Source organism: Taudactylus pleione, unplaced genomic scaffold (assembly GCF_031769625.1).
Source record: "Taudactylus pleione unplaced genomic scaffold, aTauple2 ptg000755l, whole genome shotgun sequence".
Taxonomy (NCBI): domain Eukaryota; kingdom Metazoa; phylum Chordata; class Amphibia; order Anura; family Myobatrachidae; genus Taudactylus; species Taudactylus pleione.
The window spans coordinates 2,814,419-2,958,597 of record NW_028285157.1 but is presented as its reverse complement, the minus strand read 5'-3'; the positions used below and the strand labels follow the sequence as shown (position 1 = coordinate 2,958,597).

Below are 144,179 nucleotides of genomic sequence, written 5' to 3'. Positions count from 1 at the left end.
CGGTGTTCTTGCAAAGAGCAGTCCAATCTACAAACATAGACTTAAACTCCTTTCAGACTTTAGATCAGGGAAATTGCTGGGTCTATCAACCTGGCAATTTCAAGGATCTGGTAAAGAGCAGGGTCATGGACTTGGGACTTTGTCCCGGGTTGTTTGCATTCACACATTGCAAAAGCCCGGGTCGATGTGTGTACACGTGCAAAAACCCAGATTTTTGCTGGGTATGAAAGGGGTAATAATAAAGGTAATTGTACTAATACAGAAAAGAAAGAAATAGGGAGAGCGCTGGACAAGAATAATAAATTTTAATTTCACTTAAAAAAAACAGAGTATGGTCAATAAATACAGCACAATAAATTAACATAACAATAGTAAAAAAATAATGAAAAATACTTAATCCTCCAAAATGGGCTCTTTCCCCAGGAAAATGCTACAAGCCCAAATAATTACTATCCATAAACAGGGGAAGGATCCTTCGCTGTGTCAGAGCTATAGACCAATCGCATTACTGAACCCTGATGTGAAAATCTATTCTAAATTAGTTGCTAATAGACTATCCCCTTATATCCCACAACTAATCCATCCGGATCAGGCAGGCTTTGTTCATGGTAGACAAACATCCGACAATACCCGTAGAGTTTACGATCTTGCCAAACTGCTCCTCAGGGAAAAACGGGAAGCTGTACCCTCTCCCTAGACACTGAAAAGGCGTTCGACCACCTTAACTGGGATTTCCTTAATGCTGTTTTAGCGAGATTTGGGTTCCAGGGTGAAATAGCAACCTCCATCTATACACTCTATAGCTGCCCCTTGGCGACTGTTTTAAGTAACCGTTTCTCATCTCCAATTTTTTAAATAACAAATGGTACTAGACAAGGCTGCCCCCTTTCCCCATTTATGTATATTCTTGCTGTCGAGCCATTTTCGCCTACAATTCGAGATTCTAACTGTTTCCCAGGAATACAGGTGGGCTTTTCAACTCATAAACTGAGTCTGTTTGCAGTCGACGTAATTTTGTTCGTCACAGACCCAAGCTCCTCACTACCAACCTTACACAAAATCATAGATCAATATAGCGCAACGTCCTTCTATAAACTTAATACCACTAAAAGGGAGGCCTTAGCTTTTCATATCCCACCCGAAACACTGACCAGACTTAAAACTGTTTTCAGGTATATTTGGAAGGAGAATTCTATTTCATACCTAGGGATCCACATGTCTAACACTATGTCTAGTATAGTAGAAATTAACTTTAAACCCCTTTTGACCCATATTGATGATTTTTTGAAACATTGGCTAAGTTTTGAAATTTCATGGTTGGTAGACTCGCTGCGTTCAAGATGTTGATTTTACCAAAGCTTATGTATTTGTTCCGAGCAATCCCTTATCTGGTCCCAAAAATCTATATTAGACAGATCCATTCTTTAATTTTGAAATATATATGGATGGGTAAGACCCCTAGGATCGCTTATTCTCATTTGTCTGGACCAGTTTGGGTGTGCTCAAGGTTCCCGATCTGTTAGCTTATCACTATGCGTGTCTGGTAGCTCAGATAGGCGATTGGTCCCTCCCTTCCAGCACCAAACCATGGGTAGATTTGGAGAAGGAACTATGTCCACAATATCCTCTTTGGGAGTTTCTATGGACCCCCAAACAATTACGCCCTTTGACAAAAGTTACTCCCCGAGCCATAATAGATTCATTATTAGCATGGAATTTTATAGCGATTTCCACTAGGGGACTCTCTCTACCGACTGGTAATCTCTCTTTAGGTACCCTCTCCCATTTAATACCTGATCTGAACATGTCACGATGGCATTCCTGTGGCATCTCTACTATCTCCGATCTGATTGATAATAGATCCATCAGAACTTTCTTCTCTCTGCAGTTACAATACAATCTACCACACAGGGAACTATTTACATATACCCGTATACATCATTGGTTATCAAGTATGTTTAAAATTCAAGGCTCTTTACACCTTCCGCCCCCCCTCATTTTATCTAGATTATCATCAGGTAATTCCAGAGGTTCAATATGGTTCTGGTACTCCATATATCAGGAGAGAGAGGAAGTGAGTAAATCTGCTTCGCAACTACAATGGGAAGCTGACCTACAAACCACATTTACACCCCATCAATGGGAATCCATATATTTAACAGCTCACCGCTTTTCCAGACGTCACAACCATCTGGAAATGCAATTTAAACTTTTTAAGAGGCTCTATTTTACCAGCTAAATTACATAGGATTTGGCATTCCCAGTCGAAGTTTTGTTGGAGGAACTGTATGGAAATAGGTGATATATTCCATATATTTTGGAGTTGCCCTCGAATCCGACACCTATGGAACGAGGTGTTCACATTAGCTTATAAAGTTTTACTGATACATTTTCAGGAATCCCCTTCTCTGGCACTATTTCATATCTATCCTCCAGGTTTATCTAATGCTGACTGCTATGTTTTAGGCCATATATTTATTGCCAATAGGGCAGCTATTGCACAGAATTGGAAATATTCTTCCCCTCCCCTTCTCTCTAAAATAATTTGTAAGATTAATTTAGCATTTTTAATGGAAACCCTAGGGATACCATATTCGCCCTCGACCTTTTCCCCCTTGGTTAAATGGTCCAGATGGCGCGAGTTTACTACAGATGGGGAAGGAGCATTACTCCTTCTGGAAACCCCTTAATTTTCTATTTTATTGAAGGTTCTGTTGTTTTATTTTTTCTCCTATTATTTTATTATAATTTGAATATGGGATATGTGACATGTCTTTATTATTATTTGTTTGTTTATGTATTGATTGTATTATTGGAAAAATTGTGATTATTTTTGATTCCCTCCTTCCCCTCCCTTTTTATCCTTTCTGTATCCCTACCCGTCTGTGGTTCACAGCCAAAAATTTCTAATAAAAATTATTGATAAAAAAAAGAAAAATACTTAAGCCTAGGATCAACCAGATCTAGGTATATTGGAGATTAAAATAAATATAGAGCTCTTCATTGGTCAATGTATAGGTCTGTTAGGACAGTAAACATAACACAGCAGCTGTTAGTGCAAGCAAAGCTAAAACTCAAAAGGCATCTCATGTGTTAGTATGTCCCTGTGTGCAAGAAAGCCTATAGATATAGCTGCATAAGCACAAAAGCAAAAAATCCCGCACATGCAGTCAATCCCAGAAAGGAAGTAGTAATGAGTGATACATAAAATCAGTCAATTGGCTTGATATGGGAACTGGAATCTGATAAATTATGTGTATAACAGCCGATGGTATCTCTATAGTGAGATGCAAAATAACACCAGTGTGTTGTTGCACTGAATGCCGGCATCCCGGTCGAATCAGTGCTTTAACAGGTACCTGTGTTTTCAATGGTCGGCAGTGAGCGTGGTCTCTGTAGCTTGAGAAGGGAGAGCCACGTGCTGGAGTGAATGTTCCCAGTAATGATCCTGAAAGCCTGGAATGCTGAAGGGATTGACCACACTCCACATGTAGGTCCCGGCGTCTGGGTAAACAGAGCAACATCTCCGTCAATGGTGAGGTGGAGCAGGCTTGCTGTGTGAGGGGGGTATGTGACCAATTGGAAGCTCTCTTGGTCCGGATCCAAGACTTGTCAGCTGACGCATTTCTCAGCCAATTGGGAAGGCCGTTTCATCAGAGGTGGCTAACTAGTCCAGGGATTCAGTATTTAACCATGTATTTGATGACTTAATTAATTACATATGAGCAATCAAAGGACCTTTAAATCGCTCATAGTCTCATAAGAATATACAATGATTAAAAAATAAATAATATTAAATAATATAATAAAACTAGTCTTAATAAAAAATAATAATGATCTGTAGAAATCATCAATAATAACTAATGATAAACCATCGAAAGAGAGCAGCGTAATAGAAATTGGACACTTGTACAAGCAGGAAAAAAGAAGAAACCATTTATAATACTAATAATAACACTAATGATCATACAATTAAATTAACCCCCTAAGATTCTAAAAAGGCATGATCTAAATATTGTACTAGAATTCTTAAACATGTTATATACAGTATATTATACAGATATTGATAATATTAGTAATAATAATCACCATATTAGTAATGCCATAATAACCACAATAATCGTAACACCAATATCAATGAATATATCATAATATTATCTTAAATAGAAAATTTTAGAGCCAATGGATTAGACATATTAATTACTATATAGAGTATTATTAAAAAATTATTATAGCAACTTATTATAATAGAGGAATAGTTTGTTGAAAGGTTCTTATTCATTGTATATGACTCATATGTATCGGTCAGTCCTAATTACCGTCTGAGATGAGAACATATATGCACACATTGAAAAGACTGGGTACATGTAGATATATGTGTATATAGCCATACAAAAACCAAAAGACAAGAACAACCACAAAACAAGTAGAGATATGACCTAGAATATAATCTACTGAGCAAAGGTAGAATGGGTGAGGACATCATATATATGAAAGTCAGTGAAACTAGTCACTGGAATAAAGGAAGAAGGGGGGAAGGAAAAATTAGAAATACATAAATATTATTAACAGAAGGATGGATCAATACCTCTAAGGTAGAACTGAAAAACCAAGATTTGATAAAAAACACCCCATGTAAAGGAAGGACCAATGGGGACCCAATTCTAATGGGAAAATTATATCTATCAATCAAAAGTCTATGAACCAACTCAAAGATGATTTAATTCTACTGTGTCAGTAAGCCCAAAGGGGATCAACATGTCTAACTGGAATATCCAGAAGGCCTATCTTCGAAATAAAGTCTGGAAATGATCTCCCCCTCTGGGTGTCAAGGGAATCTGTTCTAAGGCTATAATGCAAAGTCCATCTATATTCCCTTGTTGGCAGTGTGACACATGTCTAGACAGACTATGATTTTTTATCCCATTCAGAATGTTGCACCTATGTTCAGTAAACCTAATATGAATGGGGCGGATAGTCCTCCCCACATATTGTAGGCCACACTTACATTGAATGACATAGATGATATATGTTGATTTACAATTCAAAAAGCTGGTTATGCTAAACTGTTTTTTATTTTGAAAAGAGACTACATCAGTCACTTTATTTTTAGAGAATTTTCATTTGATGCATCTTGTTGCACCACATTTGTAATAGCCATGAAGTTTGGGGGGTAACCAGGAGATCATACTGGTTACTGGATCTCTTGTTTTTCTCTTGCAGAGACTAGGGGCCAATTGTTGTTTCAAATTTGATGTCTCTCTAAAGACTATATGTTGTTGGCTATCCAGGACCAAGTTCAGAACTCTATCTGCTTTCAGCAGTGAGAAATTTTTGGAGATTATTCTTTTTATAGCATAAGCCACCATGTTATACTGTGTAGTAAATGTTATTTGTTCATCTCTCTTTGTATTATCATTCATAGATTTAAAATGTTTTGATCATGTTTTAAGCAACAAGGTTCTATCTGTATGAGTGACTTCCTCCAGCACTTTGTCTAACAGGGCACAAGGATATCCCTATCTAACAAAGGTGTTGTATAATTCTGAGGCTTGGAATTGGAAAGATTCCAAAGAGGAACAGTTCCTCCTAATGCGGAGAACTGACCCTTGGGAAATTAGTCCTCCAAGGTTTATAGTGTCTGCTAGCATAATTCAGATAATTCCCACAATCTACAGGTTTAATAAACGTGGTGGTGATGATACGATCATTCAGTACTGTTAGGGTTATATCCACAAAATTCAATGTGCTTGTGAATTTTAATCCAAAAGTATTAGGGTTAAGGTGTTGAACAAAGGAATTAATCGATGCTACATCACCATCCCAAATAAAAAATAAATAATCGATATATCTGCCATAGACAAGCAGGTGCGCCCCGAAGTGACCATCCACACACGGTGGTCCTTGAACCAACCCATGTATAGGTTGGCAAAAATCAGGGCAAACCTGGTTACCATGGCAGTCCCCCGTGTTTGAAGAAAATACTGTGAATCAAAAGTAAAATAATTGTGCTCCAAAATAAACCTGATACTTGCTAAAATTAAATCACATGATGTCCCGTCTATCATAGGATCATTCCCTAAATAATAATTAGTGGCAAGGAGACCTTGTTCATTTGGTATATTAGTGTACAAATATTCGACATCGCACGTAAGTAAATAATATGAATCTTTCCATTGTACTGTACTAATTAAATTCAAAAAGTGAGTTGTATCTCTTATATATGAAGGAAGGGACATCACGTATTTCTGTAAATGTGTATCAACAAAAAAAGAAAGATTACTGGCAAGTGATCCAACACCAGAAATAATAGGGTGACCTGGTGGATTAGTGAGTGTTTTGTGGATTTTCGGTAAATGATAATAAATGGGTGTGATGGGGTGAACAGTGTACAGGAAATCAAAAGTTTCTTTGGATATCACACTACAGGACAGCGCGTCCTCCAAGAGTTGTCAGAGCTCTGCATACACCAACCAGATCACCTAAGAGTTTGGAATAAAATGCATCATTCTGTAACTGTCTACAGGCTTCTGTAATATAATCTTGAGTGTTCTGAACCACTAAACCACCTCCATTGTCCGCTTGCTTGACAATCAGATCCTTGTCTTTAACCAATTTCTTAAGGGCTGTTCTTTCAGATCTAGACATATTGTCAACCATATTAGAAATTTCTAATTTACTGCATAATTTCCTAAAATCTTCCATTGTAGTGCTATAGAAGCTCTCAATGAAAGGGCCACGTTATTGAAGTGGATAGAAATTGGAAGGTTTTTCTAAAAATAGGGAGACAAGTCATCTGGTTGATGTTAAATACTTATGTGGAGTCTTTAGAGATATCTAAATCTCCTTCGGGACAAGGATCTGAATGTCCAGCATTCTCTTGGGCTAGAAACTCGAGGATATCTAATGATACCTTATCATCATCATCCAACACAATCGTTAAACCATCCAACTGTTTACTTTTCAACAATTTTAATGCAAAGAACCATTTTCGACTAAGAGTCCTTACATACTTAATCAACAAATAGTGTAAAAAGATTGGGTTTTTTTGCTGGCGCAAATTTGAGACCTTTATTGAGTAACAAAATTTCATTAGTGGTCAAAATTTTATCTCGAAGGTTAAAGATACCTCCAGTATTATCTAACGCCATCTTACGTTTTTTATGGGATTTCTTACATCTATCTCCTCCTCGTTTTCCTCTAGGTCTATTTCTCTATTTCTTTTTGAGGGCCACCCTGATCTCCTCTCTCCTTTGTGTATTTGGGGGAGGAGTGGAGGCATAGGATGAAGTCTCCTGTGGTCCTTCTCTAAAAAACAGGAAGAGTTGGGGGACCGAGATTTAGTAGGTGATTTCTTTTTCGTCATTAGAAACCTATTCTAATGAATTGGAGTGTCAACCTCATCTATCAGATTGGAAAAACTGTTGGGATGTTCAAAGTCCAACCATGATCCTTTCCTTCTTCTCATAGTATTGTTAGACCTCGGAGTTCTTCTAAACTTAGGTTTAGTGTATGGCTTTCTATCCCAATCTGTTCCAGGGTGTTTGGACATGATGATGTATAGGAGGATCTAAAGTCAGATCTATTAGGATAAGATTTCCTCAATTGTTTATTATAAGTCCTCACCTGTCCTTTACTATAGTCAGTTTGATCTCTTAATCATTTTCTATTCTTTGTATCAATTAATGTTTTTTCAAAGTTTTCAATTTTTCTATTAACTTGCAGATCCCTATTGTCAAATTCAGAATGTTTTTCATGATCTTTCAAAGCAATTTGTAGTTTTTCTAATGATTCACTGATCTAAAATTGCCTCCCATTATTCAGTGAAAGTATTATCATCCTTAAAGGAACATGCTTTAAATATCCTTAAACCTCTCAGAATTAATTCTTTATCAATGTATTTTTGAAGCGTACTTTTTTCCCACCAATGACGAGTCTCTGCTAGAGAAAGGGACTCGATTTTATTAAACAGTTGGTGCATATCATCTTTTGAGTCCTCTAACATGATAACAGCATCATTCTCTGGGTCATCTAAATAATTTTTACGCCTCTCAAGGCGTTATGCCAGACATTTCAAACCTGGCATCCTGCCTAAAGCTGCTAGGTGTCAGCAAAAAACCTTTCACAAGGAAAGCAAGAAAAAGAGGAAAGAGTATCCAACCCAGCGCTAAAGAGTACAAGTTTCCAATTCAAAGAATATATACCAATCTATCTCAGTCAATATAATTACCCTTGTCCTGCTGCTCAACCTAAAAAACTGGAATGCTGTGTACCAGAAATCAGAAACAGAAAAGAAAGAAATAGGGAGACCGCTGGACAAGAATAATATATTTAATTTCACTTAAAAAAAAAAAACCACAGAGTATGGTCAATAAATACAGCACAATAAATTAACATAACAATAATAAAAAATTATGACAAATACTGAAGCCTAGGATCAACCGGATCTAGGTATATTGGAGATTAAAATAAATATAGAGCTCCTCATTGGTCAATGTATAGGTCTATTAGTACATTAACATAACACAGCAGCTGTTAGTGCAAGCAAAGCTATAAATCAAAAGCCATCTTATGTGTTAGTATGTCCATGTGTGCAAGAAAGCCTATAGATATAGCTGTGAAAAGTACAAAAGCAAAAGGTCCCGCACATGCAGTCAAAAGCAAGGAAGTACTAATGAATGATACATAAACTCAGTCAATTGGCTTGATATGGGAACTGGAATCTGATAAATTATTATTAATTATTACTGTTTCTGGTGAGACAAACTGCTAGCTGTCTGGCAATTTGTAAACTTAAGCCACCTGCAGCTGATCTCCCAGTTAATCAGACAAATTACAGGTCCTGTTTGGAATATTGTCTAAACACATGCCACCCCGGTGCCGCACGGAGAAACCAGGCGCCCACTGAGATTGTAACTAGCGGACGCCCAGCTCCCTACCCGCAGCGGCAGCCTGAGCCAGAGACTAGAGCTCACTCGTGAGCTCCGCCTTCCGGCTCAGGCAGGGAACTATGGGAGAGACGTCATGCGTCTCTGCCATAGTGCAGAGGAGCAGCGCCAGCTGAGCAGATCAGAAGGCAGCAGGAGCGGGGCTTAAGGTAAGTATGATTTTTTCTTTCTCTTTAGCGCAAGTGGCTTTTCCACTGCTGGGGGGGACATTACTCGGGGGGACATTACTACTGGGGGCATTACTACAGGGGGCATTACTCAGGGGGGACATTACTACTGGGGGCATTACTCAGGGGGGGCATTACTACTGGGGGCATTACTACTGGTGCCACTACCACAGGGGGCATTACTACTGGTGCCACTACCACAGGGGGCACAACTCTACAGGGGTATTGCTACTGAGGGCATAACTATTGGGCACACACAGGGAGCATGACTACTGGGGGCACAACTACAGGGGTATTACTAGGGGTATTTATACAGGGGGCATTACTATTGGGAACACTACTACTGGGGGTATAACTACAGGGGGCAGTGCATAGGGGGTACTGCATAAGGGGCAACACTCCTGGGGACACTACTACTGGGTACACTGCATAAAGAACACGTAATAGGGGCCACCACATGTTTGTTGCCCAGGGGCCCCCACAGACCTTAATCCGGCCCTGGTCATAGGTGGATGGTAATGTGACACCTATAGGTCAAGGAATACAGATATTTCACCTCCATCTTCACCATATACATAGGGGCATATTCAATAGGCAGCGAGAAAAGCTAAAAACCCACACCTGCAAGGTTTTCCCTGCAGGTGAAGGTTTTGCTATTCTATTAGGTCTTTGTTTTGTTTTAAAACATGCACCGGGAGGTATTTTTTTGCGCACCTCCTGAGCAAGCGTGATTTTTCCTAAAATTCATTATTTCAGGAGAAATCACTGGGACTTGCTCTGACACCCCCGCGGCACCCCCCCTGAGGACTACTTTAGCAATTGGAAGTATCCAATTAGCTTAATTAGCCCTTAATTACTTACCTTTTTTTCAGCAAAAATCCGCACCGCGGGGTTTTCAGAACTGAAAACCCAGCGACCAGTTTTTTTTAAAATGGAATACCATGGGTATCATGAGCGCGCATACCCGCTGTATTTCTAAATTGGGCACGAGGGGCGCAAGATTTTTGACTCGCTAAACCTCACGCCCAATTGGATATGCCCCATAGAGAGAGAGAAAGAGAGAGACTATAAATACTTTTCACTATTTACTCCATATCGTATCTAATATAAATGTGTGTTTTAATTATATCACAAATGAGTTTTCAGCAACTAGCTTAATTAGTGGGATGTTGAACCTCTGTGCATAACCAGATACCACAAAAGTAAGTAAGTGCTTTAAACCCACTACAGGTTGAGTCTCCCATATCCAAAATGCTTGGGACCAGGGGTGTTTTGGATATCGGAATAATCCGTATTTTGGAATATTTGCAGACCATAATGAAATGTCTTGGGAATGGGACCCAAATCTAAACACAGAATGCATTTATGTTCTATATACACCTTATACACATAACTTGCAGGTCTTTTTATACAATATTTTTAATAATTTTGTGCATCAAAAAAAGTTTGTGTTCATACATGAAATTCATTTATGTTTCATATACACATTATACACAGTGCCTTTTTTGGGAGGGGGATAGGAGGAGTGTTTCCGCTCCTTGTTCATTTCTTTGGTCTCTGGATTGTACTGGTTGGCCCAGCATTCATCCATAGCCATGAGACATGCAAATACATTTTCTTCATCCTGCTCCAACAACATCTGCTGCAAAAGTTCATATCGAGCTTGCTTGTGAAATTGGGTCAGCAAGTGGGGAACCCGTCATGATGACACTTTTGACATGTGCAGTTGCTCATGCATAATCTTCCATACACTTCCATAACTAAAACCAACTTCTTTCATGATCACTTCAATAGTTGTTTGTCTTCGAGGAAAAGAGCCTCAACTTTCTTCACTATGTCAAGAATATTTGTGATTGAGAGTCTCCCGGATTAAGGCTCATCTGAGAGGGACATGTGTACTGTATAGTTTGAAAGTTCCTTTTCCACCTCACAACAGTGTCACATGATGGATTTTCATCACCATAAATTGTCACCATTTCATCAAGGGATTTGGCAGCCGCTATTACCCTTCAATGAAGGAACTTAATAACACTGCGGGCTTCAATTTTGTCCATCATTCAGTTACTGATATCTGCCAGCACTAGAAACAAAATATTTTTGATTATTTCATATTCATGTTAGCGTGAAGGGCACACTACCAATCATCTTTTCAAATTACATAAGAAGAGAGAGAAAGAGTTTGTCTTTTTAATGGCGCACAGGAGTCTATCTTATTAATATAAAAAATTAAATCTTTATTAGATATGCATTAAAAAAATTTCCTATAGAACAGGGATGAGGAACCTCTAGTCCGGGGGGCCCCGGAATCATTTGGTCTGGCCCTCTGAGCTTTTTCTTCTAGCTTCATCTGGATAGCAGGGTGCATATAATGGCACCCTGTGGCCAGAATCTATGCAGCAGTGCCACCTGGAGCATCCTTAGGATGCTTCAGATGGTCACACCACTGCCCTTACAGCTCCCAGACATTGCTGTAATCACTGGTGATTATGGCCCCGCATAATGTTATATATATAAAAATGGCCTTCAGCAGAAAAAAGGTTCCCCACCCCTTCTATAGAGCATATTCAGCTAAATAAAGGTTTAAAAATAAGTTGAAGAGTGATTGTCTAATGAATTACTGTGAAAAGGTGTAATAAAATCAAACGATATCCTCACTGTGTTTTCATTGTTTGTTTTATCTTTTATTATAAAGAAAAATTCATCCATACCACGTTGGAACTGTTCTGTTCCTTACTGTAGCTCTGAATTTGGTAACCAAGCTCACAGACTGCAAGCTTCCTCAGTAGTTGAGCACAATCCTAGTCAGGACCTGTCCAATGCAAGTTATCTAAAAGGTATCACACTATCCTATATTTTTTTCCCTCATACATATCGTTGAATGAACCACTATTGCATCTTGGTCAACAACTTCTGGAATTATTCTTTATTTATTGTCTTTCATATGCATGTTAGCACCCGCCCAGGGCACACTACCAATCATCTTTTCAATTTTAGTCACTATTTAGGAATTTCTTGGATATTCTGTGTGGTACTGTATACCCCAGGCAGCTCTCTGTGCTCTTACTAGTCCTACTACTTTAATATCTTGCACATACATATAAGTGCTTATTTACATATAACACATTGAAACTTAATAAAAAGGTTACTTCCAGCATGTGCTATAATATATCAATCTTCAATAACAATGTTACGCCTAATAGAAAACAGTATCATAGATGGTACGTATAATGCACTATCAATTTTCCTTTATAAACACCTTAATTAAATGTGTATACAGGTTGAGTCTCCCATATCCAAAATGCTTGGGACCAGGGGCATTTTGGATAACGGAATATTCCGTATTTTGGAATAATTGCATATCATAATGAAATATCTTGGGAATGGGACCCCAATATACACACAAAATGCATATATGTGTTATGTACACTTTATACACACAGCCTGCAGGTAATTTTATACAATATTTTCAATAATTTTGTGGCTCAAGCAAAGTTTGTGTACATACATGAAATAAATTTATGTTTCATATACACCCTATACACAGAGCCTGAAGATAATTTTATACCATATTTTTAATAATTGGTGCCTTAGACAAAGTTTGTGTACATTGAACCATCAAAAATCAAAGGTTTTATTATTTCAGTCATGCCAAAATTATTCCGTAATTCGGAATATTCCGTATTTCGGAATATTTGGATATGGGAGACTCAACCTGTACCACAAAAAAAATTCTCATGTTTATTTTTAGATTTTTAAAAAAAAAAAATTTACATCCAAAATAGCAGAATATATATGAGACAAGACAAATGAGCAGTTTCAGAATAAACAATACAAAGGGACTGGCATAAATGTAAGACAGCAACAAAAATGGGAACATTAAATATGCAATATCAAATTCAGTACATAAAGACAATATTTAAAATTTTAGAATGTCCAGTGGTCTAGTGTGCAGCAGGATAGTAGAGAATATATAAAAGAAAACAAAAAATAAAAGAGTGACCAAGGTCAAAAACAAGCAGGTATTAGCTTTATTATATACTGTGTAGGTAATTCACAGGTATAATAAAAACCCTTAGCAAGATAATAGCAACAAGACAGATGCCTGAAGGCACCTTCCAGGCTCCCGCTACAAGAAAAAAAAATAACAGGAGGGATAAGTACCAGCAAAGTAAGGAGAAATTCCAGCCCACAGAGAGGGTCAATATAACTGTTTATGAAAATTTAAAATAATCTAGATAGGCCTCTATACTAGACCCAGCCACATAAACTAGCCTCAAATAAATGTTTGTAGAGTAGTCCAGTACAAGATCAATAAGAACAAAGCAAAAATAGATAAAATTCACATGAGCCAGTGTCCCTACAGCATGGGCAGCAACTATAAGAATACCCACCCCCCATTTCCCCCCACCCTATGTGACCAAACACCCAATTTATGGCATATCTGGACCCTCAAACTGAGCCCCCCCCCCCCCCGCAGCTACACTTAACTACTGTACCTAATCCTCCACCCACCTCACCCAGGAAAATGAGAGGCAATAATGCCCATGTATCCAAGGGCTAGGGAACATCCAGCCCAGGATCAATAGGCCAATAGAATAAACTCCAAAGCAGAAGAATAGACCTATGGAATGGCTATAGAATCTACAACGAAGCAAACCCTAGAAGCAGCAGAATATCAAATACGGAAACAAATGCATGTATGGGATGTAACAGTAATAGAATCAGAAAACGTGTACATAGCAAAGTATCAGTAAAACAGAGTAAGGAGCAATAAAAGTAATGACTCAATTATAATTACATTTGTCAAGGAGGGCCATCTCGGGGGAAGAGAACTCAAACACGTGTTCACATATCAGAAAAGTAATAAACTACAATAAAAATCAAATAAAGAAAAAAGTGCAAATATAAAGAAAATAATCAAGGAGGAGCGTCCCGCCACAGGAACTGTAAAGATAGCCATGCCATGACCGCGAAGATGGAGATCTGTAGATCACGTAAGTGGGCTTTAATTCAGACATGTAGAGAAGGATCGTGAATTTACCAAGCTCCCGGTTTTGACAGGATCGTTGTGTTTGATGGTGTATTTGATCGATCGGGAATTCCCACAGCCACCAGCAAATCAGAGGCCACTTTACATATAGCTGCTGCTCATTGGCTGGGACCCACGTGTAACCAGCCAATAAGCGGCTGCTACATGTAAAGCAGCCTCTGATTGGCTGGTGGCCCGTGGGAGTTCCCGAGTTCCCCACCTCCCCTGAGATCCCTGGCTTGGCCTGGCCAGCTTGGGGTGCGAATGCTTTGGCCATGGAAACTTGGTAATAGGGTCTCCTGGCTGTGGCATTACACCCCGGTCGGTTTGAGTCCGGTCCTGGTTTTAAATATAAGGGGAACCCTACGCATTTTTTTTCTCCCTATATTTAAAACTAGGACTGGCCCTGCAACCAGGTGCTGGTTCCTAAACTACGGTGGAACCCTACACGTTTTGTTCGGTATAATTTTCGGAACCAGGTCTGGCTCACCAGTCTGGGGCTTGTTATGCTTTTGGGAGAGGACTGGTCAGCCAGTCAATTGTTTTATAAAAATTAGCCCTTAAAACACACTTTTTATTATTAAAAAAACACAAATCACACTGATTTGTGTATTTTTGATGGAATCTCGCAGCTCAGGAGGTGGTGAATTTGAAATGTCTATTGACTACCCGATTTGGCTGTAAAAATGGTCGAATATAGCAAAACTAATAATGGTAAATTCCCGATTTAGGCTGAAGTGAAAGAAAAGTGCTTAAAATTTGAGCCAATGGTGAAAAACGGCCGAATTTGCAGTATTAACTCACCCGATTTCACCCAAAAAGATGAAAAAAATCACCTGAGTTTAATGATAGTAAATTCCTGATAAGCAAAAAAGTTATATTTTCACCCGAGATAGCAATCTCAGACCAAAACGAATCTTAGTAAATTTACCCCAAGCTTGGTTGGGTACAGATCTAGATGAAATATTGACAAATCTGAGTGAATAGCTGTCAACTGAGTAGATACCCTTTGACCCGAGTCAATAGCTGCTCCATGGTTACTTGAGGAGACATAGGCAGAGGATAATGCAAATTGCCACAGGAGAATCCCTCAAGAGGAGACATACCAACAGGATAATGACCAGCCTTTCAAGATTGCATAAATTTTAGGTTTAATTAAGAGAACAGCAAAAATCCTAATGTCTCCCAATGGGACCAGGAGAAACCAACAAGAGCAGGGATGCACAGGCAAATACAGATTATACCAGCATCCCACACAGCGTCCAGGACCATCCAGGCCAGTTAAGTAGCTTCAGGGTCATAGCTCAGTGATAGAATGGCTGCGGGAGACCAGAGCTCACAGCAGCACTGTCAGGGCACAAGATGGTGAATCAGTGTGTCACCGCTGCCAGGGACAGGGTCTGGAGGGCACAGCAGGCATCATATGGTCCAGGAGGAGATCCACCGGAGAGCGGTCATACTCCACCAGGACCACCGCTGTAATCAGCACTAGACAGGGACTCTGGACGCCAGAAGCCGTGGTGTTGCATACAGGCAGGGATCTGGAGCTGACTCTAGTGCACAGCTTCAGGGGGCAACAACATTTATTTTCCAGAAATCAAGTTGAAGTACCCGGGAATGGGCAGGGCAAGTCCTCCAAACGGCTACAGGATAAAGAAACAGGAGCACTAGGCTGAGGAGCTCAAGAACCTGCGTCCTATCCCATGCCTATCCAGGCCACGCCCTCTAAAATTCTCATCTTTATTAACTACAACTGCCAACATAAACTGTATGTGCTTTCATTATCTGATACATGCCTTTGACTGCATGTCCCAAGTACAAATGTATAGTATGCACTATTGGACCTATATGCTCCCCAAATACACTTACAGTGCTCCACAAATGTACCTATATTACTCCACAAATGTAGCTATACCACTCAGCCCACAATGTAAACCACAGGTCATCACATGTCATCACATGCACTCCTCCCCACTCCCATACTTACCCCATTCCCAGCAGCTGGTCCACCTCTTTTGGAAGTTGCTGAGTTACAGAAGGCCCCATTTATTAATGAGGCATAGCCCCTTTAATGCTCGCTAAAGGTGTTATGACTTCCTTTCTGGATTTAACAAACAGCGATAATCTAAGATTACCGCTGTTTGTCACAGCATTGTTCTCGCCATCTTTAGATGATACTAAATGAAAAATGCATCTGGCGTTTCCCTTCATTAATAAATGGGTCACTGAGGGCCTGATTCAGAGCCCAACGCTCTGACAGAGCGGTCGCTCTGAATCAGGACCGGACATTTTTTTTTTCAGAATGGCCTCCTGGCCGCTCGCATAGCTGTGGGTGACCACCCACAGCTATAGCGAGTGGCCATGATGATGGTCGCGATGGTTAAGACCATCGCAACCATCGGACTTGCGACGAGACCCTTGTGGTAGGGTCTCGTTGCCGCAAGCCCCAGAGAGCATTCGGCTCTAACAGAGCCGAAAGCTCTCCCACTGACATCACTTGTGAAGTCAGTGGGGCCGGCCCCAGATGGTAGGCGTTCCCATGGGAACGCCTCCGTCTGGGCAGCCACGCCCCCAGCCCACCCACCAAAGGGGGCGTCCTGTCACTCAACATTGACAGCACGCCCCCTTTGGTACGAGACCCAGAGCGACGGAGTGCCCATCGCTATCCGGGTCTCGCGCATGCGAACGACAGAGCCGGCTCCGTCATGCGCATGCGCACTGGCCTTCCATCAACCCGGTTGCGTGGTCACTTAAAAATGGGGCGTGTCAATATGACACACACCCCTTTATCATCACTCTGAACATTCCTTTCCATATGCACCTTAACCCCAGTGGTGCTCCTTATACAGTACCCCCAGTGGTGGTCCCCCTTATGCAGGCCCATAGTAGTGCCCCTTATTCAGTGTCCCCAGTAGTGGTCCCCTTTCTGCAGCCCCTCATTAGTTCCACTTATTCAGTGCCCCCAGTAGTGGTCCCCCTTATGCAGTGCCCCATGTAGTGGTCCCCCCTATGAAGTGCCCCCAGTAGTGGTCCCCCTTATATAGTGCCCCCAGTAGCAGTCCCCCTAATAGTGGTACCCCCTTATGCAGTGCCTTTTATATAGTGCCCTCAGTAGTAGTCCCCCCTATGCAGTGCCCACAGTAGTGGTACACCCTATGCAGTGCCCTTTATATAGTGCCTTCAGCAGTAGTCCCCCCCATGCAGTGACCCCAGTAGTGCTCCCCCGTATGCAGGCCCCCAGCAGTGAACCCCCTATCCAGAGCCCCTTAAACAGCGCCCCCTGTAGTGGTCCTCCTTATTTAGTGCTCCCAGTAGTGGTCCCCCTAGTCCCTTATATAGTGCCCCCAGCATTAGTCCCCGCCCTATGCAGTGCCCCCAGTAGTGGTCCCCCTTATGCAGGCCCCCAGTAGTGATCCCCCCTATCCAGTGCCCTTATACAGTGCCCCCTGTAGTGGTCCTCCCTATTTAGTACCCCCAGTAGTGGGTCCCCAGTAGAAAGCCCCTTATATAGTGCCCCCATTAGTAGTTTCCCCCCCAGTAGTGGTCCCCAGTAGAGGTTCCCCCTCCTGATGCAGTGCCCCCAGTAGTAGCCCCCCAGTTGTAGTCCCCAGTAGTGCCCCACCTCCAATAGAGGTTCTCCCCAGAAATGGTGCCCCCAGTAGTAGTAGTAGTAGTTGCTCTCCCCCCCAATAATGGTGGCCTCAGTAGTAGTAGTAGTAGCATCTCCCCCCCCCAGTAATGGTGCCCCCAGTAGTAGTAGTAGCTCCCCCCAATAATGGTGCCCCCAATAATAGTAGTAGTAGTATCTCCCCCCCAGTAATGGTGCCCCCAGTAGTAGTAGTATCTCCCCCCCAATAATGGTGCCCCCAGTAGTAATAGTATCTCCCTCCGTTCCCCGTATTGCACACACACAAGTTACACACAAAAAAATACACTTAGCTGAATCCATGCTCCACCTCCGGCCACTACTCCCGCCGCACATCAGTCCTCCCGGGCTGGCACGCTTTGCATTATGGGAGAGACGTCATGAGACATCACGTCTCTCCCATTACCGACTGCAGGAGCCGGAAGGGAGCCGGCTCTTGCAGTGGGCCTGACTCTCATTGGCTGCTGTTTAACACACACATCTCCGCCAACACTGGCGGAGATGTGTGTGCAGCAGCAGCAGCCAATGAGAGTCTGTCTGACCTCATTGGCTGCTGATTCACACACACATCGCTGCCGCTCGGCGGTGATGTGTGTGCAGTAGCAGCAGCAGCCAATGAGAGTCATCTGACTCTCATTGGCTGCTGGTTAACACACACATCGCCGCCAGCGCTGGCTGCGATGTGTGTGTTATGCATAGCATGAGCCCGCCTTCCACCCTCCTCCTGGCGCTATTGGGCAAGTGCTCAGGGGGAGGGAAGGGGCTCGGCTGTGCAGCACAGGACCGGCGCTGGAAGCCTAGCGCCGGTCCTGTGTAAATGTGCAGCGCTGACCGCAGTCACTGCGGTCGGCACTACACTGGCTAACTAGGGTGGGCGGTACAGTGGCCGGCGGCGCCCCCCAGGGCACGTGCCCCGCTCGCCCTGCCCTAGTTACTCCACTGCACGGAGCTCATGCATTAGAGCCAATACATTTGTGTTTATTTATGATAATCAATTAAGCTCGCATTATATGCACTGATTGCTTCTGGTAACATTGTGTATATTTCTTGAATGAGATTACGTGTGATCACTCAGTCTATGCACATGCACTTTATTTCTTGCTGCTAAGTGAAGCTGCTGTGATGTGGTTTGAATTGCAAACAGATTAGATGCCACATTCAGCACATGCAGTTTTAGAAAACCCTGTGTTATCATATAAAACTGTCACTATTAGGTGTAGTATATTGAAACAATTGATATGATACTTATGTGTGCCCCTCATATGGATATTTGGAATTTAGGACCAAGGGGTTTTTCAAAATTTTTTACATTATGCACTATTCTGTGGGGTCTATTTACTAAGCAGTTAGGAGACAGAGTAAAAAGTGATAAGGTGCCAGCCAATCAGCTCCTAACTGCCATCTCAAAGGCTGTGTATGAAATATGACAGTTGGGAGCTGATTGGCTGGCACCTTATTACTTTTCACTCTGTCTCCTAACACTGCTTAGTAAATAGACCCCTGTATCTCTAATTGACTGGCAGCTATCTCAGGTGAGTAATTCTCTCATTGGATGTCCAATGCGTAATAGTAAGACATCCAAAGGCAGAAACGAAAACCTGAGTAACGTGCCACTCACTCTGTTGTTTCACAGGGTAAACTGCTCTCAGTCAATCTCTCAATCCTCATAGATGGCCATGTGTCCAAGTGAGGTGTAGTAGAGTTGGGAGTAGCAGTTCTGTCTCCCTGACTATCCTGATACTTCTCTTTTACAAGTAATTGTTTCATGTGCAAAATTGATATACAAACTTGGTACATTTCATATGATGCTATTGAAGCTTGAGACATGAAATTGATGTCACCTAATATTTCGCCTTATGATTGAGGTCTAGGAGGTACTTATGCCTCATGTATGTCATTAATGTATTTTGTATATGTTTTGGTATGTTTCTTTGTCACAAGGAATTTATTTTAAGTTAATATTAAAGGTTACGTCTTAAATTATTTTCATTTTCAATTGCTCAAGTGTTCACAACACACAGTTCTTTTTTCTCTCTGCCTTTTCTCACCAGTGATTCTAACTCTAGTGAGCTCCACCACTACCTCGGTATATTTTTTTCTAGGTAAGAAATAATGTGATAGAAATAGTGGCCACAGACTAACTGATACCAAATTTATATACCTTGTCAATGCGTCGATATCCCCATTCCCCATCCCCTGTTGTAAATACACTGGTCTTCCTTCCAGGGGTGTTTGTAAAATCACATGAAAGACAAAAGAAAGAAAAAACACAACAAATCGTGTAATCCTTTTACATAAAAAAATAAAAATCAGGAATTAAATAAAAGTTCTTTAATTTATTTCCTCCTTGTAACATCCACCCATATATACGGAGAAAATATTTATGGGGTCAATCCCTCTATATCAAACTCACAGTTTCACACTGGTACATTTGCACATCAATGGTATCTTTTGTTAAGTTCAAACCACCATCAGATGATATGAATAAGAATTCGGGGTTGCCTCCCACACATTTCACACATGGTTTCCTGTTTGTAATAATGCACATAAAACAATGGGCCTGATTCAGAGCCGGACGCAAGTGGCTGCTCGTTCGCTCCGAGCGATGTTTGCCCAACTGCGCATGCATACGGATCGTAATACGCATGCGCGAACCACTCAGTACGGCCGAAAATCGTGTGCTCGCAAAATAGCGAATGCCTGCTATTTTGAGTGACAGAATGAGGAGTATGTGCTTGAAAACGGGGAGTGGAGATCAGAACGCAGGCGTGCTTAAAGGTCAAAACGGGCGTTTTAAGGGTGTGCATAATTAAAACAGCAGCGTCATTGACCACGTCACCTGGTTGTTTTATAGTCAGAACTGCTCGCAATATAGTGGTAAGAAAAACCAACCACAAGAATAGCGAGCAGTTCATACGCTGGTCGATGTACTCGATTAATCTAATAAATAGCGGACATGACGTATGGTGCGAGCGGCCAGGGGGTGTATTTTTCAAAATTACAACCGCAAGTTTTGCTCGCTCGTTCAGACTTAGAGGCGTGAACAGACCGCAATGAGCGAACGGTTCATTTGAATAGCCACCTTGTTTTGGAACGAACGAACGCAAATAGCGAGCGGCTCTGAATCAGGCCCATAGTTTGTTGTGCAGGCGGCCGCGTCATTGCGTGGTTCGTCATACCCGGCAGCCACGTTGTGACGTCATGACGTTGTGACAGTGCGCGGCAGCAGCAGGACCGGGACAAGCAGCTCTAAGAGCTGTCATTTGCGGATCCGGGTGTGGTACAAGAGATAGACAGTAATTAGACAGAAAATGTCTAGATCGACCCCAGATGTTAGACAGTTAATAGATCGACAGGTACAAAAGGTCGACAGGTACAAAAGGTCAACACACGAAAGGTCGACATGTTAGAAGGTCGACAGGTACAAATGGTCGACAAGGTCAAAAGGTCGACACGAAAATGGTCGACACATGATTTATTTATTGCGTAAATACCATTGGGCCCCTTGCGGGCTTGATGTGCTCGCCACGCTGCGGGCACGGTGGCTCGCTTCGCTCACCACATGGATTTATTCCCCCTCCATGCCCACTTGGATGGTAGGGAATGACGTTGGATGGTAGGGAATGATGTTGGACACTGGCTCATCTTAAGTGCCTAAACCTAACCCTAAAAAAAAAAGTGTTGATCATTTTTGTGTCGACCATATTCATGTCGACCTTTTGACCCTGTCGACCGTTTGTACCTGTCAACCTTCTTACATGTCGACCTTTAGTGTGTCGACCTTTTGTACCTGTCGACCTTTTTGTACCTGTCGATCTATTGACTGTCTAACATCTGGGGTCGATCTAGACATTGTCTAACTAATTAGTATTAGTGACATGGACTCAGAGTCTGTGTCACTGTTGGAGGGAAGGGAGGACTGTGTGTCGGGGCTCGACTGGGCTGTCTGTCGGGTGGGCTTATCAGATCTCCTTCCTCCCACCAGCTGCCCCACCCCCGACTCACTGGTGCTGCTTAATCACAGCTGGCTGGGTGGAGGGAATCGCTGGCCCTGACAATAGCGTAGCCCCAGAGACTCCTCCCTCTCCCCTTACTAGGAGCATTGGGCAGGGTCCAGGCCAGGGGTACAAAGGGAACCCCCATCCCAGCACCCGTGGTTCACAGGGACCCAAGAGTCAGGGGCACAAAACTTGGCCACTGCGTCTAATTATTTGTAAACTAACCCCTGCTGCCCTTATGGCACAGCAAAAGTAGGGGAAAAAATAATCATCAAGCCACCCCACTGTCCCCCAGGTTATCTGTCATTTGGTCATGTCCAGTCCATGCTGCGCGAGATATGAATGATGTCATGACATCATTATGCATGAGGATGCTCAGGCTCTCATTCAGAGCCGCTCACAAAAATCGAGCGCTCGCTTTGAATGAGGGCGGCCGCTTTTGTTTTAGACCATCGCGACCATCGGGGCTTGCGACGAGACCCTTATGGTAGGGTCTCATCTACCGCAAGCCCCAGGTAGCTTCCTGGTCTAACAGAGCAGGAAGCTCCCTGCTGACATCACTGGTGATATCAGTAGGGCCGCCTACAAACGGCAGGCGTTCCTTCAGGAACACCTCCGTTTGTCCGGGCCACCCCCCTCACCCCACCTACAAAATGGCGCGAGCTGTCGATCAACATCGACAGCCGCCCCGTTTGTAGTGAGCCCCGGAGCGAGTCAATTTGTCACTCGCTCCGGGGCTTACGCACGCGCACTGTGAGCGCTGCATGTGTGCGTAGGCCCTCACCATCGACCCGCTTGCGAGCGGGTCTGAATGAGGGCCTAAGTCAATTAAAGTTAGTGTATTTTTACTTCTTATTTGTATTGGATATTTATATATGGGTTATATGGGATAAGTAGCAGCAGCAACACAGCGTATTTAGAATAATATTCATACCGACACACACTGTATGCCAATGTCACTAGTACATCCTTAATATATGGTATCTTAAATTTTAGGTTTGGTGGTCATGAGTGAGCTAGATACAGTTCAACATTATTCATTTTTATATTGCTTTTTTTTGGTATTTGTGTAGGAGTTCTATAGTTCTGTTATTTTTGTTATGCATTTTATTTGCTGTTATAACTGATCTGTAAATACACCTTTCCTCAAATTCACTTGTATATTTAAAAATAAAAAAATATTTAAAGCCACTTTCTGCTTATACCATTTTTTTTTAAACAATTTTAAAGCTGGTGGTATATACTGTATATGGTGCAGTCTACATTTATACTAGCTGTATTTTGATGTGTGGGTGCGGGGATCAAGGGTGGTGGTGAGGGGGGCTCAGAGGTATCAGTGTACTGGGCCCCAAGATTTCTGTTGCCCTGGGCAGGTCTATTGGACATTTGACATGGCACAGGTAAAAGTGTATATAGACTGTTTAAAGACTCTGAGGACATATTATTCCCTTGCTATTCTGCAATATCATACAAGCATATTTTATTATTTGTCAGACTGGCTTTATATTAATGTTTAGGGACCCCTTGGTTCTTCCAGCTGTGCTATTTTATTGGTGTTGGGTTGTCACTATGGTAACAGGTTGCTGCCTGTGGTATGAGGGGCAACTGCAGCGGAGTCGTGGCTTGATTACATCACTCCCCTGGTGTCAGCTTTGGTTTGTTTGGCATATGGGTGACTGGTCCCTGAGGAAGTCTCTTATAATACATGTCCTTAAGCGTATTATGTGAACTACTGTGTGGCGTAATGTGTATAAAGGGCACTACTGTGTGATGTAATGTGAATAAGGGGCATTACGGTGTGGTGTAATGTGAATAAGCAGCAATACTGTGTGGTGCAATGTGAATAACAGACACTACTGGGTGACTTAACGTGAATAACGTACACTGTCCTGTGATGTAATGTAAATAAGGTTGCACTATTGTGTGGTGTCATTTGAATTGGGGGTATTATTGTGTGACCACGTTCCTTCCTAGCAAAACCACGCCCCTGTCCCTATTGAAAATAAAAGGGGTTTGAAGGTGCCAATGCTCTTAATGCCACAGGGCACCAAAATGTGTTGTTACAGCTCTGCGGTTGAGTATTGCTATGGGTTAGGGGTGATGGGTGTTGCTGGATGCTTCTGTGATCTGTGCTGCTCGGTGATGGGTGCTGTGCTGGGAGAGGGGTTCTGATTCAGAGGCGGAATTAGCAGAGTTCCTGTTCTGTTTTTGTGTGCACATACATGTCACCTCTGCATTCAGCACCCCTGCCCTAAATAAATTCCTACAGTAAACACTATCTAGTCCTTTACAACTGCTAAGTTAGCGCTTGGTAAATTAGGAAAATACCATTCCTTTTCTTTGTTGGTGTGACCTACAGTAATGTTCCCGCTAGCTTGTTTTAGCAGGGGGCCATGCTATGCCCATTTAGTGGCCCCCCGCTAAAGCAGCATGTCCTCAGTCTTCCCCACCCATGGGCCGCAGTGTCTCATGGGTGAGAAAAGTTGTGATCGATTACTGCCAGGTGAATAGACGCCAAACGCACGTGCACAGAATCTATTCACCGTGAGTTGAGAGCTTGGGGGGAGCCCATCACCTCTGTAAGTAGCACTCCTAGGCTGTTTTAGCGGGGCCCTGTCCCGCTTAGAAGCGCCCAGCTAAAACAGCCTGCGTGTGCTGCAGCGATCACCACCGGTGAATGGGCACCTGGCATCTATTTACTGAGATAGGAGCGCTTGGGGGCAGCCTGGCATGTCCGTAAGTGTCAGGCACGCCCCCAAGAATGATGAAAAGGGGATGTGTCCTAAAGACACATACCTTTTGTTGTGGTCTTTTTTTTGGAGCGTGCGCCTTCAGCACGCACAGGAGAGCCACTTTCTAGGTCCAAACCCCTGCCCGGCATGGGACTTAGAATGAATAATAGTAAGTGCTTGGCACAACCCCGAGCGTGACAGATTTGATGCATGTTCCAAGGACACCCCTCTTCCATCTGGCCACGCCACCTTTGCTGCACGCAGAGACTCCCAGCCATCACCCTCCAGCGCCCTGCCATTCCCACAGCCTAGCAGAAACCCTATGACCTCCCCCAATGAAGCGCCAACTTTACCTAAAATAACCAACCAAATGTCTGACTATGGCACATATTTGAATTCCCTGCAGGGTGAGCTCTTTGCGTGTGTATTTTAACACAGAGAATGTTGTACTAATATTAATTTATATTTGTAAGAGCATAAAGTGGGAGGGGTCAGGAATAGTAATGGGAGGAGTCTATGCCAGGTGCTGACGTGAGGTGGGTGTCAGGGTTCAGCCTAGGATCGGCTATCTCTTACCTCTGTGCCAGCTTCCCCTGACTTCCTTGTGGTCAGACGTCTGGTGCAGTGATGGGCGAGATGCTGAGTATTCTGCCTTAGGTGCTTTCTGCGGACTTCCATGGTCGGCTGTGTATATTGGGGATCAGAGTTCCCATCATGGGCGCCACCATGATAGTTCTTCTCATGTGACAGTCTTCCGAACCAATGGTAGCATGATCTCAGTCAGCTGACACTGTGCTCCAATAATATGCTACCCCTGGGTATAAATCCGCCCCCAGAACTCCAGGAAGTTGCCTGATCAACAATTGTCACTCCTAGTGTTTAGTTGAGTTCTGTTGCTGGTTCCCTTGGATTCCAAGCCTAAGTTCCAGTGTTTTCTAGTGAGCAACAGTGCTATTACTATTTCATTTCTGCCTGTTAATTAAAATATGAGCGCTACGCCGCTAAGTGAATAAATGGTAAATAAATAAATAGTGGCACCTGTAAAAAATATATATATATTAGTATAAAGTGTTTATAGCTCCATTTGGAGATATTTTGTATGAGGTGAGGTCCGAGCAGTGGTCCCAAAAACCACAATGATGCCAGCCCTATCTGTCCCTACCTTGTCCCTCCAGCGGGCCTTCCTTATGGTATGAGTCCACTTTTTCAAGTGCTCTAGGGCATGAAACGCGTTGGAGGCAGCAGGTGTTAGGCATTCAGTATTGAGATCCCCCGGCAAGTAAGCCGTCCGCATCCGCAAATGTATCCCGCTGACGTCATCACTCGCCGCCGCAACACTTTATACTCTTTACAGGTGCTACTATTTATTTATTTACCATTCATTCACTTAGCGCTCATATTTTAATTAATTCTATGTTTGTGTACTAATGAGCTGCTGAAAAATACAACTCAGATATATACAATATATTTTTATCATCTCTGCCTGTGTTGGAGTTCCAGTGTCTCCTTTCAGTACCAGTGTGATTAACATCCCTACCTGTGCATGCTGTTTGTGTGATTTCCAGCTACAAGGTTTTCCTGAGTGTCTCACAGCTGCACCTCTGTGATTACAAGCTACAAGTGTTCCCTGTGAGCAGCAGTGCTAATTACATCTCAGCCTGAGCTTTGTTTCCAGTGATTGTGCTTTTACATCTCTGCCTGTGTGCCTAAGCCTCAAGTGTTTTCCAGTGAGCAGTAGTGCGACCTGACATCTCTGTCTGAGTGCCTAAGTCTTCATTATTTTCTTGAGAACAGCAGTGCGACCTATATCCCTGCCTGCACATTAATACCAGTGTCTCCCTCGAGTGCATCCCGCAGTGCAAAAGTGCGTCTGCACATTTATACCAGGGTCTACCTCGTGTGCCATCTCATTGCACAAAAGGGTGTCTTCACGCCATTACCTGTGTCTCCCTCGAGAACCACCTCATTGTGTAAAAGGGCATCTCCACGGCATTACCTGTGTCTCCCTCGAGTACCACCCCATGGTGCAAAGGTGCGTCTATGCATCATTACCTGTGTCTCCCTCGAGTGCCACCTCAATGTGCAAAAGGGTGCCTTCACACCGTTACCTGTGTCTCCCTCGATAACCACCTCATTGTGTAAAAGGGCATCTCCACAGCATTACCTGTGTCTCCCTCCAGTACCACCCCATGGTGCAAAGGTGCGTCTACGCATCATTACCTGTGTCTCCCTCGAGTGCCACCTCAATGTGCAAAAGGGTGCCTTCACACCGTTACCTGTGTCTCCCTCGAGAACCACCTCATTGTGTAAAAGGGTATCTCCACGGCATTACCTGTGTCTCCCTCGAGTGCCACCTCATTGTGCAAAGGGCATCTTCACGTCATTACCTCTGCCTTCCACGAGTACCACCCCATGGTGCAAAGGTGCGTCTACGCATCATTACCTGTGTCTCCCTCGAGTATCAACTCCAGTGCACCTCAAGTGCTAATTACAAGTACTCCACAAGTATCATCTCCTGGTGGAGTCCCAGTCTGGCTCTGTTTTAGACTATGTCCCAGTGGGACAATTGGCAGTTTCTGTAGAATCTACCTGATGGGGAACGGAGGATTTTTGGAGGTGATTACACCTGGGATCCCAAAAACATCTGGTGTACACTGCAAAGTACCCCATTCCTCGGTAGGAAATTCCATAGTTTTAATTTTTTCTGTTTTCCTATAATAAAAAGATTTAAGACTTTGACCTTTTTTTCTGTCACCCTAACCCTCCCCCTAGTGCTTAACCATAAACCCTAACCCTTCCTGTTCCCCCCACTACTTACCTACGGGATGCCAGCAGTCGGGATACTGGAGCAGGGATTATGACAGGTGCCGAGATTGTGACTACATCCCCTACAGAGACACTCTCTCTCTAAGATACATATACAAGATGGCGCTGGCACAGGGTCACACATGCAGTGGCCATCTTGGTAAAGGTGGCTGTCTGGCTTTCATTATAGGAGCAGGAGATAGGTTTGGAGCACACTCCTCTTAAACACCCCCGCCACACACACACAGTCTCTGGCTACTTTAAAGCATATTTAACTCAGATTTTTAAAACTCTAGCTTTAAGGTAGATGGACCTTCCAGGTATGTGAAGATTCTTTTAACTGCTGCTTACCTGAGGTGATAGCAAATTGGCTCACCTGGCTCACAGCTTGTGTGATGACTGGACGAGTTGCTACAGTGGCATATATTAAACTTCCAATAGCGCTTTAATGAGGTACATCTCTCATGTCTTCTAAGTCGGCTTCACTTGTGGGTGACATGGCTTTAGTTAGTTTGGTGATTTTAACAATGGGTGTAGTCATTGCTTTTACATCTGACAGTTTAGAATTCTCAAGTATTGCTTCAATGTATGTTTTCTGATCAATAGTGATTGTTCCTGTCTCTAAGCTTTCTAAAATTCTTAGGCCTAACAGGTGATGTGCAGATCATAGGTCTTTCAGCTTCAATTTCTGCTCTAACAGCTGCTTGACATTTGTTATGTGCTGCTCTTGGCCTACAGTAGTAACAGATCATCAACGTACACTACAGTGATGAAGAATTTCTGTTCTATGTTCTATTCCATTTCAATTAGTACTGCATCTAACTTAATATACCAACAACAACCACTTTGCTTTAAGTCATACAAAGCTTCTCCCTCTTGGAATATATTCTCAAAGTAGTGTTCAGGGGGCTCCATGTAAATTACCTCTAGCAATTCTCCATTTAAGAAAGCTGATTCAAAGTCTAATAGGTTCAGCAAAAAGTCATACATAACAAATATGGCACTGACTAAACGTAATGTACTGTACCTCTCTAATGGAGAGAAGATCTCACTGTAATCAGTCCCAGATTTATATGTATATCCCTTTGTGACCAGATGGACTTTATAATGGGCAATGGTTCTGTCAGCATTCAGCTTTTAACAGAAGATCCATTTATTTATGACTGTCTTTCTATGGCTTGCCCTGTTGACTACAGTGCATGTACCATTATAAATTAAGGATGCCATCTCCTTGTCTATTGTTGATTTCCATTCTTCCCAGTCATTGCTTGTCTTTGCTTCTTGAATTTTTTGAGGTTCACAGAATGTGATGTTTGCAAACAATTCATATTATGTCTTCTCTAGGTATGTGTGAGGATATGGAGTTCTCTCAATCACCCAGACACCGAGCAGATGAAAGCAAAGTGATGGTTTATATCTCACGGCACACAGGAATAGGTAATATGCAATGGCAAAGGGATAAATACTGTGAACAGGTAATACACAGGTAGCAGTCTGGACAGAGGCAGTCCCAGTAGAGTATAATGTCCCAGAACAATTCCACGAAATAGCTAGAGACCCTCAGTCCACACAGTAGAAACTATCACCGATCACACAGCAGTGAATAGCTTATAAGTCCATCCCAGCATTTCCAGGATCCCACATGGTAGAAACTATCACAGAACACACAGCAGTGATAGAGTATTCATCCACACAGAATTTCCAAATTTATATGTCCCCACAGGACTGGTGATGCGTTCCACTAAGCAACTTGCCAGAAATTCCCTTCTTAGCCAGTGACTAACATCCGGAGCTGCCTTTGGTGACTTCTTTTGAAAGCTTCCAAATTCCCACGGTCCTTGTTACCACCCAGGGTAGTTGCACCATTCCCTGATTGGTGTAGGTCTCTTATGTCCTACCTCCTCTAGATATTACTTCCCTGACAAACACCTGCTGGGTTGGCTACGTTCAGTCTGCCAGACTCAAGTGAGGCACAAAAGCAGGCAAATGGAAGGAGGAATAAGTCCGGAGTGTCCCCTGAAGAGGTGGAAATTAACTCAGGAGGTCTTTTGTTCTGTGAGGTGATACATTGCTCTACTGGTTATGACTAAAACAGACATTACATTTCCTTACATTATTACAGTATAGAATATATCTGCTACTGCAAAAGTATAGGTCCTGTGAATGAACACACATACACTAGCAGATGGGTAGGAGACTACAAAGGGCTAAAAAGTTAATTAATCGCTGCAGAGACTGAGATGCTGCAAACACATTTTTAACACATATCTCATGTCCTTACAGTATGTGAGCATATGCTTTGCATCCAAATACCTTGAGATGCTTGGTGTTTGGCTTAGTTCCAGACCATGCTTCTAATGGTGTTTTACCCTTTACTGCAACTGTGGGTGCACAATTCTTTGCTGTAGACACTGCTTCTACCCTAAAGCATTTCTATGGACTTCATGCAGCATAGATCTTGCCTTTTCCATAATTGTATGGTTAACATGCTCACTTACACTATTTTGTTGTGGGGTGTACACAATTGTTAGTTGATGCTTAATTTCATACTTCTTTAGAAGAGTTGTTATGCTCCTATTTTCGTATTCTTCACCATAGTCAAATCTCAAGACTTTGATCTTCTGACCAGTTTGAGCTTCTACTGATCCCTTGTAGTGTATTATCTATTACTTTGCTCTTTTCTTTGATTAAGTAAATGTGTGTCATTCTTGAGTAGTCATAGATGAATGCCATAAAATATCCTTACCTACTTATTGGATCGCGCACATCAATATGTACTAATGTTAGGGGTGCTGGAGCTCTGATTACTTTTGCATGTTGGTCTCTCTGTGTTACTCATGGTCATCCCTGTCACCATTCCATCAAAGAGCTTCTGGATGTTATCATACCCCAGGTGGCCTAGCCCCTGTGTCAGAGTTCTATAGATCTATTTAAAACAGATGCCTTCATTGTACAACACTCTTCTGTGTCTAGGACTTAGAGTTGCTGGCATCGCAATGCTAACTCTATTATAGTCCTTCTTTAATTTTGCACAGCACATTTGCCCTCTGTGAACTTGACCTTGAACGATTTTGCTCTAGGACACTTATGGCAATGAAGTTTGTCCCCTCATCTGGTACGAATAACACATCTTGAATATCAGTGAATATTGCCTCACCTCTTATCTTTAGGCAAACTGTGATTGTCCCAACCTTCGTGGCTGTAAGGATCTTGTCCCCAATCCCTCTGATACTTATAGGTCAGTGATGTGAACCACTCGTAGTTACAACTGAAGTACCTTGTCTCTCTCAAGTATATGTACCAACAGTCTCTTCTGTAACTGTCTGTGACACTTAGGGATGGCTAGTTTTTCCTGTCACGCTTCTTTTGCGGCATGGCATTCATATATACAAGCTTACACTCTGAGGCCTTCTGTTCAACTATGTGACATATGTAACACCTGTTAGAAGTAAAAAATAAAAATGGTGTGTTGCGCTTGTATTTCCGCAGCTCAATAAATAGTGGTCAGATTAAAAATATGGGTATATGAGCTCTGGTATGGATTAGAATTGGTGGACCACACAAATAAAAATATATGAATGTAATGAATAATCAGTAATCAATAATAAAACAAAACAAAAACAAAATTTTTTTTTTTTAAATAAAAAATAATAATTAATAAAAAAACAAAGATGAAAATAGAAAGAAAAAACAGCAAAGGAGAGAAAAGGCATAAACAGTATTATGGAATTAATGTTTATAGTCTTTATAGACTAGTTGGGGGTGTGCCAGTTCTGCATGTACCCCACGAGGGGTCCGCTGTGCTATTGCCACCTAACTCACCCTAACTAGCTCGGCGTTGACTGCTGACTTCAGCTGCAGATTCCCATCTGAGCCGCGATCACATGTCCCGCCGGGCTGGCGCCGCTTGATGACAGAGGGCGTCGGGGGATGGTCAGTGGGCTTGTAGCGGCAGCGGCAGTTGTTCTTTTCCTGGGCACTCCTTCCAATCTCCAACGCGTTTCGGACCTTCCATGGGTCCTTTGACAAATCTATTGTGTAAGTGTGTTGTGATGGTGTACCTCTGGGTGTGGCGAAAGTTATATTCTTTATTTTTCACAGGGTGTTGAAGATCAACACTATTCATTTTCACACAGCAAATATTGGTGAGGGATATATTCTTGCTTGATTAAGGAAACATGAAAGTTTTCTTTTAATTGATTTTGTGTTTTATATATTGTGGCAATAACAAGCTAGGTGACGATTGTGAGCCATGCATTCTGTGTGGGGCTGGAGGGATCCACCCACAAAGGGTAGAAAAACTAAGTATGACCACACCTTGCCTTGCCTTGTTTACAGGGCTTAGGTGAGGCTAACGAGGCAGACCAGACATGCTGCATGTGGAATCAAAAATTGAATATAAGAAATATAGGCGCTGTCAATTGTCACCTTAGATGAAGAAATTTAAAAAATCAAAAAATATTATGAAAACATATAATACATTTTAAGATGTTCCAAAATCTTAGTTATATACACCTTTCTGCAGCCATATAAACCCAGTAGTCACCTAGGTATAGACAAACTAGTAACAGAAAAAATGAGGATGGCGGTAAGGAGTTAATTGCACTGTTTATGGCAGCACGGATGGTGTAATGGTTAGCATTACTGCCTCACAGCACTGAGGTCATGGGTTTGATTCCCACTACGGCCCTAAAGTGTGTGGAGTTTGCATATTCTCCCTGTGCTTGCGTGTGTTTCCTCCCATGCTCCAAAAATGGGAAACAGCCGGGAAGCCAATGGACGGAATCCCAACCGCCGGCTTCCCGACTATATAATCTCAGGAATGGTTAAATGACAGGCATTGAAATCCTGACTGTCATTTCATTGACCTGACCTGTCATTCTGACTGTCATTTCATTGACCTGACCTGTCATTTTCCCTATGCCGGGAGACCGACACCCGGCTTACCGATCGAAGGTAAGACAGGCGAAGTGCGCGGACAGGCGCGGGGGGGCAGGGTTAGGTTTAGGGTTCCCGGGGGGACTTAGGGTTAGGCACCCCCCCCGCTAAGTTAAGTTTAGGCTAGGGGAAGGGGGGGTTAGGGTTAGGCACCCCCGGGGGGAGGTTAGGGTTAGGCACATCCTCAAAGGACTTAAGTTTAGGCTGCCGGGAAGGGATGGGTTAGGTTTAGGCACTTAGAGGGGGGATTAGGGTTAGGCACTTAGGGGGGAGGTTAGGGTTAGGCACCCCTAAGGGAGGGTTAGGGTTAGGGGGTAGAATAGGTTAGTGAATACTTACCTTGGGACGATCAGGATTTTCATCCTTGTCGGGCTACCGCTGTCGGGATTTGAACCATGCGGCCGGCGGTAATTCATACTGTATCCTCCAAAAATATACTGGTAGGTTATTTGGCTTCCATGAAAATTAACCTTATTGTGTATGTGTGTGAGCATGTGATAGGGAATATAGAATGTAAGCACTACTGGGGCAGGTACTGATGTGAATGGCTGAATATTCTCTGTAAAGCACTGTGGAATATCTGTGCGCTATAAAAATAACTGGTAATAAATTAATATATAACTGGAAATGAAAAATAGACATACAAACTGACCATATGAAATGTTTATACACATTTTAATGTAAAGTAATAAATTTGCTATAGAACATATAAAAACAAACAAGTATCCTTTAGGGTTAAATAGTTCCACACAATAGAATGATATTATAGCAAACGAAAAGTAATCTTTAGTGCTGTAGTGATGGTCCCATAATGGCGATAAAGTCCCTTTATAAAAGTACTAGCGGTGAGTCTTGTGTTCATTGATCTGCCATTCACTATCTGCTGTTTTGGGCTTTGTGATTTTTGGACTTTGAAAAACTACAAAATGGATTTTCCTGTGTCCTACAGTATATACTGAACATCATCATCAAGGGATTTCATCCACAGCAGTAAGAAACCACATTATGGATTATTTGGTGTCCCACAACAAATAAATGTGCATTTCTGCAAGTACAAAGCCTCAGTGAATGCTATTCTGCTGATTACAAACTTTGAGCTATAGTACCTCTGCCATTCAATAGATATGCTGTGTTGGATCTTGTGCTGCTGCCATATCTGCAGGCCATTCAATTTATATACTGTGTTAGACTCTGTGTTGCTGCTATGGCCCGTATTTAATTTGAGGCAAAAAGTCTGGACTTTTCACCTGCTGGACTTTTCGCCTACTTTGCAGGTGGAAAAGTATCGCACGCGTCCCCGCTTATCCCCGCATTCAACTTGTAAAGATGTGAAAATGGGACCCGGTGAAACTGGAACAGGCGAAAAGTCCTGTCAATTTTTCGGGAAATCATCCTGGCACCCCCCTAAAGATGTCCTGACATGGGGGATCACTATGGGGACCCCCGTTTTTGCCTGCTGAAGGGAAGTTGAGTTTTTAAATAGCCACGGCAGGTGCATAAAAGCTGCTTTGAAGAACAGATGAAGAATAGCATTTAGCTATTTTTTGGGGGGAAAATAACTATGCCCATCAAATTTGGGGTACATGAAAATGGGTGCAAGCATATTTTTAAGTCCTCAAAATGTTTTTTAAAAATGTACCTGCCGCTACCACCCGCAATGAAGAAAACACCTGCCGCATACTGGGGAAACCCTCTGGAATCAATTTTGCTACTTTAGAAGTTTGTCCCCAATTTTTTTTAAATTACCCCCAAAATTCAAGTAAATTTTTTGGGGTGTCCTGAGGACTTTTTAAAAAAAAAATTGACAGAAAACTTTTAGGGGACACTCCCAGGGGTGCAGGCTATTTTTTTTAAGCCTGCACCCCAAAACTCCAGTTTTGCACTTTTTCTCGCCATGTGTTACATGGAGAAAACTTATCCCTGATGTTTAACAAAGAATTTTAGCACCGGCGAAAAGTCTTTGAAATTGAATTCGTGGATAATTGAAACAGGTGAAAATTATGGGTTTTCGCTCCAAATTGAATACAGGCTTATATCTGCAAGTCTTGCTGTTGTGGATAATTGTTGCTGTCTGATAATTCACCTGTTTGCTATCCAGACAAACTGTCCTGCAATTAACACTGTTGATGCTAGTTTTGGTTCTGCAATTTCCCTGATCCTTTAGTGTATCTGTATCTACTACAGTCAATATCCTGGGATCATTCTTGTATTGTTTAAGCCCATAGTCCCTGAGCTTAAGACCTGGTGGCCGCCTAAGTACTGGGGAGTGTATTCAACTCTATGGTAACTATGGGTTGTTGTTATAGGCAGAAGATCTCAGTAGGAAGCTAGGGGTCTTATACATATACAGTGATGTTTCATAACAGTCAAGCAGGGAGGACCACAATTCTCTAAGACTGTGTGAAGCTGTAGCAGCCAAGCTGCAGGCCGGGTCCATACTTGCAGAAGGCGGGGAGGACCACTAAAGAGACTGTGTGACTTTGTGGAAGTCAGGCCAGGGGTCCATGTCTATACAGTACCTGTGAGAGACAGGACTACAGGAGACTGTTACATTTGCAGACTAGCTGCCCATAATAGTTAGAGTTCAAGAAATGAGGTACAGTAGTGCCCTGAATGTGTTTGTTACTTTTGTTCCTGACTGCTGACAGTTTAGCTCCATTTATTTCATTTATGGCTGAAAAGCTGCATGTGGACCCTTATTAGGCACCTAGGCACTGCACCACTGACCCAACTACCGAGATAAATGACCCAAAGTTATCACATCATATATATATATATATATTAATAAATATTAGAGATGAGTGGGTTCGGATTTCAGAGATCCGAACCCTCCCGAACTTAGGTGATCCAAGCCAGATCCGAGTCGGCTCGGGTTTTCCCGCCTAACTCGGATCTCAAAACAAGGCAAAACATCATCATCCCGCTGTCGGATTCTCACAGGTTTTGGATTGTATAAAAGGTCCCGCGATCGCCGCCATTTCCATTCTGGCTGTAGAGAGTGAAGAGGAAGGAGGGGGCTGTGCTGTGCTGTTGCAACTTGCTGTGTGTTTAAGGGGCTGGCTACTGTTGTCACTTGTCAGGGGTTGGCTGCTTAAAGTCCATACTTCATAGGGGCTGGCTGGCTGTTGTCACTTGTTGTCATAGGGGCTGGTTGGATGTTGTCCACTCCATCCATATCCATATACTAGGGCTGGCTGGTATGCTGGGCTGTTCCTGTTGTCCATTTGGGCTGTGTTTCTGTTTATATACTAGGAGGAGCTGTGCTGCAGACAGAAGAGGGGGGCTTCAGTGGCGGCTCCTGTGTCACTGCAGTCCATAAGGGGTGCTGCTGTGTTGTCCAGGGGGTGCTCTGTCCATCAGGGGTGCTCTCGCCCACAAGTGTTAAAAAAATTTTTTTTCATTTTCTCTGTGTGTGTGTGAGTGTTAGCCACACTTATCAGCAATGTAGCTGTGCAGGGGTGCTGCCTGTGTCATTTATCAAGGGGATGCTGCCTTGTTCAGGGGTGCTCTCCCCCCAAGTGCAAAAAAAAAATAACATTTGTCTGTGTGTGTGCATTAGCCACACTTATCAGCAAAGTAGCTGTGCAGGAGTGCTGCCTGTGTCATTCATGGGTGCTCTCCCGCCAAGTGCCCCCCCCCCAAATTAATCAATCAATCAATGTGCTTTTTTTCTGTGTGTGTGTGCATTAGCCACACTTATCACCAGCAATGTAGCTGCACAGGTGTGCTGCAGGTGTCATTTATCAAGGGGCTGCTGCCTCATTCAGGGATGCTATCCCCCCAAGTGACCCAAAAAATTAATTAAATCAATCAATCAATGTGTTTTTTTTTCTGTGTGTGTGTGCACATTAGCCAAACTTCACCAGCAATGTAGCTGTGCTGGGGTGCTGCCTGTGTCATTTATCAAGAGGCTGCTATCCCCCCAAGTGCCCCCCAAAAATTAATCAATCAATCAATATGTATCTTTTCTGTATGTGTGTGCGCGTTAGCCACACTTAACCACCATCGCAGCTGTAATTTATACACAACACAGGAAGGGATGACGATATAGGCTTGGGTGATGGTATAACCTGGGGTGATGTATACATCATCTTCTTCACACAATATTAATTTGCCCCCGCTGGAATCCACCAACACAGGTTCCTCTGTAATTTTTGCACGTAATGGACGGTAAAGGACTTTCTCGTAGAATTTGTAGTTCATTTTGATGGACATCATCTTTTCCACATTTTGGGGAAGTAGGCTCAGGCCAATCACTGACAAGGATCCTGGCTGTGCTGGAGACTCTTTCTGAGTACACACTGGAAGGTGGGCAGCTCAAGTAAAGCAAAGGCAGTTTGTGTAAGGGCCTACAAATTGCCTCTTTTTCCTGCCAGTAGCAATTGGGAAGATGAAACAAGGTCTTCATCCCTTCTGGGAAGAAAATCCACTCCTAGCAGCAGGCATGGTGCTCAAGAATTCTCAAGAAAGACACAACATAAGACTTAACCTTAAATCTGAAATGTTGCATTTGCTGCTCTGTTCCGCTTGTCCACATATCAGCTCTGGTTCAGTGGACAGTGGGTAGGCCACTAAATGTGAGCATGTGGTAGGGAATATAGATTGTAAGCTCCACTGGGGCAGGAAGTGATGTGAATGGATAAATAAAGCACTGCGGAATATGTGTGCACTTTATAAATAACTGGTAATAAATAATAAATAAATAACTATGTTTTTTTTTAATGTCCCTGTACAGGTTGGGAAATGCTTTTCATGTGGAAGCTTTGCAAAGGATTATTTAACAGTCAATTGTTTTGGAAAACACTACTAGAAGTCTTCCTGGTCCTCTTCTGGGATGAGAAAATCCGCTCCCAGCATCAGTAGTAGGCATAGCGCTCCAGGATTCTTCTGGGGCAAGGACTGATGTGAATGAGTAAAATATTTCTTTGTAAATACCTTCCCATATAAATAAACTTTAGAATCATTAAATTAAATAAAATTGACTACCAATCAACCCTTCCTGTCCCTGCCTTCAACTACATATATACTCCAACACCCTCAGGCCTCTTTTGAATAATAAAAACTTTTGTTTCCTGATGTGCCATGTTGGAAGTTGAACTTCCACGTGTTTGTGCCGCCCACTGCTGCCGCTTGGCTTAGTCAGCCAGCTAGCTTGGTGCACATTTTAAGAATAAACTGGATAAAAACAATATAGTGAGCTATGAGGTGGTCAAAATTGTCTGGAAATCAGTGGAAATAAATGTTATTGAGGTTAAAAATACTGTAGGAACAAAAACAGGCCCATTTTATGTGATTTTAGCTGTTTTTATGATTTTTAAAGAAAAAATCCAGATCCAAAACCAAAACCAAAAAAATAAAACACGAAAGGGAGGTTTTGGCAAAACAAATCCAGATGTAAAACCAGGGGAGATACAGATCCAAAAATAAAACACGGGGGTCGGGGGTACTGTCAACATTGAAAGATTGGTTCCCAGGAGCCTCCAATTTGCTATATTAATATAAAAGAACATGTTCAAAAAGAAAGAAAAAAAAAGAGACAAACTTTTTAAAAAAAATTTTAACTCAAACCTGAAGCTCCATTTTTTCACTTTTGTACAGTTGAGTTTCCCATATCCAAATATTCTGAAATACGGAATATTCTAAAATTAGGATTTTTTGGGGCATGACTGAGATAATAAAACCTTTGATTTTTGATGGTTCAATGTACACAAACTTTGTCTAAGGCACAAATTATTAAAAATATTGTATAAAATTACCTTCAGGCTGCGTGTATAAGGTGTATATGAAGCATAAATTAATTTCATTTCTGTACACAAACTTTGTTTGAACCACAAAATTATTGAATATATTGTATAAAATTACCTGCAGATGTAAATAACACATACGTAAATGCATTCTGTGTGTATATAGGGTCCTATTCACAAGATATTCCAAAATACGGAATATTCTGTTATCCAAAATACCCCTGGTCCCAAGCATTTTGGATATGGGAGACTCAACCTGTATATAAGTTGCAGTCAGTATTTAGGTAATTAAGCAGATATACAGTGAAAAACAAGCCAGTCCAGTCCATAGGGACTGATTCATCTTTGGGAATAGAGTAAGGTAAAGCAAGTACATGTGTACCTGGACAAACCATGTTGCAATGTAAGGGGTGCAAATACATACATTTTTTGCATGTGCAGTAAATACTGGCTGCTTTTGCATGTAGCCCACAAATGCTGGACAGATTTTTAAACTGCAATTTAGATTTCAGTTTTAAAGCTTCGGAGGGCTCGGGCACTTAAGACGAGGGGGCACTTATGGCTTAAAAATCATTCATGAGAATGATAGAGAATTATTAACAACTTTATTTATATGTAAAAAAACATTGAAACCTTGCAGACTTCTGGTACTGTACTTCAAGTTTTACAGGTTCCAGACAGTGACAAATTGCTCCTGCTCTGTAAATTCCAGTATGCAGTCGTGCAGCACAAGCTAAATCACTGAATCTGAGGCTGATAAGCAATAGGGTAAAAAAAAGGCAGCAGAGGTGCATACAAACAAAAATTTTGCAAACCTTGAGAGATAGAGGAAGAGAGGTAATAGACAAAGACGAAGGATAAGACAAATATATCTCTATAACTCTTAATATAGAGACAATGCACTGCTTATAATACATATACATGCAACCAATTGCACATAGAAGAGGACATTTATTATGTTAGCGAAGAGTGTGCTCCAAAGCTATCTGCTGCTCCTGTATTAAAGCCAGGCAGCCACTTTTAGCAAATGGCCGCCACAACCCCTTACTGAGCATGCATGACCGCGTGCCCACGCACCATCTTGTATATGTGTTCGAGGGATCTATTCATCAAATGATAAATGGCCAGGTAACCATGCGGAAATCCTAGTTTCCGCATATTTAAGTTACCAGGCCATTCATCATTAGGGGTCCTATCGGACCTCCGGTATTCAGCAAACTTTGAAAATTGAAAGTTTTCGGAGTTTGTTGCTGAGAGCAAGCACCATCTTCAGACGGCGCTTGTTCTCGGATCCCCACTCCTTCCTATGGGAAGGAGTTCCGGGGTTGCGAAGAGGGATCTGAGTTGATCCCTCCGCCGCCTCCTCACCAGCTCACGATCACCCCCCTCCCGAGCGGTTGCCAGCAAACCCCGCGACCTGTCTGATGAGTGGTGCTCTAATGAGGTTTTCTGGGACTCTGGTCAGCTGGTCTCCATGCTCCTGCACTGCATACTTGCCGACTTTATATATCTCAGCGATTAGGTTGACTACTTTGAGGGGTGGGGTCGGACTGTATACGTAATTAGGACCCACCCCTCCACAGGGAAATGCCACAATTAACAAGTCTGCGAGTCATTTTAGCCCCGCCCCTACTCGCGGACCCGAAAATTCCCGGTAAAACCTCCCCATCCTGCCCACTTCACATTTTTTAAGTAAAATGAATGTTGATAACTAGGGCCCTTAAAGAGAAACAAACGGGGAATATTCCCATCTGGAGGGTCACTTTGATCGTGTTGATTCTAAAGATAACTTTATATGCAAGAAGAATATATTCCTCAAAAGTGTGAGTGAGGTCCCAGTAGAATTTATTCCCTCTTTTTACATTTCCACACACCGTAAATAAGTGATTTCTTCTTTCTCGATTTCTTTAACTGATTTTGTTTTATATATTTGTTAAGGTACTGTCACCATTGAAAAATTTATTCTCAGGAGCCTCCTACGCTACACCAATGTAAAAGAACAAATTCAAAAAGAAAAGAATACAAAATAAAGAGACAAATAATTTTACTGTTATAGTTAAATCAAACTTAGAGCCATATTTCTTGCAGTTTTGTTTACTGTCTGTATATGCTTGCTGTTGAGAGATTTTGGGGTCTACTTACTAAGTAGGAGACAGAGTGAAAAGTGATAAGAAAGTGATATGGTGCCAGCCAATCAGCTCGCAACTGTCATTTTTCAAACCCAGCCTGTGAGATGACAGTTGGGAGCTGATTGGCTGGCACCTTATCACTTTCTTATCACTTTTCACTCTGACGCCTAACACTGCTTGGTAAATAGACCCCTTAAAGATCATTTATTGTGAAAACAGGCTACACTAACGAATTGCTTTACCACAAATATTTTTTGCACTGACTTTAGCTTATCTATGCTCCACATCATACTGCATTGTCCTTGGCTTGTTTCTGATTCCTTGCACTCTGGCAACTTGACTCCTTTTCTGATTCCAGATTTATTATGCGGCGTGGTGATAGCTAATCTGAAATTCAGCTGTCCTGCGAGCGGTGAATCTTTTCACTGCTCCTTTCGGACCTACAGGTCACGCATGCGCACAAAAGCCCTGACGTCCGGCGAAAGGAGCCAGACAGTGGCAGGGAAATCCAAAAGGATCCCTCTTCACAATCCGGTAGCAGGTTGCGAGCCTGTGGGAGCTTTCACCATCTTGCCAGCGGGAGCTTTCGCCATTTGAAGATGGCGAAAGCTCCCGCACTCAAGCTCCAAAAATAGTGTATGGGGACAGCGAGCGATTCTGCCAGTGGAAGGAAAGCAAGAGATAACTGTGATATTGCTTTACCTTCTTGATGAGTGGCCCGATAACTTCATTTTTACAATTGCAGGTGAAAATGTTAATTTTCACCTGCTTTTGTAAAAATGAAGTGCTAATGAATAGGTCAAAAAGGGAGAAATATAACAGGCTGGCAGCAGCAAAATCTGGGCATTGGATAATATAGCATGGGAACACACAGCGTTATTTTTACATTTTCTAAGCAAAGGGGCAGACCGGATAGCTACAACTGTAGCTATTTCACCTGTCATAACCACCTCTATATTTTGACATGTTTTTCAGCAACTTGTACCCAGACTATCTCCACTATCTACTGTCTATATGTTTTAAACTATTTATTGTTGGTAGTTCAGTTTGATGAACACTTTACTAACCTGTTTCAATTAGTCAATATTTTTTATTGCAATATTTATTTATTGAGAACTGATCACATATGAAATACAATAGTTCATATAAATAAGGACACAGTAACAGAGAAAACACAATACAGTATAAGTGATCATCTGTTAATTTTATGGTTAATGACAGACACAGATAGAGTCAGTCATTGACAGGCAAAAAGATAAGGAAGACAGTTGAAAGAGGTACCATAGGGAAAGGGTATAGTGGCGTAGCCAGCTTTTGACAGGAGGGGAAGCAAACATGGGAAAATCGGCTCCCCAACGCTTCGGCATGGAGGATTCGCCTTTTACACAAATCAGTGGTTGCAGGTCAGTGGCTACCCAACCCATTCATGAGTGCTTGACTTAAACTGTAACCTGTAACCACCCATACACAGCCACCAGCCAATCGGTTAATAACACAAATAAGGTGTTTCCGCTAATCACTATATAAAAAACATAGGCTGTGAAAATTATAAATGTATTATTATTTTATTGAACATATGAAAAAATTAACTGCAGTTCAACTCTAAAAACATATATAAACATTGCACATTGATTGAAAAAATAAATTAAATGTTACATTAATAATACAAACACATACTGTTTCCAATAAATCATAGGAAAAAAGATAGATGTTTTAAACTCTATGTAGAGCCTTGATGGTAATCAGCATATGTTGCTATTGGCAACCAGAATGATATCAATCTATTGAAACCTGATGTAGGGTATAGTGACTCCCTAAATTACGGAGCTGTGGAGCTAACAAAATCTTGGTATGGTGAATATAATAGTGGGGGGTCTCCAGACCAAAACCCACAGTCCAGTATCTCACCTGTCCCAGTGGACTCAAAGCTCCAAAGATTCCCTAGGAACCAACTGCTCCTGCGACTCCCAGACAGATAGAAACAAGTAGATGTGATGTTGGTCCCTGTGACCAGCGCTGCTCCGGCGGCTAACTGCGGGACTGTGCGTAGCTCCAATGACTCACAAGCAGGGAAGTCGTGCAGGATGGTGAGTATTAATATGCAGGTAGTGCAAATCACCAAACAATGGTTCCACAGATGGAATACTGCAGTGTAGTATGGCCAAGAGTTGGAAAAGCAGTCCAGAGAACACCTTGACAGGTTTCTCCCCTCTTGCAGGGGTTTTTCAAAAGGTCTTCATTACCTTTTGAAAAAACCCCTGCAAGACGGGAGAAACCCACCAGTGTTGCTTAGATAAACTGACGGACATTGCTGAGCCTGTTTGTGCGGACCATCATTTCTGCTATCTGTTGCCTCCACTGGATGGGGGGATTCCGCACAGAGACAGACTGTCCAGCCTTCACCCCTTGCGGCCTGATCGGGAGTCACTGAGGTGCAAACGGCTCACCATTCTGCACGACTTCCCTGCTTGTGAGTCATTGGAGCTACGCACAGTCCCGCAGTTAGCCGCCAGAGCGGCGCTGGTCACAGGGACCAACATCACACCTACTTGTTTCTATTTGTCTGGGAGTCGCAGGAGCAGTTGGTTCCTAGGGAGTCTTTGGAGCTTTGAGTCCACTGGGACAGGTGAGATACTGGACTGCGGGTTTTGGTCTGGAAACCCCCCACTATTATATTCACCATACCAAGATTTTGTTAGCTCCACAGCTCCATAATTTAGGGAGTCACTATACCCTATATCAGGTTTCAACAGAGTGACTATACCTACTTTACAGATTTATATCATTCTGGTTGCCAATAGCAACATATGCTGATTACCATCAAGGCTCTACATAGAGTTTAAAACATCTATCTTTTTTCCTATGATTTATTGGAAACAGTATGTGTTTGTATTATTAATGTAACATTTAATTTATTTTTTCAATCAATGTGCAATGTTTATATATGTTTTTAGAGTTGAACTGCAGTTAATTTTTTCATATGTTCAATAAAATAATAATATATTTATAATTTTCACAGCCTATGTTTTTAATATAGTGATTAGCGCAGACAACTTATTTGTATTTATTTGTTCCTTTTTGAGGGTGATTTGCAGGTATCCCACTGGTGTCAGCAGCAAGTCTCTATATTAGACAACACCTGAGTGATTAGCGCACCAGTTTTTCTCTCTCTACCAGCCAATCGGTGGCTTCTTCTCTCCATCTGGACCAATTAAAATCAAGAGCTGCAGCTAAGCCAGGCACAAGTGCCAAGAGTGAATTCCGACTTAGACTTAGCTTCTAGACTAAGTAGAGCCCACGGTAAAAAGACATTTTGGCTTCCCCCCCTTAAAAAAACAAACAACAAACCCCACATTACTGTTTTTTGTGTGTACATAATAAACACATTACCTTTATGGTGGCTTCTCTGCAAGGGGAAACCTCTGAAGGAATTGATCTTTCCTGAGCAGTCAGTGTAGTCAGTCGGTACTCACTGTTCATGTAGGAGATCACATGGTCCAGAAGAAGTCTGCTTGCGTAGGAATATAACCAATGTCATCATCATACAAACAATGGTTCAACCAGATAATACATAGTAACAGATGTTTTGGGGCAGGGAAAAATGTAAACTTCCCTGATCAAACAATGTCGTTCTATTAAACTGTATTTGCTCATTTGGTATAATTTGTATCAGTAATGTGGTATCTTTAGAATTGGTGTCTTAATGAAGATTACTGTTTCTCAGCCTTTTCTGCTAAACCTGCTAATTGTGAATAATGTTCAATCCCTTCCTCCCAGATCTCTCCAGCCTCATGTCCCCTGTCTCACTCTAGCCTCATGCACCCTGTAACCTTTTGCCCCCTTTGTCACCTCCAGCCTCCTGCCCCCTGTGTCCCCTCCAGCTTTCTATCCCATATCCCCTCCAGCTTTCTGCCCTCTGAGTCCCCTCCAGCCTCATGCCCTCTGTATTACCCAAGCCTTGTACCCCCTTGTCACCTCCTGCCCCCTGTGTCTCTACAGGAACATGAACTCTGTGTCACTTCCAGCCACATGCCTCCTGAGTCACCTCCTGCCTCCTGTGTCTCCTGACTGTGTCACATCTAGTCTTGTGCCCCCTGTGTCACCTCCAAGCTCTGCCACCCTGTGTCCACTCCAGCTTCCTGTCCCCTGTAACCCCCAGCCACCAGTCCAATCTATCTCCTCCTGCCCCCTGTATCCCCTCTAGTCTCATGCCCCCTGTTATTTTAGACTCATGCTCCCTATGTCAGTCCAGCCTCCTGCCCCCTGTGTCACCTCCTGCCCCTTGTGTCTCTCCAGGATCATGCCTCCTGTGTCCATTCCAGCCTTGTGCCACCTGTGTCATCCCCTGTCCCGAGTTTTCCTCAATCTCGTGCCGCATGCCACCTCCAGGTTTGTGCCCTCTGTCACCTTCAGCCTCCTGTGTTACCTCCAGCCTTATGCCCCCTGTGTCACTTTCAGCATTGTGTCCCCTCTGTCACCTCAAGCCTTGTACTCCCTGTGCCACCTCCTGCCCATTGTATCTCTCCAGGTTCATGCCCCCTGGGTCACTTCCAGACACATGCCCCCTGTGTTACTAGATCCTCCTGTGTCACCTCCTGCCCCTTGTGTCTCCAGCCTCCTGCCTACTGTGTCACTTTCAGACACATGCCACATGTTACTCCAGCCTTGTCTCTTTCAGCTGCAATCCCTGCATTTCCAGCAACCAAAACCCTCATAGGTTTTTATGGGAGATGCAATGCTGTCAGATTTACCAAGCTCCGCAATGCGAAGCTGATGCAGTCACTTCACTCAAAGCACATCGCAGGGAGACACAGTGGACAGGAGACCCTGTTTCTGTAGCTGATATTTAATACATCCTGGTGCTATCAATGCATACTGCAATGCGATCATGGCACTCTTCTGTATGGGATGTGAGACACTCAGCTCCAGATCATGGCAAGTTTGTTCAAGTACTGTAGTTTTTTTTTTAAAAGAGAATTTTAAGGCCTGCTAATCTTGTGCTTTTATACCGCAGCGACTATTTATTCGCTGTGTGATTGACAGTCAGGAAGCCATTGGGGGTGGTAACGAAGAGTATTGGCTAAAAATGCATGCTTGTTGCGACCTTTCGGGTGCTTTTCACATCCTGAGTCTGTGATCCTGTATGCAGTAAACATGGCTACATCGTCTCATTTCCCACAGCCACTGTGTGACCATAGGGTTACTCAGGATTGCTAACATTGAATGATCTACGACCAATGCAGTGTCTGTGTATGTGAAGGCTTGGATTTGGAAAGATATCGGTGGGCGTCTCAATCCCAATGGCTGCGATATTTGCATAGTTTCGTACAGCAGCTGTAGATAGGATAGCAACTGTGGTGACAATAGCACACAACTCTGAATCAAACCCGGTGTTCGAGAGTACCAGAAGGACTACAGAGGTGAGCAGGCGGAAATCATCTAATCCTGAGAAGATGACTAGTAGTTGTGACATAATAATAGCACTTCCTCTCTCCTCTCCACCACACTACAGAGAGATTGTGTGGTACTGCAGAAGAAGTAAGTATACTAATAAAGTGCGCATTGTGGCAGCATCAGAGATTTGTTCTTTCCCTTGTATAAGTACAAGATATTTGGGTGTCCGCATTACTATTATTATCATCCTTTGTTTATATGGCGCCACAAGTGTTCCGCAGCGCCATACATAGTACATAAAACTAGTAAGTGAACAAGAAACAAGTAACTTACAGTACAGTACAGTGCAGGACAAGCCACGACTTATATACATTGCTGCAACAGCGATTAAAGCACTCACAATAAGCAGCAGGGAGTTGGCAGTCACGTGTTAGGTGCAGAAGACAATGTAAAGAGAAGCACATGAGGGAAGAGGTCCCTGTTCGTGAGAGCTTACATTCTAAAGGGGGGGAGCAGACAGACAGGCGAGACACAGAAGGGGAAGATAGGGAGGAAAGAGCATGAGGTGGGTTAGGATGAGAGCTGGAAGGCCTTGATGAAGTGGTGGGTCTTGAGAGCCTGTTTGAAGATTTGTAGAGAGGTTTTATAGACCAGATAACTGCGGTCTGCCTTATAAAGCCAACCAAAGTTTGGGCTTCTGCCCTAATCACCACAAGTTATCTGCTCTTTAGATTATGTCTCCATTAGTCATTATGAGGTATCTACCCTGGCTCATTGTAAATTAATACAATGGTTTCACTTTGATTGGCTAGACTTTTTCTACTAAACATGGGGCAGACTAGATGGGCCAAGTGGTTCTTATCTGCCATCAAATTCTTTGTTTCTATGTTACTATCATATATTTTACTTGGCCTTTGAGAATATAGCTTAGTAATAAGTAAATGTGTTGGGGTGTTTTTATTGCAATAAAATACTTTTTCTATGGTGTTTTTTTTTATTTGTATTTTTACAGGTGGATTGCACGTGCCAGTGGTTCTCCAAATTCCATCATGTCATGTCATCAAATTGGGCATGACAGGGCATGCTGAGACCTGTATGTTACCAGTAAAAAACATACTTATTCTAATATTTACATTATTTACTCAAGACTCGATGTCCAGGGCTATCAGCTTGTGTTTCCCAGGAGAGGGTCCGTATTTTTTTTATGAGGGCCCGAGAACCTAGGGTAATACAACCAAATACTAACTGTCTAGGGCTGGTTGGCACTATGGAGGGAGGACCCCATGTTGTGTGTCTTCCTGCTATAATGTCACCAGCCCTGCCTGGGGAACCCCAGTGACGGCGGTGATTTTTTTTTTAGGGGGGAGACACACATGCTCTTTGTCCCCTAGAGTTTCCCACTACCAGCCTAGGCTGGTAACACAATTGCTGGTCTCACTTTGGCGATGGGGGAGGGGGAATATACTTTGTTAGCTGTTTATTTCTTACCAAACATCGACAAAAACATGCCTGAATAGTCCTAGCTGGTGGCGATGTGCGGATCTTAGTCCTGACCCAGATCGCCGGTAATTTGGCTTCTGAGCCTCTAAATTGTATCTGCCAAGTCGGAGGCCTAAATCCCCGGAAACTTGCTGTGATTTGTGGTAACTTGCAAACTTTTTGCTCTTCAAACTATTCGGATTCATGTGGATGATGGTGCGGCATTCATAAGGAGGTGGTGATTTGAACATAGGAGGTGTTTCTTGGCAACTGGGAACACAGCAAGGTATGGCGTGGAAATCCTGACTTTTTCAAGAATCGTGGTTTTGTTTTTGACAAAATGGAATCTAATTAGGTGCACTCCTGCTAATCTATATTTTACAAGAAACAACCTCACTCCACTCAACTCTTTACCAAAGCCTCCGTAAATTACCAAATAATCAGGGTATTTATTAGTCTGCCCTGTTGCTTTCTAAACATATGCTCCTTGGTGGATTAAGGTGTGTGGCTGGGCCAAAGCTGATGCGGGCACGCCTCCAAATAACGTCACGTAGGGGGCGTGGCCTACTCGCGCGGCAGCAGGGCGTATCCTAACGGGCCGGCACAGGGTGCTCAGATGCTTAGAGCCGGCCCTGTGACTGACACAGTGATTTCCATTGCTTATTTTTATTATAATTTATTATAGACTGTTTGCTTGATAGTTATTAATTTATATTATATGTGTGTTCACCAAACCAAACCCTCAATGTAATATTTGACTTTTCCTTACTTGTAAGGTGAATTGTTAAACATTTAGAAGATGAATATGAATCTTTATGTACTCTCTGCATATAGTATAAGCCAGGGGTATTCAAAATGCGGACCTCTAGCTCTTGTGGAACTACACACCCCTGCATGCCTGGTGCAAATTTAGCATGCCCTAATAACAAAACTATGTCAGGGAATGCTGGGATTGGATGTGAAGTTCCACAACAGCTGGATGTTGAATACCCCTACTATAACAGTGGCATCCCTCCTTGCGCTGGTGCGTGGAGAGCTGGGGTGCACGCAGTTCAGCTGCGCATGGACAAAAAGGGGGCATGGCCTCACAGACAGGAGCGGGTTGGGTATGATATCCCGGTGACTGAATACCCGCCGGGTGAAATACCGACAGCAGAATCCCGATGAGGAGAGATCCCGACAGGAGAAGGTAAGTAGTCTAACCCTACCCCTGTCCCACCCCTAGCCCTCCCTTGGTGGAGCCTAACACTAACACTCCCGGGGGGGATGCCTAACCCTAAGTCCCCCACCAGCGGGGTGCCTAAACCTAACACCCTTTCCCCACACCCTATTCCTAACCCTTCCAGGGGGGTGCCTAATCCTAACCTCCCTCCCCGGTGGTGCTTAACCCTTACCCCCCCTCTCCGCAGCCTAACCCTAACACTCCTGAGAGGGTGTATAACCCTAAATACTCCCGGGGGTTCCTAAACCTAACCCCCTCAGTGCGGCTACTACTTACCTCTCCTCAGTGCACTTACCTCTCCTCAGTGCACCACCCACAGCTTATGCGAGCGTCCATGATGATGGTCGCGATGGTCAAGACCATTGCGACCATCGGGCTTGCGACAGAGACCCTGCGGTAAGGTCTCGGTGCCGCAAGCCCTGGAGTGATTTTGGCTCTATCAGAGCCAAAATCACTCCCACTGACATCACTAGTGATGTCAGTGGGGCCGGCTTCAGACGGTAGGCATTCCCATGGGAACGCCTCCGTCTGGCAGGCACGCCCCCGGCACGCCCACCAAAGGGGGCGTGCTGTCAATCAACATCGACAGCACGCCCCCTTTGGTGTGAGACCCGGAGCGACGGAGAGCCCATCGCTATCCCGGTCTCGCGCATGCGCATGACGGAGCTCCCTCCGTCGTGCGCATGCGCAGTGGGGCAACATAGACCCGTTTGCGAGCGTCCTTTGCTCGCGAACGGGTCCGAATGACCCCCTTAGTTAATAAACTGTCTTTAAACAAGTCTTTTGCATAATTTGATCAATTGAATTCCAGTTAAGCCAGTAAATAGTTATTGCTACTTTTAGGAGCAAATTAAAACAGTGGTTTGCAAATGGATTCAGGCAATGACCAATTCTCTAATTTTACTGTATAAGAAATCCTACACTAAAAGCTGTTTTCTGTCAATTTTTATTTCAAAGCAATGAAACTAAAAAACATTTATTTTTTTTAATATGACATTGTTTTATTAAGACGAATTATAAATATACTGTTGCATAAGTATGTAATCCCTCTGTTATTGTAGCTGCACATTTTCACTGGTGAAAAAAAAATGTGGGTGTATCATAAATAAGTTCCACTCTTTCTGGATAAAGAAAACACAGTCCAGGGATTATTTTTCAGGTTTTGAATCTGAAGGACAACTGTGAAAATAAAGAGTAGTGCAATCCAAAAATTTAAAGTAATAGAAATGAATAAATTAGAAATGGGATAAAATAATATTCAAGTGTTCAATGTCACATAAGACATCATTAAAAAAAAAATAGTTTTAAGTTGTGCTATAAAATTAAAATATTACCCTGAATTTCAGAGAAGGATTTATTGGGGCCGATTAAGCATTTGCACGACCCATTTTGCGAGTTTGTAAATGGGTCCTGCAAAGTCGCACTCAGCCCCTGCAATGCCTGGGCCTGATTGACAGAGGTATTTAAGGGGCTGTACAGGGGCGGGATCAGCTGGTGTTCCCGGAAAACGTGGCGGACCATCCCGTTTCCGGAAACACCAGCCGCCCCCACCCCCGTGGACGGATGCAGTTTCCTGGCCTCACAAGCCGGCCAGCTTACTCGACCACCAGTGGTCGAGATGGTAATCCCAGCATTCGACCTCGGTCGCAGTGCTGGGATTGCAAATGCAGCAGGGCGTGTCATGCAAGCTGCCTGCGTGCAGCGTTACAATTCCATCCGATGCTGAATCACCCCATTATTCAGATAAATGAGAGGCTTAGTCAAGAGTAAGGCCGTGTTCCCGGCCGATCCGCCGGCTCGACATTTCGCACCGTGCGTACATTCTGCATGGCGCGATGTACCATGGCATGCTGCATTTAGCAGCATGCCATTGTACACGCTATGTTCTGATTGACCGTGAAACACGGCCAACCAGAAGATACCATGTATGACCCGTAGGAGCGCACAATTGAGGGTACACACTGAACGACATGCATGATATGTCATTCCGATTTGCCCGGAATAATTTTGCAATGCAAATCGATCCACAACTATTTCTTCTGGCTATAAAGTGTGTTCACCTCATGGATTACTGCAATAATTATTACGACTAATCAACACACAATACTGTAATGTTAAAAAAAAAAAGAAAGAAACACAGGTCATCCAAAACAGAAGAATCCGAGGGCACTTGACTTGTTAGGGAGGCCATTAACAGAATACGGCAACTCTGACATAGTTATTGTGCGTACACATGGTACGATAATGCATGATATGAATGATAATGATATCGACCCTATCGTTATCGTTCAGATCGTTAATTTTTTGGTGCCCAACGACGAGCGATGCGCGGGCACAATACTATTGTCTGCTTTTTATTTGTAATTGATTAATAAAAGCTTTACATTTATTGTTTTGTATATGAAATTTCAAATATGTCCTTCTTTCCAGTGGAATGACTTCCGAAATAATTCACTTTTGATTCCATAATGTAAAGAAATAAAATATAAGAAGTAGGAGAGGGGTGAACACCTTTTATTGCCACACTATCTGGTTGTCTTCAGCATATAGCAAAGATAAAATTAACACAATTGTTTTTTTAAACTACAATAGCCCATAATAAAGGAACAATTTTATATGCCACAGTCTTTCCATATTACCCAAATTGCATAGGGAACAGCTACTGCTAATTAAAGAGCACTAGGCAGAATTACAAAGAAAGATGGTCTGAATTTAGATGTGTAATGTTGGGCATATGGTTGCAATAGCTATTATCTGGTGAACAAATTGCTGCAATTACTGTGAACTTTCTATGTAGTTTTTTCCTTGAAAATGCAGTTCATTGTTTATATAAATATGTTGGGTATGTACTGTGCATTTGTATTAAGAAAGGTAATCACGGCTTCCCATTCTATGCCTTGCAATAGTACGTGTTTAGCCTGTATGGTCAGACCTCTGTTGTTATTGTTCATGCATAACCACGCACATGCTGACGTATCCAAGTGTTCCAGAACACGTCTACTAAAGGCATGTTATGTTAGATGCACTTGCATAGTGCATCATGATAGCTGCCAATAAAAGCTCTCTAGATGCTACATAGCATTGCACATGATAGCACTTATTATAATTCTTAAATTTTAGTTGCCTATAGCAGCCTTTGTGCCCCTTAAAGCATAATACTCAGTTGCCCCTGTGGGTGTGATTGATACCTTTTAGCCACTCTATTCAGTGTCCACCAGTGTTAGGTTTTTGCCAGGTTCTGTGTTCAAATCACAATGATTTACAAATATATAGAATAGGGAGCCAGATAGAAGATGTCCTATTGGTTCACAAGCATATTCAAATCAAGGTCAGGGTCAAACATAGATGAGCAAACACAGGACACAGGCACAGACCAGGTAGAGCAGTCCAATTCAGACATCATGGCAGCTGGTAAATCAGCAGACTCTCTGTTTAAAGCTCATGTTGCAAATGGAGAGTTTATATTGGCATTATGTATCTATCATGTTACACTATGCCAAAATGATGCAGCTTTAAAATACTTGGAAGTGCCTAGAGCCCATGAATGGGCAGCCACAGTCATGCTGAAGTGTGAACTGATTGCTACATGGCCACTGTTATGACAAGAGAAACCATGGAACAGGTTATCATTCACACCCAAATGTCTGTAACCAGGTGATAATAAACACTGGGGCAGATGTATTAACTGCGAAAAGCGGCATCAGCGCACGTTACGTGCACTGATACCGCTTCTCCCCCATGTATTAATAGGGGGCTGGGCGGTTGGGCAGGGCTATGTATGAATGGCTAGTTCGTCTGACCGTACCGCCCGCTGCAGCCATCGATATCGCCAGCTGCAGCTGGCGATGCGATATCCCCATAGCAGAGACAACGCTGTCCCTGCTGCGGCTGCCGGCTCCGGAGCTGAACACGGGATCTCGCGATGCTTGCGAGATCCCGCGCATGCTCAGTAGAGCCGGTCGGGAGTGAGACAGTGCATAAGCACTAGGCTGATGCGTTGTGGTCTCTAGCGGGGATCACCGGAGGGGGTAGTTTGTACTCCCCTCTCCGGCAGATGAGATTGGTATTGTATTTTGACCATTCCCTTAATTCATTGGTTCCAAAACTTTCTTGGCACCCCTAGGCCAAAAGTTTCTTATTGAGAAATTCTGAAAAAATATTAAATTAAGTAAATTGTGCTTACCTGCCTCATTAGGTTTCCTTATTTGGTTGTGTTTCTGTTTGTCCACATATTTTATGATTGGCAGCCACTCGCTCTGGTTTTGCCTATCACATTGACAATAAATAATTTGATTTGTTCCTAAACCATCAACCTGTGACACCTAAGCAAGTGCCACATGGCACCCCAGGGTGCCTCGGCGCCCAGTTTTGGAACCACTGCTTTAATTAATTAAAGCACGTTCCCTTTTCTACTAAAATATGGCTTTTTGTGATTTTAGTCATGTTTTTAAATAACTCCTGTCAGTAAGAGAATGTGAGGCCTCCATTAATTTGATGTGCCACAGCTTCACCTTTCAATGTTTTTATTTATACTGGTTTATCTACACATCAGGGGTTAAAGTGGGGTGGAACGGGGCGGAACTTCTATTTGGAGACGGAACCAGTTCTGCCTCCTCCAGCCGCAGAGAGGCTGCATTTGCCGTTCGCTCGCTGAGATTTTGTCACTCTTGAGCTCTGGCTTCCGGCTTCACTATTGGGGGCATAACTTCTGGGGGCACTACTACTGGGGGTATTTTCTCAGGAGCATTTACTTGGGGGCATTACTATTGGGGACACTAGTACAGGAGGTATTACTATTGGAGGCACTATTACTTCTACAGGGGGCACCACTCCTGTGGGCACTGCATAAGGGGCACTACCACTGTGGGCACTGCATAAGGGGCACTACCACTACTGGGGGAACTGCATAAGGGGCACTGAATAAGCGGCATCACTACTGGGGGCACTGCATAATTATTATTATTATCCTCTATTTATATGGCGCCACAAAGGTTCCGCAGTGCCTTACACAGTACATACATGAGCACACAGGAAAACAGTTAATAGTAATACAAAACAATGCAGGCCAAGGACATGGTTTATAAACATAGCTGCATAACACAAGCAGCAGGGCGTCACCAACCAAGTGTTAGATGCCAATTGAGGAGTTAGGAGGAGTAAATGATATATAAGTAGGGGGCGGAGAAGCACGTGAGGGACGAGGACCCTGCTTGTGAGAGCTTACATTCTAAGGGGAGGGGCAGACAGACAGGGGTGACACAGATAAGTAGATAGTGAGGAAGGAGCATGGAGCAGTGGGTTAGGATACAGCGGAATGTGTGTGTTTAATATGACCTGAAGTTATGTCAAAATTAAGTCCTTCATTCATCTATCTCTATAACAAAAAAATATTGTTTATGCGTTATTTACATGATAGATGTACAAAATAAAAAAGTTGCACTTTCATTTTTATCTGTAACATTTTAGCATCTAAATACATCCAGCTAAAAATGCAGCTATTATGGGACTGCCCCGCCATCCTAATAGTGAATACTTTAGTCCCAGCTGCTAGGTGCTATGCCATGCTCCTGTGAGTGGGTGCTTCTCACATGCTAGACCCACCCACAAATGGGTGCAGCCATATCCAACATTCTGTAGTCCCACAGGATGTTGCTGTACCCGGGCCCAGAATTTCTTTTGGCAGTCCTGGAGGTGACAGGCAGAACCAGGAGGGAATGGGGCTTAAGGGTGTGGTAACAAGGCCATGGAGGGAGGTGGCTGAGAGTGGAGTAACAGGAAAGGTGGGGGAAAGAAGCAGAGGGTTGGAAGGGAGACTGATGAGAGAAAAAAGGGGAGACAGCAAGTGGAGGAGACAAGAGGGGGAGGTGAGGGATGGATAAAGTAGAGCACAGGTTCTCAAACTTGGTCCTCAGGACCCCAAACAGTGCATGTTTTGCAGGTCTCCTCACATAATTACTAGTGAAACAGTTAGCTGCACCTGTGGATCTTTTAAAAAGTATCAGTGATTAATGAATACACCTGTGAAACTGCTGGGTGACCTGCAAAAAGTGAACTGTGTGGGGTCCCGAGGACAGAGTTTGAGAACCTCTGAAGTAGAGGATTATGTGGACACTGAATAAGGGGGTGTTTGAAGTAAGGGTGTTCATGCTGTGGACGAGGTAATAAGTGAGATGAAAACTGGACTGAAAGCTGTATGATGTAGAGACAGTGTGGATAAAAGTTGTTAAATGTTCAAAAATATAAGTAAAAGAACAGTGCTGCTAATGTATGAGCGCAGCTCCAAAAGTGAAGTATGTGAGTAGTGGGTGCAGGGATTTGTTATTAAAATAAAGATTGAATAAAGTGGAAAGATGTGATGAAATGGAAAAAGGCAATACAAAAAGGATTTTCAGTAGTATGAAGGCAAAAATGACAATGTAAAGAGCCGATCCAGTCAGAAGTGTTTTGAACAACAAGATCAATTAACAAGAGCAGCACGCAGATAGGGAAGTACTTGCTATGTCCAAGCAGTGAGTGCAGTAAGGAGTTAACTGGATATACATACAGCAGCTGATGGTGAATTTGCTTGATGTCTTTCAGAAAGTATTCTGGCTTTCAGGATGCTCTCCTCCTGTTATCGTCCAGCTTAACTCCCGCGTAACTCCATCTTAATTATCAAATTGCACTTACACTTATAATCTAATACTTTGAATCTAAGACTGACTATAGCAGCCTACGTCTATACAGCCTAACTGATCACTAATAAATAAAAAGCTACAAACATGTGTGTGTGCTCACTGATTGGGACCCCACCCCCAGTACTCAACACACACTAAATTGAGATGCAATAAAGTCTAAGAAAAACAAATTGTGAGAGGGGTGTAGACCATCACAGATTCACAATAAATTCCTAAATTCATATATAGAAATTGCTCCTAATGTAATAGTGGCAATTGATCTACACCAATTTTTCAAAACTGTGCTTTTCCAATCAATATAAAAACATCTGCTGGGAATAGTAGTGGCCATTTACATTTATAATGTAACACTACCACTGTGGGCATTGCATAAGGGGCACCACTACTGTGGGCATTATGTGTATTAGGGGCACTACTACTGTGGGCATTGTGTATAAGGGGCACAAATATGGGCATTGTGTAAAAGGGCACTGCTGTGTGTCATACATGAATAAGGGACACTACTATGTGGTGTAATGTGAATCAGGGGTAAATCAAGATTTTGCTACTGTGTGGCGTATATTGAATTGGGAATACTATTGTGTGACCATGCCCCTTTCTTTTGAGACTACGCCTCTTTTTCCGGCGTGCATCTACAGCTGTCTCTTTTTATAAAAAAGAGCTGGGAGGGGGTGGATGTTGAGTTCCACCACTTCCCTAGGATCACTTTAAGCACTGCTACACATGTAAGTGCACTTCTACTATTAATAAGTGGCCAAGGTCTGATTTTACACCCTCTGATAATTTTACACCCTCTGAGGTGGTGTAAAATTATGCCCATTTTGCAGAATTAAGGTTAAATGGATTCCTGCTATATATGGATCAATCCAAATATGCACCGCGCACCTCTTGAAATTCATTAGGATATCTCTCCCAAGAGAGATATCCCAATGAATCCTGCATTTATGGGCAAGATTATGAGCACTACTGCAGTAAGTCTTCACTATGCATGGAAGGGATACGTTTAGGAAGCCGGCGGCCGCAATCCTGACCACAGGCTTCCCGGATCCTCTATCCCGCCTAGGGATAAATGCCTGGCGTCTAAAATCTAGACGCCTGTAATTTTCCCGGCGCCGAGTGGACAGCCACGCGGGAGGGAGGGTTAGGTTTAGGGCACCTGGGGGGGAATTAGGGTTAGGCACTCCCCCGGGAGGGTTAGGCTAGGGGGAGGGAGGGTTAGGTACCCCCGGGGGGACTTAGGATTAGGCACCCCCCGGGGGACTTAGGTTTAGGCAGCAGGGACGGGGGGGTTAGGGTTAGGCACTTAGAGGGGGAGGTTAGGGTTAGGCACTTTGGGGGGAGGTTAGGGTTAGGCACCCCTAAGGAGGGTTAGGGGGTTAGGTTAGGTTAGTAAGTACTTACCTTAGGGACGATCGGGATTTCCAGCGCTGTCGGGCTTTCGCTGCCGGGCTCTGTTTTGTCGGGCTGCCGCAGCCGGGGATTGAACTGCCGGTCATGCTGCAGCCGGCTATTCATACCGAATACGCATGGAACCCCATTGAATGCTACTCTATAATCAGCTGTGCACATCAGCAGGAGATCCTTTTGTAATTTTAATGCTAATCTATGCACATGTCTTTAATAATAGGATCTTAAATTAGCATGACATCACAAAGCAGGAAAACATTTTACACCGTGCCAGTTTGTAAACAATCCCTTTCATAGCAATGGGTTCAAAGTGTAGTGTCCCAAGTCTGTGTAGGATGCATTTACTGCAAATGCCTGTTGCGGGCCATACATCAGATGGCAGAATCCCAGATTCCCCGATGCCATTCCGATCAGCTGAGCGACGAACTGATCCACCAATCCGCAGACTGTAATAATTGTCAATTTCTCTGGGGAGCAGCAAAATACAACATATTAAAGATCCCCGTCTTGCTCATTATGATTATGATTTTTGGGTCGGAATCAACAAATCGAGATTGTCCAACTTGTTGGAGTTTGTCAATCAACTGGCCCAGGCATTGGCAGAACGGGGAATTGGCCCGATAGATGCCTGATGTATGGCCAGCCTAATGTCACATGGTTGATGTTGTGCTATCTTTTCACATGTTCCATGTCTGAAATGTGATTTAGAGGTACAGAAAAAATAAGAAAAAAACATACCAGTGTACAAACTTTAATAATTGGACATTGCCATACAATTTATTACTCATTTTTAGTTTAGTCCCCTAATTTGTATTGGTGTTTATTACCAATGAAGATTAGAATTTTGTTAATGAAGTAAAACTACATTTATCAACAATTCCTTTATTTTCGAACATAGAATGAAGTTTACTTTGATTCGCCATTTGACAAAGGTAAAATATACTAATAATAACATTTTACCACACAGGTGAACAGACAAATTGCAACACTTCACCTATGTATTTGTTTTCTATGGGAAGACTATGAAATTATTTTAGATAATATACAACCAGGTCAAAACCACTATGGAATATATTTTTTATGATGGACCTAGGAGTATCTGTGAGTCCATCTCTATATCCATATCTCTTATACCTTTCTTTATTCCTCCATCAGCAGTACAGGTAAAATCTCCTGCGCTCAGTAGAAAGCATGAGGCTCCTGACTTATTTTTGTCTTTGGCACTTGCTCGTCGCATAATTCTCTTCTCTTCCAGTGGTTGAAACGGAGGAGGATCGTCGTGGTCTTCATCGGACATTACTGTATTGGCATCCCCATTCTGTTTAGAATCTGCCAAAAACAAAATACCTTTAAAGAAAGAAAATCGAAAATGAAACCACAAATTTCATTCATCATACAGACAATTTAGCATCTTTCCATGGCACAAAATGGATCAATTACATTCTTATAGTTGAACTCGAAGAGTAAAGGTGCATATCCACTTAGCGTCTGTGAAACGAGTGCACGATTACGACATCGTAATCGTGCAGTCGTTTCACAGTCTGTGATGTGCCTACACTGAACGTTCAGTCGTTCAGTGTGACACATCAATCATCCCCGAACATGGGCAACCTGACGATGTCTTCAGGTTGACTAGCATATTCGGGCGATGATAGATGTCAAAAAGACCAGCGAGCGCGCACATCGCTGGTCGTTTTTGACCTTAAACTGCCCGATTTGTGCTCGATTTTCAAACGATTGAACGATAACGACGTCATTATCGTTCAATCGCCTGGTAAAATCGGGTAGTGGATACGCGCCATAAGACCAAAGTAAAAGAAAATGTTACTATATAACAAATAGAGTTTCCTCTGAAATTTCTTATACATTTTCTTCCTTCAAACAATTAATTTACTGTACATATTTAAAAGAACAGTACATTTTAATTTATGAAAGACTCTTTAGATTGAAAGCACTGAGTGGGTTTTATGCTGGGCTGGGGGGCAGGGTGCCATGTGCCCCCCGGGGTGCAGCGCCATGCGGGCCAGAGGCCGTCTGTGTCTGTGTGACGGAGTTCGGTCAGCGCTACACAGTTACAAATACACAGCCGCCGGCTCCGGCAGCTGTGTGTTTGTTTTGAGTGGCAGCCAATGAGAGTCTGGCAGACTCTCACTGACTGCTGCTGCACCCACTGCAGGAGCCGCTCCATCTTCCGGCTCCTGCAGTGGGTAATGGGATATTATGTCTCTCCCAAAATGCAGAGTGGCCTGGCCCGGGAGAACAGACGGAGGAGCGGAATGCAGCGACGGGAGCGGGGATTCAGGTAAGTGTTTATTTTTATTATTTACTACATGTGTGTACTGTGGGAGGGGGGGGACCACTACTGGGGGCACTACAAGGGGGGGACTACTACTGGGGACACTACAAGGGGGAGAGCACTACTGGGGACACTACAAGGGGGATTACTACTGGCGGCACAACAAGGGGGGGTTACTACTGGGGGCATTACAAGGGGGGATTTCTATTGGGGGCATTACAAGAGGGGGGACTACTACTGGGGGCACTACAAGGGGGAGAGCACTACTGGGGGCACTACAAGGGGGGCTGCTACTGGGGGAACTACAAGGGGGGAGACTACTACTGGGGGCACTACAGGGGGGAGAGCACTACTGGGGCTACTACAAGGGGGGGACTACTACTGGGGGCACTACAAGGGGAGGCTACTACTGGGGCACTACAAGGGGGAGAGCACTACTGGGGGCACTACAAAGGTGGGGACTACTACTGGGGACACTACAAGGGAGAGAGCACTACTGGGGACACTACAAGGGGGATTACTACTGGGGGCACAACAAGGGGGGTTACTACTGGGGGCATTACAAGAGGGGATTATTATTGGGGGCATTACAAGAGGGGGGGACTACTACTGGGGGCACTACAAGGGGGAGAGCACTACTGGGGGCACTACAAGGGGGGGACTACTACTGGAGGCACTACAAGGGGAGGACTACTACTGGGGGCACTGCATAGGGGGTACCACTACTGGGGGCACTATATAAGGGGCTTACTACTGGAGGCACAAGGGGCACTGCACAGGGTGGACCACTACTGGGGACACTATATAAGAAGCTTACTACTGGGGGCACAAGGGGCACTGCACAGGGGGGACCACTACTGGGGGCACTGTATAAGGGGCACTGCATAGGAGGATCACTACTGGTGGCCTGTATAAGGGGGTCCTCTCCTGGGGCACAGGCGGCACTGCATATTGGCACCACTACAGGGGGCTGCCCCATATCTTTATTTTTACTTTACATTAATTCCATATGGACCCACCTCCTCCCTGGAACACTTGAAGGGGGGGGCGCCTAAGAACGCACATGCTCCGGGCATCCTGGCTACACGCTACTCCTCTGCCAGGGCCACCTGCATGCATTTTCCCCCCAGGCTAATAGTTGCCAACCAGCCCCTGAGTACAAGGCTGATGTAATCTGCAGGGACCTATAAAGAGGATGACTAGTTGTTTCAGAAAGAAGGTTTGGGAGTAGCACAATGTAATGAGATAATGAAAGATGCTAAAATTGCTAGTGCATGGGCCAAATGTAATAGGGTGAGAGTTTAGGAAATGTGAGAGTTTTCTCACACTTTTTAAACTCGGCCAATGTAATAGAGTCCGAGAACATGCAAACTCACATGTTTTTAGACTAAAAAATCTCTCACGATTTAAACTCTCATCCAGATGTTTTCCCTGTTGGAAGATAAAACTTGACCAGTGTAAAACTTTCACATTTTCTAAACTCTCACCCTATTACATTTGGCCTCAATACATGTCTCAATAAGTGGATTCTTTTATGTTTCTGGATCCACAAATAATAAAAGTAACATTATTTATATTTTATAGTGTACATTACAGTAATACAATTTTTGGGTTTGGTTATATAGGTAGCACATGGTGTTGTCATATTTGTAGAAGCTTTTCACATTTTAACGGATTTAGCAAAGAAAACCAATCAGCTTTTTTCTGCATTAACTGAACCTAGCAAAGTTGGCCAACAACTAGAAGAATAGTGCAATGGAATATGCTTCTGCTATATATATTAATAAATAATAAATATTACTTGTTAATTACAAGTTACAACCTGTTTTAACGGTAGCAGCAATACTTATCACCTCTTGCTTAGACAAGAAAGCACTTTGAGCCAATCGAGTTCTGTCCCGCACCTCTAGCGGTAGGGTTATGCTACATGTAAATAGAAGATGCATTTGTCTTTAGCTGAGGCCATAACTAAAGGGGTATATCCACTACACAAGAAAAATTAGCGATTTAACGATTACAACATTGTTATTGTTTAATCGCTCATTAATCATGCAGTAATTATGCTGGCAACAACCAGCGATTTGTTCTCCCGCTGGCCATTGTCGGCATTTGTCATCACCTGAACATGCAGGCCAACCTGACTAGATCATCAGGTTGTGCAGGTTCGGGGATGAGGGAGGGTACCTGCACTAAACGACATATTGTTCAGTGTAGGCACATTATCGATTGCATGATTACAAGGTTGTAATCATACAGTCGTTCCACTCTCGTGTAGTGGATACGCACCTTAAGGGTCTGTGAGTAGTGGCGGCACTCAAGGCCTAGGGAGTGACACTGTAACTGCATCGTGACATATGTATTTGGCATGCAGCGTGTCAGGAAAGGCATCTTACAGCCTAGAAAGTGCCACCTTGAGCTTCTCTTGGACGTTCTGGGCACTCAGCTTTTGCCTGGTCCTGGTGACAAGCTGCCATAGAGCCACCTGGAGTGTCCTTAGGTCGCTCAAAGTGCTGAACTTGTACATGGTCCCGGCGGCAAGCTGTTGCAGGGTCTCCCAGATCATTCTTAAGATGCTCCAAGGATTCAGTTTTCCTTGGTCCAGGTGGCCTTGTCCCCTCATTGTGACATAATGATGTCATATGTTTGGAGGGCAGGGCCAGGACAGGCCTATTTCCCCAAGCTACATCCCTGCATATGGACTAAAGTAATCTGCATAGGGAATCCTATTTGTCTTTTTAAATGCATTTATTAATGAGTGGGAACAATTACAGTATCTTGGCCCAAGTAATATTAGATGATTATTGTGGAAGTAGAATCCATTTTGTAGGTGTGTGAGTCAGCAAAGTAACTTATAGACTAAGTTGCAGACTAATGGCCTCATTTATCAACGAGTTTATTACTCAAAACTAGTGATAAATATCACTTTTTATGATAAATGGTGTTCAGCCAATCAGCTCCCAACTGTCAACTGTTAGAAAAATGACCGTTGGGAGCTGATTGGCTGGAGCACCATTTATCATAAAAAGTGATATTTATCACTAGTTTTGAATTATAAACTCGTTGATAAATGAGCCTCTAAGGGGTTTATTTACTAAACTGTGTTTGGAGATAAAGTAAACGGTGATAAGGTACCAGCCAATCAGCTCCTAACTGCCATATCACAGGCTGTGTTTGAAAAATGGCAGTTAGGAGCTGATTGGCTGGCACCTTATCACCGTTTATCTCCTAACAAAGGTTAGTAAATAGGCCCCTAAAGCTGGGTACACACCTATTCAATCACTCTGCTGATTGGGTAAATGCTCCTGATCAGCCGAGTACTGTGGGCCTGATACAGAGCCGAACGCTCTGACCAGCGCGCTCGCTCTGAATCAGGGCCCTCCTCCATGAAAATGGAGCGTCCTCTTGGACGCTCGCATAGCTGTGGGTGACCACCCACAGCTTATGCGAACGTCCATGATGATGGTCGCGATGGTCAAGACCATCACGACCATCGGGCTTGCGACGGAGACCCTGCGGTAGGGTCTCCCTGCCGCAAGCCCTGGAGTGATTTTGGCTCTATCAGAGCCAAAATCACTCCCACTGACATCACTAGTGATGTCAGTGGGGCCGGCTTCATACGGTAGGCGTTCCCATGGGAATGCCTCCGTCTGGCAGCCACGCCCCCGGCACGCCCACCAAAGGGGGCGTGCTGTTAATCAACATCGACAGCACGCCCCCTTTGGTGCGAGACCCAGAGCGACGGAGAGCCCGTCACTATCCGGGTCTCGCGCATACGCACGACGGAGCTCCCTCCGTCGTGCGCATGCGCTGTGGGGCAACATCGACCCACTTGCGAGCATCCTGCACTCACGAGCAGGTCTGAATGACCCCCTGTGTTCCCTGCTTGACTCCCTGTCAGATGCCACAAAGCTCCGTACACACTGTGCAGACATAGATCAATGTGTATGAGCTTCTATGGGATCGGGATGTCAGGATAACAAATACTAAACAGCCCATAAGATGTGATGTCCCATTCCCGACCTTTGCAGGAATGTCATTTGCCATTTATCGGCTAACACTCCTGCAGCGGTACTGTATACACACCTATATTATCGTCGGCCCAATCACCCTATAATGGGTGATCGGGCCCTCAATTGTATAGGTATGTAACCAGCCTAACAGATGTATGCTATTTTGAAAAGTTACAGACACATAATATTTTAGTTTGTATAAGATGTTTTCAAATATTTCTTAAATTATCAATGTAGAACTCCTTATTTATTAATACATATGTGCTACTATATCATTATTTTGGTAAGTGAATATAGATTTTTGCACCTCATGTTGGATAAATGATATTATAGTTTTGAAAATATATTTAAAAAAAAAAAATTCAGACTCCTCCACACGCCCCTAAAATGCCCTCAGATCCCTCAGCAATACGCTTACTGTATATGCCAGCAGACTCCTCCACATGTCCCTTATATGCCATTATGCCCTACACAAGATCCTTATATACCATCAGCTACTAATTAAGACCAGGGACCAAATGCACCCCACGATTTGTGGGAGCTGGCATGATTTGTACTAGGTAGTACCAAGCTGGTTTTGCCTTTAAAGTAACTAATTGCCACTTTAAATCTAATGACTGGCTGCAATCATGGGCTCTTATATTTTGCTCAGTGTGTCTGATTTAAATTATTTGCATGTGTGCTTATGAGTGCAAAGTATACACACTAATGGCTATATTCAATTCAAAAGATCTAATGATCAAAGTAGCTTGCTTCATATACTAAATGTGTTCTGAAATTTTACCCCTCTGTTCTTGCTCATATGATGTCATATAATGTAACAATCCTAGATGTAATGGTTCTACAGTATGTGTTCTAAGTAGGTCAGAAGACAGCACTGACATGCACTCAGTGGACACTGGACCTGATTCAGAGCCGGACGCTCTTTGAGAGTGCTCGCTATGAATCAGGGCGTCCCTTTTTTTTAAAATACGGCCTCCTGGCTGCACGCATAGCTGTGGGTGACCACCCACAGCTTATATGAGCGGCTAGGTGATGGTCGCGATGGTCAAGACCATCGCGACCATCAGGTTTGCGACGAGACCCTTGTGGTAGGGTCTCGTGGCCGCAAGCCCCAGTGGACTTCCTGCTCTAATAGAGCACGAGGTCCACCTACTGACATCACGAGTAATGTCAGTAGGGCTGCCCACAAATGGCAGGCATTCCTGCAGGAATGCCTTCGTTTGCCCAGCCACCCCACCTGCCCACCTCCAAAACGGGGCAAGCTGTCAATCACCATCGACAGCTGCCCCGCTTTGGTGCGGGACCCGTAGCGATGGAACGCCCATCGCTGGCCGGGTCTCGCGCATGCGCGTCCCGTAGCCGGCTCTGGCGTGCGCATGCGCAGTGGGGGACCATCGACCCGCTTGCGAGCGCTATGTGCTCGCGAGCGGGTCTGAATCAGGCCCACTATTCCAGAGCATGGGGAGAATGCTCAACTTTCCAAGGTGATCACAGAATGATCACAGGTGTAATCCAAGCACAGAATAGGTACAGTGGGTAAGGATCCAGTACACCCAATACCAGGGCCGGACTGAGGGTCACATGGGCCTGGAGCTTAAAATGATCAAGGGCCTATTATGAGAAGCAGAGGAGGTGTAACCATTACTGTGTGGGTGTGACCAGTGCCATGTGGGTGTGTACACACCCTACACTATCAGCCCCAATGTCTCCCCAAATATGTAAAAGAAAAAAAAAAGCTTCATTTTGTGAGGGAACTAGAATTTTTTTTTTACTACTTATGATTTATGGCTGACCTTGTGGACAGCAGATGGACAGTCAACATCATGCTGTCATGATGATGGGCCTATTTTTATGTGAAGGCCTGGAACTGTAGCTCCATCCGCCCCATTGTTAATCTGGCCCTGCCCAATACTTTGTACCTGCAGCATATCTGAATACAGTATGTGTCTTTTTTTCTCCCAGAGCCTCTCCCTCTTTATTATATAATGTAATATATATTGTACAAGTTCATACCCCAATGCAAACAGTGCTATTATCATTAATCAGCGGTCCCCACATGCTGGGATTGATTCAATTATATGCAAGTTTTTTGTGTATGCGAGTAAATGCGGCTATATGCAGTACCGCTAAACCTGCAGATTTTTGTTCACAGTCCCATAGAACTGCACACAAAAGTCCACGAGTCTGAGGCAAGATTGGGCAGCAAGGGAGTGAGTTGAAAGCCCGTTACCTCACGTCTAATTGAATTGACCCCAGTGACTCTGTAGACTCCAGAATAGCTCACTCCACTTCAGGCTGTAGGAACAGCATGGGGCTGGACGGTGCCCCACTTGATTAATATCTAAACCCCGCTCGCATTCCTGCTAATAACTTCTGGCTGTTCACTGCAGCGGCGGCAGATGATGCGCGTGTCCTCCTATGGCTGTCTCTCTACGCACATGTGTAAACAGTGTATCTGTCAGATCAGCACTATAAGACTTTCTTATTGATACTTTTGTAGTTTAGTCCTAATTTTTTATGAATGAACTGAGCACTTCCACATTGCAATGTTTGTAGAATGTCACATTTGGCCTCCTATATGAGTTAATTTAACCATTATTTATTTATAAAATGTTATTTACATAGCATCTACATAATAAATAGTACTTTACAGAGTACACTTAAGCTGGGTACACACTAAACGATGTGTGTACCCAGCGATATCATCAGTGACGGGACCTGGCAGGGGTGCCGGCATCAGTAAGTGCATACACACTTGACAATGCCGGCAACAACGAACGACAGCATGGGGGGAGTGGGGCATTTGGCAGCATAGCATCGCTAATGATATCGCCAGATTGTACCGCAAGTACAGACAACTGGGGATACTGTTAACGACCAGTGGGAGCTTGCATCGTTCATCGCATAGTGTGAACACACCGGACGATTTGAACGATATATCGTTCAAAGATGTCATTATCATTCATATATCATTTTAAAAAATCATCCAGTGTGTATGGGGGCTTTACTCATTCACATCAGCCAAGGAATAAAGGGAATTTCTGATCTATTGACTTGGGATAAAAATGTCTGGAATGGAAAAGAACCAATTAATTGGACCATCCTGAGCCAAGCCCAGGCTCATCACAATAGCTATGGGAAAAAATGGATGTTGTTCCTGTCTTCTTTCAGTTGGGGGCCTTAAGCTGGGCATCCACTATACAATTTTCTGTCAGATATCTGTCCAATCTGGCTGGTTGGAAGGAAAACCTGGTAATGTATGAGAGCAAATGACAGTTGATCATATGGTCTTAAACACTGAAAAAAGACAAAAAAAAATTGTTAAAATTGGTTAAATTTGTGTGTTTTAGCCAATATGTCTGAATAACCATTTTTGTCTGTTTTCCAGTGTTTGTGGATGATTGTCATTTGCTTATGTTAATATGTTACCCGGTGAACACTGCTTGCACCAGCGACATTTGCCCATCTAGACCTGCCCCCCCTCAACAAGGTAACCTTCCCTTCACTCAGAAAGAGCTGAGAGACAAGCCGCAGACCGCAGCTCCGGTGACGTCACCAGCCGGCAGACTCTGCCTCTTCGTCTCCACAGTCCTTCTCATCTGCCTGCTCTCTGGCTGCCGGCTATTGCACGGCTGCGCCCCTCCTCCCATCCTGTGCTGAACCCTGAGCCACTGAGGGAGCACACAGGCCTGATGGCCTCTCTCTTCACTGGGGGGCTCTATGGGACAAAGGCTGTTCTTTAAGAACATTAGGAGGAGGTAAGCAGGCTGGAGGAATGTGAATAATATATGCATATAGGCTGCTACGGTGAGTACTCTATGGCTTGATGCTTGTTATTGTTTAAACCCGGCTATCCCATGCCCACTTTTTGAATATGCACTTTACTATGGATGCACTGAATATCTATTGATGCACTTTATATATGGATAAAAAGCTTTTTCTATCAATAAATTGGATGTGCTGGCTCTCTTTCCTCTACTGCTACATTTGTATGTGCCCTGCACTCCTGGTCTTATTGAAGAAGGTGTGTGCTGTCGGTCTCACATGGACTAAGCAACTTGTTTATGCTGACTAGCATCACTATTTAACAGTATATATATGAAAAATTCTTTATTGGACTTTTTTTCTTTGTTCTGAATACTATTTTAAGGATTGTACAGTTTTTGAATGGATCATTCTATGTCTTATCAAGTGAGCTCTTACAAGTGAAAAGATTTGAAAACAAGGACATTACCAGGATTTTGTTTGCCTACACTGAGTCATTAGCATTTCATGTGGACTCTCCAACTGAGGTTTTTTCTGACTTGCTCAAATTGAGGAAGAGGAAGGTTGCATTAAACCTACATGGTCTAACGTTATTGCAGTACTATAAAGAGAAAATCATACAGAGAGGTTTCAGGATAAAAAATCATAATACCATTGGCAGATCTAATGCTGCTTTTTGTAAGCAATGGTGTCAAACTCTGAATGATTGTTCTTTTCAGTTAATGATTCTAGTCATAGAACAAGTAAATTCAGATACTGAGTCACTTGATAGAGATATTTTGGCCTGTGAGAGCACAGGAATTGGATATATTGAAGACAGATACTACTACTGATTTTTTTAACGAGAACTGAAAACCAATATCAATCAATTTTATTCTGATATGTTGGTCTTCAAGAAAAATAAATATAAACGTGTATAGGAGGATTATAAGGAATTAAAAGTGTATGCATGGCTTCAAGGGGGTGAGTCCAAGTTTAATTATATGAATTTTCAGAGACCAAGGAAGCTTAGACCTGATGAATCTTTCTTTGCTATAGAAACACATACGTCTGCTAGTGATTCTGACCAACCTCAGTCAAGTTTTTTAAAGGTGAATGTTACCAGGTACAGATACAAAGGCCCATTAAAGAAAGGCCTTGCAGAAGAAGAGTAGCCAGATGGAATAAGCACCAAAAAAAGTGACACAAAGAGGCAGGAGGAAGTAGTGATATTTAATCTCTCCACTTATGTTCCGACTGCACCGGAATTATCTGTTTTGTCTAGGGGTTTGTCGTTTGTATGAACCTTTAGACAGAGCTCTTTTGATTTCAGTGTTGAGTTGTATAGATTTCATCGGTTGTTGAAACTTAAAGATTTTTTTGTGAAACATCCTACAGTGTCAAAAGGTTTTTCGAATTTTAAACCTAAAAGTGTATTTGACCCACCATGTAGTAATCACTCCATTGAAACCTTTATTAAACTGGTTTAGCGGTATACCCTAGGTCTTATGGATAATCAAAAGATTTCTTTCTCTAATTTATCCAAATATAAAAATATGGCCATTAACTCATTGAGAGATAAGTCAATTGTGATAGGCCCCTCTGATAAAGGGGGTGGCATAGTTCTGTTGGATAAAAATGATTATGTATCCGAGATTATGAGTCAACTCTCAGACACAGAGTGTTATAAATCTTGACCTATGACCCCACTTATAACTACAAGAAATAAATTGATGCAGTGATTCAGCTTGGTCTTTCAAACAACTGGATCGATGAGCAGATTTCGTACTTTCTCACACAGACACACCCTAGAGCTCCTGTAATCTATGTATTACCAAAGGTGCACAAAACACTAGTTAAGCCTCCAGGAGGCCTATAATTTCTTCTTATGGTTCATTGTGCCAACCACTTTCTCAATACATAGATTACTAGTTACAACTGGTTGTGCAACAGCTCATATTTAAGGGATACTAGTGTTTTCATTCAGAAGCTTAAATTGCTAGGACCACTCCCTGACAGTGTCTTACTTGTGACACTTGACATTACAAGTCTGTATACAAATATTGGCCATTGTGATGGCTTAGATGTGGTCAGGGACCTGATCTCCTCCAGTCCAGATTACGTTGGGCCCAACGTTGAATTTTTGCTTCTTTTGATAGATTGTTTTGCGTAAAAATTATTTTCTTTTTGAGAATTTGTTTTATTTACAACTTAGGGGTACTGTGATGGGGTCAAATATGGCCCCATCGTATGCAAATATATTCATGCACATGTATGAGAAACAGTATATTATGGCTCAATCCCTTTTTTCTCATTATACATATTTTTACATTCGTTACATAGACGATCTTTTCTTGATCTGGACTGGTGGAGAGAGTCTACTGACAGAGTTTATTGATTATCTCAATGCACTCGAAACCATGATTAGATATACTGTATCGTTTAGTGAGACCACCGTCAATTATTTGGATGTTTGTGTATATAGATCTGGAGATATGTTATCTACCAGGCTCTATAGAAAAACAACTGATAAAAATACATTACTGTCGGCCGACAGTTTTCACCCTGCCCCTCTTAAACGTGGTCTACCGTTTAACTGTCACAACTCGAGGGTAGTACGCAACACTTCTGATGGGACTGAATTGCCTGATGCATTATGGGACATGGGCAATAAATTCATTGACAGAGGCTATCCCTCACAAGAAATCCATGATGCTGTTACACAGTGTTTTATGATGACACAGGAGCAAGCTTTGATCAGTAAAAACACTGATGCTCCAATGAATCGTATGGTTTTTGTATCTACGTACTCCATTGCATCCAAGCATATTCGAAACAGCATTCTGAAACACTGGCATATTATCCAGTCTGATGACACCATTGGCCAGATGTGCACAGATAAGTCGTTATTCTGCTATAAGAGAAGCAGTAATGTTAAAGACATTATAGCCAAATTAGACATTGGAAATATCAAGTCTAGCACATGGCTACATTGCAAAAATGGAGCTTACAAATGTCATGGCTGTGTTATTTGCCAATTTTTGGTTGTGGGTACTCACTTTGTTAATCCGGTGAACAACAACAAATATGAGATCAAACACCATTTGAACTGTGACAGTCGCTATGTCATTTAACTCATCAAATGCCCCAGCCAATTGTTGTATATGGGCAAAACTATCAGGATTTTAAAAGAAAGGATTGTGCTACATCGATAGTCCATTAAAAAAGCGACATATACGGTGGATTCTAATATGCCATTGGTAGCAAGGCATTTTGCCTCATGTAAACATACCCTCAGAGAATTTTGTTTTTTTCCCATTGATCATATACCTCCTCTTAGGAGAGATGGAGACCGTAATAAGATACTACTTCAAAGTGAATGCTTCTGGATTAATCATCTCAACACAGTGACACCAAACAGGCTTAATGAAGCACTATCTTTGAGTTGCTTTCTTTAATAATTGATGGTGGTCTCATGGATTTTACATATAGATATGGACTTATATATGTATGCATATGTCTGTCTTTTATTCCAATGATCTGATTCTTATGTGTATAATTTGTACATATTTGTATGTATTTGTTATTTGCACAGCATGTGCCCATATGCCAGTCACACTGCAGATCACAGAGGACCAATCACCTGTTCATGTTACAATATTATTTGTGGTTTCTTTTGGATTCAGGGACTGTTTCAATTCACTCCTTACCCGACTGCCTATGCATTACCACATTTGTATAAATTTTTGGGAAACTAAGAGGAGTGTTAATATTGCTCTTTATTTGTTTTGTATAATATGTTTAAAGTATAGTTGATACTGTGGTTGCTAGGTTACCTCGGTGGACAACAGAATGTTATTTCTGTATACCACACATAGTGGACTATGGGTATGGTAGTTCTAGATGAGTGGTGTCCGAATAGACGGAATGTCATTTCCGCCTGTCCCTATGTTACATCTGCAGCTGATGGTAGAAGGTCTGTGCGGAGCGTCACTTCCGCCCTTACTGATTAGGTCATTTCTGCCCTTTTATGGCGATGTGGATACATGACAGGTGTTTTTTCCAGGTGAGTCTGGTTGTCTGATTAGGGCATGTGGGTATTTAGTTTGGTTTGGTGTGGGTGCAGTTCTCAGTATACTCATGATTAAGGTGTTTGGATAACACTGAAATGGCTGCTGTCAGGATAGTCCCATTACTTTTGGCACCTTAAAAAGTGGGAGGCACATATAGAAACCGTTGTAATTCCTACACCGTTCACCTGATTTGGATGTAATTACCCTCAAATTAAATCTGAAAGTCTGCAGGTAAAGCACATATTGTTTGTTTCATTTCAAAGCCATTGTGGTGGTGAATAGAGGCCAAAATATGAAAATTCTGTCAATGTCCCAATATTTATGCACCTGACTGTATACATGGAGGCATGGGCACATGAATAGATCAGACATACAATTGAATAAGCTCCAACCCCTCTGGTGATATTAGAGACATTAGAGACTCGAGTCCGAAATTCAGGAGAAATTATCAACCTACACACCTTTGAACACGGGATATAGCTTATTTCCAATTTCTAATATCATATACCTCATTTATTATTATCCCAATTCCCTTTGGAATCCTGCCACCTTGATCCCCCCTTGATCGTATTTTATTTTATTTTTATTCTTTTTCATCTCACATTTATACTTGGAAGAATATGTGAGAACCTAACTGTATGCATTGGCCTTTTCTGTATCTTCCTAAGTATTAGAGCCCTAGCTCCATGTTGTTTCACTACAGTGGAATAAACAGCAACCCTTGTCCCTCTTTCCATAGAAACTACCTTTATTACAGACCAGGCTTGGGCTAATATGCTGCGATCCCATAACAAAGATGGCGTCTCAGCTAACTCAGTACAGCTTAACACAGCAGATGACGGCAGAGTGACAAAGCTGCTACCACGTGATCGTGGCTCATGTGAACAACAAACAAGCTGATACCCAGCCGGGCAGAAGTAATGCAAAGTGTGCACCCGACTCGAGCATCATCGAGGAAGCTCACGCAGCCAGAACTAGAATAACTGGGCTGATGTGATGTAACGCATATAGAAGTGGGCATCGAACAAACTACCACATATATTATTCAATTCCAGGATACATTTGGACTGAATAAAGGACTACAGCCAGGATATAATAGGAGAAATCTCATATTAGTTTTGTATATAAATTGCATGCTGTGGTGTCCTGCGAACCAGAAGTGATGTCACCACTGGGCTAACACGTTCCTACACTTGGAGGGTATAAATATAGAGATACCCTAAAGTACCTTACAACCCTTGAAGAAGTCTAAAGGATGGAACGTGTTGGGAAGTGATCCCTTTTGCACCTTGAACTTGATACTGATATTGAATCCAGATAAGAACAGTTTCTCTTTTTATTGCCAAAACTTTGTCAATTTTTTCATTCTTATTTATTTATTCTCTTATAAATCATGTCATTTTATTAACTGGTACTATGATGAAATTTGATCCCATGAAATTCCCATTATTATAACCCGCTACATATTTCCCCACTGTAATCATTGTAATATCCTGTATTTATCCCTCCTTATTAAGTTGTGATTTTAAGTGTACACCTTCCTTGTTTCATCCCGTTCCTTATATACAGTGGATCAAAAAGTATTTGGACAGCCACCGATTGTGCAAGTTGTTGCACTTTAAAAGATGAGAGAGGTCTGTAATTTCCATCATAGGTACACTTTAACTGTTAGAGACAGAATCAGAACAAAAAATTGTGGAAATCACATTGTATGATTTTTAAACAATTTATTTGTATACTCTTGCGGAAAATAAATATGTGAACACCTGCCAACCAGCAAGAATTCTGGCTTTCACAGACCTGTTACTCTTCTTTAGGAAGCTCAACTATCCACCACTCATTACCTGTATTGATGGCACCTCTTTGAACTGGTTAACTGTATAAAAGACACCTGTCCACACCCTCAAACAGTCAGACTGCAACCTCTCCACCATGGCCAAGACCAGAGAGCTGTCTAAGGACACCAGGGACAAAATTGTAGACCTGCACAAGGCTGGGATGAGCTACTCGACAATAGGCAAGCAGCTTGGTGAGAAGAGATCAACTGTTGGCGCAATTATTAAAAAATGGAAGAAATACAACATCACTGACAATCTCCCTCGACCAGGGGCTCCATGCAAGATCTCACCTCGTGGGGTATCATTGATCTTGAGAATGGTGAGGGATCAGCCCAGAACTACACAGGGGGACCTGGTCAATTACCTCAAGAGAGCTGGGACTACAGTCACTCACAAAGGTTACCATTAGTAACACACTAAGTTGTCATAGATTCAAATCCTGCAGCGCCCAAAAGGTCCCCCTGCTTAAGCCAGCACATGTCCAGGCCCGTATAAAGTTTGCCTGTGACCATCTGGATGATCCAGAGGAGGATTGGGAGAATGTCATGTGGTCAGATTAGACCAAAATAGAACGCCATGTTTGGAGGGAGAAGAATGATGAGTGGCATCCCAAAAACACCATACCCACTGTGAAGCTTGGGGGTGGAAACATCATGCTTTGGGGATGCTTTTCAGCAAAGGGGACAGGACGACTGATCCGTATTATGGAGAGGATGAATGGGGCCATGTATCATGACATTTTGGGCAAAAACCTCCTTCCCTCAGCAAGAGCATTGAAGATGCAACGTGGCTGGGTCTTCCAGCATGACAATGACCCCAAACACACCGCCCGGGCAACTAAGGAGTGGCTCCGTAAGAAGCATTTCAAGTTCCTGGATTGGCCTAGCCAGTCTCCAGACCTCAATCCAATAGGAAATCTGTGGAAGGAGTTGAAAGTCCGTGTTGCCGGCGACAACCACAAAACATGACACATCTAGAGAAGATCTGCATTGAAGAGTGGGCCAAAATACCTGCTGCAGTGTGTGCAAACCTGGTCAAGAACTACAGGAAACATTTGACCTCTGTAATTGCCAACCGAGGTTACTTTACAAAGTATTGAGTTAAACTTTTTGATTGTCCAAATATTTATTTGCCGCAAGAAAATAAATTGTTTAAAAATCATACAATGTGATTTCCGGAATTTTTTGTTCTGATTCTAGGCCTGATTCAGACCCGCTAGCGAGCGCTGAGCGCTTGCAAGCGGATCGATGTTGGCCCAGTGTGCATGCGCACGAGGGAGCCGGCTCTGTCATGCGTATGCGCGAGACCCGGATAGCGACGGCCAAGCCGTTGCTATCGGTCTCGCTACAAAGGGGGCGTGCTGTCGATGGTGAGTGACAGCACGCCCCCTTTGGTGGGCGGGCCAGGGGCGTGGCTGCCCAGACGGAGGCCTTCCCACGGGAACGCCTACCGTCTGGGGCCGACCCCAACGACATCACAGGTGATGACAGTGGGAGTGCTCTCGGCTCTGATAGAGCCGAAAGCACTCCAGAGCTTGCGGCAACTAGACCCTACCACAAGGGTCTCATCGCAAAACCGATGGTCGCAATGGTCTTGACCATCGGGACCATCTTTTTGGCCACTCACTATAGCTGTGGGTGGTCACCCACAGCTATGCGAGCGGCCGGGAGGGACGGCCCTGATTCAGAGCGAGCGCTCTGTCAGAGCATCCGGCTCTGAATCAGGGCCACTGTCTCTTACAGTTGAAGTGTACCTATGATGGAAATTACAGACCTCTCTCATCTTTTAAAGTGCAACAACTTGCACAATCGGTGGCTGTCCAAATACATTTTTGCCCCACTGTATATGTACTCTTAGGGAACCATTTTTTTAATATATTTTTTGTATTTATTTAGTGCACCTCACGGTCTTCTTATTTTTATTTTTAATATTGTATAGATTAAATATTGACTTTATATATACTTATTACGGGTTTCTGTATTTTACTGTTATTTATTCACTTGCACTTTAGAATTATGCACAGATAATTATCTGCTGACATAAGGATGTGTGTTTATGATTAACTAGTGTCAAATTCACTTAATAGAAACCTGACAGTCGCTATAAACAGTACACCCATCTACATACTATTTACAGCACCTATCCCTTGATTCCTACACTGTTTAAGCTGACACCCTGAGATATATAAAGGGAGGGCAGTTTCTATCCTATAACAGCAACACATACACATATAGATACATTGTGTTTCCTTGAGGAGGATCGTCACCAGGGGCGGACTGGGACGGAAAACCAGCCCGGGAAATTTATGGAAGCAGCCCTAATGGAGGTGGGGCTGTTGATGTGGGGGTCCATCGAGGGGGCGGGAAAAATGAGTTTGGAGCTGACTGGCTGGGACTTATCTTTCTGGATTTTATATCTCTCCAAGGATTAGTGAGTAGACCCCTAAGACTTTAGACACCACCATCTGTCGTACCATTGGAAACTTCAACAGCCCTATGCTAGGTGCAGATCATCCATCTAAGTATGGCCTCCAATGTGAGCAATTCAACATCTCTATAGCCAACCCCCTGTAACCAACCAACACATTTCTAATACACTACTTGGTGCATGCATCTGTACCTGCACTGCCACTCAGACACATGTGCAGATCAAAAACAATGCACAAGAAAAACATTAAACACTTTGCCCCCCACAGAACCACAGAAAAAAACCCACATTGAACTTCGACAGGAAAAAAAAAACCATTATCCCCCACAGGAATATAATAAAAACATATTGGCCCTCACAAAAAAAAGAAACACATTGACCCCCACAGTAAAAAAAAAACACACAATGACAACCGACAGCAAAAAAAAACAAAAACTTAGGGCCTGATTCAGAGCCGGTCGCTATTTGCGCTCGCTCGTCCAGAAAATAGGGGTGGCTATTCAAATGAACCGTTCGCTGTTTGCGGTCTGTTCACGCCTCTAGGTCTGAATGAGCGAACAAAACTTGCGGTCGTTTTTTGGGAAACTACGCCCCCTGTCCGCTCGCATCCTACGTCATGTCCGCTATTTATTAGATTAATCGAGTACATCGAACAGGGTATGAGCTGCTCGCTATTCTTGTGGTTGGTTTTTGCTACCACAATTTTGCGAGCAGTTCTGAGTTAAAAAAAACCAAGTGACGTGGTCACTGACGCTGCTGTATTAATTATGCACTCCCTTAAAACGCCCGTTTTGACCTTTAAGCACGCCTGCGATCGGATCTCCACTCCCCGTTTTCAAGCACCTTCCCCTGTTACCACCCACATACGCCTCATTCTGTCACTCAAATTAGCAGGCATTCGCTATTTTGCGAGCACATGAATTTCGGCCGCACTGACTAGTTCGCGCATGCGTATAACGATCCGTACGCATGCGCAGTTGGGCAAACATCGCTCGGAGCGAACGAGCTGCCACTTACGAGTGGCTCTGAATCAGGCCCTTAGCCTCCTCCATGGAAAAGAATAAAACACATTGGCCCGAACATGAAGAAAAAAACAAAAAAATCACTTTAGCCTCAACAAGAAAAAAATAAAACACACACCAGCTCCCACAGAAAAAAACAAATACATTGGCCCCTACAGAAAACAGGGCAGGATAGGAGTAGTGGTGTGGAGCAGGGGGCCAGTTGGGAGAGGTGGTGTGGAGCAGGGGGCCATGGTGGTGTGGAGCAGGGGGCAGGATGGCAGTGAAGGTGTGGAGCAGGGGGCAGGATGGCAGTGGTGGCGTGGAACAGGGGGCAGGATGGCAGTGGTGGTGTAGAGCAGGGGGCAGGATGGCAGTGGTGGTGTGGAGCAGGGGGCAGGATGGCAGTGGTGGTGAAAATAAGCGGGCTGGATAGGAGTGAAAGAAGTTGAACAAGACTCACCTCCACTCCAGGGTCATCTCAGCTCACCGACGTCGTTCTCTCTCCACGTTGACATCCAGAGTGTGTTGGGAAAGCTGCTGCCATCTGTGTCCCAGGCCGCTCCTCTCAGTCCCAGGAACAGCTGCACACACCCCGTCCTCTGCAGCCCCAACAGAATTAGATGGCCCAAAGAAAAAGGGGCTTGATGGCAGGCAACGGAGGCTAAGGGAGGGGAACACTGCACATAGTGGAGCTTCCGGTTTGCATCTGTGCATGTGTAGGAGGTGGGCTGTGGAGGGGCTGGAGACAGAGCTGTCAATGTTCATGGCCCGGGCTCCGCAAAGGCTTATGGGAGGAGCTGCTGCGGCTGGGCATGTGCAGCAGCTCCCCTGTCGGGCAACAGTGTCACTAAGCTTCTGCACTTGTGCAGAAGCTGTGCACAGTGCAGCAGCTACCCGATCGCGGCAGTGGTACTGCCGGTGTAGAGAAGACAGCGGGAAAGGGGGACACACTGTTGAAGGGCGGGCCGTGCTGCTGCGCAGTTCAGCTGCCAGATTGGAGCTAAGCTCCGATCGCGGCAGCGCTAGGGGGGCACGGGAACTGGCCCGGCGTCCCAGTGGCCCAATCCGCCCCTGATTGTCACCTGTTATTGGCGCCATCTTATCTCCACATACATATTTTTTTTTGGGACACTTGACAATTGGCTGACTATACAATCGACACCCCTTACATCTGCATAAACATGCTAAAGAAAAATGAATGCCTCATCAAAAGCGATGACTCCTGTCAAAGAATAGCATGGCATGTTGAGGCTCCTATGGAAAATTTGGATAACCTCTTTTGGGACATAGAGAAACTAGTGACCAAAGAAATCAAGGAGTGGTGGGATATAAAAAATTAGAACATTATATATCTGTCAACAGAATACCACGTGGTTTGAGACTTTTAAAAAATCCCACTTTCAGCCATGATAAACCAGAGTTCATTAACAAATGGGATACTAGTCTTCATAAATGCTCTATTGATCTTATGAAGCTGATAATACAAGAGAAAAAGGAACTATTGAGCAACTTGGAAGAGGAAATTACAAAGAAAGAGACACAGATGGAGGACATTACAGAAGAGAGGAAGAAGATACGAGGTCTCCTATAATCAGAACTACCCAGACAAGAAACCGATTCACGACCTTACATCACCTTGACTCCACAAATGACACAGATAATTTTTTATCTCCAGGACCGGAATCCATACACAATGCGAGAAAAACACTAATAAAAAAAACTGCAAGAACAGCCTCACCCCTAAAAAGAAGAATCAGAGAAGACTAGGAAAACAGGGTGGTAGGAGGAAGAATCTCCTATAGACACCCAGCAAAGAGGGATCTTCAACACCTATTGGACCACAAATGAACAAATCTGGAGATCAAGTTATTGGCGCCATCTTATCTCCACGTACACACATATATATATATATATATATATATATATATATATGTCAGGTCCATAAATATTGGGACATTTTCATATTTTGTCCTCTATTCACCACCACAATGGCTTTGAAATGAAACAGGATTTAATTTGAGGGTAATTACATCCAAATCAGGTGAACGGTGTAGGAATTACAACGGTTTCTATATGTGCCTCCCACTTTTTAAGGGGCCAAAAGTAATGGGACAAACTAAACAATCCTAAATCTAACTTCCACTTTTTAATACTTTGTTGCAAATCCTTTGCAGGCAATTACAGCCTGAAGTCTGGAACGCATAGACATCACCAGACGCTGGGTTTCATCCCTGGTGATGCTCTGCCAGGCCTCTACTGCAAATGTCTTCAGTTTCTGCTTTTTCTTGGGGCATTTTCCCTTCAGTTTTGTCTTCATCAAGTGAAATGCATGCTCAATCGGATTCAGGTCAGGGAACTGACATGGTCATTGCATAACATTCCACTTTTTAGCCTTAAAAAACTCTTTGGTTGCTTTTGCAATATGCTTCGGGTCATTGTCCATCTGCACTGTGAAGCGCTGTCCAATGAGTTCTGAAGCATTTGACTGAATATGAGCATATAATATTGCCCGAAACACTTCAGAATTCATTCTGCTGCTTTTGTCAGCAGTCACATCATTAATAAATACAAGCGAACCAGTTCCATTGGCAGCCATACATGCCCACGCCATGACACTACCACCACCATGCTTCACTGATGAGGTGGTATGTTTTGGATCATGAGCAGTTCCTTTCCTTCTCTTCTCTTCCCATCACTCTGGTACAAGTTGATCTTTGTCTCATCTGTCCATAGGATGTTGTTCCAGAACTGTAATGGCTTTTTTAGATGTTGTTTGGCAAACTCTAATCTGGTCTTCCTGTTTTTGTGGCTCACCAATGGTTTGCATCTTGTGGTGAACCCTCTATATTCACTCTTGTGAAGTCTTCTCTTGATTGTTGACTTTGACACATATACATCTACCTCCTGGAGAGTGTTCTTAATTTGGCCAAGTGTTGTGAAGGAGTTTTTCTTCACCAGGGAAATAATTCTTTTGTCATCCACCACAGTTGTTTTCCGTGGTCTTCCGGGTATTTTGGTGTTGCTGAGCTCTCCGGTGCGTTCTTTCTTTTTAAGAATGTTCCAAACAGTTGATTTTGCCACACCTAATGTTTTTGCTATCTCTCTGATGGGTTTGTTTTGATTTTTCAGCCTAATGATGGCTTGCTTCACTGATAGTGACAGCTCTTTGGATCTCATATTGAGAGTTGACAGCAACTGAATCCAAATGCAAATGTCACACCTAGAATCAACTCCAGTCCTTTTACCTGCTTAATTGATAATGAAATAACGAGGGAATAGCCCACACCTGTCCATGAAATAGCTTTTGAGTTGATAGTCCCATTACTTTTGGCCCCTTAAAAAGTGGGAGGCACATATTGAAACTGTTGTAATTCCTACACCGTTCACCCGATTTGGATGTAATTACCCTCAAATTAAATCTTAAAGTCTGCAGTTAAAGCACATCTTGTTTGTTTCATTTCAAAACCATTGTGGTGGTGAATAGAGGCCAAAATCTGAAAATTCTGTCAATGTCCCAATATTTATGGACCTGACTGTATATGATATAAATGTGTGTATGTGTGTATATATATATATATATATATATATATATATATGTGTGTGTGTGTATATATATATATATATATATATATATATCTCTGTGTGTGTGTCTATATATATATATTTATAATGTGTGTGTTTGTATATTATATATATCTCATCATACCTCAGGAATGTACCTGGCTCCGGTGCCCTCCCCAGAGTGTCCAAAAGCAAGAGGCAGCACTCAGAGACTGAAAACAGTGAATCCGGTCTTCCAAGACCGGGTTCACTGTTTCGCAGTCCCTGAGTAAATATATATATATATATATATATGACATTAAAGTGACCCTATGGTTGCTCCAAATTTCCGACTGTATATAGCCACCGGTGTCAGTGAAACTGCATCTTCTGATGCAGTCCCTGACACCATCAAACGCACACCGATAGAATACCGATAGAATTGGGCCCTATCTATCTATCCTGCCCGTGTCCCCTGACTACACTAGAGACTGCCTGGGTGTACATGCAAATGTTGCGCATTATGTTTTTAAACATTTTTTAACTTGTTTTTGGAGGGGGTGTTTCTCTATTTGACAGTGGCGGCTTTGGAACATTTAATACGCCACCTCCACACTTTCACCTGAGGGGCTAAAATGTTTGTGTGTGTGTGGGGGGAGGGCAGAAGTTTTCCCTAGAGTGCCGAGACACCTTGCACCGGCCCTGTATATCAGTCCTGACTGACTGACTCATCAACGCCCAGCCAAAACCCCTTGACCCTGAAACATGAAATTCGGGGAGTATATCCCTTCCATGACTTAAGCACCCACTAAACAGGGATTTTTTTCGAAATTCTACTAATTAAGATGGTGAAAAATGGTAAAATGTTTCCTCTTGACTGATGTGGTTGGGTGACAAAGTAACATTTCCCAAGGGCTGTGGGACTGTAAGTTCATTATCTGGGTTGAGCGGCGGCTTCAGAGGTGGGACTGCAGCACAGTCCAATATTCAAATAGGGGAGCCACCCCAACTGCCAGTGATGTTTGGCAGCAATTTGGGTGATAGTTGGTGTGGCTCCCCCTATTTTAATATTGGACCATGCTGCAGCCCCACCTCTGAAGCCGCCACAGCTAAGGGCTTAACATTTAGGCTCGTATTCAATTAGAGGCGAAAAGTCGGAAAAGTTTTGCATGTCCGACAATCAGTGTACACATCTACATTGATTCCCTATGTTAGTGCATCTTTTTTTGGGGGGTACAGACTGATTTCACCACTTCTGACAGTACTTTCCGCTTGTTCCGGAGAAGATAGTATGAATGATGATGTTACCGCAGATGGTAAGCCTTTATACAGTCAGGTCCTATAATGAGACCCTTGCACCAGAAGCTCCCAGAGAGTAGTACAACAGCTGTTTATATCATGAGTGTGAAATATTGCAAATTTATTTTGCTTTAAAATTAACAGACAGAAACATATATATAAAAAGCTTACTTCGATTAATAACAGAACACCAATGACTTGCTCTCTACAGTGCAATGTTGTAGGAGTTGAGCATTAATGAATAATTGCGTTATCTTCTCCGTTGTATATTTCCTACATAGCTGGGATACTTAAATCATGCTGAAATGTTCATTTCCGCAAGATTTATGTCAAATTGGTCTTACTGAATAGAACCCTTTAACATAACATATTTTTTCATATCTAGATGTATCAATATTTAATTTTATTTTGTTGATTGAGAAGCAGAAAATGTGTCATGTGTAATACTATGTAAGTCAGGTAAATAACACCTCTATTGACAGAGGGCCTAATTCATATTTGTACGTAAACCCGACATTTTACTTACAAATACAATATTGTGGGGCCTGCGCAGGCGTAAGACCCATTCTGCGCATGTGCAGAACGGGTCTTGGGATAACGCTCGCAACCCCATGTCAGCCGCAGCATATGACATGCTGCGGCGTTTGGGGGCGGCACCATTTTTTAGAATGGGGGTGGGTCTGTGTCATTGCACGCAGACTTCCTGGACCTGCATGTCCGGATCTTACGGCCAGCCTGACACGGGCTGGGCAGTGCCTGAAACCATCGCAAATCTCGACCGATGGTAGTGATGGTAATCCAAAGCTGCGTCCTCACATGCATTACACGAATCTCGCAAATGAGAAAAGGGGGCGTCTATCTCCTGTAGACGCCTCCTGTTGCATTTGAATTTTAATGACACAGAATTCCTGCTTTAGAAATTCTCTCTCTTCTTCTAGCAGAACTCTTCTCTCTCAAAGTGTCCTTAGGTGCTCTTGTATGCACTGCATGCCCGAAATCTACATATATATATCTAATAATATTCAAAGCTGGAGACTGTTGATGTTGAAAAATCACTAAAATGCTTTATCCCAAGGTAATTTCTGATTAAGCTGTAAAAACTGATTTTCGATCTTTATCAAAGCTATGATGAAACAATATAATGTCATGTATGGAACCTATGCTATTACAATTCAGGATCATTGCCTTTTAATTCCTACCGTACCTGTCAAAATATCATTGAGTATTGTCTCTGTATAACATATAGCTGTATAAGCCTGGGGACGTATTTCTGTACTTGATACACTGACAGATACAGATTTGTTTTCTGAACTTCCACAAATAAAAACATAATTTTGCTACATAATCTGCTTGTTGGAAAATATTATTCTACAACACTGTGAAGGCCTTTCCAAAACCTGTATAGTTTGTTGGTGTAAATACTACATTTATGTTTCTGAGGTTTTTATCATTGTCCTGCTGAAATATTCAACCTCTTTCCATCTTACATTAGTTTGCTGACTCTGGTACATTAGCTTCTAGGAATTGTTCATATTTAGTAGAATCTATTCTTCTTTGAAAGACAATATTTCCTGCACATCTGGTTGCAACAAAAGCACAGAACAGATTCAACCCCTTGTTGGCAAGGTGATATTTCTATAAATGCTTCACGTTTTTCTATAAATGTATCTTTTGTGACTATGGTCACTAAGAAAAGCTTTGTTTTACCAGTCCTCAGCACAGTGTTGCTCAGCCTTAGCTAAGTATTGTTTTGTGTACTTCATATAATGATTTTAGTGATGAGATTGCAGGGCTTCCTTCTGACAAGCCTTCAATGCAGATCATTTTGTGAAAGATACATGGTGGCTCTATGCCCCACTACTTTGGTGGTGGCTAAAGCCATTTGCAAGACTTTTGTAGTAGTATGTGGGTTCTATTTTGCATATCTTTGTAGTTTGCAAGCAATGCTATCATAGGTTCTTCTGAGTCAGAAAGGCCATTAAGACATAAGACAGATCCCAGTGCTAGGGTAAGGGCGTAGCTAATACTTCATTGATATAAATGTGCATGCCACCTCTTCAAAGTGGTATGCGCCAATGGACACCACTTGGGGCAGGGAGGTATTGCTCTGCTTCAACCGTTGTCCCAGGCTCTCCACCCAGGCCCAGGTAATCTGTATCCACCACACACTCCTCTCAGCAGTTTCATCTGCTCTGTCAGATTCATAGAGGAATCTATGTTTTCTTAGCATAGGTACAACATCCTGTAAGGTCATGAGTGGTAGTTCCTGGATGGAAGGAAATAATAGGCTCAGTGAGCAGAAGTTAGGATTCCAGAAGCAAGGAGCAGTATATCAGAATCAGACTATTAAACTCTTGACTTGTCTTCAAGTGGAGTAATTTTAGGTTTAACAAGTCAATAAAGTTTTAAAGTCTTCAAAATGTATTAATGGATAAGCTGAAAGAGTGCCTAAGTGTTTGCATATGTCTCCTTCTTAACTTCAATTTTCATTTTTGTTAAATTCAGCAAATGTATATTATTCATGCACTAAAATGTGCATAAATATGTCATACATTTGCCTGAATACAGCCTATCACAAAGTTAATTTGTGAACCTTTAATATGGTAATTGTATGATAGTTAGGTGAGGATTATTTCTATGTACTACTCAGTTGTTTGAATGAATTGTGAGTGCTGAAGGTGCAGCTGCTATGGATCCTGAGGTGAGGAAGGCCCGTAATGCTGAGCAGCCCCACTGCCCTAAGGCCTCTGCATCCCCTTCCAGTTGTGTCAGTGTAATACAATATTCAGTAGTTACTTAATGCTTACTAATTTCCCTTTACAGCAAATAGCGTGGTCACCTCCTTTGTCCTTAAACTTTTTCATAGAGGCAAGTAGCTTGGCCAACTTAACCAGCACAATTTTATGGGTGTTATTTTTCAGGAACGGGTTTTCAGAACGTTTCAAGGACAGATATTACTGCAGAATACACAAACAACGCATTAAGTCGTTTTACACTAAGCAATTGGTATTGAAGAGGGAGAGAGGGAGAACGCCAGTGACCCTGCAGCAGCTGTAGTCAGCGTGACTTGCTGCAGTGGGTGCTGAGAACCTCCTGCCCGCTGCCCTGCTAGCATCCCCGGAAACCAGTGGCACCTGACCCGGTAAGTGGACGCCGAGGTCCAGCGCGCTGTGACTGTCATTAGGATGCTCGCTGTATTGTATTATATGTCTCTAGAATGCTCTACATATTGTGTATGTATCATTAGTACTGGGCAAATTATTATTAATTAAGTATAATACATAGTTTCTCTTACTTGTAGTAAAGTTTGAATGATGCTTTCAGTATTTCATGTATAATGTGACAGAAAAAACCATCTGAAATGTTTTGATGCTAGTATTAACAAGTAACCACAGTTATATTTAAAAGTATGGGCAGGATACATGACGCTTCGCATTCAGGATGCGATGCATTCAGCCAGTCTTTGTATGCATGCCGGCATTGGTAACACCGATAACGATCACCGCAAAGAACCACTCTGTCGGTAAGAGTGACCCTTTGGGATGGAGGGACTTCCGGGTCTATGACCCAGAAGCCCATCTGATGTCCTTCTGCGCATGCACAGAAAGACACACGCACCGCAGGGGGTGCTGGGAGGGATCCAATTGGATCCCTCTCTCAGCACTCTCCAAATAGAAGCCCAGAGGCTTTTATGGGTAACGACATCAGGAAGATGACGCTACCATTGCAACCAAGCCCCGGAGTGCATCGCATTCCGGGGCTTGATGCATATGAGAAATGCGGTCAAACACGCATTTTGGGGGTTTGACCGCATTTCTCCCTTTGATGCATCCCGTCCTAGGTGTTTTTTATAAAACGTACAGATGGCATCGGGAGGGTGGAACCTATTCTTTGGTGTAAAGGCATGTCCATCACCATGACTAGGACAATCTAAAATTTTGTGCACATGGGCGCACCTCCGGCAGCCCCCCCCCCTGCCTCCCAGTGATAACGGGACCATGGGGGGTTCGGCTGCGAGGTCACGCCCTCCCACGAGGTCACGCCCCTTCCCACGAGGTCACGCCCCCATTTGGCACCCTCCCCGCACCGGGCGATACCGTGGGGAGGGAAGCCACTGGGATGATATTCTTGTTATCACTCGTTATGAATCTTAAATGGTGCTTCAACCAATCAGCTCCTAACTGTCATGTGTTTGAAAAATCACAGGAGCTGATTTGTTGGAGCACTATCTAAGATTCGTAATAACAAGAATATTACTCGTTGATTTATCTGCACCACAGTGTTTTATGAAACTGGCAAAGTACTAAGAAATTATACTAATCAAAGATCTACTTTGGTCTCCCATACAAGGGGATTGGTATGAAATACCGCCGGATCTATGTCCGGCAGTTCAAATCCCTACGCCGGAAGACCATCAGCAGTGAAGATACTGGATACTGACAGGGGATTAAGGTAAGTACCACTAACCCTATCCCTCCCCTAACCTTAACCCTCCCTTAGGGGTGCCTAGCCCTAACCTCCGCCCCTAGTGCCTAACCCTAAACCCCTCTATGTGCCTAATCCTAGCCCCCCGTTCCTGCAGTCTAAACCTAAGTCACCTGGGGGGGTGCCTAACCCTAACCTCCCCATCCCCTAGACTGACCATAACCCTGGGTCAGTCTGTCTGCACCTGGCGCCCGGCTTACCTTCGTCCGTTATGCCGAGCGTCTGGCTTCCGGTGTAGGTATAATGACAGGCGTCGGGAGTTTGTATAGTCCCCTGCTTGACAGTCGGGAAGCCGGCAGTCAGCATTTCGACCATCGGTTTCCTGACTGCATCCCTGTTTGTCATACAGTAAAGATCAAGACAGTTGAATAACTATAAGGAATAGCTATATTTTTCTTCACTTTACAATTATAAGACAGTAATGTTCAGTATATTTTTAATAATGTGTCAGTTCAAAATGTCATCTTGGATATGGCACTGCACAGACCTTTCAACAGTAAATATTACTTTCTTAGTTATGATTTATGCTTCTTACCACCTTACACTACTTAATCGTATTTATGTGGAAAAATGCTGATAAGTGGCACCAACGGAATTGTGAGAAAAGGAACTGTTATCCAAATTATAGGGGGAATTCAATTAGCAACGATAAGCCGCTTTTTCACGAAAAACGGCTTATCATACGAATTTGTAATCATCGCACTACCCTGTTAGCAGCAACTTTTCGCACTTGCAAATTCTCCATAACATTTGCGTGAAAAGTTTTCACCACCTCAGTTTAATTTGGATAAAAATGTTCGGACTTGGTTCAGAACCACTAGGATTAATTAGATTAATTTGGGCAATAATGACATGTTATTTTTGGGGTGAAAAAAGGGCATAAAAAAGTCGATGTGGTACAGATATATGGGGTGCTATATGAGTGGGACAGTTTTTAAGATTGCAGAAGGGTGTTAGAGGCATATTTTGATAGTTTTTAAAAAGTGGCTTACAATGAAACAAATATATACTTATATGCATTTTTATGCACCCCCAATTTAAGTAGAACAATTATTTTTCCAAAACACACTTGCTTTCTATCATTACTTGTCAGTTTTATAAAAATGCAACAGCCATTTGACACAATTAAAGGACCCCAAATACTTTTATTAGGGCCACTAATACAGTTTTATATTGTTATCCTATATCACTTTACCTTTTTTGGGATACAGGCAGATTTCCCCATTTTCACCTATACTTATTGCCGGTAAAAGCAGGAAGTTTTGCGCAAATGCCGCTTCGCAACATTTGGGATTGACATGCGCGAAAAATGGGTGCACACATATACACGATAAGCTGAATTAGTACATGAAAGGTGAGAAAACTTAGCGCACTAAAAATGACTGCATTATAGCTGCTAATTGAATTTCTCCCTAAGTGTTTCAATGAGACAGTACCCACCACTACCACAACATATAATTAGGAACATGGTAGGATTTTAGATAAAACAGTTAATGAGGCCACCTCAGTCCTAGGTAAACTAAATGAAGAGTTAGTGGCTACCTTACCTGTAGCCAGGGGTGTAGCGAGGGTGGTTCCAGTGAAGCTTGTGCTCTGGGCGCCAAAATGGACAGAGGGCGCCATCTAGGGTTCCGGAATTCATGGGGCGCTGCACAGTGTGACGGCTGCCTGTTAGTTTTATCTCGGTTTGTTTGCTCTATATCCTAAATAAGTTATGAATCTGAGATCCATTTCTACATTTCATGCTCCCTCAAGCTACCCAGATCCCCACCGGCCCTCTCTCCTCTGTGATCATCTTCTGTCACCTCCCCTTTCCAGTCAGATTGATTACATTCACTACTCACCTCTATAATTCCCTCCTCTCTCTACCCTGTGATATTGGCTTCTGTCACCACCCCTCTCTGATGGACTCTTTGCCCCTCCCCTCTCCTTTTCTTATTGGCTTCTGTCACTGGCCCTCTCTGCTTGGCTTTGCTCTTCCCCTCTCCTTTCATATTAGCCTCTGTTATCTCCCCTCTCTGATCTGCACATCCGCTCCCCTCTCCTCTTTGCTCCCCTCCCTCTTTCTCTCCTCATTCATTCATTCATTCATTGTGCTTTAATGGACTTAATAGTTACACATCTGAGGTAAAATCCTAAACTTCAATTATAAGGTATGAGGTTAAAAAAAAATTCACTGTCTTGCTATTTAAATTAATGGAGGTGTTCCCAGGTTTGACCACACAGTGTTATTTAAAGGTCTTTTAAAAATATTAGGAGACCTGAAATAATAATAATGGTGGTAGACATAACATGGTTAGTAGTACTCACACTAATATAAGTGCAATGTAAATTTGCAAAGTAGGAGCATAGCTGAGAAGGGAGATTCCCATAGGTGTTCCCACTCCAGTGAAAGCCGCTTGAGGCAGTAATTGCAGTAATAAGCTATGCACCCTGTGGAATCTCACTCTAGCACATGTACGGTGTCAATTTAAGTTAAATGATCAGAACATATAACACAATCTCCTCTATTGATTAATAACAATGATTCAAAGGAGACAAAAGTCAGATCCTAGGTGCTATACATAAATAAAGCAATACCAAATACTCCTTAATATCAGATCACCGAAGCATTCTATTCCCCCAATTGGACGTCTACACCCAGCGTGATACTGCCACTGTTTGCTGTTTTTCTCTTCACTTCAGTATTCCCCTACATGCTGGCCATACCCCACTGGCGATGTTCAGTACAGGGAAGGGGGGCACTATGACATGCACTTTCTCGGGGCGACATGGTTCCATGCTACTCCTCTGCCGGTAGCCCCTCAGTATTAAAGGTCCTTAGATTTCCTGTTAGTCAGGAAAGGAGGTATGTGTGCTCTAATAGGTCATATTTTTTTACCTGATAATTATGCTTAAATGTAAAAAAACATTAACAGCAAAGTTGAGATGTGTAAAATTTTACAGCAGGAGTTAATTTTCCTTCTTTAAAGCTCTGGTTAATTTGACAGATAACTTTAATTATAATTGTATTTTATTTGCTCGGTATAATCACTAAATGCTATTTTGCTAAAACCAACTGCAGGATTATGACATATGTATTGAAAATAAATGTGTAGTGCAGATTTATGTGGCCCTTCAAAGAAGAAAAGGAAAGAGTACTGGAAGGGCCTTTGATGAAGAACATAAATAATACTTAAGTATTGTACTATTGATAATTGTTGTGCTACAAATGGATTGAATTGTCGAATTTATTTTGGTTGGGCTATGATTTAGCATGGCAAATTGCAAATGAAGACAGAGACTATGAAACAATGTTTTTCAGTAAAGTATCAAAGCCAAATGAGGTTATTAGGCAGGAGTGGCCAAGGTACATAGGAGCACAATCCAAAGACAATCTTGGTCATAACAATGCAAAACTAATAGGAATGCAGGTTCAGCACACTATGGGGCCCGTTTATTAATGTATATTTGAGTTAAACTCCCAGTTTTCGGGGGTTAATCACAAATATGAAGTATCCCCCGGATGTATTAAGGAGGGAATGCAGCAGGTATCTCCAGTACCTGCTGTGATCCCTCCATTCCCGCAACTAGTCACATCCCCCAAGAACAATGCAGGAATGGGCTCCTTTCGGTGTCTGTGTCCCTGCATGTCCCGGATGATACATCCGGGCGCTATGATCGCATATTGCAATGCGATCATGGGCGGTAATGTCATTCCCAAATCGCAATAGTGATCATTAATAAATGGGGGCCCTCGTCTGACTGAACAATCACAAGCACAGATATATAGCACAGAATTCCTAACACAGTCTAAGGTATACAATAGGAGGTCTTGGAGAGCAAGCCTCCTTATCATCAGATTCACCATAACAAGCTGCAGCACCAGTGAGAAGGTTAGTAGAATTGTTAGCATTATTGCCTCACAGCACTGAGGTCGTGTTTTCGATTCTCACTACGGCCCTAACTGTGTGGAATTTGTATGTTCTCCCTCCGGGTACTCCGATTTCCTCCCATACTATAAAAATATACTGGTAGGTTAATTGGATCCCAAAAAAATTAACCCTAGTGTGTAAGTATATCTGTGCATGTGGTAGGGAATATAGATTGTAAGCTCCATTGGGGGAGGGTAATAAATATTAAATAAATCATCAAGCTTCAGTGTTGCCTAGCAACTAGCACTGAAGGCCGAAAATGTGGCAACACCAAGTGCATGATGCCACCGGCTGTTGCTAAGCAACAGCATTGTGCACAACACCACCTTCCATGAATCCTAACAGACAAAGGGGAAGATTTATCAAACCTTTGACATAGATAAAGCGCCAACCAATCAGCTTCTGTCATTTTACAGGCTGTGTTTGAAAAATGTGATGTAATTATAATACTAACAGTCGGGATGCCGGCACTTAAAAAGTCGACGCTAGAATCCTGACACCTGTCAGAATCCTGAACACCGGCATCCTGACTATAAGTAGTGGGGTTAGGGTTAGGCACTATGGGGAGAGTTAGGCACTAAGGAGGGAGGGTTAGGTTTAGGGAGCGGGGGGGTGATTAGTTTTAGGCACTGGGGGGGAGGGTTAGGTTTAGGCAGCGGGGAAGGTTAGGGGTAGGGAGAGGAGGAGGGTTAGTATATTGACCGACAGGTGTCAGTATCCTAACCCTATTGGGATTGCCGGCATTGGGATTCTGACCTCTGGGTTCCCGAGCGCCGGCATCCCATACCCAAACCTGAAAAATGGCAGTTTGATACATCTCCTGCAAAGATATATATATATATATATATATATATATATATAAAAATAAAAAATCTAAAAGATGTACATATAGGGGCAATCTTCAATTGGGTGCGAGAATAGCAAAAAACCCGCACCTGCGAGAATTTTCCTGCAGGTGCGGGTTTTTTGCTATTCAAATAGGTGCCTATGCGGGAGGTCTTTTTCTTTACGCGCCAGGAGGTCTTTTTTCATGCACCTCCAGAGCAAGTGTGATTTTTTTCCAAAAATCGGTAATTTTAGGACTCATGAAGCAATTGGAAGTTACCAATTAGCTTAATTAGTCCTTAATTACTTACCTTCCAAAGTGGTGTCTTCTTCATCCAGCGTTGGAAGCCGGGTCTTCTGCAGCAGGGTGAGTATGTCAGTGTGTGTGAGTGTTTATTACTGTTTGTAAGTGTGTATGAGTGAGTGTGTGTGTGTGTATGAGTGTGTGTGACCCACGGTTTGTGTGGCCCCCCCAGTGTCCATGTGGCCCCCCCCGAAATGGGCCCGTGCCCCTCCTACCAGTCCCTGGAGCCTCCCAGCAGCCACTGGGACTCCCTGCAGCCCCCTGTCCATTGAGAAGATAGAGGGGAGGTCACCGGGAGCCGCGGAGACCCCCGGGCAGGTAAGTGCAGAATTCTTTTTTTTTTTTTTAGTTAGTGCGGGGTTTTCATAGCTGAAAACCCTGTGACCACTTTTTTTAATAGGATACCGCGGGTATCGGGAGCACGCATAACCGCGGTGTTCCAAAATAGATTACTAAACCTCGCGCCCAATTGAATATGCCCCATAGTGTGGGATAACTGGAAAAATATACTGTTGGTATCATAGGTGTTTAGTCTAAATTAAAGTGGCAAATTGGTGCTACCTGGCACAATCCCCCCAATATCAAATTACCATGCCCACCACAGGCCATTGACATCCCTTCAATGACTCATTAACATACCCTTCACCCCTGCCATCCTGACCATTATCTTATCTAGACTAAACCCATATCTAGACTAAGGCCCTCATTCAGACCCACTCGCAAGCGGGCGCACGTACGTTAGGCGTACGTACAAAATTATTTAAATTCAATTAGTCGCTCGTATTTTCTTTCGCATCTAAAATTCCTCCCTAAACTCAGGCGACTCCTCCTCTAACTAACGAGCGTGCGAAATAGCGAGCGTACATCCCCAAAATGGCTTGAAGTGAAACCGGAAGTGGCCTTGTCAGATGTCGATTACCTGCTCCTTTATTCTGCCTACCTCCCTCAATCGTATCATGCCAATCAATGTATCAATTAGCTTAATTGTTTTTTTTTTTTCAACACAATGCAAGAAACTTTACTCTTGTCCGTGTTTGTGTTTACCCGCAGAATACGTACGGATGGAACATTCGCTTTTATTGTTCAAAAAACATGTGAACCACAATTAAACAATTGTTCTATTGCTGTGGATCCTCGCATATTTTCCGGGGTTCATTTCTTTATTTAAATTTGCAAACGCATGTCACTGCATCAAGCCTATCATAACTCTCCAGAGATTTCTGGCCCTGTTGAACACATGACTCATACACTAACCAATAAAATTGCTCCTGTTAATTTCCAAAATACATTAGCCAATCAGAAATTTATTGCACACTTTATCAAAAATGTTTTGTATGAAAAACTCCATTGCCATCATGAGAGCCTCCGCATTCACCAGGCGCGAGCTGCTGGTGCTTACGGAGGTGATGGATCGCCGTATCACCAGCCAGCCTCCACCCATCACCAACCGGCAGAAGCGCTCCGCGTATGCGGAGGCACGGTCCCGCCTGCGGTCCTTAGGTTCACGCCGCAACATCGGGCAGCTGGAGCGCAGGTGGTCAGACCTGCAACGGCGAACGCCCCACTTGCTGGCATGCTTTCGCATGCAGATCCTGGAAAGTAAGTGTTATGTATTGTGGTTTTCATGTTTGTGCTTGTGGGGCAAACTGCGTGTGCATGTTTTCCTGTCTGTCCTATTTATTATTTGTCCTCATATCTGCGTGTGCATGTTTTCCCTCTATTTCTGTTTTTTTCATTCTACTCCTATTTGCATGTTTTTTGTTGTTGTTTTTTTTTTTTTATTTGGGCCCCGGATTTGCCCAGAAACTAACCTCAATTTGTTTGACATATTTTAGGAGGACAGCCAAGACTACGCCGTCACCGTCCGGCCAGACGGCGTTCCCGGCCACTATCCCCAACCCCCAGCCAACACTCCACCCCAAATATTTCCCCTATACCCCACTCCTCCCCAGCCTTCCAAGACCCTCTCCCGGAACTGTCGGGCCTCCTTCCCCTCCGTCCCACTTCCCCCTCTCCTCCACCCACCCCTCTTCCAATTACCCCCTCCCCGGAGTCCGTCATTACCCCTCCCCGTTCTTTGGGGAATGAAGGCTCCTCCGAGGAAGAACATGGAGGGACTTCCGGAGCTCCCGTTTTGGCTCCCGGTATGTTTTTCTTTCACATTTTTTTTAACCACAAACTGTTTGTATGTAATCATGTGTCGTGCCTTTATTCGTGCTTGTTTGGTTTACTTTTGGTGATTTAGCAGTTTGCCTTTACCTCTTCCTGCTGATTTCAACATACACATATCACACCTGTGGGAATTTGTACATAGGCCTTGTATTTTTGGCAGCACCCCCTTTTTGTTTTGTTTTGTTTTTTTTAGGTTTAGGAGTGATTTCGTTGTGTTTTTGTTTTTTTAATGTGGATTCCCTATTGTTTTATTAATCCACACACTTTTCTCACCCACAGAGGAACAGAGGCGTCGACAAGAGGTGGACGAATGTGTTGGCCAGATGCGCCAACATGTCATTGGCATTCTTGTGGGCCTTGACCGGCTGTCTGGCATCCTTCGCCAGTAGTTTTTTTTGTTTATTTTCGTTTTCTAAATAAATTTTTTTGTTCTAATATACGTTCTGGCTCATTCTTTTTTTCCAAAACAAAAATAGTTTTCCCTGACATAAGTAGACTGTTCCTGCAAGGATTTCCCTTTTTTAAAAGTTAGATTGTGTTTTGTATTTGTATGTTAAACAGCCACAAGAAACACATAACAGTAACAATGTCATTTCCCTTTTTGGGTGTAGTGTCAATTAGATATTTCAACATTTTACAGGTTCCTAGTTGGTGTGCAAGCTGCTTAGGCCAATCTTCAAAATCCAAAGGTTTGGACAGGCTTCCTTTTGGTGTGGGTTGGGAACCTGAAAACATATTTCAGTTTACATCAACTGCTGTCAGTACTGGATTACCCCTTAGTCAAATGTAAGGTGTGTTAACCTAGTTACACTTGCTTTTAACGTCCAAAAAAAGGAAGACCATTTCACTCTCCAAACATTTATTCACAACATAAATGAGAAATCAAAGTGGTCACTCCCAAAAAAAAAAAACAGTGATAATCTCAAATACAACACATACAAATAAAATATTTAAATAAAAAAAACAATCAAGAACTGGTTGACGAAGGACCATGCCAACATGATTCCACAAACATGGCGTTGCGATATGGGTTCCAGAATATATGCCCAAAATCACCAGATCCAGGTTTGGTAAGGGTAGCAGGAAGTAGTGAGCGTTGGAGTGGCAAAGATTTTGTGAACAAACAGAAGATGGTGAAAAAAATAAAAATAAATTAGATGTTCGCAAACAAACACAAACACATTAGGTATAAACACTGTAGTTTTGGTCAAACTTACCTAAAAAATCTGGCCACCACATCATCGCGTATGGCCCCCCCACATACTGACCTCCGACCAACCTCGGGGGGGCCATCCTCAGGTAAGGCATCCTCTGGCTGCATTGGGACACCACTCCTTATGGCGATGTTGTGAAATATCCCACACAGGACCACAATTTTCGACACCATATCCGGCAAATACATGAGCTCGCCACCAGAGCGGTGGAGGCATCTGAATCGGCCTTTTAAAAGGCCGATACAGCGCTCCACCACTTGCCTGGTGGCTGTAAGTGCGGAATTATACTCACTTTGTGGGCCTGGTGTGGGAGCCAAATAAGGAGTGAGCAGCCAGGACATGCAAGGGTATCCACTGTCTCCTGTGAAAAATAAGAGACATCAGGAACACTGTGTATCAAGCTTAACATTGTTATGTACTAAAGGTCTCCACTTACCCAGAAGCCACGCATCACCAGCTTGTAGGTTGTTTAATTTGTGCCATATCCCAGATTGCCGGATGACGAAGGAGTCATGTGCACTTCCTGGTAATTTTGCATTCAGGGACAGGATCTGGAGGGAGGCATCACATACCACCATTACATTCAGGGAGTGATAGTGTTTCCTGTTTCGAAATATGGCCTCCAGCCGTGCTGGAGGCTGAAGTGGTATGTGAGTACCATCCACAACCCCTATGATGTGTGGGAAGCCAGCTATTTGGTAAAAATTGGCCTTGGCCACACTAAGGGCACCCATATCCAAAGGCATTTGAATAAAATGATGGAGGTGCTTGAAAAGTGCCTCCATCACTGCCCTCAGGATCCGGGAAAAGGATGATTGGGAGATGCCTGCCACTATTCCCACCGTTGTTTGAAATGATCCTGAGGCACAGAAATGTAACACCGCCATAAATTGCGTCAGTGGTGGTATTGCTGTTGGACTGTCAATTTGCCGCTCAAGATCACTTTCTATTAATGAGAGAGTGTCTATGATGATTTTGGGAGGTAGACGGTAGCGTCTTAAAACCTCATCATCGGGCATTCCAAAAAGGGTGACACGTGTTCGAAATATCTGGGGCCTTGCATGCCTACGATGCCTACGCCTGGGATGAGATTGAGGTTGGTCGGCTTCCGGGAGCATGGCCAGAACAATCCGCCCCAGATCAACCTGAAATTCAAAGATTTCAAAGTAAGGCTTTTGACCCACCCCAAAACTATATTAAAACAACTTAGCTTGATGATACCATCCATTGCTGCTTACATGCCGGGGTATTGTCATGATACGTCCAAACTGAAAATAAACACCAAAATTACTTGACACATTTCACTCTGGGCATTTTTGTTTAAAAATTTTGTGCTAGACCAAAGTTAAAATATGCCAAACACCCATTTAGCAAAACCGCAAAGCGACATATAACACAGTACATCAAAACGGGTCGAAATGTTGGCTCAAAAAGCGAAAGATAAACCACCAAAAAGTTAGAATGATTATTAAGCTGTTTAAAATGCGCTAATTAGTTCGCTAATACAAGTCACAAGAGTAACTACTAAAAATGCGCTAATTAGTTCGCTAATACAAGTCACAAGAGTAACTACTAAAAATGCGCTAATTAGTTCGCTAATACAAGATAAAAAATGGACTTACCAAGAGCAAATATCTAAGATGCAAAATCAAAAGGTCTTTGGGGTCGAAAATAAACAAAATCTAAAATAGAAAAAATTAGGGATCCAAAAATTACAAAATATACGAAACACAATGAAACAACAACTGAACAAAAGTTAGACTTCACAAAACTTACCAAATCAAGAAACGAGGTCCCAAAAATATAAACCAACAAAGATAACGGAAAAAAAAACGCAAATCTAACCAACAAACGAATCTCCAACCGCCAACTCCTTTCTACGCAATCAATAAACTCCAGCCAAGATAACCTCCAACAATCCAAAAACGCCACCTCGACTTGAGACACACCAAGCCATAAATAGTGTTTCGTTTCCCGCACAAATTAAGGAGGGATCATAGGGCCGCACAATCAATGATGCGGCCGCAAAATAAGGACGCATGTATAAATACGTCACGAAAACACATTCAAATTCTGGTGTATTTCTTGTTTGGACCTCAGACATGGCGACAGACCAGGGAAAAAATGGCCAAGAGTCATGCATTTTCTATCAACGATTAATTTGAAACATAAGATTAGGCAAGTTGTGATTTTGTGAATTCTGTAAATTTACACAAATAGGTGAGGAGGATGACATGGAAGAGGCTGCTGGGCCCAGTATTCCGGCCAAAGCGGCCAAAAAAAAAAGGCAGCCACATTTCACAAGAAAGGAGATGGAGGTTTTGATCCAGAAGTGTGTGGACATCCTGCCACAGGCAGACAGGAATATGAGTCTAAGCCAGAAGTGGAGAATGTGGGAAGAGGTAGCCGTTGCTGTCAATAGAGTGGGTGATTATGTCCGTCTAGCCCGGGATGTCAAACGGCGGTAAGTAAACCCTTGCCCCCTTAAAAACAAACCCCATTTTAAACCAAAGGATAACGGCTTCCATTTTTCCCCACAGATGGGGCGACTTCAAATATCGCCTAAAGCAAAAACTCGCGGACAGGGCTAGGCATGCAAGGGGGACAGGTGGGGGTCCCACCCCTGTGTCATTGGAGTTGACGGATTTAGAAGAACTGGCACAGGGGTGTGTGCAGCCTGTGGAGGTGTTTGGCGTGTCCAACATGGATACGGACATGCCAGACTTTGCGGCTCCTCATGTTGGCCCAGGTAAGTATTGTGATGTCACCAACTCTGAAATGCTATTGTGCCAATATGTAGATTCTAATGTGACTCTTTTCTCATTTTTCCAACAGAGACACAGGCGGATGAGTCTGCTCCAGAGGGAAGCCTTGGCCGCAGAATTTCTGCTGGCTCTGCAGGGGAGGAACCAGTACATCCGGCTGAGGACCCTGCAGAAGCCAGTCCAGGGCGTGCCCCCTCGCAGGCAGTAGGCCTCCTCACAGAACTCAATTTAAAATCGGATTTCCATACGGAGATTCTGCAGAGGATGGACGCCAGTCTGATACGGGTGGCTGAGGCCCTGGAGCAAAATGCTGCGGCCAACGTGACCATTGGTCAGGCCCTGGCGGAAAATACCAGGGCCAACATCCGCATCGCCGATGCCCTGGAGCAGCTCGTTCGCCAGCACATGGTGGAGCCGACCTCCCTTCCTGCCGGAACATCAGGATCCTCCACCTCTGGCACAACATCAGCCAATCCTCCAAATGTGCCTAGCCCTGTGCCTAGTCCAGAGGCCACAACATCTGCCTCTGGACAGGCCAGCCCGATGGCATCCCGGACCCGGTCTGGCGCCCACCCTCCCCCATCCAAATGGGCGAAAAAACGGTGACAGCAATGGCGACTTTTACCACACTCCTTCTGTGCTTGGCTCATATTCCTTTCTGGTCAAAACTTCCCTCTCCTTTCTTGTGAAATGTTTTTAATTTATTTTTGTACGTTTATGTTAGCAGTTATTGATTATTTATTTTTGATAAAAAGTATCTTTGCCAGAAAAAAACAAAACAAAATATTAGGCCAATTGGTTTGTGTTTAACCAATAAATTTATGTTAAAAATCTGACATTGTATTGTGACATTATTGTACAAATGGGTTACATTTAATCCTGGCCCTAAAGGCAAAAAAGGACACCAAAAACCATTTCATTTTTAAAAAAAAAAGGCCTCTTGAAGGAACGTTTAAAAAAATCACATAACGATGCAAATTCCACATTCATAAAAAAAGGGGAGCTAATTAAAACATGATGACATTATTGTCACAATAGGCCATAAACAACAAATTGAGGCCAAAAAAACCCCCCAAAAATGTACGCCAATTGATTGTGTAATCCTGACATTAGCAGGTATGATTTCCACCTGCGTACGGTTTTGTGCTATCCCAATAAACTGCTTTCCAAACACATACAAAGCCGGTTTTCAATACAACACTAATTGCTTTTGTGACCACCCGCGATTAATCGCTGCAACATCATGGAGTCCCGGGACGGAGGAGAAGGCCATCGCCAATGTGGTCGAGTAATCCAGACCCTAAACTGTGCGAGCATTTTGAAGGGAAAGAGGATGTTCCAGTGACGTATGTGACGGTCCGAACACATTTGACGTTCGCATCTGCTAATGTATGTACGCCCCAAAAACGCCTCGCCACGCCTGCGTTTTTCCATCTCCACCCCGTCAACACCCAAAAACGCCCTGTTCTGTCAATCACATTTGACATGTCACTTCCTGTACGCTATTTTAGGAACGACAGAAAAAAAGCTCGCAATCCGCCGTACGCACATGCGCAGTGTAACACCGACGCATGCGCGGTTAGTCAACATCGGAACGCAATGAGCGTACTGTTGGTAACGTGCGGCTCTGAATGAGGGCCTAAATCTCTGCTGGAACTGGTTGTACCTTTTTGTTCACACAATCCTGCAACTATAATGTGTCAATGCATTTTAATTTTACAATGTATTAGCATTTTAAGATTTAAGACTTTTTTAATCTGTTTTGATGTGGTTGTGCCTATTTGACATCCTCCCGTTATAACACTGTACTCAATTATTATTTTATGTTTTATTACTATTACAGGGTATAATTTCTATATATAGTTCAGTGACAAATAGCAATTGCGTGTTAACAGAAACTTAGAACAAATTCTAAATGTTTATAAAATCTCCTGGATGTGTCTGGATTTGACTGGAAATTGGGACTTGTGCACATACTCACATGCTTAACCTCTATATGAGTAAACATATTGTGACACAGTTAGGTTAGGGGGTCCCTCTCCTGGGTAGAGGACTCCTTCCTTACACACACACACCGCAGCAGGGAAGTAGCACACCAGTCTGGATGCAAGTACAAGCTGGTCGGCGCCAGTCTTTATTGTACAATGTCAGAAATAACATAAAGAAAACATAAACATAAATCCTAGCCCTGTCGGGGCACTAACTTCACAGGTAGTTCCCTCACTACCAGAACCTGGCAGGACCTAATGCCCTCACCAGCAACCAAGGCACAGCACAACACTTACAGTTAGGTTTTCAAGTGTCTCTGAGCAAACTCCCTGTCTGCTCTCCCAGGTGAGACAATCAGCCCTCAACACACTAGGCTTATATTGGCCACCCTCAGGTGGGAACCCAATCAAGCCTGTAACCAGGCTGCGAGAACCAAAACCTGGAGTGGCCGTGGATGGAGCCCTCCCTTTCCTCTCACCCACAACCCCCAGGTCCCAAACCGGCTTTTCAAAAAGCCGAGACTCAAGCCTGCTACACTGCAGACTTTCTCCTGGGGATTTTAAACACATATGATAGGAATCTGGGATAAATGTCCCTGCCACAGACCACTTTACCAGTGATCCTATCACAATATATATGTTTATCTATCTATCAATCTATCTATCTATCTGGGTTTGGTATGAACTGCCAATGGCCAGGAAGCAGACTGACTAAATACCGACGCCGCATGCCCAAACACTGAAGATCCCGACTGGGGCTGGTAAGTACCCTAACCCTCACCTCTTCTACCCCCTAACCCTCCCTTAGTGGTGCCTAATCCTTACCTCCCCCCGGTGGTGCCTAACCCTAACCTCCCCATGGGGGTGCCTAAACCTACCCCCCCTCCCCACGCTCTAAATCTAACCTTCCCGGGGTGGTGCCTAACCCTAACCTCCCCCCGGTGGTGCCTAACCCTAACCCCCCTCCCCGCACCGGTGGTGCCTAACCCTAAGTCTCCTCGGGGGTGTCTAAACCTATCCCACCCCCACGGCTAAGCACTAACAGTTCCTGGGTTACCTTCATTCGGGAAGCCATCTGTCTAGATTCCGGTGTCGGGATCTAGACGGGTGTCAGGATCCCAGCCGTTGTCATTTTGACCGCATCCCATCTATCTATCTATAAAACTGAAAAATATTAAATATATTATATATTCGTGATTCATAATTGTATTTGTACTTTATATCACACTACATATACAGTACCGTAAAAGGTATAAGAAAATGCAAATGCTTAATAAGCCACATATTTATTGGTTATCTCAGTAATACAATGTCACCTTCAATGACAATACTACTAAATATTACATGTTATATTGCCCATAACTTTAACCATAACATAAAAAATAATTAGTCCTGATCTTTGGTCCGCTTGTAAGTATACATAGACATGTTAATGTTAGCATTGTTACTAGTCGCGGTCATGGCTTGTCTCCTTCTAGCAATGTTGTTCCTGTTCCGTCGGTTGCTAGGCTTCGTTGCCACTCCATCAGCTTCCCAGTCGCTCCATCAGCTCCCAAGCTGCTACCGGCTTCGTTGCCGCTCCATCGGCTTCCCAGCCGCATTACTTGCTCCCAGGCTGTTACGGACTTTGTTGCCGCTCCATAGGTTTCCCAGCCGCATCACCAGCTCCCAAGCTGCTACCGGCTTTCTTGCCACTCCTTCGGCTCACAAGCCACATTACCATCTCTTAAAGCCGTATTTCACCACAGGCTCATAGGCCACACTACCGGCTCTCGAAGCTGCATCTCACCACCGGCTCACAAGCCACACTACCGGCTCTCGAAGCTGCATCTCACCACCGGCTCACAAGCCACGCTACCGGCTCTCAAAGCCACATCTCACCACCGGCTCACAAGCCACATTACCGGCTCTCAAAGCCACATCTCACCACCGGCTCATAAGCCACACTACCAGTTCTCAAAGCCGCATCTCACCACCGGCTCACAAGCCACATTACCGGCTCTCAAAGCCGCATCTTATCACCAGCTCACAAGCCGTACTACCGGCTGTAAACTGCATCTCACCACCAGCCCACAAACTGCACTATCGACTCTATGCCGCATCTCACCAACGGCTCAAAAGCCACACTACCAGCTCTAAGCCGTAGTATCTCACCACTGGCTTTCCAGCCACACTACTGGCTCTCAAAGCTGCATCTCACCACTGGCTCCACAGCCAAACTACCAGCTCTAAGCCGGTTCTCCAGCCACACTACCAGCTCCCAAAGCTGCATCACTGGCCTCCAAGACACTGCATAACTCTTCTAATTGTACTACTGCCTTTAGCTGCACCATCGGCTTCTTAGCCGTATTATGGACTCTTCTCCTTGTTTCCAGTATTTTCTGCTACTCTCTAGTTTTTTAAGGTAACCAGTGTTAACCTCTACTACTTCGAGTATTAAGTCCAGGCGGCCACTTAGGTACCGGTGAACGTCTTCCAATTCTAAGTGAACAGCGGGTGGCTGTTAGTGGCAGAAGATCTCGCTAGCCTGGGTTCTAGAGGTTAACACGGAACAACTTCGTAATCCGTAACAAGCATGTGATCAGATCTCCCCATGCTGTACAATTCTTATTCTCCAAGCATAACTGAATGAACTCAAGAGCATACTGATATTTAGGTCTTAAAACAACTATCCCTCCTCTCCGGTAATATAATCTATTATAATGTAGGTATATAATCACTTCAAGATGGAGTTGAGACTTTTTTTTTACAGTAATGGTGCGTACACATGTAGCGATATAAATGAGCGATTTGAATGATAAGATATAGTTCATATCATTATTGTTCAAATTGTTAATTTTTTGGTCCCTACCAACTCACCATCGACCAGTGATTCGCGGCCACGTATGGACGATAGCGATATCGTCCATCGGCCGTGCATGCAGGTCAACTTGCTCGATATCAAGGAGGTTACTATAGTCGTCAGTGAGTTGGTGGTGTGCTGGATGATTGATATTGATAATCCAGCACACCAGGGAGGGTGCAGGATGATCAGCCTTTGATATCGTATCGCTGGCTGATCCCTAAGTGTGTATGCACCATAAGGGTTACATTTATTAAAGTGAGATATTTTAGAAGTGGAGCTGCTGCCCATAGCAATCAATCAGATTCTAGCTATTTTCTTCTAGAAGGTGCCAGTTAAATGTTAAGTAGAATCTGATTGGTTGCTATGGGCAACATCTCCACTTCTAAAAACTCTCACTTTAGTAAATTTACCCCTAAGAGACTGATTCAGAGCTAGAAGCAAATCAATAAGAAGGAGCAACCAAGGAGCAATTTGCTCCCAGAGTAAACCATGCTGCATTGCACATAAATACATTTATTATTTGCATGCAGGGAAAATACAGGCTGCTCTTGCATGTAGCAAACAATTACTTGGCAGCTTTGTTTTTTACACTGCAATTTAGAATTAACATTGGACATCTTCCCAGCTGTTTCTCACATTGTATATATGCACCACTTTCAGTGCAACATTTCTTTCTTTGCTTCTCTTTTTTGGGTGTACTCCTAATTCTGAATAAGGCCCTAAATATCTTTGGCACACATTTACACCCAATGCATGTAAAGCAAATTGACATTTTGCAGAGTATATTTTTGAAGTGGTATCTGTAGGATTCTTGGATATTGATGTTGACTTTTTGCTCATTTATTTGAAATGATTGAAATTTACTATTTTGTGTGTGTTAAACATGGGAGATTAACCATAGCATGCAAAAATATCTCCCAACCTTTGGGATTTGTACAATTGTTACCATCATTTATTTGTGACACCACTAACCCATACAAGCATATTAGAACCTGGCGTGACACATTTTTATAAACACATTTTCCTTTGTTGTTCCACTCTGTTGTACAGTATGTCTTGAGAGTTTCATTTTTCTGCGTAGCAGTTCAGCACCTTCCCTGTAATGATTAGGCACAGTAAGAATAATTTAACATGCTACATTGTCTACAGCAGCAGAACAATTAGTGTCTGGAGGTTGTAATTGTTCATGTAGTGATGATACAATTACACTAAAAGGCACTAGGAGTGTTAGGCTCATCTTCCCCTTTTCACTCAACATTTGGTGTATTCGGTGTATTCCTGTTAAACTGTTTTATACCATCTAATCTTTAAAGCATCTGAAGTGTGCCTGCGATTTCAGCATCAGGTTTCTCACTGTCTGTCTGAGGAAAAATATATGGCAAATAATCCATATTCTGCTTTGGTAAATTTTTTCGGTGCACTCCATTAGCGATTAGTTACAAAAGCCTGTTAAACGTACAAAAGGCAGTAGAGAACCAATCATTTCACCTGACTGCTGCACAAGACATATGTTTTGAAATCAAAAAATCATTGTTGTTCTATATTTTTAGAATTGTGTACAACTTTTTAAAAAGCACCCACTTGCCATTCTTTTAAGGTTATTTATGAATTATCGGGTTTTAGAACCCATAGTTAGAAATTGTTCTTGCCGTGAACAGCAATACATTTCTGTACCGCCTGGATGTATTATGAAACACATCCAGGAACAGGGGCTCCGATAAAAGCCCACACCATGGATGTGTAAAGTGACGGCTTACTACGCATGCACGGTCATCAGACCACGCACACGCAAGTTGGCAATACAGGGAATGGATCTGATGCGACCACTTCACTTATAACACATCGCAGGGACAGGTTTCTTTTGGAGCCCTGGTCCCGAGTTAGATACACGATCCCGGCAGTCAGAATCCCAATGGTGACAATGCCAGCTCTGGAATCCTGATGGTCAACATCCCAAGGCATGTTGGTTAGTATTCTAGTCTAACCCTTACCATAACCCTTCCACTTACCCACCCCTCTTGCAGCCTAACCCTAACTGTCCCTTCCTGTAGCCTAACCTTAACCTTCCCCTCCCGAAGCCTAACCCCAACTCTTCCCCTAGTGACTAACCACAACCCTAAACCTAATCCCTAACCCTAATACTTACTGTCGGGAATCCAACAGTCGGGACGCTGGATCCAGTATTCTGATGACCATCAGGATTCCGGAGCCGGGTTTTCTGACCATTGGGATCCTGAGCGCTGGGATGCTGACTACATGCACTTGTCCCTGTGTGTGTATATTAATACATTCTGGTAGTATATAAATTCTGATTGCCGTGAATAGCTGCGATAAGAAATACAATTATCAGGAATAAAACCCTATGGTTTACAAATATGCGTCTTAGTCAAATATAATTATAAACCCACTGTCCCTTCCAATGCCTGCGTGCAGGTTACCCAACATAACTCAGTTTGGTCATTTCTATGCAACAGTGAGTGTGTTCCAGAGCCATGTGACAGAGATCATCAATGAATAAAACTACACAAATCACATCATTACGTCTAGTTTATTACACATTTTATTTTTCCAAATTTAGCAAGTTGTACTATATTGCGGTATAATATAATGTATAATGTGTTGTCCCTTTGTGGCTAAAGCCGGCAGGTGGAATTGTTGAAGTTCATTTTAAGGCAAAGCATACATTTCTTGCAGATTGTCATAAAGTATTCTTCATGTGCATGCAGCACTTGTACAATGATGCCAGATGCCGTTCCAGATGCTTGCCCGATGCCGTTTCTGAGTTTGTTCCATGTATGCATCATACATCATAGAGTTTGACTGTTCCTATCATCCTGCTGGAAAGGGTCTGACATATAGGTCACATGGTTGCAGTAGGCAGATAATAAATGTTGGAGACCATGAAGCTTGGTGGAATCGTGCTTGGAGAAGCAGAAGTACTGATCTTGACACTTTGTTGTCAGAACTGGCAGATTGAATTGCCACAGGTGGTAGTTAGGATTGCCTTATAATGCTGCCAGTTAGTCGAATTGTATTTTGTCTCCGTATCTGTGCTGGCATTTGTATGAGCAGTAAAAGCACATGCATATAAATACTGCATATGCTGCAATGGCAATCAGCAGCCACTACGCCATTCCTGACACAAAATCTTGGATGAACCCACCTGTATGATGACGCTGCTGATAGTGCAGATTATGCCGCTCCTGATGGTGTATACGATGCTGTTCCTTAAGATGTTCCTCAGAAGCATCATCCAAGGTGCCATGAGTCTGCCCTGCTGGAAGGGGCCTGCATAGAGCTCTCCAGGTATTAGCAAGCAGATAAATAAAATTCTAAAGTAGGAACTCCTGTTCCTTAACTGATTCTTGCTTCTAGCGAGCAATAAGTCAAAGAGAAATAATACTGCACTGACTGAGAGACAGTGAAGCACCGGAAAGGTATTCCCAAGTTATAGTGCGCATGAACAGACTTATGCGCAGTCAGAAAAGTCAGTGAAGTGGTAGAGACAGAGATACCAAGCTCTTCTCCTGGACACCAATCTATGAGAGCTGCTATACATGCAAGATTTTTGATAAGCAGCTACAAAAAGTCATTCCTTATTGTTGCACATGCAACAAATAGGCCCCTTAGACCTTTACCTCCAGTGGATCAAGGTTTGATGTGAGAGATTTTGTTAATGAGTGAATTTTTCAACAAAATCAATGGAGTGTGTTCTATATATATATATATATATATATATATAGTGGCAGTATAACCAGAGATGGCACTGGTGAGCAGCAGATTGTGTGGGGCAGGGGAGATCCGCCCACACAGAGAAGAAAAGGACTCTGGGAAGACGTATAGGGGCTGCCCAGTGAACTCAGTCCAGGGAGGACTGAGGCAGACCAGTCAGACAGAGCTCACTGTGCTAGCAAGCCATTGAGGGCCAGGAGGCCTGAGCCTGGACCTGTGGGAGACAGGGGAGGCCATCAAACTCTGGGACTGTGCTATGGTACCTGCAAGGAATCAGGCCAGACTGTGAGGCTGTGGCAGCCAGCCAACTAAAGACCAGGCTGGAGCCTGTGTTAACTTGCAGGAAGCAGGGTTAAGCTGACTTTGGACTTTTATTTGCAGACTAGCTGCACTTTAATAGTGAGGGTTCAAGAAGTGAGCTAGTGCCCTAAACAAGGGCTAGGTTATTTATTATTTTCCTGCTTCCTGATTTCATATGCTGGAAGTAAAGCATCATTTATGTTTATTTAACTGGAATGCTACGTGTGTACTCCAATTCTGCACCTACTCACTGCACCACTGACCCCAGTCTACCGAGCTAATTAACCACAAGTTATCACATTATATATATATATATATATATATATATATATATGTATGTATATATAAACAGTCAGGTCCATAAATATTGGGACATTGACAGAATTTTCATATTTTGGCCTCTATTCACCACCACAATGGATTTGAAATGAATCAAACAAGATGTGATTTAACTGCAGACTTTCAGATTTAATTTGAGGGTAATTACATCCAAATCAGGTGAACGGTGTAGGAATTACAACGGTTTCTATATGTGCCTCCCACTTTTTAAGGGGCCAAAACGTAATGGGACAAACTAAACAATCCTAAATCTAACTTTCACTTTTTAATACTTTGTTGCAAATCCTTTGCAGGCAATTGCAGCCTGAAGTCTGGAACGCATAGACATCACCAGATGCTGGGTTTCATCCCTGGTGATGCTCTGCCAGGCCTCTACTGCAAATGTCTTCAGTTCCTGCTTGTTCTTGGGGCATTTTCCCTTCAGTTTTGTCTTCATCAAGTGAAATGCATGCTCAATCGGATTCAGGTCATGGGATTGACTTGGCCATTGCATAACATTCCACTTTTTAGCCTTAAAAAACTCTTTGGTTGCTTTTGCAGTATGCTTCGGGTCATTGTCCATCTGCACTGTGAAGCGCTGTCCAATGAGTTCTGAAGCAATAAATACAAGGGAACCAGTTCCATTGGCAGCCATACATGCCCACGCCATGACACTACCACCACCATGCTTCACTGATGAGGTGGTATGTTTTGGATCATGAGCAGTTCCTTTCCTTCTCTTCTCTTCCCATCACTCTGGTACAAGTTGATCTTTGTGTCATCTGTCAATAGGATGTTGTTCCAGAACTGTAATGGCTTTTTTAGATGTTGTTTGGCAAACTCTAATCTGGTCTTCCTGTTTTTGTGGCTCACCAATGGTTTGCATATTGTGGTGAACCCTCTATATTCACTCTTCTGAAGTCTTCTCTTGATTGTTGACTTTGACACATATACACCTACCTCCTGGAGAGTGTTCTTGATTTGGCCAACTGATGTGAAGGGGTTTTTCTTCACCAGGGAAATAATTATTTTGTCATCCACCACAGTTGTTTTCCGTGGTCTTCCGGGTCTTTTGGTGTTGCTGAGCTCTCTAGTGCATTCTTTCTTTTTAAGAATGTTCCAAACAGTTGATTTGGCCACACCTAATGTTTTTGCTCTCTCTCTGATGGGTTTGTTTTGATTTTTCAGCCTAATGATGGCTTGCTTCACTGATAGTAACAGCTCTTTGGATCTCATATTGAGAGTTGACAGCAACTGATTCCAAATGCAAATGTCACACCTAGAATCAACTCCAAACCTTTTACCTGCTTAATTGATAATGAAATAATGAGGGAATAGCCCATACCTGTCCATGAAATAGATTTTGAGTTGATAGTCCCATTACTTTTGGCCCCTTTAAAAGTGGGAGGCACATATTGAAACTGTTGTAATTCCTACACCGTTCACCCGATTTGGATGTAATTACCCTCAAATTAAATCTGAAAGTCTGCAGTTAAAGCACATCTTGTTTGTTTCATTTCAAAACCATTGTGGTGGTGAATAGAGGCCAAAATCTGAAAATTCTGTCAATGTCCCAATATTTATGGACCTGACTATATATATATATATATATATATATATATATATAAAATCTGCCACCCACTCTATACTGTACCATGCACTGTTCATATGCTGCCCATCATTTCTCAGGCATAATGACAAAGATACCCTGGACACTTACAGCAGTGTTTATCTGTCTGTATTATCAGTATATGGAACTATGGGAATGATTCACTACGAATCACTATTGCGATCACAGCTGTGATTACGCACGCAGACCCGCTGCGAAAATGTGCTAATGAATGCATTTGCACTGCCGTCGCAGGCCAACATAAAGACGCCCACTTCCCCTTACACACATCCATAATACTTTGCAAGTCTGCGAAAACATTGGTACCTTCAAGTAGCATTGGAGCCTCATACACAATTACACAAGGTCAGACCTTACTCAGAAATTGCTAACCTTCCTGAACGCAGTGAGAGCTCAAGCTGCTTATGCCATTGCAGTGGCTAATTTATGCACGCCCCTGTAACAGCGTTCAAACGCACTGGCACACCTGCGTTTTGCTGACCATCCCCCCTGTCAACACCCCCAAAATCCTCACTTCCTGTCTGTGATGGGTCTACGACTCTGCGTGGTCTCTGCGATCGCAGTGATGACTTCGCGCACGCACACTGTGTTGCGTACGCATGCGAAATATGCATCCAACGGCCATCTGCGTGCGTAATCGCAATAGTGAACCGTAATGAATTAGACCCAGTAACGGTGATAAAGCATCAGCTATCCTATTCTAAAATTCTGGTATGTGCTTCCTATAAAATAAATTGTTTCCCTTTAAGCACAGAAAAACTAAGTGTTAATAACATGGGCTGATGAAGAAAATCCTGAATTGCCATGACTACACTCATGTTATCATCATGGTATTACATAGAGGTCTACTCATGAAGTAGAGAAAAGCCCTGTTTAACTAACAACATGGCTTTTTACTGCCTCTTTTTATTCAGGAAGGGGGTTACCTTGGAAAAGTTGGTGACTTCTCCAGCGGAGCCCCCTCTCTGTGGCTGGATTGCTTCCCCATACAGTAGTATGGGGAGAGCGATTCATAGACTCCGCATTCCGTTCCGCTGCTGTATACAAACTCGCCATCTCAGGACGGCATAATTTGTACTGCTAACCAAAAAGAGCAGGGAAGTTGAATACGTCCCTGCTCTCTGCCCATCACTCGGCACTTGCTCCACCCCTTTTCCAGACCAGCATCCTTTGCAGCAGATTTGACATGACCTCCTAGTCAACTCCGGCACATGCACAGACATCACCTACATTCCGACTACATGGTAGATCAGAATACCACAGGAGAAGTAGGGATCGCCTCAGGCGTCTTTATCTTTTCAGGGGCAGATCAACAGAAAGAGGGGTTGGGCAGACTGAGGTGTCCCTTCACTAGTTCATATATGTGCAACTTGTTGTGCATAGTGAATCAAAAGCTGCACTTGCACCAAAAGCTTTATATAAGTTATTACTATTTAAAAGTCCTTGTGCATGCCTTATTCACACTGCAGGTGAAATGTGTACTATGGGGTTGGGTACGGAATGCCGGCACTAAGGATCCCGGCAATTAGAAACCCGCCGCCAGCATCCCGACATGGCTAGGATACCGACTCTTGATGGTTAGTATTCTTACCCTCCCTCTCTCCCTACCCTAACCCTCCCTACCCTGTGCCTGAACGTAACCTCCGCCTCCCCGCACCCTAAACCTAACCTTCCCCCCTTAGTGCCTAACCCTAACCCTTAATTCTCACCCTAACTGCAGTATTTACCGTCAGGATGCCGGTGGTCGGGATGCCGACAGCGGGATTCTGACAGATGTTTGGATTCTGGCGCCGGCATCCCGACTGTTGGGATATTGACCGGATCCTGTACTATCTTGAATGCATCTTTATTTTTGGGGGTGTTTGCTCTTTAAATATACACAATCACAATGTAATAAATCATTATTCTGAAATTACAATAAATCTCCACAGCATCTCCACTGTCTTTCCATGTTCTGTCATGGATGTTTTTTCGTGAAGATGACTATTTCACCACTTAGATTATGGGCCTAATGCTGATGTGCCTTAACCAGCGGCGGCTCCTACCCTCTTAGATGAGGGGGGTTGCCGCCGCTGAAAATGAGAGGGTCACTCATCTCTTCATGCCAGGTCCTGGCGTCAATCTGCCAGGCGCCGGGAACGGCGCATGCCCACTAGCGTCTGGGAGCCACGCATGCGCATGTAACCTGCTTCCAAAGGAGCCGGTTAGGGCTAGCGAAAAGGCAGAATAGCGGCTTCCTACTGGAAGCCGCTCTCTGCTAATAGCAGCCTGGACTGGCAATCCCAGGGGGAGGAGACACCTCCACCTGAGACTGCCTTTTGTATATCTGACTGGCAGGTGGCGCTTCCAATAGGAAGCCACTGCCAGTCACAGTGTAGAGAATGCAGTCACGGACTGCACTGACTACACTGAGGTGGCGGATTTTACTGGGGGGGTTGCAGCCTCGCAGCCCCTAGGCAAAATCTGCCACTGGCTTTAACCGTTTAACACAAACCCACTGTGAATTGTGTGTCTGAAGTATCAGCAAGGTCATTTAAAATTTCAAGGTAGATGATGTACAGTAAGCATACAGAGGATTTGATTTGATATCAACCTGTCACTGAATATATATTGGATTCATAATTTATTGGATTCATATGGCCACCATTGAAAGGTAAAGTGTAACAATTTTATTTTGAGAACAGAATCATAATAGGTGCTATGCAGCGTAACATGAAATGTAATTCTTTGCAGTACTCCTATTATACATTGGTAAAGTATTTACCAATTGCCTTTATAAGTGTTATACTGTACTGACATTATTTTTCAATTGTAAATTTTGCACTTGAATTAATTGCTATAAAGATTTACCCATACTATATCACTACAGATTTTGCCAGTGTCACATCTGCATACTGTGTTGCTATAGTTATACAGTAGATCCTGTAGTATCTGTATTGTTAACTATAAAATATCGCCACATTTTTGGTCTTAAGGTCTTATTACATTTTTCAGTATTGATGCATTCAGATATTTGTGAGAATGGTTTCAATTGTTTGGCGCTTAAGTGATATTTTTGCAGGTTTGATAAGAAATGATTTGCCTCTCTGCTTGAATTCTTTTATACATTCATCAAGTTCCTGTTTTTCGAGAGGACTGTCCAAGCATTATTTGACAAGACATCAATAACAGGTAGTACTTATTTTGTTCCATTGTTGTATTTAGAGAGTTCAGTCTTTCAGATCAGATCTGCTTGCCACTGTGTATCCATATTAAAAGAAAAAGTATATTTCTTTTAATATAGACATTTATTGGTTTATGAAAAGCATATGTACCTCATCCTGCCATTCTCTATTTTTATTCTTTTTTAAGATCTTTATAAGGTTAAAACTACTCACACATTTAGAATTGTAATATACAGTAGGGGCATATTTACTAAGCACTGGATTTTTAAAACCCTCCTTTTAAACAGATTTTGCCTGCCATATTTAAAAGGGGAATAAAAATTCATGCAAAATCAGGTTTGTTCAACATTAAGTATTGTTGTCCTTTTAAATCTAGCAGGCAAAGGGGTCTATGTATTAATAATCACGATACTGCCGTGATTATTAAACGGTCCAACTTGCCGGATATATTTTCATTTTTAATAAAAATATTCCGGCTATGTACTACTGGGAACTCGCAGGGACAACGGTTGCGGTAACCTGCAAGTTATATCCTCGGGATTTAGGGGAAGTCTTTTACAGGAGTGAAAGACTTCCATTGGGGAAGCTGACACTGCGCATGTGCACAGCGTCAGCTTTCAGAACTGGCCGGGGGCTGCAGGGGGAGAAATTGAAACATCTGTCTCCTGCATCTGGAGCCCCCATAGACAAACAGTAGTTTACACCATCTGAAGATGATGATAATGATGAAGGCACTGCAACTGACATAGCAGTAATAGATCTGCACATGTGTAGTGCAGCTCCTGCGCATGCGCAGATCAACAAATATCAGGGATGTACGTAAATATCGAATTTACGTACATCTTGGAATTAGGCCCATCGTCTGGTGATCACCCTCTTTCAAATGCGTCTGCCCCTGAATTGATGGAAGCCAGAATGAAGGAGATAGTCTCCCATCCTCTGGAATCCCTAGTCTTCTGCAGTGTAGCGTGTTATTGGGCCTGATTCAGTTAACAGAAGGATCTGCGACCAAAATGTGTCTTAGCACCCAGTTACTTGGTTTTTGCAATCCCAAAAGTAACTGGGTACTAAGACACCGAACTGTGTCTTAGTACCCAGTTACTTGGTTTACATTTGCATATTTTCGCAGAGCAGCTGCATACGGGATTGCAGCTGTAGTGGCAATAGCATACAACTCCAAATCAGGCTCATTGTCAGGTGATCACACTGATCACTAGACAATGGATCAGCTTCCCAGTGTGCATCTTTTGCTGGTGTTACTTCTGTGACTTGATGCAAATACAGCTACAAGCCCTTCCCTGCTATACCACTCCTGAATGTGCAAGGACACCTTAAAATACTGCTTGATGCTTCATCGCACCATCAAAACTTGCACCAGCATCATGCTGGGTGCTCATTGGCCTCAGATGTGAGCAATTATGCCTCTGAATTTGCAATCACTTCAGCGACACTCCCATAACAAGTCTATAAGACCAGGGCCGGACCTAGACCAAAGTTTTTGGTAAGCGAATATATTTTTTGGCGCCCCCAGGCATATTGTTGCACACGCCCGAAAAAAGGGGCCATGGTCTCATGGATAAAGCCATAACCCATTTCTGTCACACTGGATGCATGCTCTCTCCAGTGAATAGATGTGGCGCGCATGAGCACGGCAATTATTCACTGCTAGCTCAAACCAGCTACCGCCTTTTGTTTTTGTTTTTTTACTGAGGATAGATATGGCTACTATGCAGGTGTATAGAAGTCACCCATTGTCACACACACCAGTCAGACGTTCTCTCTCACACACAGTAATCAGCCATTGTATCACACACAGGAGTCCCCCATTCTCTCTCTCACACACAGCAGTCATCTATTGTCTCACATGCAAACACACAGCAGTCAGACATTGTCACACACAGCAGTCAGACATTGTCTCACACAGCAGTCATCCATTCTCTCTCCCACACAGAAATCAGCCATTGTCTCACACACAGGAGTCCCCATTCTCTCTCCCTCTACACAAAATGTGACAGCACCCCCAAATCCCTACACAAAATGTGACAGCACCCCCACCCCCCCTACACAAAATGTGACAGCACCCCCACCCACTCTACACAAAATGTGACAGCACCCCCACCACCTCTACACAAAATGTGACAGCACCCCCACCCCCTCTACACAAAATCTGACAGCACCCCCACCCCCTCTACACAAAATCTGACAGCACCCCCACCACCTCTACACAAAATTTGACAGCACCCCCACCCCCCTACACAAAATGTGACAGCACCCCCACCCCTCCTACACAAAATCTGACAGCACCCCCACCCCCTCTACACAAAATCTGACAGCACCCCCACCACCTCTACACAAAATGTGACAGCACCCCCACCCACTCTACACAAAATGTGACAGCACCCCCACCCCCTCTACACAAGATGTGACAGCACCCCCACCCCCCCTACACAAAATCTGACAGCACCCCCACCCACTCTACACAAAATGTGACAGCACCCCCTCTACACAAAATGTGACAGCACCCCCACCCACCCTACACAAAATGTGACAGCATCCCCACCCACTCTACACAAAATGTGACAGCACCCCCACCACCTCTACACAAAAATGGGACAGCACGCCCTTCCTTACATACACAAAATGTGACAACACCCTCTCCCTTACATACAAAGTGTGACAGCACCCCCTTCCCTTACATACACAAATAGTGCCAGCACTCCCTCAAATAAACACAGAAAATGCGACAGCACAGTCACACCCAGGGCCATTAGTGATCACCTTATATATCAATGTGTGCTTGTGACCCTCACTGATTGTAGCAGGCAAAGGTCACTAATAGCCCTGTCCCCTGAGTGTAACAATAAGTATTAAAGGATGGGTGCCACTGCAAACCCCTACCCCGCCCCCCCCCTCTCCCTCTCTCACATATACAGTAGGAGTAGGCCACAATCTTTTATATAGTATTTAATAACAGCTATGTAATCAGCGCCACCCAGATGCCTCTCCCCCTTCTCCCATATAGCACCAGCCCCTTAGCGGCTGGTCCCGGGTCCTCTCTCCGTGCATGTGACGTCATGCGCTCGTGCGTCATGATGTCACAGGCACAACACACAGTACGGAGACTAGCCCCTGGAGCCTACTCGGTGGAGACTGTCAGTGACAGTGTAGCTGTTGGACTCTCAGCCAGCCAGCCAGCCAGTGCGGTGCGCACGCGCGCCCGCGCCTATTGACTTCTACGGTGGAGCTCATGTTCTGCCGGAAAAGCCCTGCAATGGGTCCCTGGCCACGGACCCTCTAGGACCCACCGGCCGTAGTTGCCTTTATCGCCTAGCAGTAAATCGGACGGCCGCCCATAAGAACCGTGGTCTGCCTCTCTGCTGCTGGCTATAGTTTAATTAAGCAACATGTCAGCATGGACGCTGTCGCGGTGCCCTTCACTATGTGGTGCCTTACGCAGCCGCGTACCATGCGTAATTATTGATCCAGCCCTGTATAAGACAGACCTTCTCTGTGTGACCGCATAGCCACCTGTCATCCTCGAATCACCGTCCAGGCTAGACTGATATGAACCTGTGTGGCCCAGCCCGCTGGTTCACACATGGGCAGTGGAACCACAAGCCCATGCTTGGGCTTTCAGTTCTTAAGTAAATAAAATTTGAAGAAAATAGTAGCTAAAATGAAATACAAATATTTTAAACCAAAATATCCTTTGAAAAAATGGTTTATTCCAAGAATATAATTAATTCTCAGTGCACCCTAACTCTGGCAGGTTAACTGCAAGCTATAGCACTGCATCTGGCATAGACCATTGATAGATATGGAAACGCTATAATGGAAATATCCAACGGACATAGGGCTTTTCACCCTTTATTAATAGAGCCCTTAGAACAAAATTAGTTTTTTTTAACCTTTTTCATTTAATAAATGTGATTAGGCCATCTGCATTGCTTGTTTAGTAGGGGTTTATTTTGAGGACTTTAACTCATAAGAGTGATTAGATCATCTAAAATACACATTATGGATAAGTCGTTATAATTTAATTAGGACTAGGAGTTGGACTCTTGAAATATTTGGAGTACCTTCCCTTTTTTTATTACTCTGTATTTAATAGCTCCTACTAAACTTTAGACAATAGAAGGAGGCATCTTGATTATAATTCCACTTATAGGTACGATATATTTTGAAACATACTCTGTATAGCGTTATACTTTATTTTATAAGTACCATATATCATTTATATAAATTCAAATAAAATAGTTTATAAGATTAACAAACCACATTATTTTTTCATAAAAATGTTTACCCATGTGCACAAATTCTGTTTTCCATTAAAGTCCGGACATGTCCAGGTGATTTCAGAAACATGCCAACACTTGTTGCACGTTTCTGCGCATGCGCAGGATATTTTTCTGTGAAACATAGGCCAATACATGTATGAAATTTATATTGTATAGTGGCAATCAAATTTATATGATAATAGTTTAATGCCATATTATAACTGGAGGATGATGTACATATCAAAGCAGAACTACATGAAAACATGTTTTAAATAATGCTAATCGACTATAAAATATTAATGCAATAATGTGTTATAACCAGAGGATGACCTGCATGAAGAGGTATGACCAAATCCAAAAGGCATAGAAACTATGGGGTGTGGTCTTGATGAGGTAATGTGTGAGGCCACACTGGGGTAAGGTGACTGATGCTCAAATATGTACATAAAGTGATGGGCATGACTATCTAGGGGAGTACAGTATGTATGAGGCTTTGGCTACTTGGCACTCTGATAAGCTACACAGAGAATACTAGAGAATGTGTGAACCGTCTTGATCCTTGATCCTGTGTGACCAATCTCAACCATGGCCAAGAAGAACATGATCGAAACATGAGCTTGAACAAGGTCGAAACTGTTCATGTTGCTCAAAAGATATGTGATTTTTTTGGACACCCACAATTCCAAACTCAGATAAATTTACTTTTTTACTAAATGTTTATCTAAAAAATTGATACCAATAGTCCGTCTACAGTCTGCAATAGTAAGAATGAATGTTGACATACTGTAGAAAAGAATTTCAGTTTTCTTGAGGGATCGTGAATGCTCATAGTTGTTACATTATCAAATAGAATTCTGGAAATAAAATTGATCCTTCTGTCTTAATCAATGGTGAAATATAAAAGGCATGTCTATTATGTATTGTGTAAGACATGAGACATATTGAATTTAAAGTGTTCCAACCACTAGTTTTAGGGTTACAAAAGTAGAGTAAGAAAGGGCTCCATACCCTCACAGCAGCAATGCATGGCTGTACTGTGTAGTCTGACTGCACGGCCTATAAATAAAAGCACAGAGGCCACCTCCTCAGATGTCTCTGCCCATCTTCCCAAGCCAAACTGATGGCATTCCTGCTCTTTCATTGTAAAGTACTGATCAGGGATTCCAGTAGTTGGCCCAAGGGAATTACGTATCCTGATGTGTGCTTGGCATTTCCGTTAGTAGGGAGAAGCTATTTTCCATTTGGAAGGCACAGTAAATCCTGTCATATTGTAAAAAAATTATTTTATAGGCAATGTGATCCTAATAAAACATGCTTATATGCTATTAGCAGAGTCATAAGTTATAAATAAAAGAAATATATCAATAAATGTAACTGACTCTTGTGAGTTATACACACAACAGAAAAATACAAATATTATGCAAGACACAAGACCAAAGATAATTATTATACCACCCTAACATTTCAAGGCCAAATAAGATAAGGGGCTAGGGTAAAATATAAGGTAAGTATGACCAAAGGTCACATACCTCCTGCTATTGCTGAATGTTAAGAGGTGAGGTGGAGATATGGAGGTTACAATGTTTGAAATAGTTTACCACTCGTGCCTCCTATCTGTCTTGATTTTGGTGGGACCGTCCCACTTTTCAAATTTCAAAAGGGATGGCTTCATCCAGTAGTGGATGTGTCTGGGAGGTTGGGACGGAGCTTGGACAGATCGGCAGGGTTTGGGAAAATCAAATGCAGGGCTTATTTTCACTCAAGTCTGTATGACTAAGTGTTGGAAGATATTTATTCATGACCAATTTTTTTATATAGCTCAAGCATATTTTGTTGCACTTTACAATTTATATTGAAGACATTAATATTATCAAAAATGTTCTAGGTGATCCACAAATCATGCAGTACCACAATGGGAAGACAATTAAATGTTTAATGTGACAAATAAATATAACACAAAGACATAAACACAACTAAGCAAACAACATACTGAATGAACACTGCTTTAAAAGAGACTGTATGGTTGTGGAGACTCCAGTGTAAGACTTGGTTCCAAGAAGTCTGCAGTTTTGTCATCTTGAGCTGAATCTCTGAGGTAGGAACTGTGCAGCCCAGGTGTAACTAAAACATATATTATAGCACCCATACATGTTAATAGCACCTTCTCTTATTTTCTACATTACTGCACATGTTTTACAGTGAATATCATCAGATATTCAACCAAAACCAAATGGTAGATAACATGGGCCATGAGTGAAAAAGTACCATACATTTTTCTTTTATGTATTTATTAATGAATATTATGCAATACGCAATGTCCAATGTGAAAAAAATATAATGCTCCCTAGGTCTCCATAATTAGTTATACCACATTTAGCAGCCATAAATAAAATGGTAAACAGCTTTTCTCCCAACACTGTTAGCCAAAAACTTCCATGTTGTACACATATGTTCATACATTGTTGTTCCAGAACTACTGAGGATCAATCAAGCACATTCTTATTAACATTCCTATTAATGAGCAGTTGTAACCATTTGGCATGGATTTCACTTTTACAGAGCATGTTTTTTTGATGGGGGAGTCATAAACATGTATAATAGCCAAGGCAAGAGAGACCTGTTGATTCCTAGACAATGTTGTAGGATTCTTTGTTAGTTCATAGATAATTTGGCTCTTGATAAGATTTTGGTGCAGAGTTTGACCACTGTTCTTTGTTTGGGCAATATGGCTTTGATTATTGTCAAGTAGATCTCCAGAGTCTTTCAAAACAGGTTTTCAAAATAGTTGACCATAATTAATTTTTAAGTGTTGTAATCGTAAGAGGGGGGAAATAACTTTTTCACACCAGAAGATAGCATGTTTAATTACCTTGCACACCTAGCAAATGAACAAAGCACTAAACTTTGGTGTATTATCTCAGTCCCTCATCTACCGTACATACTACTACAGCCCACAAAATGTTCTAAAGTCTAAACCTATGCAGTAGTGCAGAAAATCAGGTGCGTCAACAGATGCTGATTAAACCACCAGTGCAGGACAGGTAAGTTGTGGGGACTATATAGATAAGGACTAATCGAGGACAGAACAGCATATGGATAACGTATACCCAGAACCACCACTTTGGTTGCAGAACACAAGTCAGCACCGGTTGATGTCTTGGATGCACTCACATTTGAAATATGAGGGTGGCTTATCCTTGATGATTGTCTGGCTCAATACCAGTGATAACATAAGGCAACTCGTGGCTGGCACAATAAATAACATGTGGAGCTCATTTGACAAAGTGGATGGCATTTGAGGTACCTGAAACATTGCATGGCATGTGGGGACATCAAGCAGTGTAAATAGCAGATGGGGTACTTGGCACAATAAGTGGCATATTGGGGACTTGCCATTGTGCTTTGTGGGCACAGTAAATGGCATCACATGTTATAGCGGTAAGCAAAGGGATCTATTTTAACTTTTTTTGTTTTGTACAGTATAATATACAAATCTTGTAAAGCTGCATATAATACATATATTGAAATATAAAAATTACTTTATATTTTTTATGCTTCAGTTGGATGCAATTTTTGTTCAGAATAGGTACATTTAAACAAATCGGATTCTTAAAAACAATAATTTAGTTGTATATATAATTAAAATTGCTTTACAAAATAGTAGCAAAAGTGGCTCTGTCTGTAATTTTTGGCAATCACATCTCACATACCCAAATGTCAGTCAAACTGCACAAAAGCTGCTCTGGAAGACACACCTAACAGCAATTGCGATTTTTGGCAATCCTAAAGGAATGTGACATTTAGAAAATGGGTTTGGTTTGGACATGTTTGAAGGATGAAGGGCAACCCCATATGTCACACTGCTGCACAGAAACCCCGTTTACAGCAACACTGCATAGAGACCCCATCCCCATTGGCAGCCACACAAGTTACATTTCACACATATCCAATAGACAGGCACATCGATTGCAGTGATATCACATTTTTATTCCAACAAAGCTTCTTGAACTATATCTATTTTGACTGCGTTTTCACCCCCTTACTGTCACAGACTATTCACAGATGCCCTGGGAACAACTCTACTAACTTGTAGAGAGTGGTTGGCAGTACATTCATACATCTTGAAAACGTCAGTGGTTCCTTCCATAGTCTTTAATTGAATTGCTAATATTTAATTCTAATATAGATGAAGATTCATGACACAAGTTAAGTGCTGCAGTCTGACTGACTGGATGGCTAAAGCAAATGTCCAATTAAGGTCAACTAATTCACACATTAAGCACCACTAATTATGAAATGTGTATAATAAGCCAATATGGAAACGTCAGGGAACTCTGCAGTTCTAAACTTGGCGTAGGGGCTTTAGAGCGTTATTATTAATTTTGCAAATAGACCAGGTGAGGTAAGGGTAAGGTGCATAAATGGCAACAGATTAATCAGCCTGCATAAGAAATATAAACAGAAATAGTGCAGGCTACAGATGGAACAGTGATTTACAGAATTGTCATGGCTTTACTCGTATAACATTTTAAAGTGAGAAAAATATTGTTTTTCGGAAAAATTAAATATACTAATTTAACCTCTGTAGGGGGAAATGAACAATTAACATTATATTTACATATCATAAGTAGTAGGACCTACTAGCTACATAATAGAATTGGAATATAGTGGATTACTAGGCCCTGATATTTGTGAGCCTTCTATATCTTTTTCTATAACAAAAAACCTATGTGCAGTTTCTCTTCTTTTCCTTCTGTAGATAGATAGAAAGAGAGAGCGGGAGAGAGATAGAGAAAGATACAGAGTTATACAGTTATGGATAGATCTATATAGAAAGGGATAGATAGATAGATAGATAGATAGATAGATAGATAGATAGATAGATAGATAGATAGATAGGTGTGTGTGTGTGTGTGTGTGTGTGTGTGTGTGTGTGTGTGTGTGTGTGTGTGTGTGTGTGTGTGTGTGTGTGTGTACGAAAGGCATAATGTAAAGCATTAGAACTTTACTTATTGCATTGCACATGCCTGATGTGCGTCTTACCTGTCCTCTTCTCTGTTACATCCTCTACAGCCAATGGGCAGGACTCACTTTGAGTGCTGTTGCGATGTGAGGTGTTCTCAGATTTAACAGTAGTTGGAGAGTCCAGCTGAGTAGGTTTAGGGACATGTTTCTTTTTCTTCTTTGGAAGCTTTTGTTTGGCCATAGCAAGGGAATAATACATTCCAAAATTATTCACAATGACTGGAACAGGCATTGCAATGGTGAGTACTCCAGCTAGGGCACACAAGGCACCTACCAGCATGCCAGACCAGGTCTGTGGATACATGTCCCCATACCCAAGTGTGGTCATGGTTACCACTGCCCACCAGAAACCTATTGGGATGTTCTTGAAGTGTGTGTGGTTGCTTCCAGTTGGGTCTGATGATTTTGCACCTATCCGCTCTGCATAATAGATCATGGTGGCAAAAATGAGAACCCCTAAAGCCAAAAAGATGATTAGAAGCAGAAATTCATTAGTGCTGGCCCGAAGGGTGTGCCCCAAAACCCGCAACCCAACAAAATGTCTTGTTAGTTTGAAGATACGTAATATCCTAACAAAGCGCACTACACGTAGGAATCCCAGGACATCCCTTGCGGCCTTGGATGACAGCCCACTGAGACCAACCTCTACATAAAATGGTAGGATGGCCACAAAATCAATGATGTTCAGCATGTTCTTCACAAAGACAAGTTTGTCTGGGCAGCAGGTAATTCGGACAAAGAACTCCAATGTGAACCAAAAAACACAGACCCCCTCTATATATATCAAAACTGGCTCTGTCTCCACTTCCTTGACCACTAGGACCTCTGTCACATTTCCCACGATGACCAACTCTGTTACATTTCTGTCCACAATAAAAGCCTCATGTGTTTCCAAACAAAACGTTGTAATAGACATCAGGATGAAGAAGAGAGATGCAAAAGCCACTAACTGTAAGATAAGGAATTTAAAAGGCAAATATAAATATTGCATTTGCACTTTCCCAGTGTGAGCGATGTAGTTATGGAACAAAGCAATTTATTTGCATGAGATTTCTCTGTACAACATGTACTCTATTATTTGTAATAAGATAAACTTTGATACATTTGCATTTATGGTCCTCAATTTTTTTTAGTCATTTAGGTTACTAAGCTGCAGCCAACCCCCAGTGAGAAACCTAAGAACTAATTTACTCTTTTTTGCCTGAATAGAAACTATCGCAGCACTAGTTACATTATATCAGTACACTCACACTATGCTCTCAGGTGGGAATCTGTGCGCATGGGTGGGAACTGTTTTGGTAAAAAGAAAATATATCTGGGAATCCAGGTCTCTTAAGAATTGCGGATAGGAAAGAAGGAATCGAAGTTAATCTGCTTTGTAAATGTCATTAGTATGTTTCTGTTGAGCGCTACAGTAATTGACATAGGGCAATAGTCTACAAACCAAAACTCTGTTCATGTTTTTTACAAAAAGTAAATTGAGACCCTAAAAGGAATTGATCCTCTGTAATGTACCCTTACCCTCATTTGTACAGCTGTGTCCTCATTCAACTAGTGTTTTTGCATGAGATGTTTGGCGCTACTTACACACTCCACGAAGGGTAGCGATTTCTACTCTTTTCTGAATTTTGCATCTTATTTCCATCATAGCCGCATACCAAGTCGCTAACTATGTACCAGGAATACTAGAGTATTTCTTGTGGCACAAAGGAATTGGTATAAAGTTGCAGAGAAAGCATAACAAGACATGTTACGGGTCACTCATATCGGAACTCTGTCTTTTGCCTTTATAACCAGATTAGCGAGTCACACACAGACGCTACACAAATGGCAGCGTCACTATTTAGCCCTTGCATTGTTTTGTCGCATTAGTGATGCGAATAAGATGCTTATTTTAAGAAAAAGTTTCTGCCCGAATGCGTGGGGTGGCTAAGGGGCCTATTTATTAAATAATTAATTTAGGTGAATAAGGATTCCTTATTGCTACGAATTGCAACTATGAGGAATCCTTATTATCGGGTACTAGCCACAAAAAAAGGTAGCCAGGTACAAAAGGTTGACGCACAAAAGGTTGACATGGGTTTAGGTCGACAGGCACAAAATGTTGACACAAAAATGGTCAACACATTTTTTTTGTTTTTTAGGGTTAGGCTTAGACACTTATCGGAGGGTTCAGGTTAGGCACTTACCCTGACGGTTAGCCACTTATCGGAGGGTTCAGGTTAGGCACTTACCCTGACGGTTAGGGTTAGGCACTAATAGTGACAGAGTTAGGCACCAAGGGGAGGGTTAAGTTTAGGGTGAAGATTAGGGTTAGAAAAAAAAAATGTCGACCATTTTTATGTCAACCATTCCCATGTTGACCTTTTGACCATGTCGACCTTTTATACCTGTCAGTCTACATCCAATTCGACCTTTTGTACCTGTCGACCTATTGACTGTCGACCAATTGGTGTCGACCTATACAGTGTCAAAATTTGAATGTCGATCTATTATACCCAACCTTGGTCATACATAGCTATGATTACAATATAGGACAGAAGTTGTAAAATAAATTTTATTAGTGTGGGTTTAGTGGTGGGTACTCACTCTGGCAGCTTTAGATGAATATGGGTCTTCAAAGAGAGCCCAGATTCGAGCCTGGCATCGCTTCCAGCGACCTCTGGACCTGTCCGGCCTCTCATCTATGCAGAGTAGCTCCGGCGTGGAATCCTTCTCTTCATCCCCGTCCTCGGGTTCTACATTTTCAAAAATATCCAGAGCCTCCTCTGCGTCCCGGTGTTGGCGGTAGGTCATCCAGCAGCAGGGCTCCACGTCTGTCTCATCGATGCCCCAAAATGCCAACTCCTCCTCAAAGAGGGGTCCGCAGATGTCCGCCGGGCAGTGCAGCTTACCAGTGCGGTAGTAATTGAGGACATAGGAGAAGATACCGGGATGTCGGTCAAAGAAAAATTCATTCTGCTGCGAGTCAACATCCAAGTTACTGGAGGTATCGGGGTCCGCCAGCCATGCCAGCCGAGTACCAGGCAGCGTCCTCAGGGTGCTCTTATAGGTCTCATGCCGGGTGCCCCCCACATTGATGGTGATCTTGCCAGAGTCTTCCCCCTTGGCCATCTCTTCCTTCAGACATGTTTTGGAGGGTGGTTTGTTCCCAGACTTTCGTCCTCGGTAAGATGAAACACACACCGAACTAATCATAGATTTCTCCGGGCTAGACCCCTTGAGACAGTCTCAGGATTCTCCAGAGAGACTGCCTGGGGTATGAGACGGCAAGGACCCCAAAGCGACCTTCCAACAGGTGAGAGCTGAGGAGAGAGCTGCAGAGAAGGCACGGCGCTGGGGATGGGAGTGACTCTGATGATGAGGACGAATTGTCTCCAGCAATTGGAGAATTGGTTCAGTCACCACTGCCAGTGATAACATGCACGGCCACGGTAACAACAAGCACTTCCCTGGCTGCCCAGGTGCTGCTGGTACCTCTACTATGCTGAGGCTGTGGCACAGGTACTGACACCGAGCTGGGCACACATACGGGCTGGCAGGAAGCTTGCGATGTTTAGGCAGGGAGGGAGCAATGCTTATTCTTTATGTACTAAGCAAGCTCTTTCTCTTCTATGCAGTTTAGGAATTCTTCCCACACAAATATTAGGACCTGTCTCCTCCCAGGCAGTGCGTAGGCCCCCTGCTCCTCCTCCTTCCACTTTTACCTCACCACCACCGCAGGTATTGCACAGGATGGAAGTTGCATATGTTGGAAACACACGTCTCTGGTCTCTGCTGGATCAACAATTGGTTCAACTACCAGGCAAAGACAAATACGTCTCACAGGAGGCTGCCTGCGCTGCTGGTTACCGCTAGGCTGCTATTGCTCCTTGTGCACGACAGTAGTACTGAGATACGGATATAAGTTAGTTAGATCATTATGCATTCGCAGCAGATGTGTGCATCATCTAATAAATAACTCAAGCAGCAGCTGTTGTGCAGTGTGAATGCCGGTCCGTCCCCTGTAGCAATGGTTCCTGCGCTGTCCTGTCAATGTCACCCTTCCTGGGTAATTTGAGCTGGGAGCTAATGAAGAGGCGTCACTCCCTGAATTAGGAGAGCGATGCTGTTGTCTGCCCTAGCTATGCTCAGATCACAATCCAGCAGGTGGAGGCAGTCTATTCTCTCTGTAACCCTTTCCCACTCTGTGGATGGCTAAGGCTTTCCTGTCTCCTATCATACATCTCTCTCATGCTTCCAGACTAGCTGCTGGCAGGCGTGTATATAAACACAACCTGTTCCCTTGGCGATGGAGGACCACAAGAATAATGCAGACAATCCAATATGTGCAAATAGATGCATTATTGTCAAACGTGTCAGGGCCTTATAAGTGAATATTTAAAATAGGAAATTCAAGTTACTTACATTTTTAAAGTGATCATGTACAGGACTTTAAGATAATGTTTATTATTATCATTATTTATTTATATGGTGCCACAAGTGTTCCGCAGGGCATTACATAGTACATAAACAAAAGAGTAACCAGTGGCTTACAATGCAGGACACGGACATGTATAATAAACATTGTTATATTAGCGACCTTTACACCCACATAATCAGCCAAGTGTTATGGCGCATACACACGGTCAGATTTTTCCTTCAGATCTGAACGATAACAATTTAAAAATCGTTCAGTCGTTCATATCTGAAGGAAAATCTGACATATCTGCCAGATCTGTCAGATGAACGATTTGAACGATGCGCGTTCCCGATGGTCAGACATCTGACATCTGATGTGTTTGCAGTCAGACTTGGACAATTCCATTCATTTTAATGCAGTCAAAAATCGTTCAAATCTTTGGTAAAAATCGTTCAAATCGTTCATCTGACATATCTGACAAATCTAATCGTGTGTATGCTCCATTAGTTGCCCTAGTGGGGAGTACAGCTGCATACACACACACAACGATTTTTTGAACGATTATCATTAAACGATATTGTTTAACGATAATCGTTTAAAAAATCGTTCACTTTCTGAGTCAAACGATGAACGATTATCGTTCATGCGCGTTCACGTTTGTAGTTCAGTCAGACTTGTCAACTCAACGATTTTCATTAAGTTAATATATAAAAATCGTTTGTAGTTCAAAAAAATCGTTCATTACACTTTAAAAAATCTGACAGAAAATCGTTCATAAAATCGTTGGTAACAAAATCGTTGTGTGTGTATGCAGCTTAATGGAGCGTACACACGGTCAGATTTGTCAGACTTGTCAGATTTGTCAGATGAACGATTGAACGATTAAACGATTTGAACGATTTGACCAAAGTTTTGAACGATTTGAACGATTTGAACGATTGAACGATTTTTGACTGCATTAAAAATAAATGGAATCGTCCAAGTCTGACTGCAAACACATCAGATGTCAGATATCGTTATCTGACAAACGGGAACGCGCATCGTTGATCGTCCATCGTTCAGGCATGTCAGATATGAACGATTTTCCTTCAGATATGAACGACTGAACGGTTTTTAAATCGTTATCGTTCATATCTGAAGGAAAAATCTGATCGTGTGTATGCACCATAAGAGATAAATGAAATTACAGTAGGAAGAAGCACAAGAGGGTAGAGGGCAGTGGCAAACACAGGATTTCTAGAGGGGGGTTTCCAAATGCGTGATTTTAGAGTGAGTGTGGGCAGTCCATGAAGAGGGCAGAATTAGTACTTAACCAGCTTTAATAAGCGTCATACAAAGTGTATTGTGCGTCATAATTCCAGCATGTACAGGACTAGCGATCACAATAAGCCATTAGATGCGACAGTAGGGCCATCTTGCCTAAGCTGAATGTTTTTATTTTAGATGTGGGCACCATTCCAGAGTATTAGAACAAGTCCAGGAGTCTGGGAGCAACCTAGCACTGCCCTAGACATATATGTACATATTGGGCTCTATAGCAGTGCATCCCTAATAGTGAATGTTTTCCAGATCTCCTAGTTGGTGCACAGGTTATTTATTACTAGCTGATATATGTTAAAAGATCCACAGGTGGTGCTAATTATTTCATTTGTGATAATGACAACAACATGCAGCACTTGTAAAATTCTATTATATTACTATTTCTATTGTAGTCAAGGTGTGGGCTAGGGAGGGGGTTTCCAGGCCGAGGGAAACCCCCCCTGCGTTTGCCTATGGAGGGCCCTGCTCGAAAGAGCTTACATTCTTTAAGGGGTGGGGCAGACAAACAGGAGTGACACAGATGGGGTAGGCGGTTTATGGACTCTGAGCAGTTATGCTCCTGTGTACATGGAATTATACAGTACAATAACATCAGCATTAAAATAAATCATTTAAGTCAAGGCTCATGGAATAAAATCAAATAACTGTTTTTTTTTCAGTACCACAATGATAGAGTGACAGCTCTTTGTGTTAAGGCTAATCATGAGTCATTCTACAGGCATCCAGCCATACTAAGGAAAAGATAATACATAACAAGGTAGGGGCTGTTTGCAAATTAGAAATATACACTGATCAGCCATAACTTTAAAAACCACATGCCTAATATTGTGTAGGTCCCCTATGTGCCCCCAAAACAGCTCTGACCCATCGAGGCATGGGGCCCCATTTATTAATGATTGCAATGCGATCTGGGCATTACATTACTGCCTATGATTTCATTGCAAGATGCGATCCTAGCACCGGAATGTATCTTTCGGCACACGCAGGGACAGGGGTCTGAAAAGAGCCCATCCCTGAGATGTGCCCGAATAGCTGCCGGGGATACTGCGCATACGTAGTCACACTGACTGCACATGCACAGCCACCATTGCTGGGGGAGGGTTCTGGAGAAACCTTCTCCAAGCTAATTATGCGAAGTGTAGCCCATAGGCTACAGCGGCTAATGCCATTTTCAGATATCCAAAATGCATCGCATTCCATGTGTTGGTAAATTTGGCAGCATCGCATTCCCCATAGAAACCTGTGGGGGATGTGGCTGCCAGCGGGAATGGAGGGATCGCAGCAGCTATCGGATATACCTGCTGCAGTCCCTCCTTCATACATCTGGGGAAAACTTAATATTTGCGGTTAACCCCAAAAATGGTTATAGCCGCAAATATACAATGATAAATGGGCCCCATGGACTCCACAAGACCTCTGAAGGTGTCCTGTGGTATCTGGTACTAAACGTTAGCAGAAGATTCTTTATGTCCTGTAAATTGCAGGGTGGGGCCACCATGGCTCAGACTTGTTTTCCCAGCACATCCCACAGATGCTCAATTGGATTGAGATCTGAGGAATTTGGAGTCCAAGTTAACACCTTGAACTCTTTGTTATATTCTTCAAACTATTCCTCACCAATTTTTTCAGTGTGGCAGTGCACATTAATCTGCTGAAAGAGGATACTGCCATCGAAAAGGGCGTGAAGTCCCGGCGGCTGAATGGCCACCACTTCATATTCCGACGCCGGCAGCCCGAAGGAAGAAGATCCCGACAGGGCAGATAAGCACTCTATCCCAACCCCTTTCCCCTCCCTAACCCTAATCCTCCCTTAGTGGTGCCTAACCCTAACCTCCCCCCATGGGTGCCTAACGCTAACCCCCTCTTATCACTCCCTAAACCTAACCCCCCCGGGAGGGGTGCCTAACCCTAACCTCCCCCCGGGTTGCCTAACCCTTCCCCGCTAGGGGTGCCTAACCCTAATCTCCCCCCACACCAAACCTAACCCTGCTAGACTCCCTAAACCTACACCCCCCCCCCCCCCGTGGCTAATGCTAAGGGCGCCCCGGAGTTACCTCGTTAGAGCTAGCTACCTCGACGTTCCGGTGTCTGAATTAAGATAGACGTAGGTATTTCGATGCCTATCTTAAGTGTCTTGCCGTGATTCCGATGTCGGTATTGAGACCGGCGGCCTTGCGGTCACAGGTCTCATAACTACATTCCTTGCCATCAGGGAATAACGTTACCATGAAGTGATGTATTTGGTCTGCAACAATGTTTAGATAGGTGTACGTGTCAAAGTAACAACCACATGAATGCCAGGACCCAAGGTTTTCCAGCAGAACATTGCTCACAGCATCACAGTACCTCCACTGGCTTGCCTTCTTCCTAGAATGCATCCTTGTGCCAACTCTTCCCCAGGTAAATGACGCACCAGGCTGCTCACATGATGTAAAAGAAAACATGATTTATCAGACCAGGCCACCTTCTTTTATTGCTCCAGGGTACAGTTCTGACACTCACATGCTCATTGTAAGTGCACTGTAAGCTGCAATACACTGTGGGCCTGATTCAGAGCCGCTCGTAAGCGGCCGCTCTTTTGCTCCGAGCGATGTTCGCACATCTGCGCATGCGTATGGGTCGTAATGCGCATGCGCCAACCAGTCATTGCGGTCGTAAATCGAGCACTCGCAAAATAGCGAGTGCCTGCTAATTTGAGTGACAGGATGAGGCGTTTGTGGGTGGTAACAGGGGAAGGTGCTTGAAAACGGGGAGTGGTGATCCGAACGCAGGCGTGCCAAACGGGCGTTTTAAGGGTGTGCATAATTAACAAAGCAGCGTCATCGACCACGTCACTTGGTTGTTTCTTAGCCTAAACTGTTCGCATGATTGCGGTAGGAAAATCCAACCACAAGCACTGCGAGCAGTTCAGATGCCTTTCGATGTACTCGATTAATCAAATAAATAGCTGAGATGATGTAGGATGCGAGCGGCCAGGGGGCGTCTTTACAAAATAGCGAGCGCATGTTTCGTTCGCTCGCTCAGACATAGAGGCGTCAACAGACCGCAAAGAGCGAGCACTCAATTGAAATAGCTGGCCGCTTTTTCTGAACAAGCGAGCGCAAATAGCGTCCAGCTTTGAATCAGGCTCTGTGTTCTGACACTTTTCTGTTATAGTCAGCATTAACTTTTTCAGCAATTTGTGCTACAGTAGCTCCCCTTGACAGTGGCGTAACTAGGGCAGGGCCGCCCTAGTCACTCAGTGTAGTGCAGACTGCAGTGAGGCCCTGATTCAGAGCCGGACGCTCTGACCAGAGCGGTCACTCTGAATCAGGGCCGTCCTAGTTAAATTTGGAGCGGCCTTTTGGATGCTCGCATAGCTGTGGGTTACCACCCACAGCTTATGTGAGCGTCCATGTGATGGTCGCGATGGTCAAGACCATCGCGACCATCGGGCTTGCGACGAAACCCTGCGGTAGGGTCTCGCTGCTGCAAGCCCTGGAGTGATTTTGGCTCTATCAGAGCCAAAATCACTCCCACTGACATCACTAGTGATGTCAGTGGGGCCGGACCCAGACGGTAGGCGTTCCCAAGGGAACGCCTCCGTCTGGCAGCCACGCCCCCGGCACGCCCACCAAAGGGGGCGTGCTGTCAGTCACCATCGACAGCATGCCCCCTTTGGTGCGAGACCCGGAGCGACAGCTTGGCTGTCGCTATCCGGGTCTCACGCATGCGCACGACAGAGCTACCTCCATTGTGCGCATGCGCATTTGGGTACCATCGTCCCACTTGCGAGCGTTCTGCGCTCACGAGCGGGTCTGAATGAGACCCTGAGTGCGGTCCGTACTACACAGTTACACACACATCGCTGCCAACGTTGCAGCGATGTGTGTGTTTCAGCAGCCAATGAGAGTCAGACAGACTCTCATTGGCTGCTGCACCCACTGCCAGAGCCAGGCTGGAGCTCACTCAAGAGCTCCGCCTTCTGGCTCCTGCAGTGGGCGATGGGAGAGACGTCATGACGTCTCTCTCATAGTACAGAGCGGGACCGAGCAGGAGAACGGAGGAGCAGACAGCAGCGGGCATGGCAGGAGTGGGGATTCAGGTAAGTCAGTGAGTGTATGTCATGTCTTTGTCTGTTTTGCACTACTGGCCGGGGTACTGAATATGGAGGACCGCTACGGAGGCACTGCATAGGGGGGGAATCACTACTGGAGGCACTGCATAGGGGGTATCACTACTGGGGGCACTGTATAAGGGGCACTACTGGGGGCCTGCATAAGGGGGACCACTACCGGGGGTACTGTATAAGGGGCACTACTGGGGGCCTGCATAAGGTGGACCACTACTGGGGCACTGCATAGGGGGGATCACTACTGGGGGGCACTGTATAAGGGGCACTACTGGGGGCCTGCATAAGGGGTACCGCTACTGGGGGCCTGCATAAGGGGGACCACTACTGGGGGTACTGTAAAAGAGGCACTACTGGGGGCCTGCATAAGAGGTACCACTACTGGGGCCACTGCATACTGGAGGTACTGTATAAGGGGCACTACTGGGGGCCTTGATAAGAGGGACCACTACTGGGGGCACTGCATACTGGGGGCACTGTATAAGGGACACTACTGGGGGCACTGCATAGGGGGACTGTATAAGGGGCAATGCATAGGGGGGCCGTATAAGGGGCACTGCATTGGGGGGCACAGTATAAGGGTGCACTACTAGGGGTACTTCATAAGGGCCACTGTATATTGTTGCACTACTGGAGGCACTGTATAAGGGTGCACTACTGGGGGCACTGTATAAAGGGCACTACTAAAAGGGGAAATGCTACTGGGGATATTGCATAAGTGGCACTACTACAGTGGGCATTGCAAGAGGGGCACTACTACTCGGGGCATTAAGGTGCATATGTAATGGAAAGGAATGTTCCCAGAGCAGTGGCAGATCCAGGGGGGGTTATCAGGGTGATCTCCCCCCGTAACACACAGCCACTGTACACAGGCGGGCACCCTGAGTGATCTGCTCAGGTTACCTGCATTCATACTGCTTGGAGCCGGGGACATGACGTGTGCACTATGCTGCAAAAATCCTGTTTTTCCCCCTAAGGGGGCGTGGCCACGCCTACCGCAATTAGGTCACGCCCCCTTCCCAGTGACCCGCACCGGCTCTCCACGGACCTGTTTACAGACAGGGACAACAAGTACAGTAGGTTGCTGGGTGTTATGTGTGTGGGAGGAGGGCTGTCTGAGGCACAGTAGATGACTTAGTGGAGCACGGGGGTATGCTATCATTGTGGACATATATTATATATATATATGTAATGTATATATATATATATATATATATAAATATATGTGTGTATAAGTATGTATATATATATATATATATATGTGGTACTTCCGTATCTTTGCGGCCCCCTGGTTACACTACATAAGTAGCATAACCAGGAAATACTATTCGGCCCCTTGCGGGCTTGATGTGCTCGCCATGCTGCGGGCACGGTGGCTCGCTTCGCTCGCCACATGGATTTATTCCCCCTCCATGCCCACTTGGATGGTAGGGAATGACGTTGGATGGTGTCATGTGAAACCATAAGGTTTTTTTCTATGGAATAACTATTTTACTTCTATTCAATATCCCTTTTTCCTAAAGCAAAAATATGTCCTAAGCAAAGTATGTAGAAATGCATTGTACTGTGAAGTGTACATACAGTATCTAAGTTTACATTATATTGTCACATAACATCATGTTCTCTTTCATGCTATAAAAACAGGGCATGTTACTTCATTGCTTTCTCATGTATTACAGCTATGCACTTTTTTTTTTTTACTAAAAAAAATCATTCACTAATTACGAATTGTTTTGACCATGCAGCCATCCCCATGATCCTGCAGTTACTCTAATGAAAAAAAAAAAACAGGTCTGAAAATGAATAAAAGAGGAAAAGAGAATTATATTTGGACCTGTGCAAATTAGTAGGAAAGTCTTCTGTTAATGCACAGTTTGAAAGTTAGGTAAAGAATATGGTAGGGTACACACTCATATGACGGGCAATCGGGACTATGGTCGGGGCGAATTCCCTTCGTCCCGGACCATCCATAATTGTCCATACACACTGCGAACTTTAATGAACGACGGAACGATATCTTTTGCCGTCCTTCATTAAACTGCACCACCTCATACACGATATCTTCTGATTGGTTGTGCAGCAGTCCAAACAAAAGGTATTGTGTCGTGTACGACCCGCGGGAGCGTGCAATTGTGCATAGTCTGCACATTATGCACAGTTTTTCATTCCAACTTGCCTGGAAATTACAAATCGTGCAGATATTGTTGTAGTGTGTACACACCCTAAGGCCTGTTTTTTTACTATAGCAGGGGAGTTTATATATCTGGGTGTGAGGGTCCTAACAATCCATACAGTTTATAATGATATGTGGAGAGCCAAAATGAAGTAGTTGTGTTGGCCTACACATCGGATGAAATGCTTTTATGTATAGAGTTACTAGATCTCAACAGCAACATGTATCTCAGTGACAACAGTTAAGTTTAAATCAATCCATTGACTAATTGTTTAATGGAGAAGAAAAAGTAAGTCCTGTCTATTGGACATTTTTCCCGTTATATATTTCCACGAGAGTCATATTTGGAAATGAGCCTCAAGGAATTTAAAGTTTTGTAACTTATCAAGATTGTTGTGAAGAATACTACTCTAGTTGCCCCTCAAAATTAAATTTCCGTGTCTGCTAGCTTGTTAAAAAAAGATTAAAAATGACAGCAGTAACCAATGCTATATTCATTCTTTAGCCTTTAATATATGAATTATGATCACTGTCACAAAATCTCTGGAATGTAATGGATTTGGTGCTGCCAAGTAGAATGGGTGCTACCTAGAGCAGAGGCAAGAACATATTAATGGTTTTCCCCAGGGACACAAGTATGTATGGGCTTCGCTGCGCCCATTATGTAAATGGCAGACCTCAGTCGGAGTGTAGAATGTTAGAGATTAAAGATAAATGTTTTTGTGTCAGTGAGATCTAAGCTAGGGGAAATTATTAGACTGCTATTTAGGGAATGAGGATCTGGTAAAATGCAGCTCATGTGGATGAGGACCAGATCTTAGAACTGGAAAGCGAAGTGGGCTCGAGGAAACAAATACAAGGGAATAAACATGAATATTTTAAAATCCAAATAAACTAGATCCTCAAAAGACTCTGAAACCATGACAAAACTATATCCTATAAAAGTGGAAGAAAGTGCCACAATGGAGAATTAAGAAAGAAAATTTGACATAAGGTTGGAAGAAAATGTGCCTACTGACCTGATTCCACACTAATAAGCTGAGAAAATCTAGACATAATGCAAAGAGAACAAAGAAGAGATATAGTAAATTTGAGTCATTTCCAAAAGTGCTCCTCCTGTAGTGAACCTGCAATTTCAGCCTATATTTTTTCAAATGCAACCATTTTATGAGAAACACAAGGGTTTGGGGCCTGAGTTGGTCATCACATCTTATAATACAGGGAGCTGCATTATCAATGTGCCCAGTTTTACTTCCACATGCAAATATGATATTTAATTTTGCATGATTAAGCTATCAACCCTTAAGGTTTTTTTTACCCAGGTTAGTAAGGTCGGCAGAGCAGTTTTCTTCTTGGAAAGTACTTGTCTTTTCCATGTCCAAATGCATTGTAAAAAGCAGACATTGACCTATATTTTATATATGGATGCACACAATATATGTGAAAATACAATTCAACCTGTACAGTATATTAAAAACATTCAAGCACACAAAGCTGGCATATTAAATAAAGACGTTATGGGGGAAATTGACAATAGTGTGGTTTTGTGAAATAGCAATTTTTCTAGCACTTTTCAAACCACCCCAATTTAATAGAGGTCAAACTGCTGAAAAAGCATCACATTAGGCATCCTCTGTTCTAATTGTTTATATTTGTTACATATTATTTGTTCAAAGTATGAAATTTATCAAGTTGCTGTTTGACAAACAGTCAGAAAAGCAGTCTGAACTCCAGCTGGAAAAAAAAAAAGTTAGTTCTGAGAGACAAATCAGAGCCAGTGCCAGATTAAGGTCTTTATGAGCCTGGAGCTGAAATTTATAAAAGGCCTATTGTACAAATCACAGGGGGTGTGACCAGTGCAGTGACTAGTCACACCCCCTGAGAAGAAATTTGAACCGTTACATTCAATGGAAGACTACAAAAATGTAATGGAGATGACAAAAAGAAAATAGCAAAGTTAGAAGATAACATATTTCAGCAGAAAAAACAAAAGTTCTTAAGAGATCTAGATGAAAAAGAAAAATTACAGAAAATGGAGAATGAGAAGAGATATCCAGTATCTAAAATGGAAAATAAATATAAAAAGAGGAATTGTGAGGAAGAGAACAAAGGAATTACCAATGGTATAACTAGCGGAATTTCTCATATCAAGAAACAAACCCATATAAGATGATTAAACAATCATACAAATGGGGAACTGAAGAGACAAAAGAGGAGAAAAGGGAACAGACACTAGGCACAGAAAAAATTACAGAAAAGGAATTATGAAGAAGAATTGGAAAGTGACATTGGAGAAGATGCAGAAGATTTTTTAGATGTAATCTGGAGAACTGAAAAACCACCGGATCACAAACAGGCAACACAGAACAAAAGAAGAAACAATAGGTCCTTCGAAAGAGGGGAACTCGAGGAGGGAAAAAGGAGGAAGAACCAACAGATAAACAAAATCATGGAAGAAAACAACAGAAAGGAAACTATTTTTAATCTCAGCAATAAAGTACTTACTGAAGACCAGAATAGTGTACTAACAAAACAACTCAAATTTGCTCCCTGATCAGGTGTAAACAAATTTGATTTATATATAGACACACAAATGTTCATTAGAAAAGTATGTATTACAAAGTTTATTTGAAGGCATCCAAGATAAGAGAAACAAAATCAATACCAACAGAATATGTGCACAAAGGTTATAAACCACCCTCCAGATTTTACCTGACTCATATTAAAAGTGCACATTTAACAACATTCCAACATCTAGTAGAAGAGGATATATCAAAACTCCCAGACAAAATTAAAATTCCTTATATTTTTACTAAAGGAGAGAAAAGAGCATTAAAAGATCTGAAGGTAGACCATACCATCGCAATTAAACCTGCAGACAAAGGTTGTGTTATTAAATAGAGAAGACTACGAAAATTAAGCTAAAAACCTTACATACATCAAATTAAGGAAAGATACAACTAAAGATTTTCAGGAACAGCTAAAAAAACAACTTGAAGAAGGATTACTTACAGAATTTTGACTAAAAAGGATTTTGATTATATTAATACAGATCAAACAAGAATCCCAACATTCTAGCACCTACCAAAAATCCACTAAAACAAAGATAAACCACAGGGAAGACCCATAACCACTTGTTTCACAATAGAAAATTTTCAATTAATATCTTACAAATTTTGGAAGATATAGAATGGAAGGGAACCTATACGCTATGCACAAGTGATATAAAGTCCTATATACGGTGATAAAACACAATGACGGATGCAAGGCCACACAACATTTTTTATCTATAAAGACAAAGATTTCAAATGCATAAATTAATTTCATCATGGTCAAAATTGATTTTATCTATCCTCAGACATAATTTCTTCTGGTATGATGGGGAGTCCTTTATTCAAGAGAAAGGGACCACAATGGGGACATCCTTCTGTCACAGTTATGCTAATCTGTTCGTGGCATCGTGGGAAGATCAGGATATTTGGACAAACAACACTTTTTTGAACAACATTATATGTTGGCGGAAATAAATAGATGATTACTTTTTTATCTGGGACAGACTGAAGAAGAACTAGAAAAATAAATTCTACACATGAATGGCAATAGCCTGAATCTAGAGTTTACCACCACGTATAGCGTAGACCAAGTCATCTCCCTGGACTTGGAAATTGTCATTAAGAATAGCCAATTGCAAGCCAGAACCCATATAAATGAAGTAAATGGAAATAACATATTACCAAAATTCAGTAACCATTATATAAAGTGGATTGGGAATATCCCAGGAGGCCAATTTAGTTGTTTGAGATGGAACTGTACTGAAGACTTAACATTTTTAGAACAGAGTACAAATATGAAAAATAAGTTTCTTGAAAAAGGGTATAAAGAAAAAGTCCTACAAAAAGAATTGAGAAAATTTCACAACTTAACAGAAAGGACTTAATCAAATACAAAGAAACAAATCAAGAACAAGTTTCCACAGAAACTCTCTTTATTACACAATTCACCAGCAACCACAAAGAAATTGAGAATATCCTGATGCCATTGGCATGTACTCAAACTGGATGACAACATGAGGAAAATTCTGCCTGAAGAACCGAAAATAATATATAGGAGAGCAAAAAAACTCAAGCAACACCTAACAAAAAGTTTCCTACCAATTTTAAAAATCAGCAAACGTAGAAAGGGATTTAATTTTTGCAAGAATTGTGTGGCTTGCAAAAATCAAATGAATAATATGAAACCAATACAGTGCAAAAGGGTTTATGCTTTGTTGATAAATTGAGCCCTTATTTCCATAATATAAACATTAATTATCTATATATTACAAGTTTTTACTATATCAACATAATAAACAAAAACATTTTTTTATAATTTTTCTTAAATATTTAAAACATTGTCTAAAAGAGTTTTTCACTCAAAACATGTGCTTGGTGCAAATTCTGGGAACACTTCCGGTTTCCGGGTTTTATGTTTTTCTAATAAATTTCAGTATATAAGTTACAAGTGGAAGCAGTCCATCCATCCTTGAAAAGCACCCTTACCTGCATGAAATGCATTGGAGAGTGGAATAGTGATAATTTACAAAGCACAAGGGAGCAGAAGGGAACCGGCAATACTAGCCGGCATCACCGCTAAGTTCTTGATATCATCCATCAGTGCCGTGGCTGCATATGAAGACTCCTCCAGCAAGAAAGTGCGTCTACAGCCAGTCGGAAGGAAGATCCAAACAAAGGTAGGGAAAGTTATGGGAAATGGCATCCATTAAACCATGGACTCTATTTGCATCATTCCCAATGCACACCCTTGCTTCCATAGTAAGTAAAAAAAAAGACTATAAATATTGAATATCATAATTAGTTTTAGTTTATGAATCTTTATTATGCTGTATTCTTAAGTTGGTAGCAGTGTTTGGGATCGGGGGAGAGCTGTTTTTCGGAGCAGCTGTTTCCGCACCAGTGCAATACTGAATTGCTCTGATAGTTCTCTGACTGCCGCAATTTGCAGAGAGTCGGATACTTAATTATCTGAGGTCACCTAGCCCAGGATGATGAATAGATCATCTGCTTGTGACTAACAAAAATTTTGCTGCCAGGACCAAAGTGACAACAGTTCTTAACACATATTCACACACACCTGGCTATGGCATCCGTCCAGTGGCACCCTGTGTAGTTCTATCCCTCCCCATGTAGCTCCACCCCAACCCTGTAAATTTTCACATCAGCCCTGTGCAGCACCGCCTCATGTTGACATAGTGGAAATCACCAGGGCTCAGAGTGGGCTGAGGGAGGGCTTTAATCATCGGGATCAGCTGGTTTAAATTTTAATTGTGCGGCCAGTGCTGTGGCCACTTCTGTACAGCTTGCAGACTAATAAAGGCGACCGGTCGCTGGCGCACAATGGGCTGAGTAGATGAGATGGGCCCTGTAGGTACTCCGGGCTCCATAGCAACTGCACTCCCTGCACCCATGGTAGCTACACCATTCAACACACACACCAAGAGGGCACTGATAGTGTAGTATTTTAGAAATCTCCAATAATAAAAAATTCAATATATATTCAGCGTATATTAGATACAATTTTGCATATCTGAAGTATCTTTAATGCTGGTATCCCCTCCTGGGCTATTATCCTCCTCTTAGAACCGGTCCTATTGTTCAATAAAATACTTGTCAACTTGCTATCACTAATTCTTTTTACTGGGAGTCCACAACCATCCAACCTCACCCAAACTTGGGTGCAAGCTCCTGGTAGGTGGCGGGTTAGTTTCACAGATTGTCCAGTGCATTTCAAGGAACCACTAACCACCTAGCATGGAGCCTGATCAGCTACTGATCGCAACTGCGATTATGCACGCAACCGGACAATTGTTGCGTTCTGCACATGTGTATGCATCTCAGTGCACGTGCGCGAACACTCTACTGCGATCGGGATCGCAGTGACAGAGTGATTGACAGGAAACACTTTTTGGGAGTGGTGATGGGGAGGTGGTCGGTGACATCCCAGTGCGTTTGAACCCCGTTGCATGGGCGTGCATAAATGATCCATTGCAACGCCACATGCAGCCATTTCTGAGTAAGGTTAGAGCTTGTGCAAGTGTGCCTTTCGCTGCAATGTTATTGATGCTTTCGTAGTCTTGCTAAGGATTACAAATGTGTGTAGGGTAAGGTGGGCGTTCTTATGTTGTGCTGCGACGTCATAGCGATCACAGTGGATTAGCATATCTTCAGAGTGAGACTGCATACGTAATTACTGAATTAGGCCCATGGTTCTTAGGACTGTAACAGGGCTTAACAGTGCCCTGTGCAGCAGTGCCCAGAGCATCTTCTAGACACTCCAGGCAGCTGTACACACTGCAGGGTGTCTGCCTGTAGCAACCAAAGGACCTAATTCAGAGACGGATGGTAATGCAATTGCAACTGCATTCTCTCTCTGATCACAGTTGCTAATATAAGCTTAAGCCTTCCATAGCACAGCCAAGCATAGGGAAGCCCACTGCTGCATTCTCATATCCATCAGATGACATGCTACAGCGTAAACATTGGTATCATTGATGTACAGCAGCCAGACACGTAGCAAGTAAGGCAGAGAGCTCTCATGCTGCACAACATATCGCATTGACTAATTTATCCAGGCCTATGAAAGTGCGTTTAAACGTTCAGACACAACCTACATCATTCTACCCACCCCCCTGTTGCCACCTCCAAATGCTGACTACCTGTCACTCACTTTGTGAATGGTTTCTCTGTACAAACATAGTCGCAAAATAATCATTGCACGTACGCAGTGTGGCATTCACGCATGCACATTAGCAAACATTTGATCGGTCTGCATAGATATCGGTATTACGTCTGTCTCTGAATCAGGCACAAAGTATGCTATGGGCGGCACTGCAGCAGCAATACTGGCTCCCAGGTGCCATTCCAAGCCCCCTTCTAGCCAGATACAGGGGCCCCATTTCAAAATATTTTTTATTACCAGCAGCATATTTCATTAAGTACCGTAGTGATACTAATGAATATGCTATTGGTAGTCAACATTACTTACCCCCCCCCCCGGGAGGTCTAGTGATGTCCCCCTAGTTGAAGGCATCCTCCATGCTGTTGCTGCCAGCCTATCGTTGCCAGCAGCAGGCTTTTGTGTCATGCATGATGGCCAGTCTGTGCATGTGCATAACACTTTCAATGCCTGGAAGCAGGGGCGTATCTACCCATTGGCCAGGATGACACTCGCCAGGGGCGCCGACCAAAGGGGGGGCGCCGCCCGGCAGTGCCACCAGTAGCCAAGGGGTGGACAAGTCCCTCGGCCCCACAAGTGTAGGGCAGACCGCAGTGAGAGCGGTCTGCCCTACACAGTTTACAAACAGACAGCCGCCACCGGCGGCTGTTTGTAATAGCAGCCATCCAATGATTGTCAGATAGACTCTCATTAGCTGCTGCATCGTCCGTGGAGGGAGCTGGCTGGAGCTCACTCATGAGCTCTGTGTTCCGGCTCCCCCCGCAGCATGTGATGGGAGAGACGTCATACGTCATGACGTCTCTCCCATGCAGGAGAAGAGCGGGCTGGGACTCGGACAGCGGCTGTCGCGGCAGGAGCGGGGACCAGGTAATTTGAATTTCTTTTTTGTTCTTTGTGTGTGTGTAAGCCTGGCACTACAGGGGGGGCACTGAAATAGGGGGTGTCCACTACTGGGGCACTTTATGGGGGGTGCCCGTTACTGTATTGAGGTGGCCACTACTGGGGGCAATTTATGGGGGTTGGCCACTACTGGGAGCACTGTATAGGGGACTACTACAGGGGGCACTGTTTATGGGGGCTACTACTGGGGGCAATGTATAGGGGGGACTACTACTGGGGGCACTGTATAGGGGGACTACTACTGGGTACTATTACTGGAAGCACTGTATAGGGGGGACTACTACTGGCTACTATTACTGGAGGCACTGTATAGGGGGGACTACTACTGGGCATTATTACTGGGGGCACTGTATAGGGGACTACTACTGGGGTCTACTACTATTGGCACTGTATAGGGGGGACTTCTACTGGGTCAATGCAGCATAGGGGGGATTACTACTGCGGGCACTGTATAGGGGGGCTACTACTGAGAGCAATGCAGCATAGGGGGGATTACTACTGGGGGCACTGCAAAAGGGGGGTAGGGGGGCACCAGTACATTACATTGCCAGGGGCGCTTGGATCCCTAGATACACCCCTGCCTGGAAGGCTTTGCTGAAGCCGGAAAGGCTGTTGCTCAATCATGTGAATGCTAAAGACATTATGTCTCCTTGTTAAATGGTGCCCTAACAGACCTATTTATTATTAAAAATTTGATGCAAATCCCCTGAAAGCACCTGAAGATTGCATTAGCCACTGTAGCCTATTGGCTGTTACTTAGCAGGTCCGGCAGAGCTGAAGTCCAGGCCGCCAGCAGAAGGGGAGTCCCAAGAGTCCGCTGCTGGTGTCCTCACTCCCGGTTTGCTCCTTCAGTGGCATCAGTGCACAGAGAGCTGCGGCTCCCATAGGGACACGCACGCTGCTTTATGTAAAATTTAATTAATTTAAGGGACAGGCGCGCCAGCCGTAGGCCACGTTTATCACAAGTTTTGTAGCTCCTCCCAATATAAAGTATCTCTGAGCACTAGATAGTGCCAGAGTATAGGCTCATACCAGTGTACTTGTGTTCTTGTGCCTCCTTGTTATGAATCCCTGAGTAGATTCACTGTGATGTGAAAGTATAATGGTTAGTAATTCAGAAATGAGGAGCACAAAGAAGCTGAAAGAACTGGGAAGGGAAGCAGTCTTTAGGCATGCCATCATAAAAGATCTGCTGTTTGATATGCAGACCTATGGGTGAGTTGCAGCCTTGAGTGCTAATGTGTACAAGGTTTGAGGTGCAGACCTTTGGCTGAGTCGCAGCCTTGAATGCTGATGTGTACAAGGTTTGAGATGTATTATAAATGATCTAATTGGAGCCCTGAGGTCTGGTGGATACTTGGCAGGGATGTAGCCTTATGGCCAAGTTGCAGCCTTGAGGGCTGGAAAGCACTTGGCAGGGATGTAGCCTTGTGGCTGAGTTGCAGCCTTGAGGGCTGGTAAGCACTTGGCAGAGTTGCGACCATATGGCCAAGTTGCGACTGAGACAGTTGGTAGAGTCTTTGTACTGAGCTATGATTAAATAGCTGTGATGCAGCTGGGACACCCTCAATGGAGCACAGAGGGTAGTCCAACGCTGCCATGTGGCTGATACTGTCTAAATGTAGTAAGACAGTTGTAGTGATTGATTGGCGCAGTGTTACAGAGATAGCTGTGATATAGAGGCCAAGTCCCCTCGCACACCAGGGTGCAGCTGGTTCTACCAGTATGCTGTATTGTGGCAGAGTAGACTGAATGCGCAGTGCAGCGGAGACTGCCGTGGTGTAGAGATGGATTCACTCAGATGCTGCAGTGCAGCTGATACAGATGAATACAGACTGAACAGGAGAAGCAAGAACACAACATGAGGATAGATTCCAAACACCAGAACCGGAAATACGTACAGGACGCTATAGCCGGCACCTGAGCAGAGAATCCAAAGAGGTAAAAAGGAGAGGGATCAAATCAGGACAAGGCAGAGATGATGAAGCAGCCAGGTAGAAGGGCCTCACGAAGTAGCAGCCCGGAATCCTTGTCTCCTAGCAACGGGCCTGAGAGAGCCACCCGGAATACTATTGTCAGACAAGATGCAGCAGTGGCTTGTTACAGTAACCCTCCCCCCCTTGATGAGGGGTTAAGCAACCCCTAGAGCAAGGCTTATAAGGGAAATTCTCAAAAAATTTCTTTTCAAGGCAGGAGCATGTAATGATCTATCAAAGAGCCAGGAACGTTCCTCTGGCCTGTACACATTCCAGTGAACCAAAAATTGTAAACATCCTCGTGAAAACCTAGAATCCAAAAATCTTTCAACAATGAATTCTTGATGACCCTGGATGAGAACAGGGGAAGGTCTAACTGGATGTCTGGAACTGAATCTAGCAGAAGGAAAAAATGCTTTGAGTAGAGAGCAATGGAATGTATTGTTAATCTTGAGTGTGTTGGGTAACTTCAGCCGAAAGGCAACAGAATTGATCTGAGAGATGATTCTGAATGGACCAATGAATCAAGGACCCAGCTTCTGTGAACACTGGCAACTATTGATGTTCTTTAAGGACAGTCAAGCCATATCTCCAACCTTCTGCATGGCTTGAGGTGTCTGTCAGCCAATGCCTTGGAGCAAAAAGATGCTTTGAGATGACACTGACAAGCTTTCTTCAAACAGAACAGAGCCTGGAGGCTGGCATGAAAGAAGAAGTTCTTCCAGAATCAGTTTCAAAAGAATTAACTCTAGGATGCTGTCCGGAATTGCAGAAAAATGGAGAAATGGTAGAAGATGAATGACAATAGTTATTGAAAGCAAATTATGCCAATGGTAAATGGGAAACCCAATCATTCTGATATTTGGAGATAAAACATTGGAGATACTGCTCCAGGGATTGATTGACCCGCTTTGTCTGTCCATTGGTTGCAGGATGATATCTGGAAGACGAACTGAGGCTGATGCCAAGAGAAGAACAAAAGATTTTCCAAAAACGAGCGATAAATTGAGTACCTCGATCTGAAACAATGTTCACAGGTAATCCATGAAGTCGGAAAATATGTTGAATGAACAAAACAGATAATTCTTTGGCAGAAGGCAGTTTGGAGAGTGGAATAAAATGAGCCATTTTACTGAAGCGATCAACAGTAGTCCAAATGACTGAGCAGCAAGAATAAGAAGGTAGATAGATAATAAAATCCATTGCAATATGAGTCCAAGGTCGGAGTTGAGAGAGGAAGAAGGAGACGAGAAGGAGCAGTACAAGGAGATTTATTATGGGCACAAACATCACAGGCCATGACGAATTCATGAACAACCTGAAATAAAGATTACCACCATACGGAGTGGGAGAGTAGTTCAGCCATTTTGGAGATGCCTGGGTGACCACTAGCTTTAGAAGAATGGAAGTCCATCAGAACAGCTTTGCGAAACTTCTCAGGGACAAAAAGTAATCCACGCGGCTTTCCAGCTGGAGCTTCCAGCTGGAGCTTCAGACTGACAGGAATGGAGAGTATCAACTAAATTCCTGGTCAAAGCCAAATGAATATGGGAAGTCGGAATGATGGCCTCTTCAGAAGGTGTAGTAGGTTGAATGGGTTGAAAACTTTGTGAAAGAGCATCTGCCTTGAGATTACTGGAGTCGGGCCTGAAAGAAATAATGTAATTAAAATAACTGAAGAATAGAGCCCAACATGCTTGTCTAGAATTTAATCTCTTAGCAGTTTCAATATGTGACAAGTTCTCATGGTTGGTCAAGACTGTGATCAGATGTTTAGCTCCTTCCAAGCAGTGCCTCCAGTCTTCAAATGCCCACTTGATGGCCAACAGCTCCCGATTGCCGACATCATAATTTCTTTCAGCAGTAGCAAATTTACATGAGAGGGCACATGAATTCAACTTGTTGTCCCGGAGGTTCTTTTGAGACAAAATAGTGCCCACACCAACTTTGGAAACATCCACCTCAACAACAAATGGAAGATCCGGATTAGGATGACGAAGGACAGTGGTGAAAGTGGACTTCAGTGAATTAAAGGTCTGTACCACCTTGACAGGCCAGTTTGCTGTATCTGCCCCTTTTTTAGTCAGCTGTCAGTTCCACAATAGGTGCGACAATGGAGGAAAAGGATTTGATAAATCTACAATAATAGTTTGCAAAACCCAGAAAGCTTTGGCTGGCTTTTAGTGTGGAAGGTTGGACCCAATCCAAGACGGCATTCACTTTACTAGGGTCCATAGAGAAACCCTGGGAAGAGATGACATATCCCAAAAAGGAGACCTCCTTCACCTCAAATTCACACTACTCTAGTTTGTTACATACAAACATTCTCCTGGAGTCTCTGTAACACCTGTCTCACATGTTGTTCCAGGAATTTAGAATAGATGAGAATATCGTCCAGATAAACAATGGTATAAACTCCAAGGAACTCCCTCAACACATCATTTATAAGATCTTGAAAGACAGCTGGGGCATTGGAAAGACCAAAAGGCATGACTAGGTACTCATAGTGGCCAGAATGAGTATTGAAGGCCGTCTTCCACTCATCTCCCTACTTAATTTGGATCAGGTTATAGGCTCCTCACAGATCAATTTTGGAGAAGAAGGATACTTCACAAAGTTGGTCAAAAAGGACAGAAATTAATAGTAATGGATAAGAGTTCTTTATGGTAATTTTATTTAATTCCCATTAGTCAATACATGGTCGAAGTGACCAGTCTTTCTTCTGCACAAAAAAGAAACCAGCTCCTACCGGATACTTAGAGGGCTGGTAAGCACTTGGCAGTGATGCGACCTTGTGGCCAAATTGCGACTGAGACAGTCTTGAGAGTCTTTGTACTGTACTATGACTAAACAGCTGTGATGCGACTGGGACAGTCTCAATGGAGCACAGAGGGTAGTCCAACGCCGCCATGTGGCTGATACGGTCTAAATGTAGTAAGACAGTTGTAGTGACTGATCGGCACAGTGTTACAGAGAGAGCCGTGATGTAGAGGCCAATTCCACTCAGACGCCAGGGAGCGGCTGGTTCTACCAGTATGCTGTATTGTGGCAGAGTAGA

General features: G+C 43.2%; 1 protein-coding gene across 3 annotated transcripts; it reads right to left on the bottom strand.

Moving 5' to 3' along the window:
• Positions 1-57,104: 57,104 nt before the first annotated feature.
• KCNC4 (potassium voltage-gated channel subfamily C member 4) lies at positions 57,105-123,619 on the bottom strand. Of its 3 annotated transcripts, none has more exons than XM_088457296.1 (3): positions 122,097-123,619; positions 119,526-120,456; positions 57,105-57,662 (listed from the first exon to the last, which is right to left on the bottom strand). In XM_088457296.1, exons 1-3 carry the CDS (start codon positions 122,703-122,705, stop codon positions 57,394-57,396), a joined length of 1,809 nt encoding a protein of 602 aa, XP_088313422.1. In that variant the 5' UTR covers positions 122,706-123,619; the 3' UTR covers positions 57,105-57,393. The 3 variants fall into 3 exon arrangements, with proteins under 3 accessions (XP_088313422.1, XP_088313423.1, XP_088313424.1); XM_088457297.1 differs by having other exon boundaries at positions 57,105-57,644; XM_088457298.1 differs by lacking the exon at positions 57,105-57,662 and adding an exon at positions 116,472-116,603.
• Between the last annotated feature and the right edge of the window lie 20,560 nt (positions 123,620-144,179).

Excerpts from the sequence above, each read along its gene's own strand:
- KCNC4 (XM_088457296.1), bottom strand. The coding sequence starts at position 122,705 with ATGATTAGTTCGGTGTGTGTTTCATCTTACCGAGGACGAAAGTCTGGG. Across the intron at positions 120,457-122,096 it reads ATTCATCTAAAGCTGCCAGA|TTAGTGGCTTTTGCATCTCT; the intron begins GTGAGTACCCAC and ends CTTATCTTACAG. Across the intron at positions 57,663-119,525 it reads TGTAACAGAGAAGAGGACAG|GTATTTTGTTTTTGGCAGAT; the intron begins GTAAGACGCACA and ends CTTTCTTTAAAG.